Raw genomic sequence first — 144,179 nt, 5'->3', positions numbered from 1 at the left:
GTGGCAGATCCAGGACAGACCCACTATACTCACTAGGTCTTCTTATCTATGATTTTTGATGGGCAATTTGTTTCCTTGGATCAACCTAGTTTGTAACCTAAGTCACGCCTATTATCCATTTCTATCTAAAATTCCTATATACAAACTCTATGAAGTAATATATACAAGACGTATGTCTGATGTGTGCTCCCAGAGTGTGTACCTAATGCGCCAGGTCCTGGAAAAATGGCCCTTGGTACTTTGTGAAGATATTTGCAACTTATATGGAAGACTGACACAGGCTAGTAAACACTAGCTTCCTTGTTGTTGTTGTTCAGTCACTCAGTCATATTCAACTCTTCGAGATCCCATGAACTGTAGCAGGCCAAGCTTCCCTGTCCTTCACCATCTCCCGGAGTTTGCTCAAACTCATGTCCATTGAGTCGGTGATGCCATCCAATCATCTCATCCTCTGTCGTCCCCTTCTCCTGTCCTGAATCTTTCTCAGCGTCAGTGTCTTTTTCAATGGTCGGCTCTTTGCATCAAGTGGCCAAAGTATCGGAGCTTTAGCTTCAGCATCAGTCCTTCCAATGAATATTCAGGGTTGATTTCCTTTAGGATTGACTTGTTTGATCTCCCTGCTGTCCAAGGGACTCTCAAGAGTCTTCTCCAGCACCACCTAAATATGGATGCTTACCATATATGCATTGATTTTTGGAACAATAAGATATCTTTTTTGTCCATCAGAGTAGGAAAGGTTTAAATGTTTGATAACATCAAAGAAGATATGGATAAGCCAACACACTCTTGCTGAAAGTGAAAGTTGGAATAACATTTTCCAAGGGCAATTTGATAATCTCTAGTAAAAGATAAATTTTCAGATCCTATGATCCATTTCCAGTGCTAGAAATTTACCCTATAGAAACATTGCTACAAATGCACAAAGATTTATGTACAAAGGTGTTTATTGCAATACCGTTCACATTAGAAAAAATGGAGACAGTCCAAATGTCTATCATAAAGCAACTGAGAAAATATGCAATAGTGCATTATTTTAAAAAAAAACACTAGATAAATCTACATGTACTCATATGGCCCATGTTGTACAGATCAGTGAAGAAAGTTTAAAAATAGTATGAATAGGGGGTGGTCCTAAAATGGCAGAGGAATAGGACAGGGAGACCACTTTCTCCCCCACAAATTCATCGAAAGATCATTTGAATGCTGAGCAAGTACCACAAAACAACTTCTGAAAACTGGCAGAGGACACCAGCACCCAGAAAGGCAGTCCATTTTCTTCAAAAGGAGGTAGGACAGAATATAGAAGATAAAAAGAGAGACAAAAGAGTTAGGGATGGAGACCCGTCCCGGAGAGGGAGTCATAAAAGAGGAGAAGTTTCCAAACACCAGGACACCTTCTCACTGGCAGGTCTGTGGGGAGTTTTGGAATCTCAGAGGACAGCATAACCGGGAGGAAAATATAAATAAATAAAACCCACAGATTACGCGCCTAACTGCAACTCCTAGCGGAGAAGTAGCCCAGATGCTCGCGTCCACCACCAGCAAGCAGGGGCTGAACAGGGAGGCGCAGGCTGCATTGCTTAGGGTAAAGGCTGGGCCTGATTGCCCTGAGGGCAATCTTGGGAGCTAACGAGAGATAGCAACCCAAAATGTGGGATAGCCAGAGAGAGAGAGAGGGAAAAAAAAAAAAAAGAGGAAAGAGAGAGAGAGAACTTTTCTGCGAAAAGCTCTAACCTGAGGCACTACTGGGCCCACTCACAGAACAAAGGACTGAGCGAATACCAAAGGAGAGCTAGCCGGCAGCGGACTGGCCCGACCCTGGCCGGAGGCAAGGAAGCAGGTGGGTGACAGCCAGAGCCGGGAGGCAAGGGGCAAACTCGGCCCCAGAGACGGCATCCTCTACCAAACGGCCGAGCAGGCTCCCAGTTGCTACCCAAGTCTTCCTGGGATCCTGGATGGTTGACATCCACCAGGAGGGTTGCAGCCAGAGATCAGCTCCCCAGAGGAGACACACGGCACACCTGAGATGGTGCTCCTGCTGCACACCTGGGAAACCGAGCGGCCAGGACTGAGGAGTTGCTAAGACGCACTGCCCCACCTGGGGAGAGTGTATTCGCCATGCACCTGGTCGCCTGAGCTGCTTGGACCTGGGAAGGGCACAAAACGCAGGCCCAACCTAGTCTGTGCCTTTGTGGAGCACCCAAGAACCTGAACCCGAGCAGCTTAGACCTGGAAAGTGCATACAACCCAGGGCCTGCTTTAGATAGTTCCCCTGCAGAGCAACCTGGAGCCTGAGCAGTGTAGACCAGGAAAGCACACACGCTGTGAGTGGGGGCAAACCCAGTGTGGCCCAGACATTGCGAGCACTCCCCACACACACCAGTGATATTTGTTTCCAGTGTTCCTCCCTCACCACAGCACAATTGAACAAGTGAGCCTAAATATATGACCACCTTCACTCCCTTGTGTCAGGGCGGAAGTTAGATACTGAAGAGACTTGCAAACAGAGGAAGCCAAAACAAACAAATAATAGGGAACCACTTTGGAAGTGACGGGTGCAACAGATTAAAACCCTGTAGTTGGCATTGACTACAGTGGAAGGGACCTATAGACCTTGAGAAGAAGTATATGCTGGAAGAAGGAACTATCTAAAACTGAACTGACCCCACACTGTCCTCAACAGCTCCAGAGAAATTCCTAGATATATTTTACTATTAACATTTTTTTTTAAAATTTTAAAATCTTTAATTCTTACATGCATTCCCAAACATGAACCCCCTCCCACCTCCCTCCCCATAACATCTTTCTGGGCCAAAGAACTAAATAGACATTTCTCCAAAGAAGACATACGGATGGCTAACAAACACATGAAAAGATGCTCAACATCACTCATTATTAGAGAAATGCAAATCAAAACCACAATGAGGTACCACTTCACACCAGTCAGAATGGCTGCGATCCAAAAATCTGCAAGCAATAAATGCTGGAGAGGGTGTGGAGAAAAAGGGAACCCTCCTACACTGTTGGTGGGAATGCAAACTCTCCACTATGGAGAACAGTGTGGAGATTCCTTAAAAATTGCAAATAGAACTACCTTATGACCCAGCAATCCCACTTCTGGGCATACACACCGAGGAAACCAGAATTGAAAGAGACACATGTACCCCAATGTTCATCGCAGCACTGTTTATAATAGCCAGGACATGGAAACAACCTAGATGTCCATCAGCAGATGAATGGATAAGAAAGCTGTGGTACATATACACAATGGAGTATTACTCAGCCGTTAAAAGAATTCATTTGAATCAGTTCTGTTGAGATGGATGAAACTGGAGCCGATTATACAGAGTGAAATAAGCCAGAAAGAAAAACTATTAACATTTTTTAATTTTTTTATTTAAAAATTCTTTTTTGCTCCTTTAATTTTCATTTTTAAAACCTACCATTACATTGCAAAAAAGATTCTATTTTTAAAGCAAATTTCATATATTTTTTTATACCTTTTGCGATTTTTTTTTTAATATTGTATTTTTGAGAGTCTAACCTCTACTCTAGATTTTTGGTATTTGTTATCAATTTTGTACCTTTAATAATCCAATCTTATTTTTACTTAGGAGTGTGATTACTGGCTTGGTTGCTCTCTCCCCGTTTGACTCTCCTTTTTCTCCCCCAGGTCACCTCTATCTCCTCCCTCTGCCTTGTCTTCTCTACTTAACCCTGTGAATCTCTTTGGGTGTTCCAGGCTGTGGAGAATACTTAGGAAACTGATCACTAGCTAGATTGGTCTCTCTCCTTTTGACTCCCCCTCCTCTCCTCCTGGTCACCTCTATCTCCCTCCTTCCTCTTCTCTTCTTTATGGAACTCTGTGAATCTCTCTGAGTGTTCCAGACTGTGGAGAGCAAATAGGGAATTTGATTACTGGCTAGACTGCTCTCTCCCCTTTTGATTCCCCCTCTTCTATTCCCAGTCACCTCTATGTCCCTTCTCCCTCTTCTCTTCTCCATGTAACTCTGTGAACCTCTCTGGGTGTCCCTCACTGTGGAGAATCTTTTCACCATTAACCTAGATGTTTTATCATCAGTGCTGTATGGATGGAGAAGTCTTGAGGCTTCTATAAGAATACGACTGAAAGCCAGAGGCAGGAGGCTTAAATCCAAAACTTGAGAACACCAGAAAACTCCTGACTCCAGGGAACATTCATCAACAAGAGCTCATCCAAAAGCCTCCATATCTACACTGAAACCAAGCTCCACCAAAAAGCCAACAAGTTTCAGAGCAAGACATACCTAGCTAATTCTCCAACAATGCAGGAACATAACTCTGAGCACAAAAATACAGGCGGCCAAAAGTCACACCAAACCCATAGACACCTAAAAACTACTACTGGACACTTCATTGCACTCCAGAGAGAAGAGACAACCAGCTCCACCCACCAGAACACTGATGCAAGCTTCCCTAGCCAGGAAACCTTGACAAAACACCTGTCCAAACCCACCCACAGGGAGGAACCTCCACAATAAAGAGGAACCGCAAACTTCCAGCATACAGAAAGGCCAACCCAAACACAGCAACCTAAACAAGATGAAAAGACAGAGAAATATTCAGCAGGTAAAGGAACATGATAAAAGCCCACCAAACAAAACAAAAGAGGAGGAGATAGGGAGTCTACCTGAAAAAGAATTCAGGATAATGATAGTAAAAATGATTCAAAATCTTGAAAACAAAAGAGAGTTACAGATAAATAGTCTGGAGACAAGGATTGAGAAGATGCAAGAAAAGTTTAACAAGGACCTAAAGGAAATAAAAAAGAGTCAATTAATAATGAATAATGCAATAACTGAGGTCAAAAGCACCCTGGAGGGAACCAACAGTAGAATAACTGAAGCAGAAGATAGGATAAGTGATATGGAAGAGAGAATGGTGGAAATAAATGAAGCAGAGAGAAAAAAAGAAAAAAGAATTAAAAGAAATGAGGACAACCTCAGAGACCTCTGAGACAATGTTAAACACCCCAGCATTCAAATCATAGGAGTCCCAGAAGGAGACGACAAAAAGAAAGGCCATGAGAAAATACTTGAGGAGATAATAGTTGAAAACTTCCCTAAAATGGGGAAGGAAATAGCCACCCAAGTCCAAGAAACCCAGACAGTCTCAAACAGGATAAACCCAAGGCGAAACAGCCCAAGACACTTATTAATCAAATTAATGAAGATCAAACACAAAGAACAAATATTAAAAGCAGCAAGGGAAAAACAACAAATAACTCAAAAGGGGATTCCCATAAGGATAACAGCTGATCTTTCAATAGAAACTCTTCAAGCTAGAAGGGAATGGCAGGACATACTTAAAGTGATGAAAGAAAAAACCTACAACTCAGATTACTGCACCCAGCAAAGATCTCATTCAGATATGAAGGAGAAATCAAAAGCTTACAGACAAGCAAAAGCTAAGAGAATTCAGCACCACCAAACCAGCTCTTCAACAAATGCTAAAGGATCATCTCTAGACAGGAAACACAGAAAGTGTATAAACTTGAACCCAAAACAACAAAGTAAATGGCAATGGGATCACACTTATCAATCATTACCTTAAATGTAAATGGGTTACAGACAAGCAAAAGCTAAGAGAATTCAGCACCACCAAACCAGCTCTTCAACAAATGCTAAAGGATCATCTCTAGACAGGAAACACAGAAAGTGTATAAACTTGAACCCAAAACAACAAAGTAAATGGCAATGGGATCACACTTATCAATCATTACCTTAAATGTAAATGGGTTGAATGCCCCAACCAAAAGACAAAGACTGGCTGAATGGGTACAAAAACAAGACCCCCGTATATGTTGTCTACAAGAGACCTACCTCAAAACAAGGGACACATACAGACTGACAGTGAAGGGCTGGAAAAAGATATTCCACTCAAATAGAGACCAAGAGAAAGCAGGAGTAGCAATACTCATATCAGATAAAATAGACATTAAAATAAAGGCTGTGAAAAGAGACAAAGAAGGACACTGCATAATGATGAAAGGATCAATCCAAGAAGATAAAACAATTATAAATATATGTGCACCCAACATAGGAGCACCACAATATGTAAGGCAAATGCTAACAAGTATGAAAGGGGAAATTAACAGTAACACAATAATAATGGGAGACTTTAATACCCCACTCACACCTATGGCTAGATCAACTAAACAGAAAATAAGCAAGGAAACACAAACTTTAAATGATACAATGGACCAGTTAGACCTAATTGATATCTATAGGACATTTCACCCTAAAACAATAAATTTCACCTTTTTCTCAAGTGCACTTGGAACTTTCTGCAGGATAGATCACATCCTGGGCAGTAAATCTAGCCTTGAAAAATTCAAAAAAATTGAAATAATCTCAAGCATCTTTTCTGATCAAAATGCGGTAAGATTAGATGTCAACTATAGGGGAAAAAACTATTAAAAATGCTAACATATGGAGGCTAAACGACACACTTCTGAACAACCAACAAATCACAGAAGAAATCAAAAAAGAAATCAAAATATGCATAGAAATGAATGAAAATGAAAACACAACAACCCAAAATCCATGGGATTCAGTAAAAGCAGTGCTAAGGGGAAGGTTCATAGCAATACAAGCCTACCTCAAGAAACATGAGATAAACAAATAACCTAACTAACTCTACACCTAAACTGTAAGAAAGATGAGAAAGCTATGGTACATATACACAATGGAGTATTACTCAGCTATTAAAAAGAATGCATTTGAATCAGTTCTAATGAGGTAGATGAAACCAGAGCCTATTATACAGAGCAAAGTAAGTCAGAAAGAAAAACACCAATACAGTATATTAACGCATATATATGGAATTTAGAAAGATGGTAACAATGACCCTATATGCGAGACAGCAAAGGAGACACCGATGTAAAGAACAGACTTTTGGACTCTGTGGGAGAAGGCGAGGGTGGGATGATTTGAAAGAATAGCACTGAAACATGTATATTATCATATGTGAAATAGATTGTCAGTCCAAGTTCGATGCATGAGACGGTGCTCAGGGCTGGTGCACAGGGATGACCCCGAGGGATAGGATGGGAAGGGAGGTGGGAGGGGTTTCAGGATGAGGAACATATGTACAGCCATGTCTGATTCATGTCAATGTACTGCAAAAACCACCACCATATTGTAATTAGCCTCCAATTAAAATAAAAAAATAATAAACATAAAATTATATTAAATGAGAAAAATAGTATGAATAGCTTATCTAAATTTTTTTTACCTTAATAAGCACTGTTACACATACAAGAAAAATATTTAGAGAATAGAGGACACTTTCACTTTCTAGAATACTAGTATAGTTCTGTAACGCTAAAAAATTTTGGAATCAGGTAATGACATTAAATTTTTTTCTAATTTAAAAAACAGTGTAAAGCTTTTCTCTGAGAAAACATAGAACAACATTCTTTGAAGAAAAGCTAACTCTGAGAAATTCCTGGTTTACTCTATAGCTCAGGAAATAGATTTGACAGCTCTTAACTTGATCAGCCAAGTGTAACAGAGTGGAGTTTAGCAAAAGGCTCTGAGCAATTAAAGCTTCAGAATAACTACCAGCCATCAGAGTTTCTGATGGAACCCAGGCCTTTGCACTGTTGTCTTTGATCTGCTCTCAGGGCCTAATGGTCTAAACACTTAGCCCCCTGGGGGATGAGAGCACAGTTCACATGAGATCATCTTCTTTAAAACCATCCATGCTATCAGTTGCCTACAGACTAAACCAAATCACTTAACATGGCATTCAAGGCCCTATGCTATTTCACAGCCTGAAATTTCTAGCCCAGGCAAAGGACTTAAACAGCATAATGTTTAAGAGTCCAGGCTTTAGATATTTAGTCAGATCTAGGATTGAATTTTCTGACTAATCTCCATCTCAACAAACCCTAAACCATTTGTCTCTAAAAACCAAGTTCATCTGTCCTTTTTCCATACCCTGCCCTTTCCGGATTCCCATCAGAAACCATTAAACTGTTTTTTTCCTAAACTGCAATAGCTGTATCTACACTGCTTTCATGGCATACACTTACACTATCTTACAGAGTAGCTTCTTGTAATGACCTCCCTAAAAAAGTCAGCCCCATGAAGGTAAGCCCCAGAGTGTGCAGCATATTGCTTATACATGCCAGCGTGATAACAAATATTCATGGAATTATATGAATAACTGAAGGAACGAATTTCCCTTTTAACAATGGCCCGATCATTCATATGTGCTACCAGCAGATGGCAGTATTCTTCTTTGGCTCTTGTACCGTTCCGCATACTGCTGGTCATCAGCGCCTAAAATCACTCTGCAAGTGGAGCAAATCTCAGTTTAAGATAGTTTGGCAGAGATGAAAATTCTGAACTCAGAGTCATATAACCTGATATTTTAGCTCCAGATCTGTCACTAACTATATGTAACCTTCAAATCTGTTCCTTCACTTCCTGGATCTGTTTCCGTGTATCTTCAGAATGAAGTAGTAGGATGGGATGATTTCCATAGTCTGACATTCTATGATTTTCATACTCTGCAAGCTAAAGATAACTAGAGTTATGAGATCCTTGGATGGGTGCCACCATTATTTCTAATCTATTCTAAAATGTTCTTGTGATAACAATATGGTCAGAGGCATTTCCTTAGAAGTCCTATCCAAATACTCTTGCCTTGTTTGGATATAATGGGCTACACAAGGGCCCGATCATCCTGAATCTTTGACTAGTGTTAACTCTTAGGGGGAAACTGGGTAGTGATCCTTAGAAGTGGGGGAAAGAGGTTCATGAGGGGAGGAAACTCAGTTTGAGAGCCATGGGGTGAGTCAAAGCCTCTAATAGTGGAAAGGGACTCTGTTGTATTTATTTCAAAACTGTTTTTCTTCTGTATACTGTGTTTCAAAAGTCAGATTTGGGAATAAAGGAGTAGTTACTTCTTGTCACTACTATTATAATTCATCTATTTACACCTTTTAAAAACCACAGTTCTATATCAATAAAACACTGTTTTTGCCTTCCCAGTTGGCACGTAGACAGGAGGTGGAGGAAGTGCAGGTAGCTATAAGGAGAAGAAAAATTATTATTCTTGAGGTCAGGTTTTAAAGACAAGAAAGGACAAAGGGCTATCAAGTTACAAAAAAAATGTATATAAATAAGGTTTTACATTTGGTTAACAGATTTAATGGGCACTACATTTAAAGTTTTGGTGTTTACAAAAATAAACTCAAAATGGATTAAAGATCTAAACATAAGACCAGAATCTATAAAACTCCTAGAGGAAAACATAGGCAAGACACTCTTTGACATAAATCATGGCAGGATCGTCTATGACCCACCTCCCAGAGTAATGGAAATAAAAGCAAAAATGAACAAATGGGACCTAATTAAACTTAAAACCTTTTGCACAATGAAGGAAACTATAAGCAAGGTGAAAAGACAGCCTTCAGGATGGGAGAAAATAATAGCAAATGAAGCAACTGACAAAGAATTAATCTCAAAAATATACAAGCAGCTCCTGAAGCTCGATTCCAGAAAAATAATCGACCCGATCAAAAAATGGGCCACAGAACTAAACAGACATTTCTCCAAAGAAGACATACAGATGGCTAACAAACACATGAAAAGATGCTCAACATCACTCATTATCAGAGAAATGCAAATCAAAACCACAAAACCATCTCATGCCAGTCAGAATCACTGTTATCAAAAATCTACAAACAGTAAATGCTGGAGAGGGTGCGGAGGAAAAGAAACCTTCTTACACTGTTGGTGGGAATGCAGACTGGTACAGCCACTATGGAGAACAGTGTGGAGATTCCTTGAAAAACTGGAAATAGAACTGCCATACGACCCAGCAATCCCACTGCTGGGCATACACACCAAGGAAACCAGAATTGAAAGAGACATGTGTACCCCAATGTTCATTGCAGCACTGTTTACAACAGCCAGGACATGGAAGCAACCTAGATATCCATCAGCAGACGAATGAATAAGAAAGCTGTGGTACATATGCACAATGGAATATTACTCAGCTATTAAAAAGAATGCATTTGAATCAGTTCTAATGAGGTGGATAAAACTGGCGCCTATTATACAGAGTAAAGTAAGTCAGAAAGAAAAACACCAATACAGTATGCTAACGCATATATATGGAATTTAGAAAGATGATAACAATGACCCTATATGCGAGACAGCAAAAGAGACACAGATGTAAAGAACAGTCTTTTGGACTCTGTGGGAGAAGGCGAGGGTGAGATGATTTGAGAGGGTAGCATTGAAACATGTATATTATCATATGTGAAGTGGATCACCAGTCCAGGTTCAACGTATGAGACAGGGCGCTCAGGGCTGGTGCACTGGGATGACCCTTGGGGGATGGGATAGGGAGGGAGGTGGGAGGGGGGTCTGGATGGGAAACACATGTGTGCCCGTGGCTGATTCATGTCAATGTTTGGCAAAAACCACTACAATATTGTAAAGTAATTAGCCTCCAATTAAAATAAATAAATTAGTTTTTAAAAACCGTTTTGGTGTTTATAAAGTTGTCATAAAGGGATATTTTTTTTTAATTTTTATTTTTTAAATTATGAAAGCATGATAACACATTTACAAGAGACTTGGAAAATACAGAACAAAGTTATATATGGTTCCAGTATATATTGCAATTATTTTTAAATAGATAAATTAAGATTTTTAGGGGAAGTTTTAATATCAAACTCTCAAAACTTAATAGAATGAGTAGACAGGGAAGTAGAGGGATATAGTAGATCTGAAAAGCACTATGAACCAATTCAACATAATTAAGATTTATATAGTTTTCACACAGCAACAGGATATAAATTCTATTCAAGTTCCCATAGACTATAAACCAGAGACACTGGAACATATCCAGGCACATAAAACAAGCTACAAAAATTTCATGGTCTAAAGGTATTGAAATTATATAGTCTGTTCTCTTCAGTTCAGTTCGGTTCAGTCGCTCAGTCATGTCCGACTCTTTGTGACCCCATGAATCGCAGCACGCCAGGCCTCCCTGTCCATCACCATCTTTTTGGTATCCTATCATTTTGCCTTTTCATACTGTTCATGGGGTTCTCAAGGCAAGAATACTGAAGTGGCTTGTCATTCCCTTCTCCAGTGGACCACATTCTGTCAGGCCTCTCCACCATGACCCGCCCGTCTTGGGTTGCCCCGCAGGCATGGCTTGGTTTCATTGAGTTAGACAAGGCTGTGGTCCTAGTATGATTAGATTGACTAGTTTTCTGTGAGTATGGTTTCAGTGTGTCTGCCCTCTGATGCCCTCTTGCAACACCTACCATCTTACTTGGGTTTCTCTTACCTTGGCATGGGGTATCTCTTCACGGCTGCTCCAGCAAAGCACAGCCACTGCTCCTTACCTTGGACGAGGGGTATCTCCTTACCGCTGCCGTTCCTGACCTTCAACCTGGGATAGCTCCTCTAGGCCTTCCTGTGCCTGCGCAGCCACCACTCCTCAGGTTGCTCCTCCTGGCTGCTGGCCCTGGCCTCGGGCATGAGGTGGCTTCTCCCGGCCGCCCCCAGGAGGAGCTACCACGCGTCCGAGGCCAGTGGCAGCCGGGAGGAGACACCCCGCATCTGTTCTCTTATCACTATGGAATTACATTAGAATTCAATATCAAAAAATATGTGAAAATAATATAAAAAGATATGTTCTTTTGACAAAAAGTTGAACTAGTGTGGAAGTCTGAATTTAGCTCCAGGGGAGAATCCTCACCTTTGATGAAATTTGGCGAAAGGATCTTCTCTGACAGGGAAACTAACAGGTGGGAAAAAATTCTTCCTAGTTACAAACCAATCTGCTTAAACTTTAACTGAACCAATGATCTTAATGCATCTGAAGAAAAGTATCTTTATAGGTGATAGCAGGAGAGAGAGGGAGATATTTTTGCTACATGTGCAGCAATAAGAGAGAGAGACTGAATCTCATAATATTAAGTGAAAAAACTCAATATGTTAGCAAATTTGGAAAACTCAGCAGTGGCCCACAGGACTGGAAAAGGTCAGTCTTCACTTCAATCCCAAAGAAAGGCAATGCCAAAGAATGTTCAAACTACCACACAATTGCCCTCATCTCACATGCTAGCAAAGTAATACTCAAAATTCCCCAAGCTAGGCTTCAACAGCACATGAACCGAGAACTTCCATATGTTCAAGCTGGATTTAGAAAAGGCAGGGGAACAAGGGATCAAAATGAAAACATCCACTGGATCATCGAAAAAGCAAGAGTTCCAGAAGAACATCTACTTCTGCTTCATTGACTACACTAAAGCCTTTGACTGTGTAGATCACAACAAACTGTGGAAAATTCTTAAAGAGATGGGAATACCAGACCACCTTGCCTGCCTCCTGAGAAATCTGCATGCAGGTCAGGAAGTAACAGTTAGAACCAGACATGGAAAAACAGACTGGTTCCAAATTGGGAAAGGGATATGTCAAGGGTGTTTATGGTCACCTAGCTTATTTAACCTATATGCAGAGTACATCATGCGAAATGCCAGGCTGGATGAAGCACAAACTGGATTCAAGATTACTGGGAGAAATATCAATAACCTCAAATATGCAGATGACACCACCCTTATGGCAGAAAGCAAAGAGGAACTAAAGAGTCTCTTGATGAAAGTGAAAGAGGAGAGTGAAAATGTTAGCTTAAAACTCAACATTCAAAAAACGAAGAACATGGCATTTGGTCCCATCACTTCATGGCAAATAGATGGGGAAATAATGGAAACAGTGACATATTTTATTTTCTTAGGCTCCAAAATCACTGCAAATGGTGACTGCAGCTATGAAATTAAGACACTTGTTCCTTGGAAGAAAATCTATGACGAACCTAGACAGCATATTAAAAAGCAGAGACATTACTTTGCTGACAAAGATCTGTAAAGTCAAAGCTATTGTTTTTCCAGTAGTCATGTATGGATGTGAGTGTTGGACCATAAAGAAAACTGAGTGCTGAAGAATTGATGCTTTCAAACTGTGATGTTGGAGAAGACTCTTCAGAGTCCCTTGGACTGCAAGGAGATCCAACCAGTTCACCGTAAAGGAAATCAGTCCTGAATATTTACTGCAAGGACTGATACTGAAACTCTAATACTTTGGCCACCTGATGCTAAGAACTGACTCATTGGAAAAGACTCTGCTGCTGGGAAAGATTGAAGGCAGGAGGAGAAGGGGATGACAGAGGATGAGATGGTTGGATGGCATCACTGACTCGACGGACATGAGTTTGAGCAAGCTCCAGAAGTTGGTGATAGACAGGGAAACCTAGCATGCTGAAGTCCATGGGTCACAAAGAGTTGGACGTGACTGAGTGACTGAATGGGATGAAGTGAAAAAAACAGATTTCAACTTCTATACACAAAATAATCCATTGTGCTTTATTGCAGTTTATACTCATAGAAAAATGAATGGCAGAAAATATAAAAATAGGTTCATAGCAGTTATGATGAAATGACAGGTGATAAGCAATTTTTATTTTTTTCTGTATAATTTCCTGTGTCTTCTCAATTCTCTATAGAGCTTGTAGAACTTTTATAATAAAAAGTAAAATTTATGCCAAGGCCAATTATGTTAAGAGTGGAAAAGGCAGGTATGGTTAAAGTTCTGTGTATCCCTGAATTTCAGCTTGCTGCCCAATCCCCACAGATTCCTAAAAGTAGGAAGGATATAATCAGCAAAGGGTCCAGGAAAGAGTCTACTTAGTACTGAATTACTGAATAGTTATGTGTTCTGCTAAACTGACCTGCATTATATGTGAGGTGAAAAGAGCAGTTTTGTCCATTGAAATTAAAGGAATTTAGGCTGAAAGTAGGCCTCAGCAGAACCCAGCTGCTAAGTCACATCTTACTCTTTTTGACCCTATGGACAACAGCACGCCAGGCTCCTCTGTCCCTCACTATCTCCCAGAGTTTGCTCAAATTCATGTCCATTGAGTCGGTGATACTATCTAACCATCTCATTCTCTGCTGCTCCCTTCTCTTTTTGCCTCTGATCTTTCCCAGCATCAGCGTCTTTTCCAATGAGTCGGCTCTTTGCATCAGAGGGCCAAAGCTTCAGCATCAGTCCTTCCAATGAATAATCAGGGTTGATTTCCTTTAGGATTGACTGGTTTGATCTCTTTGCAGTCCAAGAGACTCCCAAGAGTCTTCTCCAGCACCACAGTTTGAAAGCATGAATTCTTCAGCACTCAGTCTTCTTTATGGTCCAACTGTCACATCTGTATATGATTGATGGAAAAACCATAGCTTTGACTATAACAGACCTTGTTAGCAAAGTGATGTCTCTGCTTTTTAATATGTTATCTAGGTTTGTCATAGCTTTTCTGCCAAGGAGCAAGCGTCTTTTAATTTCATGGCTGCATCACCATCTGCAGTGATTTTGGAGCCCAGGCCTACCATTTTCAGCTTGGCCCATACTGCTTTCCTCTTTGGGCAAGGTTGAAGGTGTCTTCTCATAACAGGAGGTGATCCTGGCCTTTCAGGTCATAACTGCCCAGGAGATGCAGGGGTTAAGGGATAACATGGAGATAACTTACTCCACACTGAAGAGCTGGATTCACTTCTATTCTAAAATAACTTTATTCCTCCCAGAAAAAGCTCCAGCCCCTAGCAGAGGAGGGAGAGGGAAGAAGCAGGGTCTCTTAAAGTTTGATTACAATTCCAGGACACACATAGGATAGACTCATTCACACACCTGAAACAAAATGTCCAAAGATAATACCTTCTTTTTTCTACTTTAAAAAACTGAAGTGTAGTCCATTTAGAATGTCATGTTACCAACAGTTTCAAGTGTACAACGTATTAATTCAGTTATACACACACACACACACACACACACACACACACACACATATTCTTTTTCAATCTTCCTTCGTAGCTCAGTCAGTAAAGAATCTGCCTGCTATGCAGGAGACCCAGGTTTGATTCCTGGGTCGGGAAAATCCCCTGGAGAAGGAAATGGCAACCCATTCCAGTATTCTTCCTTGGAGAATCCCATGGACATAGGAGCCTGGCAGGCTACAGTCCATGGGATTGCAAGAGTCAGACAAAGATTAAGCGACTAAACCACCGCCATTCTTTATTAAATTCTTTTCCCTTATAGATTATTATGAAATACTGAGTGTAGTTCCATGTGCTATACACTAGGTCCTTGTTGATTATCTATTTTATATATAGCAGTATGTATATGTTGGGGGCTTCCTAGGTGGCACTATTGGTAAACAGCCCACCTGCCAATGCAGGGGATGTAAGAGATGAGGGTTTGATTCCTGGTTCAGGAAGATCCCCTGGAGAAGGGAATGGCTACCAACTCCAGTATTCTTGTCTGGATAATCCCACGGACAGAGGAGCCTGGCGGGCTACAGTCCATAGGGTTGCAAAGAGTCGGACATGACTGAAGCGACTTAGCAGGCACACATGCAGTGTGTATATGTTAATCTCACACTCCTAATCTATCCCCCGCCCCAATGCCCTTCCCCCTTTGGTCACCATAAATTTGTTTTTGCTTTCAAGGCACAGACAATACCTTATAATCAGGGCTGGCTACCTAGGCATGTGGCCTCTTAGGTAGCACAGGGCTCTGTACTTGGGCCCACACTTAGTTTCATATTCTGCTGTCACTGTGTGTGTTTGAATTTGTGCTTTGCAAGTGAAGTCAGATAGAACAGTGGAGCATGACCGTGAGCAGATGCCATCTGGGTAGTACATGTATCTGTTGCTATCTCTTGCTGCCCCATTGGCACATAGCGTTCGTGATGCCCCGTGAGTAAAGAATTGCCTGGGCCCACATTGTGTGGGAGTTCAGCAAGACTGAAAGGAAGGGCAAGGTCAGTGTTCTGAGGGTGGCTGGGCCGGGGTGGGGGAGCAGTGGTGGTAACAAACCAAAGAGGTCCTCCTTGCCTCTCCAACCAGAACTTGTTTCCAATGCAGAAAGAATGAATAGGGTTCTGAGAAACATGAAGGCCAGGGAATCGTATCACACCCTATTGTGTTACTTCCCTGTATTAGCTAACCTCTTGTGCTGGAAATGATGACAGAGAAGGAAAGGGGACAATAAACCAAGCTGTTTCCTCTCATCATCCTTTACTCATCAGTCAGCTAAAAGGAGAGTGTGGGTAGAAGTCTTGTGTGTGAAGCAGTGAAATAAAATACAACTGAATTAGTTTTGTGCAGCATGCCCACTGTTCTGGTAAGAACAACGTACATAATATCCATGCTTGTATGAGCTGAAGAATGACATGATTTTGGTGATTTTGCATGTAAGTTAGGTACTCTTACATTTGCATTTATTTTATTTTTTTAATATTTATTGGAGTATAGTTGATTTAAAATGTTGTGGGAGCTTCTGCTGTACAGCACAGTGAGTCAGTTATAAATGTATATCTATATAACTACACTTTAAAAAAGGGTCATTACAGAGTGTTGACATTTGCATTCTAAGACATTGAAAACATAAAGGTCTTGCAAAACATAAAGCCACATTTTTTCCCTACTTTTTGATCAAGAACTCCCACATTTCCATTTTGCTTTGCAAATTCTGTCACCAGTCTTCCTTATAATGTGTGAGGCCTTGTGATACTTGCTGTTTGGGTCTCCTCTGTTTGTTTTCGAATGTTGCTCAGGATCCACTATATTGATTTCCTGACCCCTGAAGAGTTGTGATGGGCACTTGGGAGAACACTGAGTTAGAGGTTAGAGTGCATAGTCTACATTCCCCCAAACATTTTTTCTCTCAACTAAAGCAAAAGACTTAACAGCCAGGCCTGGGGTCAATCAGAGGTGGTAGTGGTCCCCCTTGAGGGAGATAATCAAAGGTATCAGAAAAAGTCCTGCCAGCACCTTCACAAGACTACTTGATTCATTATTGCCATGGCTTCTAGAACCAATGAGATGAGATGATTTGATGCCTTGAGGCATTATACATGTCTCTTTGATCTTACGTTAGAAGTTTCTGTAAACCATCAAAGTAATGCTTCAATTATGTTTATCCAAAGCTATTTCAGGTACTAGGTCAAGAAGTCACCCCCTATTCTATTTCCCATATAAAATCATGCATGATTCTGTGATCCCAATAAGGTCATCAGACAGGATTATACAATGTGCACCAGATATTAATATCCTGCAGAAGACACTACATTTCTAACAAAACTCATACTATGGTGCAAAGAGCAGAGCTTAGGCATCAATTAGATGAAGATACTGATCCCAGTTCTGCTCTTCTATTAGGCATGCGACTTAACTTTTCTGTGTTTTCATATCCTCATCAGTAAAATGGGAATATTAATATCTACCTCCTAGTCTTGCTGTGAGGATGAAATTAGCTCATGTTTACAAAGTGCCTAATAAGGCTTAGTAAATGATAGATGTTGTTGTCATTTGAATTTTCAATTTAAGTAAAGCTACCTACACATCCATATTCCTCACACAACTTTCATCCTGAATTGTTCAGGCCAGCCAAAAGGGTCTTTCCGGAATGTCTGTTCAGTGGTTCTTAATCAGGGATGACTTTGCCCCACCAGATGATATTTGGCACTGTCTGGAGACATCTTTTGCTGTCACGGGTTGGGGAGGTGCTCGCTAGTGGGTAAAGGTCAGGGATGTGGCTAAACATTCTACAAGGCACAGTATGGCTCCTGCCCACACACAACAAAGAATGATCCAGTGCAAAATATCAAGAGAAGCAAGGTTGAAAACCCTGGACTAACATCTATAGGAAGGTATAGAGCTCCTTCAATGCCTCCACTGTTGGATTATGCCAGGCCCACCACTCCAATCTTTCAAAGTTCTCAGAGCTATCAGAACACTTGGCACATGATGTAGTATCAAAGAATATTCAGGATTATCTGAGAAAGTTATTAAAATCTTCCTCTTTTCCCCAACTTCGTGTTGATATAAATTCTGATTCTTTTCCCATAATGTAACCAAAACAACTGACTGAACACAGAAACAGATATGAGAATCTAGCTGTCTTTTATTATTATTGTTGTTGTTTAGTTGCTAAGTCATGTACGACTCTTTGTTACTCCATGGACCATAGTCCGCCAGGCTCCTCTGTCTGTGGGATTTCCCAGGCAAGAATACTGGAGTTGATTGTCATTTCCTTCTCCAAGGGATCTTCCTAACTCAGGGATCGAACCTGAGTCTCCTGCATTGGCCAGCAAATTCTTTACCACTAAGCCACCTTGGGGCCCTACCAGACATTAAAGAGATTTTCAAAAATTCAAAACAATGTCACTCTTCTCTCTATTTTTTAATTTTGGAAAATGTAACTTTTAAAAATTCATTTTACCAGTTTTGAAAAATACCTATATGAAATTAAAATTGCAAATGAGACACAGCCCTCGCTGCCTACCTGGATTACTATCACATCTAGGAATCATCTTTCCAGAAGGAAAGATATTCAAAATAAGACTCTAGTTGGCTTTTATCATCTGTTTTATAGGGATAGACACAACTGGAATGAGAATATGAGGCTTCCTGGAAAATGTAACTGCTTGGGATAAAAACAGAAGAGGATTCCCATAGAAAAAGTTAAAACATTTTATGGAAAGGAATTGATACATAAAAGGGTAATAAGATGTGGAATTTGAAGTAGGAAATGATAAGATAGTGAATTGAAGCTGGATCTTGGTCTACTAATGAAACTGGAGACAGGCTGAAAGTTAACTAATGAGAAATCACTCAAAGTTTCATTCACATGATGATGGGTGACAAATTGAAAGTGCATTCATATGATGGAATGCTATTCAGCAACAGAAAGAATGACTCTCCACAACATTGTGATGAGTGAAACAAGCTAGACACAAAAAAATATATACAGTGTGACTCCACTTACATAAAGCTTCCCAGGGGGCACTAGTGGTAAAGAACCCACCTGTCAATGCAGGAGACAAAAGAGAAGCGGCTTCGATCCCTGGGTCAGGAAGATCCCCTGGAGAAGGAAATAGCAATCCACACTCGGTTGCTCAGATGGTAAAGAATCTGCCTGCAATTCGGGATACCTGAGCTTGATCCCTGGGTTGGGCAGATCCCTTGGAAATGGAAATGGCAACCCACTCCAGTATTCTTGCCTGGAGAATCCCATGGATAGAGGAGCCTGGGGGACTACAGTCCACAGGGTCGCAAAGAGTTGGACACAGCATACAAAGAACATACAGAAATAATTGATGGTGATATGATTCAGGACAGTGAGTACCTATTTATGAGGTGGTATGCCCTGAAGGAGGCACAAGGGGATTTTCAGGGGTTACTTGGGTAATAGTGACATGGATATTTACATTTTTCAAAGGCCATAAGACTGCACACTTAAGGTCTATGTCTTTAAATGAATAAAATTATACATCAATAAAAAATGAAAATAAAGTAATAAACCCAGTAAACCTATGGCTGATTCATGTTGATGTTTGCTAGAAACCAACAGAATACTGTAAAACAATTATCCTTCAATTAAAAATTAATTGGAAAAAAAAAAGGATCTGTCACTGATTTCACCTAAGATGCTGGTTTCTTTCCAACTGAAATGGCTGAAGCAAAGCTGTCACCCCTGTGCTGTGTTCTTGTGTGCTGAAGACAATCCTCACCCCCATCCTAGAGTATTTCTAGCTTTATGTTTATGTATCCCTGTGTTCTAACATGGAGCTTTACACGAATTCTCCTTCTCAGAAAAGAGAGAGGGTCAGAGTGGGGGAAAAGACTAGTCTTTTTCTAGCAAAAACATCCCAAATCCTCTATTTCTCCCCATCTTCACTACCCCACCAGGGTGCACTAGGAACCTCCCATGGGAGCCCCTGCTTCCCATCCTGCCCTGCCACAATCTTGGTTTACATAGCAGCTGCACCAATCAGATTACGCCATTCCGCAGCCCCACTCCTCTCGCAGACGTACCACTGGCTTCCCACCACGTTCAGGAAGAAACCAAGCTCCTTCCTGTCTCCTGCAAAGCCCTGCCTGAACTGTCCCTGTCCTCCTCATTAGCCCCTCCACCATGTGTTACTGTGTTCCAGCTCTACTGCCCTTCTTTCATTTAAAAAGCACCATTGTTCTTCCTAACTCTGGACACTCACAGGAGCTATTTCTTCTTCCTAGAAAGCTCTTCTCTGCCCCTCTTCAGCTGACAAACTCTCAAACAATTTGAAAATCTGCTGGAATGTTGCTTCCTCAGAGATGCCTTCCCTGATTCTCCAATCTGTTAGTGTTTCCTGTTAGTCATCCTTACAGCATACTGCATTCTTTTTTTTTTTCACAGAACTTCTCAATATTTATAGGTATATATTTATTGTGTGTTCATTTGTTTATTGTACGTATTACCTATTAAAATGTTGTTTCTTCAGGGTCTGTTGATTATTCATCAGTAAAAACATGGTGAATGAATGAATGAATGCTTTTATCCTGCTAACTACCTTGAAAGTGTTTCATCATGGAGCACTTTGGAGGGTGGTTATGAAGACTAGATTAATGAAAAGGACAAGAGAACATTAGTAGAACTACTCTGGACAGAGTAGAAAGAGCAATAGTGCAATAGGGAAGGATATCCATTGTTTCAGTGACTGATTCTGCAGCAGATGATCCTAAACTGGGACTCATTATTATTTTTTTAATATTTATTTGGCTGAGTCAGGTCTTAGCTGCAGAACGTGGGATCTTCAATCTTGTTGCTGGAGTCTTAACCACTAGGACCACCAGGGAAGTCCCAGGTCTCATTCTTCAGCTAATGCGTAATTAACATGTAATTAGCACTGGGTGCTGGGGAGAAGGCAATGGCACCCCACTCCAGTACTCTTGCCTAGAAACTCCCATGGACAGAGGAGCCTGGTAGGCTGCAGTCCATGGGGTCGCTGAGGGTCAGACACGACTGAGCGACTTCTCTTTCACTTTTCACTTTCATGCATTGGAGAAGGAAATTACAACCCACTCCAGTGTTCTTGCCTGGAGAATCCCAGTGACGGGGGGAGCCTGGTGGGCTGCCATCTCTGGGGTCGCACAAAGTCGGACATGACTAAAGCGGCTTAGCAGCAGCAGCAGCAGCAGCAGCTGGGGAAAGAGCAAAGAACTAGATGATAGTCACTCCTTCAAGGAGTTCACATTCTAGTGAGCAACTGACTGTCCTATAATAATACAATGTGCTCAAGCTGTTACAGTGGTCCTTTCCCCTCCATCTCCACTCCTGCAATTAAAAGCCAAGCAAGGACTGAGAATACCACCCTGGCCTGATCATGTTGCTTCTCTCTGCCTTCTCACTATTTTAGACTAATTCCTGACCAGGTCATTTCCCTTTCTGTTTTCACTGTGTATCCCAACCATGACTGCACAACAAGATTGTTTAGGGAGCTCTTAAAAATACTGACATTCTGGGCTCTCCTCCCTCAGACCTTCTCTGGCGTGTGATCTGGGCATGTGGACATTTTAAATTTTCCAAGGTGATTCTGATGTGTAGTCAAGGTTGAGATACCTCATTAGAGAGACTACTGCAAGACACAGTAAGGCCTGGGTAGCTGTGATTTTTAATAAGCCCTCCCCCTTGCCCGAATTTCAACCCTATCCAGAAGTTCTCCATGTGCAGCACTCTGAGTGCCTGAATCTGCTGCTGCTGCTGCTGCTGCTGCTGCTGCTGCTGCTGCTGCTGCTGCTGCTGCTGCGTTGCTTCAGTCTTGTCTGACCCTGTGCGACCCCATAGACGGCAGCCCACCAGGCTCCCCCGTCCCTGGGATTCTCCAGGTAAGAACACTGGAGTGGGGTGCCATTGCCTTCCCTGGAATCTGCTAGAGAACTTGTTAAATACAGACTTCTAGATTCTACACGCAGAGTTTGAGATGAAGGCCATGAGGCTGCATTGAAACAAGCATTCTCCATGGTTCTTAGGCACTACAAACCAAGAACCTTGGAGCCTAGAGATAGACCACTCCTACCAATTGTGGGTCCAAAGTTTTAGGTGATGTGGTGAGTTACAGAAAGAAACAGTGCACTAAGGACCCCACAACCTAGTAGAAGAGAGGAAAACTGGGCATGGGCAGCTGAAAGGCTAGGGATGACATAGTAAAGATATTTAGGTAGAAAAACACGAAATTGATATTCAAACATTTTAAGATAGGCAAAACTTTAATAGGTCAAAATAGGACTGGAAAGGGCAGACCCAGACACCCTCACCACCCCTCTTTTCTGATTTGGTGCATTGGGTCTCAATAGTGCCCAGTTTGAAGTGCAGAGTTTTCATTTCTCTGGGATAAATACCCAAGAGTGGCACTTACCATGGGTAATATCATGTCTATGTTTTTAAGAAATTTCCCAACTATTTTCCAGAGTGGCTGTAGCACTTTACATTCTCATTCACAATGTATAAGTGATTCAGTTTCTCTGCATCCTGGTCACCATTTGGTGGTGTTAACTTTTTTGTTTCAATTTTAGCTATTCTTATAGGTGACATTTTATTGTTGTTATAATTTGTATTTCCCTAATGACTAATGATATTGAATATCATTTTATTTACTTATTTTTCCATCTGTGTATCCTCTTCAGCAAAAAGTCTCTTCATGTGTTTTACCCACTTTCTAATTAAATTATTGCTTTTTTACTGTTGAGTTTTGAAATTTCTTTATATATGCTAGACACTAGTCCTTTGTCAGATGTGTGCCTTGCAAATGTTTTCTTTCAGTCTGTAGCTAGTCTTTTCATTGTCTTCACAGGGTCTTTCACAGAGAAGAAATTTTTCTCTTTGATGAAGTGCAATTTATTGATTTTTTCTTTTATGAATCATGAATCATGTTTTGGGGGTCATGAGTTGACATTTGTATAAGGTATGAGGTTTAGATCAAGGTTAATGGTTTGCCTGTGGGTATCTGATTGAACTATTACCATTTGTTGAAAAGGCCGTTCTTCCTCCACTGCATTGCTTTTGCAAATTTGTTTTTAAAAAGTCAGCAGGCTGTACTTAACATAGGGCCATTTTGGGGTTCTCTACATTGTTTTGCTGATCCACCTCTCAATCAACACCACCCAGGCTCTATTAGTGTAGTTTAACAAAATACTCTTATTCCCACTTGGTGCTAGTGGTAAAGAATCTGCCTGCCAATGCAGGAGGCTTGCATTTGATCCCTGGATCAGGAAGATCCCCTGGACAAGGAAATGGCGCCCCACCCCAGTATTCCTGCCTGGAGAATTCCATGGCCAGAGGAGCCTGGTGGGCTACAGTCCATGGGGCCACAAAGAGTCCAACAAAATTGAGCACACAACATAACACACACAACAAAATATTAGCAAATAGAATTTAGCCATAAGTAAATATTTTATATCATGAAGTTGGATAGATGAATTCCTCTCATTTTATTTTTCTTTTTCAAAATTATTTTGGCTATTCTGATTCATTTTCCTTTCTATACAAATTTAAGAATAATCTTGTTTATATTTGCAAAAAAATCTTACTAAGATTTTGAATTGTGTTAAAGCTGTACATCAATTTGAGGAGACCTGAAGTATTTACTATGTTGAGTCTTCCAATCCATGAATACGATATTTCTCTCCACTTATTTAGATAGTCTTTGATTTCTTGATTAGTCTTATGTAATTTTCAACATACAAATTCCAGTCCTTTTGTTAGATTTACACTTAATTATTTCACTTTTGAGCAATCATAAATGGTACTGTATTTTTAATTTTTGTGCTTACATATTCATTGCTAGTATATAAAAATGCAGTTAATTTACATGCTTGTCTTGTATCCTGGGAACTTGATGAACTTACTTATCAGTTCTAAGGGTTTTGGGTAGATTCCTTGGGATTTTCTGCATAGACAATTTTATCGTCTACAAACAAAGACAGTTTTCTCTCTTCCTTTCTGATCTATATGCCTTGTTTCCTTTTCTAACCTCACTGAATTCTAGAGAACTTCCAGTACTATGTTGAATGGTCATGATAAGAGCAAACATCTTTGCCTTGTTCACCATCTTAGGGGAAAGTATTTATTCTTTCCCCATGAAGCATCATGCTAGCTGAAGGCTTTTGCAGATGTTCTTTATCAAGTTGAGGAAGTTACCCTCTATTTCTATTTTTTGATAGTTTTAATTAAAAAAATATATATATATATATATCTTGGGCATGCCGCAGGGCATGTGGGATCTTAATTCCCTGACCAGGGATCAGGTTTGCACTCCCTGCATTGACAGTTTGGAGTCTTTACCACTGAACTGCCAAGGATGTCTGGATAGTTTTTTAAAGATTATAAATAGGTATTGGATTTTGTCAAATTTTTTCTGCATCGATTGATATGATCATGTGGTCTTTCTTCTTTAGCCAGTTATTATAGTGGATTATGGTGAGTCATTTTTAAAAATTATTGACCCATCTTTGGGTCATTTGGTTAAGTTATAGAATTGTTACATATCAAGATTTTGTTTGCTAATATATTCTTGAGTATTTTTGCATCTAAGTTCATGAAGGTTATTGGTCTACAATTTTTGTTTTTGTGTCTGCAATCTCTTTGATTTTGATGCTTCACAGGTGGTTCTGTGGTAAAGGATCTGTCCTCCAATGCAGGAGACCCAGGTTCGATCCTTGGGTCAGGAAGATCCCCTGGAGAAGGCAATGGCAACTCACTCCAGTATTCTTGTCAGGGAAATCCCATGGACAGAGGAGCCTGGATGGCTAAAGTCCATGAGGTCACAGAGTCCGACAAGACTGAGCAACTAACACTTTCACTTATGGTCTATCTTGGTATTATGTTCCATGGGTGCTTGAAAAGTACATGCATTCTGTTGTTGTTGGATGGAGTAGTCAATAAATGTTGATTAGATCCTTTTGGTTGATAGTATTGAGCTTTTCTATATCTTTGCAGTTTTTCTGCCTGGTGGTTCTTTTGATTGTTGAGAGAGGAATGTTGAAATTTCAACTATAATTGTGAATTATTTTTTCTTTCAGTTCTATTCTTTTATTGCTTCACAAATTTCTCAGCTCTGCCATTTGGTGCATACACTTTTGGGATTCTTAGCAGGTTGGCTCCTTTATCATGTCACAAGTGTTAGTCACTCAGTCATGTCCAACTCTTTGCGACCCCATGGACTGCAGTCCACCAGGCTCCTGTGTCCATAGGATTTTCCAGGCAAGGATACTGGAGTGGGTTGCCATTTTATTCGCCAGGGGATCTTGCCTTTATCATATAATAATCTTTTCCTGCCACTTTTTTCTGTTTCATTGTTCCTGCCTTCTTGTAGGTTTTTAAGACATTTTTTAGAATTCTATTTTGAGTCATCTATAGTGTTTTCAGTGCATCTCTTTGCAGTTTTTCTAGTGGCTGCTTTAAGTATTTTGTTATACATGCATAGCTTATCACAGACTACGGTATCATCATTTTACCAGTTCAGGTGAGTGTAGAAACTTCATTTCCCTTTTTGTTAAACTTCCCCCATCTATAATATAATTGCTTTAAACAGTTGACAACCAGATCAAGATAGTGTTGTACTTTTTGCTCCAATCGTTAAACATAATTTAGGAAACTCCAAAGGAGACGAAAGTCCATTGTATTTACCCATATTTTTTGTTCATGCTATTATTCTTCCTTCCTAATAATCTGAAACTCCTTTTATTATTTCCTGTCTGTTTATAAAAGTTTCTTTAAACATTCTTTTCCACTGGCATAGCATTCTCTTAGTTTATCTTTATCTAACACTGTCTTGATTTTTTCTTCATTCCTGGAAGATATTTTTGCTGAATATAGAATTTTGAACTGCCAGTTCTTTTCTTTCAGCACTTGAAAATGTTGTCACTTCCTTCTGCCCTCCACAGTTTCTGATGAGAAACCTGAATTGCCTTGAATTGATTTTCCCCTATTTGTTAGATGTAATTTCTCTCATTTTGGTTTCAAAAATTTCCTATTGTATTTAGTTTTTATTGTGATTTATCTTCATCTGAATTTCTTTGGATTTATCTTGTGTGGGATTTGTGCAGCTTCTTAGAGTTGTAAGTTTGTTTCTTTTGCCAAATTTTTTTTGGCATTTTTTTCTTTTAAATAAGGAACTTTTTCAGCTCCCCCTCTTCTCTGTTGAGACTCTATTGACATAAATTTTAGATCTTTTTTTATAGTCCCACATGTCTCTGTTACAAGTTTTTAATAAAAGGAAATTTCTATTGCTCTGTTTTCAACTTCAGTGTTTCTTTCCTCTATCCTGCCCATTCTGGTGATTGGCCATCAATTGCAATTTTATTTTTGCTTTTGTATTTTTCAATTCTAAAATTTCAGTTTGCTTCTTTTTTTATCTATTTCATTTATTTTCTGGGATTTTCTTTTTTTTTTTTCAGAAATAGAAGTGGCATATATTTTATATTTTATCAATGTTATCCAGCAGACTTGAACTGAGTTCAAGTTGAGTATTAGTGGTAAATGGGGCAAACACAATTCAGATTTTAAAAATCTTTATCATTTACTTACACGAGGGACTTGGCCATATGCTAGTGAACAACATTGTAGCAGGCAGACTGTATACATTTGGGAGCAAGGACAGATCCTGATCTAGTAACTGTGAAAGCAAGTAACTGGAAGTGAGGAATTTTACAAAAGATGGGCACATCCAATCAGTGCTCTTTTGTTCTGATGATTCCATGATGCTAGAGAATTCTGGAATTCCTACTGCAGCAGCTATGTTTCCTTAGCATCATAATCTCACCCTGCGGCTCAAGGGGTCAAGAAAAGGAAAAAGAAAGGAATATACTTATTTGTATTTTCTATTTTTATCCCCACCTTCACCAGACCCACCAACTCTAAAATGCCCAAGCAAACCTTGCTAATTTTATACTAAATACCTGCCAGAAAGCCTCTAAAACAAGGCTTATTTCACCTCGTGTTTCACCTGCCATTCATCACTCTAGATTTCCCTGGCCCAATAAGTTCACTTTTTGTTTAAAATTTTTGGCTGCCTTTGGTCTTTGTTGCAGTGCACAGGCTTCTGCAGTTGTGGTATGCTGGCTCAGCAGTTGTAGCACACAAGTTTAGTTGCCCTGCAGGACACAGGATCTTAGTCCCCTGACCAGCATTAGAACCCGTGTCCCCTGCATTGGAAGGAAGATTCTTAACCACTGGATCACCAGGGAAGTGGGATTTTCTATTTGTTTCAAATGTGTCCATAATTGCTCCTTGAAGCATCTTTATGATGACTCCTTTAAATTCTTGGTTGACTAATTCTAGTATCTCTGTCATCTTGGTGTTGGCATCTTTTTCCTTTGTGGAATATCTCCCTGGTTCTTTGTATGACAAGTGATTTTTATTTTGTTATGGACATTGTGTATTATGTTGTGAGACTCTGTCTTTTATTTAAACCTTCTGTCTTAGCTGGTTTCTTCCAACACTGCTCTGGCAAGGGAAGGGCAGACAGTTCCTCCTTATGGACGGATAGAGGGAAATAGGTTCTCTGCTTTGCCTGAATGGCACCTGGGGTGGCTCCTCATTACTCTTATGCAGGGATGCTAGTTCTGCCTCCTCATGCTGATAACTGTTTGGCTGGGAGAGGTCAGAATGCCTTGTTACTGCTCCTCATGTGGCCTTTACTGACATCGGGGAGATGTAAGTGATGTGGAGTGACCTATTTTCTACTGGGCAGTGGTAAAGTCCTGACTCTTCACTAGGTTTCCTCTGACTTCACCCTAGCATGGGCGCCAGGGTAACTTCTTATGGCCTGTTGAGGGTGGAAGTCTAGGTTTACACTAGGACTTTCCTAGCATGGTGGGTTGGGGCCACAGTAATTTCTGTGGGGTTTGGCTGGAGTAGAGTGGTTATTGTCTAAAAGGTTTTTGTCTTGCTAGGCTACCCCTCTGCTTGCCTTTTCGCTGGAGACAGCAGGCTTTCCTTGGGGATTTTCTGTCTGTGCCTTTGGAATTCTGGGTCTCCAGCTTCTCCAACACCCACTCTGGGATCTAGGAGCCAAAAAGAAAACCAAGAGAATTCACCATTGTCTAGAAACTTGCATTCCCCAGGTTCCTGCTCCTGCCTTTTTCTCTCCACCTTTCAGTGTCTTCTTGGGTGTTTTTTTTTTTTTTTTCAATTGAAGCATAGCTGATTTACAATGCTGTGTTAGTTTCAAGTGTACAGCAGAGTGATTCAGTTATACATGTACCCCTATTCTGTTTCAAATTCTTTTCTCATTTAGGTTATTACAGAGTACTGAGCAGAGTTCCCTGTGCTTTACAGTAGGTCCTTGGAGGTTATCTATTTTATATATAGTAGAGTGTGCTGTTAACCCCAAACTCCTAATTTATCCCTCCCCTTTCTTAGTCCATAGAGTCAAAGTTATGGTTTTTCCAGTAGTCATGAACGTATGTGAGAGTTGGACCATAAAGAAGGCTGAGTGCCAAAGAACTGATGCTTACAGAATATGCTGGAGAAGACTCTTGAGAGTCCCTTGGACTGCAAGGAGATCAAACCAGTCAATCCAAAAGGAAATCAACCCTGAATATTCATTGGAAGGACAGATGCTGAAGCTCCAAAACTTTGGCCACCTGATGCAAAGTGCTGGTTCACTGGAAAAGGCCCTGATGCTGGGAAAGATTGAGGGCAGGAGGAGAAGTGGGTGACACAGGATGAGATGGTTGGATGTCATCATCAACTCAATGGACATAAGCTTGAGTAAACTCCGGGAGAGGGAAGCCTGATGTGCTGGAGTCCATGGGGTCACAAAGAGTTGGACACAACTGAGCAACTGAACAACTTCTTGGGTTTGTTTTTATAAAACATGTCCAGAGGTTTTATCTGTTTTGTGGGAGGAATAGAGGAAAGCACATCTGCTCTGTCTTTCTGGAAATCTATTTTGAAATTCAGATTTGGGGGGATTTTAAGATAGTGATTGGATGCACGGTAGTTCTCACACTTCGGTGTGCACCAGAATTGCCCAGAGAGCTTATTAAAGCATAGTTTTCTGAGTCCATCTTCTAGATATTCTGATAGGGGTGATGTGGGATAGGGTTTGGAAATTTACATTTCTAACAAGTCCTGGCCAATACTCCTGGTTCAGAGACTACATTTTAAGACCACTCCCTTAGGGGTATCTAGCCTGATTATTGTCAATTCTGGCTACCCATTAGAATTGCTTGGTAAGCTTAATTTTAAAAAAAAGTCCAGTCACCATCTATCCCCCCACCTCTCAGGTATTTTTATCCCATTGGTCTGAGGTAAGAACTGAGAATTTAGTAGTTTTAAAAGCTTCCCAGACATGAATGTTCACAGCAACATAATAGCCAAAAGGTGGAAATAACCCACATATGTTCAGTCCAGTCAGTCCAGTCACTCGGTCATGTTCGACTCTTTGTGACCCCATGGACTGCAGCACACCAGACTTCCTTGTCCATCACCAACTCCCAGAGCTTGCTCAAACTCATGTCCATCAAGTCAGTGCTGCCATCCAACCATCTCATCCTCTTGTTGTTCCCTTCTCCTCCTGCCTTCAGTCTTTCCCAGCATCAGTGTCTTTTCAAATGAGTCAGTACTTCGCATCAGGTGGCCAAAGTATTGGAGCTTCAGCTTCAGCATCAGTATTTCCAATGAATATTCAGAACTGATTTCCTTTAGGGTGGACTGGTTGGATCTCCTTGCAGTCCAAGGGACTCTCAAGGGTCTCCTCCAACACCACAGTTCGAAGGCATCAATTCTTCAGTGATCAGCTTTCTTTACGGTCCAACTGTCACATCCATACATGACTACTGGAAACACCATAGCTTTGACTTTACAGACATTTGTCAGCAAAGTAATGTCTCTGCTTTTTGATATGCTGTCTAGGTTGGTCATAGCTTTTCTTCCAAGGAACAGGGTCTTTTAATTTCATGGCTGGGTCACCATTTTCAGTGATTTTGGAGCCCAAGAAAATAAACTCTGTCACTATTTCCATTGTTTCCCCATCTCTTTGTCATAAAGTGATGGGACCAGATGCCATGATCTTCATTTTTTGAATGTTTGAGTATTAAGCCAGCTTTTTCACTCTTCTCTATCACTTTTATCAAGAGGCTCTTTAGTTCCTCTTCACCTCCTGCCATATGGGTGGTGTCATCTGCATATCTGAGGTTACTGATATTTCTCCAGGCAGTCTTGAATCCAGCTTGTGCTTCATCCAACCCAGCATTTTGCATGAGGTACTCTGCATAGAAGTTAAATAGGCAGGGTGACAACATACAGCCTTGATGTACTCCTTTCCCAATCTGGAACCAGTCCCTTGTTCCATGTCTGGTTCTAACTGTCGCTTCTTGACCTGCATACAGATTTCTCAGGAGACAGGTAAGGTGGTCTGGTATTCCCATCTCTTTAAGAATTTTCCATAATTTGTATGTATCAACTAGTAATTAAAATGTAAAAAAAAAGTGTTACATCCATACAATGGAATAATATTCAGCAATGAAAAGGAATAAAGTACTGATGCATACTACAACATGGATGAACCTTGAAAATACTATGTAAAGTGAAAGAAGTCAGATACAAAGGGCTATATATTATATGATTCCATTTATATGAAATATCCAGAATGGGCAAATCCATAGAGCCAGAACTTAGATTAGTGGTTGTCAGGGCCAGTGGAATTAGGAAGAAATGGGAAGTGACTGCTAATGGCCATGGAGTTTCCTTTTGGGGATGATGAAATATTCTGGAAGTAGAGAGTGCTGATGATTGTTCTATCTTGTGAATATGCTAACTGCCACTGAATAGTACTTTTTAAAAGGATCAATTTTATGGTATTTGCATTATATCTCAATTAAAAAGCATTCCTCCTGGGACTTCCCTGGTTGTCCGGTGGTTAAGACTCTGCATTTCCACTGCAGGGGCTCAGGTTCGATTCTCAGGGACTAAGATCCCACATGCCTTGCGATAGTGTGGTCTAAAAAAGTAAAAATAAAAATAAATAAATTAATAAATTCCTGCTGGTTAGTATCTAACATGTTCCAACAACTGGAAGCATTATACTTCACATGAAGTTGCAAATGCTGACAGGAGTCTCAGAGAGTTTTTAAGTGTCCAGGTAAAAGGTTTGTATTTATATCTATAGATCACAAATTTAGTTTTCTGAATTTGTCTAATTAGAAAAATCACCCGAGAGCTTGTTAAAATTACAGAATTCCAGACCCCTTCAGTGAGGATTTAGATTCTGGGTCAAAATCAGATTTGGGCCTTGGGTGGTGCCTGAAAATCTATTCTTTTAACAATACCTAGAGTGATTTTGACGTTCAAACAAGTTTGGGTAACCCAGTCTTAAGTGATGGTGAGTTACCGAAGGTTCTTTTTTCTCTTTTAATTGAAAATTATGTTATTTTCTTAAATGTCTCATTGTTTCAGCAGCTTCTTTGAATAGTGTTAATTTAATCAGAATTTGGATTTACTACAGATGTTTGCCAAAATGCAAGGAAGTGTTCTTATATTTGAGCTATGTTAAACAATGGGGAATGGTCTGTGTATTTGTAAAGTCCATTTGATGTTAAGTCTAATTATGTCTCTGTAGTTAGTTCCCACAGTTTACAGATGTGAATTGATGTCAACTGTACATTTCTAATTGCTTTCTCATTGTTTCCTCCATCATGTTCCTTTTTTCTTTTATCCATGTGTAACACATTGTTAACACATCATTCATGTAGTGTTTTTCTGAATGAAAAATACCTCTCTTTTCTGAAAATATTAGAACAAATTTTTTAACTATAAAGTTCTACATAGATCTGTTTACTTCCTAGAAGGAACTTCTATTAAAGCTGTAGTATATATACTTTCAAACACTTTATGCATATATAAGAAGATAGAATCATACTATGCCTTCTGTCCTTTTCACTTAGTTTGACAAACAATTTTTTAAAAAGCTGTCTACCTTATCTATCTTGATGGCTGTCTAGTATGAATGTTCATGTTATAGTTTACTTAATCAGTACCCTTTTGAGAGACTTAAGTTGTAATTTGTTTTGTTGCTAATGTGATTTCTTTTTTGGCCTTTGGAATAAAGATTTAAACACTTGAAAAATAAAACCGTGAATGTATTAGGAGAAAATATAGAACTTTCTTCATAGTCATGGATTAGAGAGAGTTTCTTAAATCACAACAATAAACCCAGAAGTCATAAAGAATATGTCAATCAAATTTGACACTAGAAAAGTTATAACACTTAGCAGACACCACGAACAATGGTAAAACTCATATTGGCCGGTTAGATCAAATAGTGACACAACAGAATGAAGAGTCATACTGAATAAAAAGCACATAGAAAGAATTAAGAAATATTGAAAATTCAGTAGAAAAATGGATAAAGGATGAGTCAATTCATGGGAAGGGAAATATAAGTGGCCTATAAACTTGAAAAACTATTCAACTCCATGAATTAAATAAATACAAATAAAAACAATGCAGAAGTGTGTTTTCCTATTAGCTTGAAACAAATAAAAATAATTAATAGTAGTCTGTTTTGGCTAGACTGTGAGAAAATGGGCACTGACATACTGTTACGGGGGTGACAATAGGTACAACAACCCCATTAGAAGGACAAGTTAGTGCTCCTCATCAATTCATAAATTGTCCACACCCTGTGATTCAGTGGTTGCATTTTCTAGACTCTAATCTACAGAATTGGCACAAGTCCATAAAGATATTTGCACAGCAATACTCATTGCAGCACTATTTGAAGCAAAATGTAGAAACAACCAAATGTTTTTCAATAGGGAAATGGTTAAATAAATTATGGTGCAATACGTGCAACTTTTAAAATGAAGATCTGCATTGTGCTGTCATGAGAAGATAACCAGGAAGCCATAACAGGTAAAAAACAAAATTGGAGAACAAGATGTGTGTTGTGATCCTATTTTTGATAAGCAACGTTTCTTAAATGTATCTATCATGCTGCTGCTGCTGCTAAGTCACTTCAGTCCTGTCCGACTCTGTGCAACCCCACAGACGGCAGCCCACCAGGCCCCATTGTCCCTGGGATTCTGCAGGCAAGAACACTGGAGTGGGTTGCCATTGCCTTCTCCAGTATCTATCATGTATGTTTACATAACATGGAGTTCTATCTCTGTCTCTCTCTCTCTCTGTGTCTTTCTCTCACACACACACTCACATACATCCCTAGAATACACACAAACACATTTACCTAGAAAAATGTCTGGAATGTAACATAGCAAATGTTAACAGTAATTACATTCACTGTTTCTGCACATGGCTGTGTGGTAACAAATCAGAATTTGTTACAATGAACAAGCAAAGTATTATTTCTATAAACATATGCAGACAGAATATATATGTATTTAGATTGTATATATTCTAGATGGACTTACAAAATTCACCTAAAAAGTGTATTTCTGTGAAAGTTGACAGTTTTAGAGCGTATGAAAATGATTAGAGCTGGGCTTTGGTTTAATGTGGAGAGAGACAAGTACTGAGGAAAAGGATGGATGGCAGAGACAGTGTAGAAAGGAAAATCTATAGGATCTGACAACTAATTATATGTAAGTAGACAGATAACTGTGAGTTAAAAATAGCTCTGTCACTGAAAAATCTTGGAGATATCATTAACCTGAGGAGGGAAGCTGGAGGAGCTGATTTGGAAGGGAAAATCATAACTTCAGAGTCTAGACAGATATATTAGTTATCTACTGCTCCAAAACTTAGTGGCTTAAAATAACAATAATCATGTATTATCTCTACGATTTCTGCGGGTTGGGATTTCAGACTAGACACAGTAGGGAAAACTTGTTTTTTGCCCCATGACATCTGCTAGGAGCTGGAATCATCTGATGGCTCTTTTGCTCACACGTCTGACAGTTGATGCTGGTGGTGGCTGGGGGCCAAGCTGGCAGTGTTTGCCAGGACACCAACATGTGGCCTCTTCATGTGGCCCTCCTCACAACATGGCAGTTGAGTTCCAAGGATAATCACCCTAACAGAGAGAAAGAGGATCCATCCAGGTGAAAGCCATTGTTTTTTATGACCTTGCCTTGTCTATCTCCCAGCACTGCTTCCATTGCATGGCATTGACCAGTGCAGTTACAGACCCCTATCCCCAGATTCAACAGCAGGAAGCATAGACCTCCTCTCACAGTGGGAAGAATATTAGCAACATTGTAAGAGCATGCAGGTGAGATAAATAATAGGTGTGACTATCTTTGGAAAATACAATCTCTCATACCCCATTGTATTATAAAGTGAATGAGACTATTAAATTAATGGCTCTAAGTAATGAATTATCACTTTCAGAGTGATTTGTGTGTAACTAAGGACCCCAGTAGTCCCCCCATGCTTCAGCCTAAGTGCTGCTGCTGCTGCTAAGTTGCTTTAGTCGTGTCCAACTCTGTGTGACCCCATAGATGGCAGCCCACAAGGCTCCCCCATCCCTGGGATTCTCCAGGCAAGAACACTGGAGTGGGTTGCCATTTCCTTCTCCAATGCATGAAAGTGAAAAGTGAAAGTGAAGTCGCTCAGTTGTGTCCGACCCTCAGCGACCCCAGAGACTGCAGCCTTCCAGGCACCTCCGTCCATGGGATTTTCCAGGCAAGAGTACTGGAGTGGGGTGCCATTGCCATAAGTCATTATAGGTGAGGAGGCTACATCATTAAAGGTGGGAAGCATGATTCAAAGAAGAGTTATTTTTGTCTTTAACATAAAGGCTCAATATCAAAAGACTTAATATAAAAATTAAGAAGTCTCAAAGTCTTCAATATGGGACACAAGGTTCTCTATGATCTGGTTCTTGCCTAATTCTTAGATTTAATCTTCCAATTATTTCTTCACTCACATCCTAAATATGAAGTATGTCAAAATATCGAGTATGCCAAATTTCAAGAAGTTCATCAAACATACTCTCCTAGGTCAGGTTCCCTGAAAGAGTTATCTCAAGAGGAAGGGCAAGGGAGAAGCAGGGTAGGCCAGGGAATGGAGCTAAGCAAGAATGTGGTCTCATTTGGAGTCCAGCTTTGGCCAGATCACTAAGGCTGTGAAGCACGAATGACATCACAGGGTGATCCCATTCTGAGGCCAGGGGGCTGTGTCATTGGCTGCAGTTTGGGGGAGGGGAGTTGGGCAGGCTGCCCACATGGCATGGTGCCTTACCTCTGGGCCCAGGAGGCTCTCCCTCCTGAGGGGAATTTTCCAGAGTAGGGGAAGCAGCTGTGAGCCTGCAGCAGCCCATGTTCACAAGAGGGGACCTCGGCCGGGCACCAGCAGGGACCACAACACACATTCACTTGTTTCAAGGCCTCAGAACTCCTTTATCCTGAGATAAAACTGCCTCTCCTTTTCTTCGCTGATATCACCTCCTCCAGGAGGCTTTCCCTGATAACTAGCTGACTGCAGCCTACCCTTCTTGGCTCAAATAACATCCAGTTACAAATTCTTTCAATGTTTTCCCCCACACATGTCCTCAAACAAATACTTCCCAGTTAGAGAAAAGGGAATAATTCAAAACAGTTAATTAAAGCTAAACAAGAATTACAGGGGCAGGACTGCCTATCGATTATTGTACTTAGGATGTTAATTTGACTATTTCTTGTTGGACCTATGCTATAATATATAAGATTTTAAAAATCTAAACAATTTCGCTTTTTAAGTATTGTAGCAAATGTTTAAACAATCAACTCTGAAAAATACAAAAAAAAACAAAACAAAACAAAAAACAAAAAAAAAAACAGTTGCAACTGTCTCTCTAGCTTAGTATCTACCACATTGTATTGAAAGTATCTGCTTTATATAACCAGTCTCCCCCAGTGGAGGAGACGCTCAGATGAACAGGAACCATGTCCTGTTCATCTTTTTGCCCCAGGCACTTAGCAGAGTGCCAAGCAGACGAGGCTGAAGTAGATATTCTGATAACCAAACACCAGGTAAGTGACTTCCTGGGTGGTGGTGCAAGGCCCATCAGCTCTACTCAAAAGATCTCTTCCATCCCCATGTAGTGGGAGGGGGATGAAAAACCTGGCAATATATTTAGGACAAATTAAGTGATTTACAACAAAGAAAGTAGCTGTAGAGTTTCTTGCTACACCTCAGTACAAGTACAGTTCTACCATTATTACATTGTAAAAGATATGTTCTAACATGGTTTAAATGCCGCAATTCCGTCAATTTTAAAAAACAGCCTTAAGAAGGAGAGGAAGAATTATGAAATCTGTGCCTTAGCAGGAATAGAAATGTTTCTCCTTTTTATAAGTGGAAATAGCTTGGTGCAAGAGCTGTTGAAGAATTTTCTACAGCATTAAGCCTCCCCAGAAGTTAAAAAAGAAACTAGAGTTAAGATGCGAAGGGCATAAACCAAGGGAAAAGGAATGAGATGAATTTGACTAATACCTGCTAGGCGAAACTCCCCAGTACCTGACACCCTGGTACATGTGGGGAAGGAGGGGGCAGAGGGCTCCAGGTGGCTGGAGGCCAGAGAGGCTGAGGCTGGCAGTGGTGGGCACTGCCTTCTCCACCGCTGTTCTAGCACTCACTCTCCCCAACCCCATGTGTGATGTGCCTCCCTGGAGCTCCACAGACTTGCCTTGTGAGTTCCTGACAAGTTCCGTACCACAGCTAACATGGGGTGGTGGTCTTGGGGTGGTGGTCTCAGGGTGGTGAGAGAGGAGGAGGGGAACATCACAAAAGATCTGAAAGAAAAAGAGGGAGGTTCCAAGATCTCCACCCAGAGACATCCCTGGTGGTCCAGTGGCTAAAACTCTGAGCTCCCAATGCAGAGGGCCAGCGTTCCATTCCTGGTCAGGGAACTAGATCCCACACGCCACAACTAAAGATCCATCCACAATGAAGATGGAAGATCCTGAGTGCCACAACTAAGACCTGTTGCCATTGAATAAATTAAAAAATACAAAAAAAAAAACCAAAAAACAAAAAACCAACCCTCCACCCAGAGGCTCCTATGCCCTGACTGGTGACGAGAGGTTACCCAAGTGGCAAAAGCCCTGGGAAGCTTGTCTGGGGGCTGCCCTGGGCCAAGTTTCATCACTAGCTATTTTTATTTTTAGCCTATGCCGCTTCTCAGTGTCACCAGGTCTATAAATGTCCATATGATTTGCTGTGCCTGGGCCAGGGCAGAAGGGAGCAGCTAAAAAGTCTTGGGCTAGGCCCTGTGCTGGAAAATTCACTGCCCTCGACTGGCATACGCCTGTATCTCTGGTGCCCCAGGTTACCTCCATAGGGCACTGCCCTCAATTCTCTGGGCGCTCCACCATGGCCATCACCCCTCACCAGCTCTCCTCCAATCAGGCTTCAGAAAGAGGGTTCCCTGAACACAGGTAAAATCAACAGGTGTCAGGAGGCAGATAATGGCAAATTCAGGTCTCTCACAATCCCACAGGGTGGCTTATCCAAGGCCAATCTTTTGGGGAATGAGAGAGCAGTCTCCAGGCCTGTGGTGCTGCCTGAAGCTAACAGACTCCCTCCAGCCCTCCTCTGTCTTCTAGCCACTCTGCACCCTGCTGGCAAGCTGCTTGCACCCTGGGCTGCTCTGAATGTGTGTCTGGGCTCTCAGGCATCCCGCACATCCCTCTCATTCTGGTGTTATTCCTGCAGAGTTGAGGGGAGCGGAGCTTGAGCTTCTACATTGGGTGGCTGACCAGCGGAGGAATCTGTTTCCCCACCTGCCAAAATGGGAAGAAGAATAGGCCTTACCTTACAGGACAGCTTACCCTTGCACACTGTGATTAAGAAATAAAGGACTCATGACTCTAGGGTATCCCCCCACCCAAATCTGCCAGAGGGGGCAGCTTGTCCCTACTGAGAGACTTATTTTTCTGCTTTCCTCAGTCAGCTTGTGCCCTTCCACGCAGACTGACCATTTACTTTCAATATTCTCTCCAGCCTCTTGTCACCATGACAGTTTGGCCGATTGAGATGAAAGAAACAGACTCTTCACTTGTCTTCTGTATTCTGTTTTTGCTCTCATCTCTCCCATTCACCAAGCTGAACACGATCGACAGAATCATCCTATGGTTCCCCATTGCTCCAAGGCTAAAATTCCAACTCCTCAACAGGGCCTGGTAGGCCTTGCATGACCTGACTCCTTCCAGCTCTGCAAGCTCATCCATCTCTAGCCACCTCCCTCCCCATCCTGTTCCCCCGCACCCAGCTACCCTACATTCCAGCAATATAGAACTTTCTTTTTTCCACTGGGTTTCTTTCAATGTCTCACCATCTGACCACCTCACCACTGCCTACCTAGAACATTCTCCCTCCTCCCCTGCCCCGTTCTCATCTCCACCAGCTCTCTATCACCAGGCTACTCACATTTCCTGCACGTCGTATCCTTCAGGAAACCTTCTCTGTATATCCCCCTCACGTCTCCAATTCTTCTAGAATATACATTTTTTCCAGTGCTCCCAGAGCACTATGCATTTCCTCTCTCATAGCACTTAATATAGCATTTTATCTACACTTTTATTTTCCCCACTAGAATGTTATCTACGTGGCCATGGACTATATCTATTCTTTTATTTAATACTTACATAGAACTGACTCTGTACTGAGCACTTCTGTAAACGTTTTGTAAATATTAATTCATTTAATCCTCATAACAATTCTATGAGGTACTATTGTTATTGTCATGCAGATGATGAAGCTGAGGCAGAGTTAACTAATTTGCCCAAGGTCACATAGCTAGTAAATGGCAGAGTTGGGGTTTGAACCCCGAAATCCAAGTTCTTCACTGCTATAATATGCTGTGTCCCTTGTTCACCAATGTATTCTTGTTGCTTCTCATATAGAAGATCCACCCAAGGAATATTTGGATAAAGAAAGAATTGATAAACGAATAAAGATTGTGGAAATAACAAAGTCCTTAGTGGGACCAGTGGGAGGAAAAGTGGTAGCCACAGACTGAGACAGAAATTAAATTGAGGATTCAGAGAAGTTGAAAGCAAATAGTCCAAGCAGTAAGGAAGATGCTGGGAGAAGTAGCAAGTGATGAAAGGCAAGGTGGCAGGTGCAGGGGGAACTCAGAAAGGCAAGGGACAAATGGCTCTACAGTCAACAAAGAAAATATAAAACAGATAATTAGATTTGGCCAGGAACTTGCCCCTGGATCCTCAGAGCAGTTTCCAAAGAGTGCTGGGGAGAGAAATCAGATGGCATGGCCTTGAGGAAGGAATAGATGGTGGAGAAACCAGACAGTGAGATTTTACTCTTCTCTGAGCCAGGAAAGGTAAGTAAGGTCAGGTTAAGTAAGTTAAGGTCAGGTTAAGTAAGGTCTTTTTGTCAAGATGTGATGATTAGGGCTTGCTTAAAGGCAAAAGGTAACACATTTTTAGCAAGTCAGAAATTAAACCAACTCTCACCAAAACAAAGAGTCTGCTGTATGGGAGTGGACCACACCACAGTCAGCCACATGAAATGGAAACATGGGCAAAGGATGCTAACTTTCATTGTGAAGGGAATGAAGGCTAAGAGAGCAGTGCTTTGTAGGAATGCCTTCCTGAGAGATGTCCAGTAACCTCAGACATGAAGTAGAAAGAGGTCTAGAATGAGGGACTATGGTGAAGTATTAAAGTCAATTGATTTAGAGAGTACAAGTGGAATAAAAGAGTAGAGACATGAAGAAAAAAGAAGAAAGTATGTTCAAAAGTTCAGGAGTTCAATCCCTTCCCGCTCAGTGCCTCATCTAGGAAAGCTCCTGAACTTCTGGACCACTAGATCACTGCTTGTACTTCACCTTTTATTTGTATTACTTTTGTCCCTGATTCACATATTGCTTATGTGGCCTCTTCTGAAATCTTATTTTTATGAAAATGTTATTGAATATGTATTTTTAATGTCTATTACAAGGGAACATAGCAAATGAAGTCATAAACACACTTTAGTTCAGGACTCCACGTTGGGCACAGCATAGTTCTGGGAATACACAGCTTCATATTTAACATCTGAGTTACACGAAGCAGTCAGCCAAGCGTGATTGGCCACTCATTGAGTCTCTCCCTAGAGCCACACCTGAGCACATCCCTCAGTGCTTCCTCATTTATCTGAGCTGCACTTTGCTTTACTGAAAATTGAACATAATTCCACCTACCACAATGATTTCAAAGACTAAACGAGACTAATGTGGATGGCTGACACTTCATAGGTGCTCAATAAATGTAAGTTGAATCAGAAACCAGGTTGGCAAACCTTCCGTGTGTAAAGGCTGCAGAGACACAACAGTAGGTAGAATCATCACAGGCAGGCCAATACTTCGAAGTGCTCAACAAAACTGAAGAAGCTTGTGCACACAAAACGCCATTTAGGTAACCGTGTTTTAGTTTCCTTTCTAAGCAGAGATACGTGGAATGCAAGGCCAGCAACCGACTTACAAATACTGACCAAGAGTGGGGAGGGATCTGAAGGAATGCAAGTAAGTCTTGCCAGGAAAGAAGTTTGCTGCTTCTGAAATGTTTCGGTCTTAGCCAGTGGCAGGATTGATCGATTGCAGTAAGCAGAGTTTTCTGTGCAGCCTGTCCAAGCATCTGTTTCTGTACTTCTGCACAACTGTTGCTCAAATTCACTCTTCTTTTCGAATTATCATCTTTAAAGAGCAAGCGAAAAATCCCTTCAAGCCACCCTAAGTATCCTAACAGCTTCCAAGTCCTCTAAAGGAGGGTCCTTAACATTTCCCCTTACCCCCTGCCTGGGTTCAAACTTCAACTCCCAAGGTCCGCCCAAGTCCCTCCCCTTGCCCTGTCATCTAATGAATATGCAAATACCACATAATTGGCAGCCAATGGCGTGGGTTCTGGTCACATGGTGCCCATGGTAGGTGAGCGGACAGAAGTTGTGTGTCGGTGAACAGAGACAGCTCTCAGTCTGGGGCGAGCGCTTCAGTGAGCGTGGACGGATGCTCGGGTAGTAGTCTCTGCGGCAGCAGCAGCGGCAGTAGTGGTGCCAGAAGAGAGGAAGGGGGAGGGCCCCGAGGGCTACACACGCTCACATTTTCAAGTTCCCTTGGAGGGAGAAGAGGTGGGGCTGCAAAAAGAGGAGGCCAGGAGCAGTTCCATCTGTCCCGTCCCGTCTTCCTCTGGCTCCCTGCACCCTGGCTCTGCGAGAGTTGAGGGTTCAGGTGGCAGTACGCGGCAGTGAGGGCAAGAGGGCCAAGAGAGTGGGGAGCGGAGCCAGGGGTGTGGGGGAAGATGCCCATCCTGCTGTTCCTCATAGACACGTCCGCCTCTATGAACCAGCGCACTGACCTGGGCACCTCCTATTTGGATATTGCCAAAGGCGCTGTGGAGTTATTCTTGAAGGTAAAGGGAGGGGAGGGGAGAGATGGGGAGAGTTCCCGAAGGATGGGGCTGGTGGTGGATTTAGGTGCTTCTGTAACGCTGGTATCGCCCCCTCCACCCCCTTCCCTTCGCGGCCCCCTCCGTCATCCCTCGTCCTGTAGCTGCGTGCCCGGGATCCGGCCAGCCGCGGAGACAGGTACATGCTGGTCACCTACGACGAACCCCCGTATTGCATCAAGGTAAAGGGCCATCCAGGGGGTGGGCCGGGCGGGAAGCAGGAGCCAGTCGGCCTGGGCAGTCGAGACCCCCTGCCCCCGCCCGAGGAGGTCCTGCGTCGCCAGGCGGGGCGGGCAGGGCGGGGTGGGGTGGGGGCGAGGGCGGGGGGAGTGGTGACTCCGCAGCTTCCGAGGAGCCGCGGCGCCTGGGGTCGGGAAGGGGGCCGGGGGAGGGGCGGCCCCGAGGAGAAACCGCAGGAGAGCCGGGCTGGTGGCGGCGACGGGCACAGCTGCCTCGGAAGATGGCGGACATTTTGCTTTTGTATGAACCGGAGAGGGAGACCGAGGGCGCTGCTGAGATGGAAAGGAGGGAGGGGAGGGAGGAGAGGAGAAGGAGGGCCCGAGACGCGAAGGGAGGCTGCGGACGGGCCCGCCCCTTCGGGTCGCACCGCGCGCGGTGGAGGCCGAGGGGCCGGACGGCGCCGGCTACTCCGCCCCGAGGTGCTGCGGACTCGCGCGCGGGTTTTCCTGGCGCCCGGGCTCCGCCCCCGGCCCCTCCTCCCCACTCCTCCCGCCCTGCGCTGCTTCTCCTCCCTCTCTTCCTCCCGCTCCCCTCCCCTTCCTGCTGAGAGCGTGGCAGAGCCGGCCGCCGGCCTTCAAAGATTAGACTGCTGCTTTTGTGCGTCTGTGGTCTCTAACCCACCCCCACCCAATGGAAAATCAGTCCGCGGAGCCAGCCTCCCAGCCTCCCAACCCCCCGGCCCGCAGAAACAGTCCTGTTCACTGCTTCTCCTGTGTCGGTCCGGTTAACCCCGGCTCTGTTACCTTAGCTACTGTTGGTGTTTCATTGTAGATTCCACCCAAGCCGCGATGGGGTGGGGCGGGGAGATGCCTAGTCGGAACCCGCGGGGACCGAGCTTTTGGGGGACCTGGCCTACCTATTGACATCATAAATTAGGTTTGTGTTAGTCACGTAGGGATTTGTCCAGGGAAGAGAAAGGAAGGAAGGGGAGGACTCGCTGTGCGCAGTTACAATAGCCAAATTCGATGACTTGATCCACTGGGTTCTGACCTGCAGGAGAGAAGTAGGGAGCATTTCACCTTCCAGCCCTCATCCTGATGGTGCGGAGATAAAGAACTGCTTTGCCTGCAGTGGCCCGATAAAATAGAATTCAGACTATTAATGCAACCTGCTTAAGAGTCCTGCTTGCATATTGAAATTTTAAACATATATTACCATAATCCTCGACGTCTTTTGCTAGATGCCCTCTTTTACTCAAATTCTCTTAACAGAGCCGAGGAGGCACTGAATGTGTTATAATCCGTTTTAGCCGAGTGAGGTGTTTAAAAGAATGGAACCTACCAAACTGAATAGTTGGCTAAAGAGAGCGTTCCTTCAGAAGTAAAACCAAAGAGAGACTTTACTTTTGTGACTCGTATCTTCGGTTAACAGTTTGATTAGTAGGTTCCCCTGAAAACCATTCTGGTTTTAATGCTTTGTTTTCCGTTTTTGATTTATCTATTTAGAAAAATGGAGCAAGTAGACATCTTTAAGAATGCCATAAGTTTTTTAACATGTCAGTTTCCTACAAGGGTGTGACCATTTTTTTCCACATAGAAAAGCAGATGTTTGTCCATCTTCAGTATGAAGGTCTACACCCTTGGAGTACTAATACAGATAAGAACCCACTGTTGTACTGGCCATTTAAAATCCTCCTTATTTTGAAATAGTAAACAGGATAAATTACAAAGCAGTAGACTTTTTTTTTCCTCTAAAGGAATAATTTAGTTAACATTTTGCTGAATGCCAAGACTCATAGATGAAAAATTATTTTTGATGTATAAAGCTTTTATGGCAATATTTACAGAATCTTTGGAAAGGAAAAAGAAAGTCTGGGCCCCCTCATCATCACAGCTGTTTTTTTTTTTTTTTTTAACCTAGCATTGTAATCACAGTGTACTATATTACTTTTGAGTTCTACCTTTTCCATCTGTTTTGTTCTATGAATTATTCCCAGTAGCCACATAGTCTTCATACTTAAAATTTTTCGTGGCCATGTAACTTACCCATGGTATTTTAGAGGCTCCAGGTAGTTCTGTGGGCAAAGGGGAAAAGTTGAATTTTTTTTTGGTGGAAATTTCATCTGTCAGCTCTTTTTATCTTGCAATCTTGTACACTACATTTTATCCTGAAGTAAAAAACATTCTGAGCTGGCTTTGATCTTTTTTTTATGTGGACAAGTATGTGAAGACACTTTGATTAATACTTTCAATTGCTAATCATGAGCTATCCTCTTCCTTACGCTTTTCCAAAGTCATTCAGGTTTTTTTCTTTTTAATCTTACATGATAACTACATGTGCTAGGGAACAATTACTGATTTTAGTGATGTTCTTGTCATTTTGCTGTCTATAACTGAATTGCTAATGATATGCCATATTTTGGTAGCAGTTTCTTCTCTGAGTCCCTTTCAGTCACTCTTTTTCTGCCCACCCCATCCCTCCCCTCAGCATGTGGTAACTATTTGTTCTTCTGCTTCTAGGACCTAATCATTTTGGAAGGTCTGAAATTTTAGAACATCTGGTGAATTTTTCTTAAAATTTAATCTAATCTTTCACTTGCTGATAGCTGGGAGCCATAAATGTCTGTTTTCTGTCACACCAATCATCAAATAGGTCTTTATTTGACTGTCAGCAGGCGTCTTAATTCCTACTTAAAACTTCACTCTTCCCTAGGAGTCTGAGGTCCTTTTAGCAAAGTGATGTTAGATGAGATTTTATTTGTAACTTATTCTTCTGCAGAATAATGTGAAGTGTATTTTTGGGTTTCTCTACAGTTGGAGGGCTTTATCTCTTGTCAAAGAAACTGCTTACTTATTTCTCAGGTCTTGGTTATGTCCAACTGTAAACACTGCAAAGCTGAATTTTTTCCTAGTAGAAGATTCAATTTTATTGGTGGTGTAACAGGCATGAGTTGTGCATTTGGTTGGAAGGTTTATTCCCTAACAGGCGTGGAACTATTCCCAGTATATCCACTTACAAGCTCTGACAATAAATCTTGTTGTGAAAAGTTACTGTGACTGGAATTCTTCACTAAAGTGTACTGTTAAGCATATGAATATAGTATTTCACCCAGGACTTCCTAGCTTCTTACTGCATAGCTCTTTTAAAATTAGTCATACCTGTTACTTGCAGTCAGCTTGGCATGGGTGGAAGTAAGTTTGATTTGGGGGACCATATAAAAGGCATATGAAATGCAAGTATTTTGTGCTACATCTGTTTCAAGTGTTGCTTTGTAGACACATTTTATACATAGTGTCACAAATGTTAACACTACATTTATACAATGCTGTCTCTAGTGTACACAGCTAGGTTGAAGCTGTTTAATATTTTAAAATTTCCAGCGTGTCCTTATAAGACTAATACATGGTTTTAAGAAGTGGGATGGGTTTCTTTTCTCTTTTTTTGGTAGAATAGTTCTTAATAGTTTTGGCTGAGGTTCTGCTGTCTTGTATGTTTTGTTTTGCTATGAGTCATAATTTCCTTTTATTCAGTGAATAGCAGAGGTAAGCTTGTCACTACTACTAAGTCTGAGCAAATTGAGGGCATCAAGAAGAAAGCGAGCCGTGAGACTGGAGTAGTTAAGTATTCGACATAGTTTGATGTTTGAAGCTACTTTCTTAAAGTGATTTCTTTTTATTAAAGGCAATACTATTTTTTTAAACATAAAACGGAGTCATTTTTCTAGAAATAACTGAAACACATGTGTACATCGCAGACAGAAGTGTTTTTTTTTAATATAAATAGGGAGAGATGTTTCAAAGAAATATCCCAAGTCTGTAATTTGAAACAGAGAGCATTTGTAAAAGTGAAAATTTCCCTTGAGTGTTGCTTTTTCACATCCTGTAGCCAGCCTTGCTTACTGATATCTGTGTGGCTCTGTCAACATGTATCAGCAAAAGGCAGCATTTTGGCTTACAGATTTAGGAAGTGAACCTGTGCTTTTTAAAGTGATCTTTATTGCAAACATTTACTGGTATTTTTAACTACGCTTAACTTTTTCATATGCCCATGAGTATGTTTTGTGGGCCTAATTTGGAAAAGGAGTGACTTTTAGGGGAGCCTTTCACTGTGGTTGGAAGCTAAGGAAGTGCTTTTGGGTGAAGCAGCAGTAACATAGCCTGTGAGAACAACCAGAGGCAATTGCATCGAAAACTCAAAATGCTACAAAGGTGGTGCATCTACTTTTATGATTAGTTGTTTCTTCCCTGACCATGTTTCCTTTTCACCTTCCTCACTAGCCATTTGAAGCATTATTTTGAAATTGAAAAAGAGGAAAAAATCAACAAAATGAAAAGACAACCTGCTGAATGGGAGAAAATCTTTGCAAATTATGTATCTGATAAGATGTTACTATCTAAAATATTATAAGAACTCACATAACTCAATAGCAGAAAAAAAAAACTAAACAATCTGATTTTTAAAATGGGCAGAAGATCTGAATAGACAGTTTTTCAAAGAAGATATACAGATGGACAGAGGGCTCATGAAAAGATGCTCACCATCACTAATCATCAGGGAAATGCAAATAAAACCACAATAGGATATCACCTCAGGCCTGTTAGAGTAGCTGTTATCAAAAAGACAACAAATAACAAGTGTTGGAAAGGATTTGGAGAAAAGGGAGGAGGGAATGTAAATTTGTGCAGCCACTGTGGAAAGCTGTATGGAGGTTCCTCAAAAGATTAAAGCTAGAAGTAGCATATGAGCCAGCAACTCTACTTCTGGGTATTTATCTGAAGAAAATGAAAACATTAACTTGAAAAGATATATGCACCCCCATGTTCATTGCAGTTTATTTACAATAACCAAGAAGTGGAAATAACCTAAGTGTTCATTGATGTGTGAATAAAGAAAATATAGTATATACATACAATGGAATATTATTCAGCCACAAAAAAGAAGGCAATCTTGCTATTTGTGACAACATGAGTGAACCTTGAGGACATTATGTCAAGTGAAATAAGTCAGACAGAGAGAGACAAATACTATATGATCTCACTTAAATGTGGAATCGAAAACAAAACAAAAAAAGAACAAGCTCATAGATACAGAGAACAAATTGGTGGTTGTGAGAGGTGGAAGGTTGGAAGATGGGCAAAGTTGGTGAAGGATGTCAAAATGTACAAACCTCCAGGTATGAAAAAGTCATGAGATGTAATGTACAGTATGCTGATGATAGTTAATAATATTGTATATTTGAAAATTGCTAAGAAAGTAAATCTTAAAAGTTCATAAGAAAAAAGGAAAAATGTTGTAACTTTATGTGGCAATGAGTATTAACTAGACTTATTGTGGTGATCATTTTGCACTGTATACAAATATCAAATTATGTTGAAAACCTTAAATGAATACAGTTTTATATATCAATTACACATACATACCTAAAAAGGGAATGCTTCCAGATTTTTATCCAGCCTATAAATATAATATATATTAAATATATTTTACTAGAAGGAATTTTAGGAATGGAGTACTCTGACTGATAGCATTTTTTCTTTATATAAGAGTAAAAGATGGAGGAATTAGAACTTTCAGTCAGTCAGTTCAGTCGCTCAGTCATGTCCGACTCTTTGTGACCCCATGGACTGCAGTACACCAGGCCTCCCTGTCCATCACCAATTCCCAGAGTTTACTCAAACTCATGTCCATTGAGTTGGTGATGCCATCCATGATGGGATCAGGATGGATGAGGATGCCATCTCATCCTCTGTTGTCCCTTTCTCCTCCTGCCTTCAATCTTTCCCAGCATCAGGGTCTTTTCCAATGAGTCAGTTCTTTGCATCAGGTGGCCAAAGTATTAGAGCTTCAGCATCAGTCCTTCCAATGAATATTCAGGACTGATTTCCTTTAGGGTGGACTGGTTGGATCTCCTTGTAGTCCAAGGGACTCTCAAGAGTCTTCTCCAACACCACAGTTCAAAAGCATCAATTCTTTGGTGCTCAGCTTTCTTTATTGTCCAACTCACATCCATACACGACTACTGGAAAACCATAGCCTTGACTGGATGGACCTTTGTCGTCAAAGTAATGTCTCTGCTTTTTAACATGCTGTCTAGGTTGGTCATAACTTTTCTTCCAAGGAGCAAGCATCTTTTAATTTCATGGCTGCAGTCACCATCTGCAGTGATTTTGAAACCCCCAAAAATAGTCTGACACTGTTTCCACTGTTTCCCCATCTATTTGCCATGAAGTGATGGGGCCAGATGCCTTTCTGAATGTTGAGCTTTAAACCAACTTTTTCACTCTCCTCTTTCACTTTCACCAAGAGGTACTTTAGTTCTTCTTTTCTTTCTGCCATTAGAACTTTAGTGAAAGCTTATACAGAGAACCCTCTACCAGTCATGTGTATACCACTATATTTATGTGCACTTTTGTTTGTAGTTTAGTTTTGCAGTGAAAAAATATCCTTGTTTTAAAGAAGAGAGAGAAAAGTGGGGAAGTTTTGGTGGAAGACTAACTCTGTGGTCAAGGGAATTAACACTGCTATTTTCAGGTTAGGTGCAAGCTGGAAGATGACTGTGGAATGCTGAGAAAATTATGGAGTCCTGTCTGTTCTGTATTCTAAACCTCTCTCGTGCCCATTCATTCTTTTTTTCAAGTTTCTATTTTATTAATTTTAATTTTATTTATTTATTTTTGACTGTGCTGGGTCTTAGTTGCTGTGTGCAGCTTCCTCTGGTTGTGGTGAGCAGGGGCTACTCTATAGTCATGGTGCATTGGTTTCTCATTGCAGTGGCTTCTCTTGTTGCAGCTCACGGGCTCTAGGCGAACAGGCTCAGTAGTTATGGCGTGGACTTAGTTGCTCTGTGGCATGTGGGATCTTTCTGGACCAGGGATCAAACTTGTGTCCCTGCATTAGTAGGTGGATTCTTAACCACTGGACCACCAGGGAAGTCCCTATCCATTCATTCTTATTTGCTCCTCTCTTGTTTCAACTTTCAACAGTCTTCACCTGGACCATTGTGGCAGCAGCCACTCACTTGGTCTCCCTACTTCTGGTCTTGTTCACCTCTGATTCTTCACCCTCATTGCCACTAGATTGCTCATTCATAAAATAAAGTAAAATACAAACTCATTCCCACACTAAAAATTCTTCACTGACTCCCCATTATATTTCAGAATAAAATCCCTGCTCCTTAGTTTGGCTTTGCCCACAGTGTCTCCTCACGCTTTTTTCCTGGACTTCAGGCTCCAACCACAATAAGAACTTGACCATCTTCTTCAGACTCAATATGCCTCTTGCTTCTGTATCATTGCTTATATGGTTCCCTCTGCTTGATTAGCCTGACATGCCTCAATTCTTCATTCTACACTGTCAAAAGTCATCCTGCCCCTCTGCCCACCCCTACTGCAAACAGTGTAACAACTTCCGCTATGATCCCTTAACCGTCTGTCCAGAAGGTGCTGCTTGCTTCTTGCAATCACTTCCTCTCCTGAAGGTAGCCATTGGTCTAACTTTTACCACTATTGTGGTGATATGACCAAAATAGTGTTTCTGGAAGAGAAGTCTGACATTGGACTGCTACTACAGCAATCTAGGCTTTTATAAACCATATGTTCAATGAGCACCCTCTGTGGACTATACTATACTATACTTGGAGCCTAAGGTAATTCCAAGAAATACTTGGCCCAAGGGGAGATTGGAATAGTAAAAGATATAGTCTTAATCCTCAGCGTCTTGAGAATAGTCACTGGAAGAAGCTGGCTGGAAAATGTGGAGTAAGGTATGGGGGATGTCAACAACAGTGGATTCTTAACCAACAGATTGGAGGTGAGGGAGGGAAGATTGACAAGACACAGTGTTAATTCAGTTTATCCAGTCCAGATTGCAGCTAGCTGAGACTGGATGCAAAAGGGCTTTGAAACCTCCAAGTTAGAGTTTGTACATTTCTCCTGAAAGGAAGAGCCATGAGGTGGATTTGAAGACAAATAGGGTAAGGATTCGGAGAAGGAAATGGCAACCCACTCCAGTGTTCTTGCCTGGAGAATCCCAGGGACAGGGGAGCCTGGTGGGCTGCTGTCTATGGGGTCACACAGAGTCGGACATGACTGAAGCAACTTAGCAGCAGCAGCAGCAGCAGCAAGGTAAGGATTGTGTGCTTGTTTGATGATGAGGCAGAAGCCTGTGTTGAGATGGGCTGTGGAGAGGGGAGGATGAAAGGTGGGAGAGATTTAAAATATGTAGTTGAAGTTGCCCCATTTTGCATGAATGCTAGTCACTTGAAAGCTTTTGACTTTGAGGTTGGGATGGGGGGTAGGAGGGACTGCGGAAGGACAGGGCAACCATATGGAAAGGGCACATATGTCCTTTACATTTTGCCTTTGCTTCAAGAAGACAACTGCTCTGAATACAGGGTTCTCACTTTCACAGAGTGTTCCAAAATGACAATTCGTCCACATTTCAGGAACAAATGTGCTTTCTAGAGAAGGGCAGGATTGAAGGACGCTCTGTATGTGGGGAAGAGAGGACGGGGATGAAGAAGGGAACCAATTGGTTTAATTTAAGTACTTAAATGAGAAAGTCTTTGTAAACATGTCTTTCAGCACCCTTTTACCAAGAGTGTAGATGAGAGATCCAGGCAGTCCCTTTGTGTGCCTATTGGAAGCTTGGAACGCACTATCTCCTGGATACAGTGTTCTAAATGGTGATTAGGTTCCCAGACCTTCCTCCCCAGGAAAGCCTATTTAACCCTTAATGCCACTTATCCATTGAACTATTGTGTTTGCTATTGTTTCTACTGGGAAATGGAGTTGGGATTCCAGGGTGCTTTGTTTAAAACACATCCTTTCCCCCCTTCTTCCTCATAGTTCCAGGTGGACTAGTGGTCCCAGAGAGGGGTGGGGACACTGTTAGAGCTCCAGCAATGAGGGTGAAGAGCTGAGACGGCAGTGAGGGCAGGTATGACTCTTCAGATATAACAGTCATTCACGTTAGATTGGTTGTATTTGCACCATTCAGGACAGCATCCCCTAGCCACATGTGGTTATTCAGCACTTGAATAGGCGGCTAGTTGGAATCAAGATGTTTTGTAAGTATAAACTAAACGTGAGATTTTGAAGATTTAGTACCTAAACTGTATAAAATATATTATTAAGAATTTTTATATTGACTACAAATTTAAACAATATTTTTGATATACTTTGTTAAATATTTATCTCGCTTGTATTTTTTAAATGTGGCTACATATGTGGCTCACCCTATATTTTTATTAGACAGCACTGTTGGTCTTTATTTTTTTCTTCATATATTTATGACAGTCATGTCCTAGAAATTGTTTCCGAACGAGGATCCTCTCTCTCAAAGTTCTGTTTTAAATGAGCACTTCCATAATGGAGTCATTTGTGCATGAAAGGTTATCATACAGTTCAGAGTTGATGGGTTGATAACCCTTGGCCCTGGGGCAAAAGTATGAAAGCATCCCATTCTTGTTTGTATTGAAAGCCAGTTTGGTTACTTCGACTTTTGGATGTAGTTGGTGATCCAACTGGTTGGGTTAGAAGTTTTTTTCCTGGGCTAAGTACAAAAGAATATATATGTGAACTCCTAATAAGACTATAGTCATTTAGAATTCTGTTTGTAATATGTGGCTCATCAGTGGCATGAAATGTTCCGTGCTTCTAGTGTTATTAGAAATATGTAACATATCCCTTACTAGATTTACATAGCTACTTGGCCCTAGAATTCCCAAGAACAGTATTCATCAAGAAAAAGAGGATAAAGGATAAATTCTTTAGCTTGGCATAGTGTAAAACCTAAGAAACAAAGAAGGGTTTGTATCAATGCTCTTGTTGAAGGCTTTCTTGAGGTTCCCTAGCAAAGCTCTTGTCTTGTATCATGGGAAGTCATTAGTAGCATTAAAAGGAAGGGGGTTGTCAAGTGAAGCCAATGGAGGGTTCCCATAATTATTACTTTCTCTAAGCTCAGTATTCCTAAGGTGGTTACAGGAGTGACAATGTTATTTTTTGTTACTGTAATGGGTCCCATTTAAGGAATAAATACCAATATCTAATTCTGAGCCTGAGTGAGAATACAGATATGCTGGTGAATAACATGTATATTGGAGAAAGCCATGGCAACCCACTTCAGTATTCTTGCCTGGAGAACTCCATGAACAGAGGAGCCTGGTGGGCTACAGTCCGTAGAGTGGCAAAGCATCAAACACGACTGAGCGACTAACACACAACGTGTATATGATGTGGAGCCATTTTATAGCCCTAGTTATAAATCCTTCTGAAACTTACCTTATAGTCAAAGATGTTATCTGACTTTCACAGATATAACTTGACTTATATCTGCTTCCGTAATAGTAAACAATAATATAATAGCTTTCTAATAATAGCTGTTGACATTTATTGAGTAATGCTGATGTACAGGGCAATGTGCCAATGAATGTACAGTGCTTATTTCATTTATCTTCCCAACTAACCTAAATCACAGGTACTACTATTATCCCCACTTAGCAGATAAGGAAACTGGGGCCCAGAAAGGTTAACTAATGTGGTTGAATAGTAACTTAGGTCTCTGTGTATTCCAGAGTCTTAAATAGCGAGCCACTTCACTTTTTATCAATTATGGTAGGATATTCCTTTTAATAACTTCTCAGTGATATTTTCTAATTGTGGGATATGTCCTAGATATGTATTTTAGACAGAATTATCATGCTATTGTTTATAGTGGTTTTTGATAACAATGTGTGATATTGGGTTGGCCAAAAAAATAGTTCAGGTTTTTCTGTAACATTGTATGGAAACCCAAACAAACTTTTTGGCCAGCTCGATATTAGAGCAAGTACTCGATGAATGAAAATTATTACTGCTAGTGTTACCATTTTGACTATTTCTCTGACTCTATGTAGGTGAATATCATGGTGCATTTTTCTGTGAAACGCTTTGGTCTTTGATTATGCCCCCACTGAGGGAAAGATATGGAGTTGTTGGGACTCTCAGTTGATGGAGCTTGAGATAGTTGGGAGTAGAGGTTGAGGACTGGGGCCTAGGCTGAGTAGGCCCTGTAGGAAGAATGACAGGCTTGAAAAAACAACAGGGTGGTGTTTGGCTATTTAGTGGTCTCCAGAAACTGATATGTCATCTTCACTCTGTCAGTCTCCTGAAAATGTTTTTCTTGTAGGAGAACAAAAGACAGCCTATGTAGTACACAGTAGCCATTTAGTTGCCTTTAATCCACAACCTGCAGGAGAGGCAGCAGTGGTTTTGTAAAAAGCCTGGATGCACCCTACTGCCTTCACAGAGTTTTATCTATCAGCCAGTGCCTCCTCTCCTGGTTCAGTCCTCATTTCAGCCAGATCTCCCATTCTCTTCAAGCCATTCCTCTGCCGTAGCCAGATAGCTTTATCCCCCTGCTGCTTAGTTAAGTTGGTAAGAGGTGAATTTCAGAAGACTGGAGGTGCTACCCAACTAAGCCACTGGGGTCTTAACAAGAGAAAAGTTATACCAGGACGTTTGTGCTGCTGTGCCAGATGTTCATAGAAAAAATAGAGTTCTGTATCTTAAACTATATGTCTGATAAATTGCACTTGCTCTTTTGTTAGTTACATCCTGCTCTGTAAGACACACAGTTCAGTAAACTTAGTACTAAGTACTCTGGGCTTGGATGTTATTGAACAGAAGACTCAAAACATTTATTTGTGTAATTAAGGAGTAGTACTATTGAGAGAAGTAAAATATAGTTTATTAAGGTCTTCAGATTTATTGTGTGTGTGCTCAGTTCCCCAGTTGTGTCTGACTCTTTGTGGCCCAGTGGACTGTAGGCCGCTAGGCTCCTCTGTCCATGAGATTTCCCAGGCAAGAATACTGGAATAGGTTTCCATTTCCTTCTTCAGGGGATCTTGCTGACCCAGGGATCAAACCCATGTCTCCTGTGTCCCCTGCATTGGTAGGGGGATTCTTTACCACTGAGTCACCTGGGAAGCCCACTATGTAGCTACTTGGGCTAATTTACTAATGTTTATTCTTTTTGTCCTTGCTTATATTTAAAACTGTTAATGCTCCTTCCTTCCAGAAACTTATCACCTTCCCCATTCTGTTTTTCCACCCCTCTTTTCTTTCTGACAAGTGTGTCCCTATCTGCAAAATTCTTTCCCTTGGTGAATGCATTCTACATCAATCATGGTTTCAAATATTCCTTTTACTCTCCATCTTTAGCTTCTCACCTGAGCATCTCTAGCTCATGACGGGACATCTCCACTTGACTATCTTTTAATTTTAATTTTTTTATTTTTTGGCCATGCTGCAGCCATGTGGGATCTTAGTTCCCCGACCAGGGGCTGAACGTGTACCTCCTGCATTGGCAGTGCAGAGTCTTCACCACTGGACCACTAGGGAAGTCTCTGCCTATCTTTCCATCAGCTCATAGCATGTCAAACAGATCTCCTTATGGCTCTAAAACTATCCTGTCTTCTATATTCCCCATCTTTTACTCACCCAGGATTGCAAGCTGGGCATTATTCACTTTTGATCCTGTCCTTCCATCTTCTAAGGCCCATGCCTTTGAAATATACTTTATATATGTTCCTTCAACTCAATTTCTGGTGCCATCACTTCGGTCCAGGTCCTGACTTCTATGCTTTGGCCTGTAACAACCTTCTTCTGGAATATCCCAGTGAGTTCAGTTCAGACGCTCAGCCATGTCCGACTCTTTGTGACCCCATGGACTATAGCACACGAAGCTTCCCTGTCCATCACCAACTCCAGGAGCTTGCTCAAACTCATGTCCATCGAGTCGGTGATGCCATCCAACCATCTCGTCCTTTGTTGTCCCCTTCTCCTCCTGCCTTCAGTCTTTCCCAGTAGTGGAGTCTCCCAAGTGCCTCCCAAATTCCTATTCTACCCACACCAAGTGCTAACTTTCTAAAAAAGCTGATTTCATCCTATCACTCCCATGCTCACAACCCTTCAGAGACTCCCCAGTGCCTATGGAATCAAGCCAAAATTGCTCAGTCTGCCATTCTGAGCTCTCTAGGGCCTGTTCCATGTATCTGTATAAACGTGTTTCCCCTCATTGCCTCACAGGAGACCTGCCCTTCAGCCAGACCTCTCTTTCTACCACCTGAGTTTGTGCCCCCATTCCTGATGCCAACCCTTAGACCATCAGTTAACCAAAGGGAGAAGAGATAGAGAGCCAGAGGAGCCAGAGGCCCAGGGAAGGAGAGAAAATGCACTGAAAGCATGCCAGTTAAGGGTGTGACTTGAGGAGAAGGAGGATGTGACAGAAGATGCTTTAAATGCTGTTGTAATGATGAGAATTTGCAGTAGGAAGGGGGAGAGAGCTGGATTACTAAAAGGTTAGATGTTAAAACATCTAAACCAAGATGTTTAGATTTAAATTGGCCTCCAGTTGCCAGGAAGCCCTGCTGTTTAATCAGAAGCCCCACACAACTAGACATTGAGTAATGGGATTCTTCCAGTGTTCTTGCCTGGAGAATTCCAGGGACTGGGGAGCCTGGTGGGCTGCCGTCTATGGGGTCGCATAGAGTTGGACACGACTGAAGTGACTTAGCAGCAGCAGGGAGAATATCTAGCCTTTTAATACAGCCACGACATTGGAAAGTTGGGGGTCCTTCCTGTTGTATGTCTTGTAGAAGAACATGCATGATGTTTGGAGCCCCAGTGGTCCATTTTTCTTAAAAGCTGAACTGTGTTTAGACATTGTAAATTCCATTTCATTAGTGAAGCTGTATGTTAGCAGTTTATTTCAAGTCTTTCTAGGTACTTTCATAAAAAATTAGATTTGAAAAAGTGGTCACAGGATAGCCTGTCTGTTAGATCACACCATCCACAGTCAAGTAAGTCTGGCAAGTCATGTCTCTTTGGACTGGGAGGTAGAGACCAGGATTCTGTAGCCACAGTCTGCTACTGATTAGATACATGACCCAAGACAAGTCACTTAACCTTTTAAGGTGTCAGTTTTCTTATCTGTAAAATGAAGGGATTAGACTAGATTATTTCCACTATTCCTTCTGAAAAAGTCCAGGGGAGAATTGTATAACTGAAAGGCAGGAAGTGGAATAATTCAGGCTGGGAAGTCAGGGTGATTTCAAACTTGCTTCAAAATTTTAGAAGACAGTTCCTGTAAGTGGTTAATGTGCTGTATCACATATCTACTGGTTAGATCAGTCACTCCAACTTATTGGTAAATGTCACTTCATTTTATTGGAGTCATTTCTGTTTGCTGCCAAACAATTTAAAGTTCAAGACAGATTCCTAGCCATTAGGAATCTGGTTACCTCTAAAGAGTGGAACTGACAGTTTGGTGAAGAGATAGACTAACTTTGTATTTCTGTTGGGATTTTTAACGATGAATGTGTGTTACTTTTATCATGTGAAAAACAGTTCATAAAATTTTTTGAGAGAATTTTAAATAAAGAATTAGTCTGGAGGAAAGAGATGCCATAAGATCTTTAGAAAGTAAGGAATGACCATTCTGCTCTCTCCTTTGTTAAACACTTTCTGTAATGTTCGGGTGGCTTAATCTCATTCCTGTCCCTGTGTATTTTTTTCCCAAGGCCACTTTTGTTGATTTTTATCTTGTGTGTGTGTGCATAAAAATGTCTTCTATCAGAACCCCAAATCTAAACAGTTGAACATGAGCCTTGTACTATAGCATTTTTTTTGTTTGGTTGGGTTTTTTCTTTTTTTAAATAATGGCTATTGGTCAATAGTTACAGTTGAAGTGGACAGGGAGTGAAAGAGGAAACAATATTTATATCTGACCACATTTGGTAAATTCTTTGCAACTCTATGGCATTTTTCTTTCAGTAGCAGTTCAATTGCTTCTTGGACAGAGGAAAAACTTTGCTTTCTACACGTTAGCATCCTCTGGTGGAGATCAAATTACTTTTGATCTTATGCTTTCTCTGAGAGGTGTGCTACTTTGTAATTTTATTTTAATTCTCTGGGGTAAGAATTGAAAAGTAATACATGAATTTTGCAAATATTTTAGGCTAATCCCTATGATTGTTAATCCACCAAAAAACCCTCAAACTAGGTATCTTAAAGAGACCAGTGACACAAAAATGGTAAACTTTGTAAGGATGAAATCATGTCTTTGCCCGGTTTACTTAAAAATTTGTGGTTATGAGAGTCTTTACCCATCTGCTGAAAAAAAACAATCCAGCAGGCCACAGTCTGTCAAATAAATTTCTGCAACATACTAGGAAATCAGTTTCTAAGAACGTCTTTAAAAAGTAGAAGACTCAAGTAAGCCAGATTTCTTTTACATGATCTTGGCTGGTAGTATTTCCTGAAGGTTGTGGATGGAAATTCATGGACTGAACCACAGAATGATAGTATTCAGAGTTCTCTGGGAGAGAACTGATGTAATCAAATAAAATGGACTTCGGGCATATTACCAAGTTCAAGACACTAAGAGTGCCCCTAGGGAAACGTTGACAAAAAGGAATCCAAGAAAACTGGATATTCTTAAAACAAGTAATTTTACAACAGAAAGCTGTATTGGTACACATAAAACACAGAATAATAGAATGCCTCCTTTGAACCTAGAAGTGTATCAGTACCTTGAATCAAGTGAGAAAACCACACTCACACAAAAAAGTAAAATCAGACCAAATTACTAGAGTATTAAGGGGAAAAATTGTATTAGATAGGGTCTGAAAATAGAATGCAAAATAGAGAGTTTTTCAAAGTTGATACAAGAAGGAAGAAAATCCTAAAATGATACAGTGTCTTCCTAATGTGTATTTCACTAATTTAACAACCTTCTTTATAGGTGTGCTAGCTGTAAACACAATTTTAAAAGACATTTGAGCATATTAAAGTGATTTCAGCTGTTACATGTTCTGTTTACCTAAGAGGGTAAGTAAACCTCCTCTTATATGTATCAGAATTGGAGTCCGTTTTAGTTGCGAGAAGATAATTCTCAAAGTTGAAGACTTTTAACTTGCACAAATATTCCATATAAGGCTAAGGGCAAAGACCAAGGGGAAAGTCATATGTCTTCTCAGGAGACAGAGTTGATTAGAAAAGCAGGGCTTCTTATTTTTCATGTCATCCTGTCCCACTGATCAGTTTACCAACAGGAGAACAGTTTGTGATGACAAAGATGATAGAATGGTAAATTGGAGAAGAAGGTTAAGTTGGTTGAAAAGATACTGTTGAAGTTGATTTATTCAAATTGTCTGGGATGTTGCAGAACAAGTTTTTCCCAAACTATGGAGAGCAGATGGAAAAAGGAAAATAGTTTATCTTTCAAGGAGAGAAATGATGGCCCTGCTAAATTTAGACTCTTTGGCCTTAACTTGCAACATCTGGGAAAATGCTCAAATCTGTTCATCATCTCGTTTGTAACCACCTAGAAGAAGAGCTCAAAGTTCAGGATAGTCTTCAGTATGGGTTTATGAAGGGCATATATAACTAGACTGATTTCATTTCCTTTCATTAAAGTTAAAAAGTCTTGTCAAAGAGAAGGAAACATGCATTTTCTCTCTGGAATCCAGTGAGGCTTTTTCTTCATTGTGATGAACTTGCTAACCAGCTAGGAAGCCTTGGACTGCATTGGACTGCTCTTCAGGGCAGGGTCCAAATAGGCTTTTCGGGACAGTCAGAGGGACTGAGCACGTGATGCTCCTTCAGTGAGAGAGAACCTGGCTTGTGACAATCTGTAATATAGAAGGATTATTTTTGCTATTTGAAAAGATTCACTGCCATTCATTCCCTTTCAGAAGCTGTCACCCTAGAAAATTTTAGCTATTTAACTTTTTAAATTTATAAATATTCCATTTGTAAGGTCTTTTAGGGGGCGTTTCTCCTGTGGAAAGTTAGATGCAGCTGCCCTAAAAAAATGTTTTTCAGTTACCTTGGATGGAGAAACCAAAAACACATTCATTAAATCTTCACTATATACTAAATCTAACACGATCATTTATAATTTGGAAAAGGATTACAGGTGACCTTTAGAGATAGAACAAGGGTTTATAGAACAAGCTCTAACACCACTCCCACATCCCCTTCAAGGACAGTTCATCTGTTCTTTGTCTCTTTTTCTTGTTTATACTTCCTGGCAAGATTTCCTTGGAGGAAAGGGGGTCTTCATTTTAAAAAATAAAAATAAAACAAGCATCAGTGAATCAGAGAAATGGTCCTGCTGAAATGGGATGGAGTTCAGAAAGGACAAGTGTTAGGATACTGAGGTTTGGAGGAGCCGTTAAATAACATCCCTACCTTTCCCTCCTCCATTGAAACCAGTGGAGAAATAAGGCAGACACAGGAACCAGCCAGTGTTCTAAATAACAGCCTTATTCCTGATAAAAGCTATACTGGAGGGTGTAGCCTAGATGTGTGTTCATGAAAAGCTTCCACATAGTTCACATGTGTTGACAGACCTCCACTAAGGTCTGTTGTAGGGGCAGAACCTACCCTTTAAACACCATAACGTCAGAGGACAGACCAGATAAGAAGATGGAAATAGGGGTGCAGAGGGTAATAGAAAATATTGTTTTTAGGCTTTACCTTTCTGAGGAAATAAATACAAACTCTTTCCTTTCTGTGCTGATATTAGTGGGATAGTCTGTAGAGCTTTGGGGAGAACCCAAGTCACTGATAGAGTAAAAGGCCCATGCTATTTCTGCTGACATTCAAAGATGTCTTTAGTTGGCTATACACATTTAAACCAGGCCTGAATTAGCATTTTTATTAAGATATGAGGCATTTTTCTTTCTGTAATTCAGGTTTTTTTTTTTTAACAAGGTCACTAGTAGAGAGTGACTGGGGGCTATTTTATTTATTTATTTATTTTTGGCTGTGCTCTGCAGCGTATGGGATCTTAACTTCCTGACCAGGGATCGAACCCATGCCCCCTGCATTGGGAGCACAGAGTCTTAACCACTGGACCATCAGGGAAGTCCCTGTAAGTCAAACTTATATAAAGGATGAATACAAGGTGTGGCATAATAGAATATAAAGGCTGAAAAGGATCTTAGAATTGGTTTTCAATGTTTCATTGCTTAAATGAGGAAACAGCTCCAGTAAGGGGTAAACGGTTTGCTCTGGACCACTTGTTTTGCTAGTTAATTATGGTCAGGATTGGACCAGGGTGTTCACTGGAGCAGGGTCTTCACTGCTCCCCACACCCAACTGTTCTGCATTCTGACATCAGGGAAAGTAGGCTTAAATGAAATTTGGAAATTCTATTAAACTTATGAACGTTTAAGCTAGTATAACAAGACATGTCTATGGGTTGAATATATGGAACATGTAGAAGAATCTCTAGTAGAATGGTTTACAGTTAGGCTATGCTGTGTGTTGTGCTGTGCTTAGTCACTCAGTCATGTCCAATGCTTTGGGACCCCGTGGACTGTAGCCCACCAGGCTCCTCTGTCCATGGAATTCTCCAGGCAAGAATACTGGAACGGGTTGCCATTCCCTTCTCCAGGGGATCTCCCCAACCCAGGGATCGAACCCAGGTCTCCCACATTACAGGTGGATTCTTTACCGTCTGAGCCACTAGGGAAGCCCACAGTTAGGCTACCTGGGTTCAAATCCTGGCTGTGTCATTTACTGGTTGTTTTGACCTAGACAAGATGCTTATCCTCTCTGAGCCTCAGTGTGCTCATCTGTTAAATGGGAAATAATAATAGTACCCACTTCGCAGGGTGGTTATGAGGCTCAGATGAGAAGGATACATATGAAATATTCTGTTTAGCATAAGCGAGTTCCTGACACATAGGCACTGATAAATATTGCCTGTGATTATTATTTATTGTCATATCATTATCCTCATTTTACTTCTGGGGGACTTTAAAAACTTGATCTGTGAAGACAGCAAAGTCTTAGTTTAGAATTCTCCCCACTCCAGCTTACTCCTTTTTCCTAAACATCTATTCTTCAGTTCTCTCAGGGTAGAAGTTTTGTAATCATCTTTTACTCTGCCTCCTTTAGGCCTATTGTCTGTCTGTCACCAAGTCCTGTCTTGGTGGTTCAAATGTTTCTCAATTAACCCCTTTCTCTTAATTTCTGTCCTAATTCAGACCCTGATTCCCTCAGACCTGGATGCCTATTCAAACCTCCTAGCTTCTTTTTCCTAGCCACAGCTTCTTCTTCTTCAGTCTATCCTATAATTCACTGCCAGACTGACCTTCCTGAGATGCTGTTTGATCCTGTCTCCCCCTGCCTTGGAATCTGTAATGAGTCTATTTTCTGCCAATGCAAGGCCAAGTTCTCCTGCCTGACCTTCAGCTCCCTCTAGATCCTCTCTACCCAATAGGTATTTAATGCCAGCCATCCACAGCAGTTCAGATTTTCTAGTAGCCACGTTAAAAAGTAATCTCTAGTCAGACTGGCCATGTTTCAAGTTCTCAGTGGCCCCATGTGGCTGAATAGTGCAACTCCAGACTGTGCCTCTCTGACTGTCCCCACTCCCCAAACAAGACATACCCACATCTTACTTCCTCCTGGTTTATGAAAACAAAATAGGGATGCTAATACCATCCTTATTTTATAGGATTGTCTTAGGCAAATGTGAAGTGTGAAAGTGCTTTGTAAGCTGTAAAGCTCCATAAAAAATATGAAAATTATTGTCAAAAGTAAAGGCTTTACTGTGGGAGGTTGAATACATGTATGTGTACATGTATATGTATGGCTGAGTCTCTTTGCTGTCCACCTGAAACTATCACAACATTGGTAATCAGCTATACTCCAATATAAAACAAGAAGTTATAAAAAAGAAAGGTTTTACTGACATAAAAGTAGGATATCCTTGGAGTAATTTGAAATAAAAGACTTTATTAAGAACAACGAGCTGTCCTAAATTCATTTATGAAAAAAATCAACTACAAGCAGTGACTGAAGAATATAAACATCTACTTTCTCCCACTGGCTCTAAATAATTATCTTTTGGGAAGAATTTTTCACATTAATAAGACTCTCCAGATATTTAAATTCCTCTTTAGGCCTTTTTTCCCCTTCAGCATTCTGAGGACTAGATTTAGGGGCATTAATTCTTCTCTAGAAGAAACTAAACTGCTACCAGGAAGTTTGTTTGGGGTAGTAAATATAGTCCATACACTTTTAGTACTGAGATAGGCCTAGCATTCAAATCTCATGTATTATCTAATTCATTGCAAAAGATTGGAATTGGCCTAAAAATTGAATGCCAGTGATTCAGGTGTAGAAACAATTTGTAAAACGTTTTCAACTCATATGATAAAGGAAATTTTAAGGAGCAATTATTCTGACAGGTGGATTAGTGACAATTTGTACACAATATTTGAAACACTGATGAGTTATAGGGTGCTTGCCTAGATGGTACTCAAACCTTCTCCCAACCCTTTACCAGATTAAATAGTTCACTATTTTTTCTTTAGTTGTGCCTTGAATTATCTGGTGCCTCTCAGAAATTCAACACTCACTGCAGATAGAACTAAGATTGCAGTGTAGAAGTTAGATTGCTAAATGAAGTCATTCTGGAAAAAAAGTCTATAAAGTGGCTTCTGGGTGAAAGACCCCACCATTCACAGGTTTGCCCAAGCCAGAAAACTCAGCCTAGTGTATGACCCTTTTTATCCCTCATGCATCCCCCTAATTAGCTACTAAATCCTTCTGACTCCACCCACCTCTGAAATACTTCTTTAATCTGCAGCCTCCTCTCCATCTCCACTGCCCTCCCTCAGGCTTTCATCACATTTCTCGTAGGTTATTGCAACATTACCCAAACCAGTTTCCCTACCTCAAGCGTCAGCTTCCCCTCCACCCCACAATTTATTCTCCAACTCCCAAGAGAATGATCTTGCTAAAATACAGATATGATCATACCACTCCCCTAATAAAAACTTCAAGTCATTCCTAGGGCCGACAGATAAAATCCAAAGTACTGAGCACAATGTACAAAGCACATTACAGTCAGAGCCCAGCTTATCAGCTTTGCCTCCCACCGTGTACTCAGAGCGATGATAATCAAATTACTTGTGGCTCCCCAGGAAGCCCTAGCCTTTTATAAACTCTCTGTTCTCTTCCTTTGGGCTGCCCCCTCCACTCCTCACATCAGCGTAGGGATCCCGTGATCTTCTTTTCCTGCCATTGTGTGTGTGTGTTAGTCGCTCAATCGTGTCCAACGCTTTGGGACCCCATGGACTGTAGCCCACCAGGCTCCTTTGTCCATAGGATTCTCCAGGCAAGACTACTGGAGTGGGTTGCCATTTCCTTCTCCAAGTCTCCTGCCATTAGACTTCTTCAAATGCCCAATCTTCTGTGACAGGCTTTCCTAACTCCCTGGTTATTTCTTTCCGTCCCCATAACTGCATTTCTTATTCCTTTGCTGCTTGAACTCATCAAGGGCTAATTCCTTTCAATATCTCCAGCATAGCATAGTTGGTCCATAAAAATTGGTTGGATAAATAAAGGAAAGAATTGATACTATCCCTCTCCCCCACCCCCAGCTGTAGACCTTCTCTTCTACTTCAAAGAATAAGTTTTTAATTCAGTGCGATTTATAATCATCTGATATTTCTAAGTATTTGATGAGGACAGTTGAAATAATAATCCTTGCTTTTAAGTAAACTGATAAGATATTCCTTGGGCCAAAGGAATACATGGAAAGATTTTACCTTTAGATGCTTTGACTTATAGTGTATGTTAGGAAACACATATACAATGCACATTTTTAACTTCACAGAATCCAGACTGTTGGACAGGAAAGGATCTTAAATAAGGATCACCTTCACCTTGAATGGTTATGAAGATTGGGTACTGTTCAAACCTAGGGGACACCATTCTCATTTGAATGGCTCTCCAGGGCTGTAACATACACAGCCTCACACAGTATCCCTGTTTATCTAAATCTCTTCATTTTCAGATAATGAAGTGTAGGTCCTAAGAGCCAACAAAGTTGCTCAAGGTTATGCAGATACTTCATAGCAGGGTACAGGCAATCTCTTCTGCCTCTCAGTCATTCTGACCCAGATTGCTTTAGAAGGCTATAAAACTAGAAAAGATAAGGTTTGCTCTACTTGTATGGATAATGGTCTTTAGCTAAATATGAAACTTCAATCATTTCATTTAGTTTTGCATTATTTGCTCTGGCTTTCCACCTCCAGCTGTACTGATCTGGTGGGCATGACTTCAGCTTTCAGCATATTACACGACTGCCCTTAGGGCAGTTACCCTTTGTCCCACCAGGTTGCCAAGCTGTGCTGCCTGCCCTCTACCTTGCTGGTCTACTCCTTTGTGACCTGTTAGCTGCCATCTTCTTTTTGCTTCTCTTCTTGGCATTTCGCGCTGCTTTGTTTTTATAGCCGCATTGCTGACCAGTCAATGTGGTCCTTTCCTTCTATTCTACAAACCATTCAACCACAGCGTATTGGCTGTTGACCTTGAGTTTTTGGTTCTTTGCTACTGTTCGTACCAGCTAGGGGTGCCTAGGCTCTGCTGCTTCGTTGCCAAACGTTTTTGTTTCTTTTCTTTCTCCCTTACTCTAGATTTGGGGCTTTCTGAATGCTTAAAGATGCCAGACAGGTTGTCTCCAGATACTTGTGACTCCATTCCTATAATTCTCCTTATACTTTTGTTTAAAGTGAAAGTATTGTTTGGGAAGAATTATCTTGGTTAGAAAAGCTCAGGTAGGTCAGATGCTCATAATAGTTGATTGTATCAAGGATGATGCATTAAAAAAAATAACTCCTTCTTCTCCCCCTTATTCCTTGTTCATCCTCAGTGTCAAACTAAAGTAAATACTGTGGTGTTTTGGTAGGTTTGATTGAGCCTGAATAGAAAACTAGCAGACTTCTTGAGCCAAAGCCCACCAGCCATAATGGACTGAATTCACTGTTTGCATCTTTGCTCTTGATCATTAAGGGTGGCAGATCTTTCTCAAACTGGTTGCTTGCTTTAGTTCCACTTGATCAGTCAATATATAGAATATAATATACTTAATGAACTATCGGGCTTCCCCAGTGGCTCAGTGGGTAAAGAATCTGCCTGCAATGCAGGAGATGTGGGTTTGGTCCCTGGGTTGGGAAGATCCCCTGGAGAAGGAAATGGCAACCCACTCCCATATTTTTGCCTGGAGAATTCTATGGACTGAGGAGCCTGGGGACCTACAGTCCATGGGGTCGCAAAGAGTCAGACAACTGAGCAACTAAGCACACACATGCGCACAAGAAATTATTGATTTGTTAGAGGTTTGATACTTGTTATTTAGTGGTTGTTTGCATTTTATATATTGTTCATTGTGTAATTGGGAATTTTTTGTAAATGTTTGGCTTTCAGGCTGGTTGGAAGGAAAATCACGCAACATTCATGAGTGAACTAAAAAATCTTCAGGCTTCTGGACTGACTACTCTTGGTCAGGCTCTAAGATCCTCATTTGATTTGTTAAATCTCAATAGATTAATATCTGGAATAGACAATTATGGACAGGTAAAAAATTCTTTGAGTGAGTATAGCTAATTTATTTTGGTGACTTGGGGTAAGAATTTAAAATTGGGCATGGCAACCAAGTTTTCTGCTCCTTTTCATAACATCCAAAAGGAGGTCCATGTGTAGTTTAAATATATACTTTAACAAAAATCCTTTAAGTAGAGTCTTTTATGTGCTTTGACCATAAAATAGTTAAAATTGCCTACCCATCAGATCATCAGTTATAATGGGATGAATAAATTGTTGAAAAATATTGGAACAAGACAGTTGAAGAGAAACTTTCAAAGTCCTAAGTCCCTCATCCCTCCCAAGTCAATGAAAAAGCTCTGTCATAAGAGGAAGGCAGAATAGCATTTGCTGCAGCGATCATTGCACTTTTCTACTGTAAAAACTGCTCACAATAACCAGAGTCACCGTCCAGGTTGCAAATATAAGTCATTATATCCCCCTTTCTGTGCCAAGATTCTGCATGGAATCATGGGTGTGGATGATGCTGCCATTGTAATGTCTTTAATATCTTTCATGGTTACCTAGAAAGCAGAGCGGGGGTGGGGGGGATTTGGATGTTATAGTTTGAGAGGTTCCTGAATTATAAGAATTCCTCAGTTTATTCTGAATGTTCCCTCTGCAGAGATTGTTATTTTGATCCCCACCCACTTCAGTCCCTAATCTTTTCCTTCTTATTTATCCAGGCAAATTTTATCACACACTTGAGAGATCATAGGCAAGATAAATGTAAAAATTGAAATGCAGTTGTATTACTTTACATAGCTCTAATACTTTTTAAATGTATTTTAGGGACGAAATCCATTTTTTTTAGAACCATCTATTTTAATTACCATCACAGATGGAAACAAGTTAACGAGTACTTCTGGTGTTCAAGAAGAGGTGAGATTTCATTTTTTTTTTTAATTTCGTTTAAATGGCAGAGAACATGCAGCTATTTCTGCACGTGGGAGGCATACATTCCCAGTTAAAAATAAATTTAATCAAACGTTCCATCTTGGGGAATCCTTGAAAGATTGCCTCAGTTTATTGACAACATCAAAGAAAAGTGAACCCTTTAACTCTTGAATTGTCTTCATTTTTGTATGAGTTGTTATGATGAAACTTTTTTAATTTTGCCTTATCAGCTTCATCTGCCTTTGAATTCTCCTCTGCCTGGAAGTGAACTAACTAAAGAACCTTTTCGTTGGGATCAAAGGTTGTTTGCCCTGGTGTTGCGTTTGCCTGGATTGGCTTCTACTGAACCAGAGCAGATAGGGAGTGTACCAACTGATGAATCTGCCATCACACAGATGTGTGAAGTCACAGGAGGTACTGGCGGATATCTACTATTTCTAAAGGGAAGAATTCAGGGCAGCAGAGTACCACTTTCCGTAAATGCCATATCCTAGCTTTACTTTTTTCCCTTCTGTATCTTTTAACTCTGCTGCTTAAGCTCATCATTAGTGTGAGGTTTGCTGCCAGTGTGAGCTTCCCTGGTGGCTCATAGTTTTGATTATTTTGAGTTGTATTTTAGGATTTCAAATGCTTATATTGTTAAGTAGTATTTTATTTGATCAACCTTGTACTATTTGTTTTTCCTTCTGGTTTAGGTCGCTCCTACTGTGTTAGAACACAAAGAATGTTGAATCAATGTTTAGAATCTTTAGTTCAAAAAGTTCAGAGTGGTGTAGTTATTAACTTTGAAAAAACAGGACCAGATCCACTTCCTATTGGAGAAGGTACAGTAGATCACCTTTTTTTCTTTTAACCTTAAAATGTTACATAGGAGAGCAATCTGAGACTGAGAAAACATCGAACTAATCGCAAAAGATACTGTCTTCACTAGCCACCCACATTCAAGTGGTTACAGACATCCATCCAAACAACTGCCATTCATCCATTGCCTGTGGCTACCTTTCTAGCTTTAATTCAATGTCAATTCTTCCTCAGAACATTCTTCCCTTTCCCTGCTCATTCCATATTTCTGGTCCTAGTGTTAGGATGACACTGAATTCTTCACTTCTCTAGTCATGAAATAGCTGGAGATTCACGACAGAGTGCCACTTAACCAGCCATATGGTTTTGGTCTTGTGAGCACCAATGTGTCAGACTATCTTGATGAAATCCATATTTGTTACCACACATCAGCAAGAGGTTGTGAATGTTTAGCCAGGACCTGCTAGTATTCCTACACCAGTTTCCTGGCCACTGTTCTTTCTTGGGGGAGGGGGTAAGTCGGGGAGGGCTCCACGTGGCTTGTGGGATCTTAGTTCCTTGATCAGGGATGGAACCTGGGCCCCTGCAGTGGAAGGGCAGAGTCTTAACCACTGAACTGCAAGGGAAGTCCCTCTTGGCCATTTATTAACTGCAGAACCTTTTGTCTTCAAATGAGATTTTATAGAAACTTCAACATCTCAAAATATGAAAGCAGAGATACTTTTGTATTGGGAAAGGGAATCATACCCCATTGCATGGCTCCCTCAGAGCTCTGGGCTTCCCTGGTGGCTCAGACAGTAAAGCAGCTGCCTGCAATGTGGGAGACCTGGGTTCGATCCCTGGATTGGGAAGATCCCCTGGAGAAGGAAATGGCAACCCATTCCAGTACTCTTGCCTGGAAAATTCCATGGACTGGGGAGCCTGGTAGGCTACAGTCCATGGGGTCACAAAGAGTCGAACACGACTGAACAACTTCACTCAGAGCTATGCTCTAGGCCATCGCTTGTCTTCATTCCTGTTGGTTCATGCACAGCATACATACCCGTGTGCACCTAGACTCCATCATCACCACAGTGCTTGTCTGATCTGATTCATACATTTTAATTGTTGTGGCCACAATTAGTGGTAGCTGCCCGGAGAAGCAAAGGGGTAAGTGCAAAGGGGCAGAAAGACACATTTCTTGCTGAGGCAGTGGATCCTATGCTTCCTGAATTTTTTGCGTTTTAGTCTCTAAAACCCTTTAAGAAGCTAGTGGAAAAATAGAGACCCCTCTCTCCAGAAAAATGTAGATGGACAACACATGCACACATTATTTTGTATTTCATTTCAGGGGTTCTTGGACTCCAATTTAAAAATACCTACTGTAGACATAGATAATGGAGTTGTAGACACAGTGTGGGAAGGGGAGGGTGGGATGAAGTGAGAGCGAGGCACTGCCATATATACACTACCATGCATGGAATACATAGCTGAGGGGAAGCTGCTGCAGAGCAGAGGGAGCTCAGCTCAGTGCTCCGTGATGACCCAGAGGGGCGGGCTGGGGTGGGGGGTGGGAGAGAGGTTCAAGAGGGAGGGAACAGGTGTATACTTACGGCTGATTCACGTGGTTGTGCAGTAGAAACAAATACAGCGTTGTAAAGCAATTATCCTCCAATTAAAATACAAGTTTTAAAAAACATATGTAGAGATGGCCTAGGACTTCTATGACTAAATTTATAGAACTCTACCAAGAGAAACAAAAGCGTCTGTATTAAACGGAGATGTACCATGTGCTTGACTGGGAAGAATGGATAGTGTGAAGGTATCACTTCTCAAATAAATATAAGTATATATATATATATATATATATATATATATATATATTTCATGTGCTTTGATCTAAAAAATTTTAACGGGATTTTTGGGAAACATAAAAGATGACTTTAAAGTCCATTCAGAAATAAAATAAGAAATGTTAAATACCTTAAGAAACACCTGCTGTAGAAGACTGAGGCCTCATAGCTTATTTCAAAGTGATTAATTGTAAAGGAAGGACACATTGTGTTGGTAATGATAGACCACTCAAGTCCATAATTTTGTGTTCAGTACCTTCCCATGAACTGGGAACTTTCCTACTGAAAACCAGTTAAATCGTGCCATATAAATAGCTCAAACATTCTTTCTAGCTCCATTTCCCCTTTGTCCAGAGTTCTTAACGTTTGAGATTCTGATGAAGGCTAAGAATTTTCTCAGAAAAATCCACATCCCCAGAACTGTAAACTGGGGGGATCTTTTGGTTCCCTGAAGCCATTATATGTATTCTCTATAGTTCCATGGACCTCAGTAAATCCCCTGCTCTAAAGTAATTACTTGTTTAAAGTAATGCTTAAATAAGTAAATCAAATGATATGTAATTTAAGAAAAACATGAGACTCAAATCATTATCATGTATTTTTTACAATTATAATTTAGACTAATGAATCATAACATTAAAGGTTATGTAACTCTGCCTTGCCCTGTTTTCAGGGGGCAAATGAAATATGCTAGCTCAAGTAATTAAAATACACTCAGGGTCTATTATTCAGCAGTATACGATGCCCAGTTTCCATGGGATTTTAATATGGGTGAAGGAGGAAACTAGAATGAAGTAGCCCATATAAACGTGATGCGTTCACTTTGTGTTCCCTCCCCAACTATGTACATAGATTGATTGTATTGTCGTCATTCCTTCTACCTTCTAGTGAATTTGCCTTTGTGGTCATTGGGTCTAATTGTTTAGTAAAGAATACTTTTTTTTAATCTGGTTGAAAATAGAAAAAAAAAATCTAAATGGAGTTTATGACTTATTCTGTCAGATTCCAAAAATGTGAAACTACACCAGGGAATGAACAATTTTCATATGCCTAATTTGAAAAAAATCTCTGTTGTGGTTTAGTGTATTTAATTTGTGGCAAATCTCAGAAAATTTAAAACTAACTTTATGACAGTTTTCCATATAACTACCTATTTTGGTTATAGTTAAGGAAGAAGGGTATGGGATGTCAGATTAGAGGGGTTGGATTAGATGATGAAAAGAGTTGCAATTGTAAAGCAACTGTACTCCAATAAAAATAATAATAGTAAAAACAAAAACAGAAAAGAGTAGCTCGAGAGCACATTTAGAAAGTTGAGTGGAGTCACTTTTTTCCTTCCGTCTTTCATGAATCACTGTTTTGGTCTTGTTTTGCACTTTGCTTTCAACTGAAAAATCTGTACAAGGAGATCAGTGGCTGTACAAAGAAATTCATGGCTTATTCTGTCTTTTGTTTAATTTTCAGATGGACTTATGGATTCATCCAGGCCAAGCAATTCATTTGCTGCTCAGCCATGGCATAGTTGTCATAAGCTCATTTATGTGCGGCCTAACTCTAAGACTGGTGTTCCTGTTGGACATTGGCCAATTCCAGAATCTTTTTGGCCAGATCAGAATTTACCTTCACTAGTAAGTGTCATAAAACAAAAAGGTAAACATCATTCTGGATTTTCAATTTTCATCCCGCATGCTGTGCCTGACAGACTTAGGTTACAGAAAACCGTTTAAAATAGCTTGTAAACTTTTAAGCTGTGCCTTCTATCACTTACTGGAAAGTCTAGCTTATACCTAAAAGAAAGAGAGGACTTCCTTTCTGTTAGGGCATTCTTTCTTTCAGTTCCATTTACCACTTAATCTACCATCTTTAGATTTTAAAATATTGTTATTTTTGATGCTGTTGCAATCTGTGGCTTGGTTTTTATTTCAGAGCCGCTGACTGGATTTCTGTGGTAAACACAATGTATAAAAAGGGCAGGCATTGATTTTCTTGCACATCCTAGGGAAATTAGAGCTTAGTTTACACTGTGTATAGGTTCTCGAAACGTATTCAAAGCAGAGATTCATTCATTCTCTGAGGGAGCCATTGGACATGTAGTGGGACTTTGTGGGCCTACTTTTCAGTATTTTTATAGTCAGTGGACTTGAGTTCCTTGGCAGTGTACTTTTCAGTTCAGTTCAGTTCAGTTGCTCAGTCGTGTCTGACTCTTCGCAATCCCATGGACTGCAGCACGCCAGGCCTCCCTGTCTATCACCAACTCCCAGAGTTTACTCAAACTCATGTCCATTGAGTCAGTGATGCCATCCAACCATCTCATCCTCTGTCGTCCCCTTCTCTCCCGCCTTCAATCTTTCCCAGCATCAGGCTCTTTTCCAATGAGTCAGTTCTTCGCATGAGGTGGCCAAAGTATTGGAGTTTCAGCTTCAGCATCAGTCCTTCCAGTGAATATTCAGGACTGATTTCCTTTAGGATGGACTGGTTGGATCTCCTTGCAGTCCAAGGGACTCTCAAGAGTCTTTGAATGATGAGTAATTAAGCAATATTTTAAAAATTATCTCTAAGCAAAGATTTATCTTTTTGTTCACTATATTTGGTGGAACAGGGTTTGATATTGTAGTTGCTCCATATGAAACCTATTCTCTTTTTCATCCTCCTCTCTCCTCCCAGCCAATATAAAAAGGCCAGAGCAATCCTTGGGGCACCCAGGTGTCTCAGTGGCAAAAAATTCGCCTGCCAATGCAGGAAACATGGGTTCAGTCTCTGAGTTCAGAAGATCCCCTGGAGAAGAAAATGGCAATCCACTGCAGAATTCTGGTCTGGAAAATACCATGGACAGGGAAGCCTGGCAGACTACAGTTCATGGAGTGACAAAGAGTTGTACATGACTTAGTGACTAAAGGCAACAACAATCCTTGCTGGGGTGGGGCGGGGAAAGAGGCACAAAAAGGTCACTGCTTTTCCGCTACCTTCCAGATTCAGCCAATCTATAATTTTAGACATTTCTGACATGAACTGGATTTTTCTCCTGATTGCTATTTTGAGGTTCCTGCATTTTTTTCAGAGGTGCCCATGGAAGGCCAGAATATACGACTGAAGAGCCATCCTCAGTCCCTGCAGTGGGTGAGGCTCCATCTCCTCGTCTGTCCCTCAGGACACTGAGGTGGCATGGTTGTCAAACCTCAGAGCCCAGTTACTCTCAGCTCCTTCAAACCCCAGAGTGACTGTTTTAGTTACAAATCTGCATCATTATTGCTGGTGACAGGGTTTCACTCATGTCTTTTTTAGATTTCAATCTAATAAGTCAGAAATATTTCACAAGTTTAATTAAAATTAAAATCAGGGGAAAAAACAGAATTGAAGAAATTCCAGATAACTCACATAGCTCGTGTTACCATTCCTCCAGGTTTTTTTCTTTTTCTTTCTTTCTTTTTAAATTTTGGCCACGTGATAGGGCATGTGGGATCCTAGTTCCCCAACCAGGGACCAAACGCATGGCCTCCACATTGGAAGTGCAGAGACCCAACCACTCGACCACCAGGGGTAGTCTCATCCTCCAGCTTTAAAAGCACATTGGAAGGCTATTTTTCTCAGTCCCCAAAACCTCTTGTAGGTTTGTAAATCATAAAGGCAAGTTAGCATGTTTTTCCCTTTTATAAAGAAAAGAAGATGTTTTATCATATTCACATCAGCCTTACAGATCTCTGAGCAAGAGTACGCAGAGCCGTGTCTCACTCTTGACCCTGTGACTTGTCCTATCTCTTTCTCTCTCCATTTGCCTTTGCTGCCAACATTTCTCTCACTGGTGCTCTCCATCCCCACAAGCTAAACCTGTTAATAAAATGACTACTCCATCAATCTGCTCTGGTACCCCAGGTACACGGGCCTTTCAGCCCACCCAAGAGCATCCCCATCTCTAGCTGTTCAGGAAGTGTTTGGGTGTGAGAAATGCTATAAAAATTCAGCTGCAAAGAAAATTTCAGCCAGGCCCTGGAGTTGTGACGGGCTCATTTTCAGTCTCTATCTTGCCTTTTCCATTCCTTTGTAATTGTTCGTCTTGCTTGTTAGTGGCTCCAGCTCTGTCATTACCTCATTAGAAAGCTTCATGGATTCCTCTTCCCTAGAAGTTTCTGACTTATCTGAAACCTTACAGTACAAAGTAGTGAAGGGAAGAGTCCTTGAATGTCACAAAGTGGATCTGAATTTCCAGGTTCTTAATATTCAAGGCAGTTTTCTTTTTTACTTCCCTAAAACTGTAGTTATGAGTGTTATAATTTACCTTTCTTCTTCCCAATGCCAAGTAGATGGTAGAGCAAAAGAATCTGAGTCCCCTCTGCCATTGATGACACTTAGAGCTCAAGAGCCATCTTTCTCAAAACGGCCCATCTATATCTCAGCGATGGTTTAACAAAACATAAAAGACTTGCATGTAACTATGGCTGATTCTTGTTGATGTATGACAGAAAACCACAAAATTCTGTAAAGCAATTATCCTTCAATTAAATTTTTTTTAAAAAATGAATGACCAACAAGGACTTAAAAAGAATTTCAGAGTTGTCAGATATATCAACTGTCTTGATAACAGATTGTATTTTCCCCTCTTGTTTTTTAGCCTCCACGAACATCTCATCCTATTGTGAGGTTCTCCTGTATAGATTGTGAGCCAATGGTAATAGACAAACTTCCCTTTGACAAATATGAACTTGAACCTTCACCCTTAACTCAGTATATCCTGGAACGAAAGTCTCCCCATACTTGCTGGCAGGTACTTCCCCTTTGTTGTTAGCCAAATGTCTGGAACCACTCGGAGATCTGGGACTTGTTTAAAGAACTTTCAAAAGTTAATCTGGGAATAGTTGGGCTGAGTCTATTAATAATGTTTCTCGCAAATGCTATCAAGTAAGCAACATGGCTAAGCAAATAACTTCAGGCTGATATGAATCACTAGCCTACCATACATTGCCATTTAAGGAACCTGATGAAATCTACATATTCGAGGATTTGGGGACTCCCCTGAAGCCTATCCAGGGACCCCAGGTTAAGAATTCCTAACCTAAAGGATGTAATTCTATTCAGCTATGGCTTCTGCAGATGAAGCAATGTTCTCAGTCCTTATTGTGAACTTGACAGATTGGACTAAGGTTTTTTGGTTTTGTTTTGTTTTGTTTTATTTTGGTCAAACCACATGACTTGCAGGATCTTAGTTCCCCAACCAGGGATCCAACTTGCATCCTCTGCAGTAAAAATGTAGAGCCCTAACCACTGGGCTTCCAGGGAATTCCCAGTACAAGACATTTTTGACAAACAAAACAAAACAAAAACATAAACCTGAAATTACTTTATGTATTTGTATTATGTAATCAAACTTTTCTTGTAGTACAAACCACATTGGTGTGTGTGGTATGGATTTTCCTTGGATGAAGGAGATGCATAGGCAGATGTACAACACTGACTCCTCCAAGAGGTATACTTCAGCCAGGAGGGCTTGCTTACTTGTTAATAAACTCACCTTTGGATTTTAATTTGTGAAAATCCATCTGTGGTAATCACAGCTATTTTGTTTGAATATAATAAGGAAGTCCTACACTGTAAGAATGTTTGTTCTATTTGTAAACTACAGCAATCAGTAATTGTTACGTTTTACTTACACAAGGGACACTTTCAGACCACCATCTGTTTCAACCTAAAATGTGAAATCCTTGCTACTAGTTGTCTTTAAACTACTTAAATTCTACAAAAATGCTAAAACTGGGTAGAAAGAAAAGGAACAGGTGTAAAGTAAGGATGTAAAAGTGCAAGAAACAGAGTGATCTCATAAATATAATACTGAGCGAAATAAGCCAGACATAAAAGGTCACCCTTTTATTTTGTTAAAAGTCAGGAGAGTGGTTTCTCTTGGGGGTACAGAATGGTGACCAGAAAAAGACACAAAGGGTTTTCTGGTCAGGTTCTATTTCTTGATCCAGGTGCTGACGACACATATACGTGCATTTTTTGAACATTCATTGAACTATATACTTATAATTCATGCATTTTTGAATGTATGTTTATATTTCAATAAAATACACCAAAATGTGCTAGAAATGTAGATATAGGGATGAGAGCATGCTAAGTTAAAAATCAAGGTAAAAGCTTGAATTTATGAATTGAAAAACATTTTGGAATATAAGCATATAAAATTACAAATTACAGTTTTCCCCCCAAATAAACCCTTTATTCTATATAGCATCTTCCTTGTAAATCTTCTCCAAAGGAACTTAAGAAATCCTATCCTTGATCCTTACAGCACCCCTTAAATATGCTATACATCTTTCTCTGGCATCTTATGTTACTTTGGTTTAGAGTAGTTTAATGCAATGAGTTAGTGGGAATGAAAAAGAATAAGATGAACCAGGAGCCGGGAAATTTTGTAAAGTCATAATGGAAACTGGATTCTAACCCTAGCTTTCCCACCAACTATGTGGTTTTTGGACCAGACACTTTCTCTAGACTAGATGATCCCTAATGATCCCTTTGAACCCCCAAATTCTGTGAATCTGCAGGTGATAAAGAATTTGGAAAAACTCAATGGGCTTATGGGAAGGAAGGAAGGTATGAGGGTGGGAAGGGAGGGAATAAAGACAGAAAGAGAGTGAGCAAGGAACAAAAAAACAGTGCTTCTCCTTGCAGAAGAGTTATAGGTATGATCCTTGCTGGCTGTAACTTTTTTATCCTTTTTGACGATTTCCCACCTTTCTATTATACACACTTAGGAAACAGGAGGAAATCCAATGTGTGTGAAAGTCGCTCAGTCGTGTCCAACTCTTTGTGACCCCATGGACTGTACAGTCCATGGAATTCTCCAGGCCAGAATACTGGAGTGGGTAGCCTTTCCCTTCTCCAGCGGATCTCCCCAACCCAGGGATGGAACCCAGTTCTCCTGTATTGCAGGCAGATTCTTTACTGGCTGAGCTACCAGGGAAGCCCAGGTCCAACATGTTTTATTACAATTGTCTGTTTCTATTAAGGTTCAAATTAAGAGAGGAAATCTAGTAGATGAGTCATGTTTTAACACAATTTTTGTGGAGGCATCCATTACATAGGAAAGATTTATTTTGAGCTACCGCTAAGTATAGAAAGAATTCAGTGAACTGGTAGGTGATGTTGCTGGTTGAACAAGAATTAGCAAAGTAAGTGGGTTCTGTTCACCATCAGGGTTTGACTTCTGTCTTCAATATCCTGCTGAAGGATGTTAGAAAAGGTAAAGGTCTAGGTCCATAAAATTACATACTAATGTCCTGATTTGGCCAAACAGTGAACGTGGAACACAGAGAAATCATGATAGCTAGAGGACTCCAGAGTAGCATCTCAGGTGAATGGGACCTGACAATATCATATATATCAAATTAGGAATAAGGAATAAGATGCCTAGTCATGTGGAATAAAGATTAATGTTCTCATTTTTATTGAATGTTTGTTCCACCAGGATTATTTACAAGAGAAAATGCCTTCCAGATTGAACCAAAGCATCTCCTTGCTCAATATAATTGTCTCAAAATAATTAGCACCAGTGCCTGCCTTGTAATAGACTCCTCAATAAATATTTATTGGATGAAAAATGAATAAATGGGTAGGGAAATGGGGCATCAAAGGGAAGTAGAGCAAAACTTAATAGTAGTTCACATAAGGAGTGTTAGCATACTCCTTTAAATGGGCTTTGTTTCTGTAATTGCATGCTTTAGGCATGGGGCCATGCTCCATTTTCCCAACAGTCTCCACTCTGGTCACCACTTGTTCTTTTGAGAAGTCAATTTGTTTTAATGGCTGGTGTCACTTAGTGGTATTTCAGCCTAATTTTCCATTGTGCTAAGTAAGTAAATATTGGGGTATTGTTGCTGCAGCCTGTGGTCTCCGAATGGTTATTTCATTTCCTAACACAATTTATAAAAGAATTGCAATCTGAACGTTCTATTTTTTGACATAAATATAAAGAAAGCAGTATTCCCGTTTTTAAATTACAATTGTGCCAGAGATGCTGGTATAGCATATTGCTGTGAGTTTGGTTTGACATAAAATCCTTATTGTCATAACTGTACATTACTTCATGATCTTCTCAGGTATTTGTTACTAGCAGTGGAAAATACAATGAACTTGGATATCCATTTGGTTATTTAAAAGCCAGTACGACTTTAACTTGTGTAAACCTCTTTGTGATGCCGTACAACTACCCAGTTTTACTCCCTCTTTTAGGTAAGTCAAGTATGTGCCATTCAGTCATCTTTTCAGTGTGGCGGTAGTTTAGTTACTAAGTTGGCTCTGACTCTTTGTGACCCTATGGCCTATAACCTGCCTCCTCTGTCCATGGAATTTCCCAGGCAAGAATACTGGAGTGGGTTGCCATTGCCTTCTCCAGGGGATCTTCCCTGCCCAGGGATGAAAGTTTCCTGCATTGCAGGCAGATTCTTTACCACTGAGCCACCAGGGAAGCCCTTAGTCATCTTTAAAATACAGCAAAAATGAAAAGTTGATGATGAACTAAGCATTTTAAATGGATCCAAAGAGTAATGGGTGTCAGGATATATAAAAGTCTAAAAACTGATTCAGAAAGATAGAATTGGCATCCTGCTTTCTGTTGTGTTCATTTTCCTTTTGTCGTTTTTGCATCAGACAGAAAAGACTCTTCACCTGGGAAAGTGGAAGTATTAGTCACTCAGTCGTGTCCGACTCTTTGTGACCCCATGGACTGTAGCCTGCCAGGTTCCTCTGTCCATGGGATTCTCCAGGCAAGAATACTGGAGCGGGTTGCCATGCCTTCCTCCGGGGGGTTGGGGTGTGAATCTTATGCTGCTCTTTGGTTTGCAAGCTCCAGTGTCGTCACCCCTCTTCTTCTTCTTTTTTTTAATATGTGTGTGTACACACTTCCTTGTTTTCTTATTGTTTCACTTATTTACATTTATTTTATTTTTGGCTATGTCACAAGGCATGCAAGATCAAACCTGTGGCCCCTGCATTGGAAGTACAGAGTCCTAACCACTGGACGGCCAGGGAATTCCCACTTTTCTCTGGTTTTAAGTGCACTTGGCTTTTGGTAAACTAGTTTGGGCACCCCCAAAATTGATTGTGGTTGACACTTCAATAATCTGATGGGTTTTTTTCAGAAAATAGGGCTTCCACGGCATTACTGGATTGCAGTTAGTTCCTCTACAAAAGAATATGAAATGCTCTTGAGGCATCTGTTTTAAGCAAGGTAGCAAGTTAAAGTAATAGATACAAGAGTGACTTCTGCAGTGACTGCAGTTGTAGAAGCTGTGGTTTCCATGGCAAAATTCTAAAAGGAACAACTTCAGAAGCTGTTACTCAGACATCACTGAAAATGTGTATGGAGATTTTTTTTTTTCTCATTTAAGGAGCCACGGCTGTTTAGAGTAATATAGTACCACCTGGTATCCTTCTCCTTGTAAAGTTACGAACATTTTTAGTTGCTGAGGTTTCTTAATTTTTGTAAAAAGGATCAAACCTTTACCGGTTTTAATATAGTCACTAAAAGCATAAGATTTTTAGTGCTATAAATAGTCTATGTATCAAATGTCCTGATAAAGCAGTTCTTTTAAATGTTGCAAATGAAGAAGATTAAGAGTGGGTCATCATAAATGATAGTTTTGGCTAGCCTATTTACTTTATTCCTTTGTCTACTCTAAAAATATCCTCTAAGAGGTGATTGTCACTTATATAAAATATAGATTATGTCTTTGAGATTAATAATGTTACCAATAAAAAGTGTTTTGTGGGGTTATTTACCCTGTCTTATTAAATATACCTTTATGACCTCCGGTTTTCACAGCTATAAAATGAAGGATCAAACTAGCTACTCCTCACTTAAACTGTTAAGAATATTATTTTTCTGTTTTTTAAGTACACTTTTTATTTTGAGATAATTGTGGATTCACATGCAATTATAAGAATGATAAAAAAGAGACAACAACAAAAGCGCAGACAACAGAAGCAAAAGTAAATACATGGGACTACATCAAACTTAAAGACTTTTGTGGATCAAAGGATACAGAAGAGAGCAAAAGGAAACCTATGAAATGGGAAAAAAATTTGCAAATCGTCTATCTGATCATTTGGGCGAGGGCTCTATCCAACCCTGCCTAGACCATCATTATTCCTTTGCAAACATTCCAAACCAGAAACCCCAGAGGCATCTTTGATTTCTTCCCCTTCCCTGATCCCACACATCCATTTGAGGTTCACCTCATCCTTGACTCAGTTCATATTTTTCTCTTTGGCTTCAAATATCCATTTCTAGGCTTTTCTATAACCCGTGTCTTCCAAGGAGCATAGGGTTTTTTACACCCTTTGAGGCTGAGGTCCTTGTGCCCTTGAATCCCTAACTTGGGCTTCATGTTGAGGTTCTGCAATAGTTTCCACCCATACTTATGCCATCACTTCACTTTCTGGGTTGTGTGGTTTCCATAGAGATTTGGAGTCTGAACTGTAGGATATAGCTGCTCTGAAAATGAATCCTGGCTCTGTTGTTTGTTAGCTTCATGACCCTGGATAAGATACTTAACCTCTCTGAGCCTCAACTATTTCATCTGTAAAGTGGGGATAATAATAGTACCTACCTGAAAGGGATTTCATTGGGGTTAAATGAATTGTGTTAGTCGCTCAGTCATGTCTGACTCTCTGTGATCCCATGGACTATAGCCCGCCAAGGCTGCTCCATCCATGGAATTCTCTAGGCAAGAACACCAGAGTGGGTAGCCATTCCCTTCTCCAGGGGACCTTCCTGACCCAGGGATCGAACTCATGTGTCCCACATTGCAGGCAGATTCTTTACTGTCTGAGCCACCAGGGAAGCCCTTAATACAGTTAAATTGCATCGAACTCACCTGTCAAAAAGTAAGTGTTCAATAATGCTTTCAGTCATTATTGTCTGATTAATAATACTGTTCTCATTATTAATATCTATGTTATCTTAGTAGCTCTTGAAGGCCCTGATATTCCATATAATATAATTATATATTCTAATTATATGTAAGGATATAATATAAAGATATAATATAAAGATATAGGACAGTTTTGTAGCTTTAGTAGGCAGTTCAGTTCAGTTCAGTTCAGTCGCACAGTCATGTGCGACTCTTTGCAGCCCCATGAACTGCAGCACGCCAGGCCTCCCTGTCCATCACCAACTCCCAGAGTTTACTCAAACTCATGTCCATCGAGTCGGTGATGCCATCCAACCATCTCATCCTCTGTCGTCCCTTTCTCCTTCTGCCCTCAATCTTTCCCAGCATCAGGGTCTTTTCCAATGAGTCAGCTCTTTGCATGAGGTGGCCAAAGTATTGGAGTTTCAGCTCTAGCATCAGTCCTTCCAAAGAACACCCAGGACTGATCTTCTTTAGAATGGACTGGTTGGATATCCTTGCAGTCCAAGGGACTCTCAAGAGTCTTCTCCAACACCACAGTTCAAAAGCATCAATTCTTCGGCGCTCAGCTTTCTTTATAGTCCACCTCTCACATCCATACATGACTATTGGAAAAACCATAGCCTTGATGAGACGGACTTTTGTTGGCAAACTAATGTCTCTACTTTTTAATATGCTGTCTAGGTTGGTCATAACTTTCCTTCCAAGGAGTAAGCGTCTTTTAATTTCATGGCTGCAGTCACCATCTGCAGTGATTTTGGAGCCCCCCAAAATAAAGTCAGCCACTGTTTCCACTGTTTCCCCATCTATTTGCCATGAAGTGATGGGACCAGATGCCATGATCTTCATTTTCTGAATGTTGAGCTTTAAGCCAACTTTTTCACTCTCCTCTTTCACTTTCATCAAGAGGCTCTTTAGTTCTTCTTCACTTTCTGCCATAAGGGTGGTGTCATCTGCATATCTGGGGTTATTGAGATTTCTCCTGGCAATCTTGATTCCAACTTGTGCTTCCTCCAGCCCAGTGTTTCTCATGATGTACTCTGCATATAAGTTAAATAAGCAGGGTGACAGTATACAGCCTTGACGTACTCCTTTTCCTCTTTGGAGCCAGTCTGTTGTTCCATGTCCAGTTCTAACTGTTGCTTCCTGACCTGCATACAGATTTCTCAGGAGGCAGGTCAGGTGCTCTGGTATTCCCATCTCTTTCAGAATTTTCCACAGTTTATTGTGATCCACACTGTCAAAGGCTTTGGCATAGTCAATAAAGCAGAAATAGATGTTTTTCTGGAACTCTCTTGCTTTTTCCATGATCCAACAGATGTTGGCAATTTGATCTCTGGTTCCTCTGCCTTTTCTAAAACCAGCTTGAACATCTGGAAGGTCACAGTTCACGTATTGCTGACGCCTAGCTTGGAGAATTTTGAGCATTACTTTGCTAGTGTGTGAGATGAATGCAATTGTGCAGTAGTTTGAGCATTCTTTGGCATTGCCTTTCTTTGGGATTGGAATGAAAACTGACCTTTTCCAGTCCTGTGGCCACTGCTGAGTTTTCCAAATTTGCTGACATATTGAGCACAGCACTTTCTTTTAGGATTTGAAATAGCTCAACTGGGATTCCATCACCAGGGCATTTAGTAAAAAGTCGTGAATTTAAGTCATGTACACTTTGATGTCTGGAACATCCCTATGGTACTGCAGAGTACAATAACTGTCCATCAAAGTGACCCCTGTTTATTAATTAAAGATTTTCATCAAAAGTAGTTAAGAAAAATTTAATTATTTAAGGACCAAAATGTACCTGGGTGAGGCTTAATTGAATCAATGAGCTACCATAAGAATCATGTCAGTAGGGTGGTAACCAGATTATCACAGATGGAGAGATTCTCTCTTAATTGGGAAATTAGGAATTTTTTTTTCTATTGAAGGTCATTGACTAAAGCATTTGTAGCAACTTGTCTTTTGTCCTCTTCTTTAATATGCTACATTCAGTCACTTATTTTGAAAAAATTAAGAATTGGGGACTTGTGTAAAGAATAAAGCTCATCTCCATCTTAAGACCAGTTATTATCAGGAAGAGGAAAAGAGAATTATTGAAAAAGGATAATTTGATATTTATTCATCACTATATATCCAGTGCTTTTCAGTTTATGCTATTTATAAATTTTGTATATTATTTTCACATCCATAATCTAGTTACTCAGAACAATCCTATGGGGTAAGGCAATGATCATTAAACTCATTTTATGGATGAAATAGAGGCACAAAATGATGAAGTGATTTCCTGAAGCTCACTGAGCTAAGTACATAGCATGTGTCTGAGCTTGGAGTCAAACCCCACCTTTTTGAAGCAGGAAATGGGGAGAAAGGAACTGGAAGAGAAAATATCTGTAGTTTTTGAGGTGTTGACAGTGTCGTTTTACTCTCATTCCACACTCTCACCTCCTCATCTTTCAAAGGTGGATGGGCTAATAGTTCATGGTATCTTTACCACTCTCCAGGCTCCATGTGAATGGAAATCTAATACCATGGAAATCATTTTCTGAGCAACAAAGATAGTGACTAAACCAGTGTAAGCTTCCCTGGTGGCTCAGATGGTAAAGCGTCTGCCTGCAATGCGGGAGAACTGGGTTTGATCCCTGGGTTGGGAAGAAGATCCTCTGGAGAAGGAAATGGCAACCCACTCCAGTACTGTTGCCTGGAAAATTCCACGGACGGAGGAGCCTGGTAGGCTGCAGTCTATGGGGTCACAAAAGTGGTGTCACCCTAACTGCTCTCTACCCTTAATCTAGTCAGTGGAAGATTTTCTTCCTCTCTCCCCCATTAAAAAGTAAATCCAACAAGAAATAACTAGACTAAATTAGCTCCTGGGTAGAATCATTGCAATTGGCATTGTTAGAAATATTAGGACTATTATTGACTCTCATTATCTAATCTATTTATATCTAAATGTCTCTTCAGTCTGGTGGTATTTAAATTTGTCAGTTTCCAAAATCTGCCTAAGTCCCCACAGACTTCACACAAAGACATGGTATAACAGGATATTTCCACGGTCTATCATTTCTTTCTTTAAGATATGAATGGTCTTTAAGGACCTGCATGCTGCAATGAGCCAGAAATCTCTTCAGATCTTTTTCCCTTTGTTCTTTCTACCCTGTACCAAAAGAAGAAAAGACCTACGTTTTGTAAATTCATTTAAATTAGCTTCAGCAGGAGTGAATAATTTATTATAGCAGCAAAAGGAAGAAAATATGTAGTTGCCTTTCTTAAGCAGAGTAATTCATAATTTCAAAGAATACCCCTATTTGTAGAGAAATTATGCATACAGCACAGAGATGGTTTTGTTCCTAGAAGTAAAGCATTTGTTTTTTGGATAAGAGCCAATTAAACCTGAAGAAACAATATAGAGAATGAATTTATAATATCTTTGCTATTTATAAGTGTAGCAGGTTCATGTTTGTTGATGTCTTGGATATCAACTTTGAATTATTATATTAAAAATTTCTTACCCTTGGAAGGAAATAATGAGACGTTTTGGGAATTTTTCATGTAGTGTACATAATGCATTTAAATTATTTAAATAATTAAATTTGAGTGTGAAAATATAGGGAATATCTGCTTATTTAAAGAATATCTTTAGTTCTATTAATAATGCACATGATATTCAAGAACCATATTTATTGAGGTATAATTGACATTCTGTTAGCTTCAGGTATGCAACATAATGATGCAATATTTGTATATATTGCAAAATAATCATCACAATAAATCTAGTTAATATCTGTCACTGTACATAGTCCCAATTTTTCTCTTGTGATGAAAAAGTTAAGATTTACTCTCAAAAAACAAACAAACAAACAAACAAAAAAGATTTACTCTCTTGCTGCTGCTGCTAAGTCGCTTCAGTCGTGTCCGACTCTGTGCGACCCCATAGGCGGCAGCCCATCAGGCTCCACCATCCCTGGGATTCTCCAGGCAAGAACACTGGAGTGGGTTGCCATTTCCTTCTCCAATGCATGAAAGTGAAAAGTGAAAGTCAAGTTGCTCAGTAGTGTCCAACTCTTAGCGACCCCATGGACTGCAGCCTACCAGGCTCCTCCGTCCATGGGATTTTCCAGGCAAGAGTACTGGAGTGGGGTGCCATTACCTTCTCTGATTTACTCTCTTAGTAACTTTCAAATATGCAGTACAGTGTAGTTAACTGTAATCATGCTGTACATTACATCCCCATGACCTATTTCTCTTATAACTGGAAGTCTGTATTTAAACCCCTTCAAGCATTTCAACCCCTCCACCCCTCACTTCAGGCAACCACCAGTCTGTTCTCTGTGTCTATGAGTTTGTTTTGTTGTTGTTGTTTTAACATTCTCTATCTTTAAAAAATAAATATTCTAGCAACCAGTGACCATGGATTCATCCTTAGGTGAAAATTACTACACTAGAATTACCAATACATAAGAGGCCAGAAGGGTTTCCCTGGTGGCTCAGTGATAAAGAATCTGCCTGCCAGTGCATGAGACGCAGGTTTGATCCCTGGGTTGGAAAGATCCCCTGGAGGAGGGCATGGCAACCCACTCCAGTATTTTTGCCTGGGAAACCCCTGAACAGAGCAGCATGGAGGGCTACAGTCCATGGGGCTGCCAAAGAATCAGACACGACTTGGCAACTAAACAACAAGAGGTCAGAGAAATATTTCACATAGATCAGAGTCAGTGTTTTAATATTATGCTATGTGGCTTCACAGATGAAAGATAAATATGTAACCTGAGAATTTATCTCATTTTCTAGAAAACTACTATATATAATTTTGGTACACAGTACCCCCCCAAATCAAATAAACTCGAATGAAATATTCATCTAATGTAATTGAAACTAGAAATTTCTAGGGAATGGTATAATAGATGTGTGTTGCTTGATTTAGATCTTTGAATTTAGGACTGGAATAATGTAATATTTTCTTGGGTTTTCTCTTGCAGATGACTTGTTTAAAGTTCACAAGCTTAAGCCAAATCTGAAGTGGCGACAGGCTTTTGACAGCTACTTAAAAACTCTGCCTCCATACTACTTATTAGTATGTATTTCTGTGTATATATATATATATGTATTAACTCTATCCATGATGATTCCTGTCACAAAAAATGTCAATGAATCAAAAACTTCACCCCTGAAATAAGATTTTCTTTAATTTATAAATTTGAGTCGCCATTGTCTTTTCAAATTATGCCTAAGAGCTTGGAGATGTCATGGCGGCACAAAAGAGAACTGCTTATTTTATTTCCTTTAACTGCCATGGTTATTGTTATAAAACACATCTATATTTCTCTTATAAAATTAACCTTATGATATTATAATTTTGGAATTTAAGAAAAAATATACCTGGATTCACGTATTATATTAGCCTCCCTTTTTAACTCTAGAAATTCGAAGTATGGGGTTTTCCTCTGAAAAAAAAAAAAAGGCAAAACCTGACGACATTATATTTACTTATTGCTTGTTAAATGTGTCCTAGACACAGCATGAAATAGAGGCACTGATTGAGGGGAATCCCAAAAAAGTAAAAAATGACTTGGTGTCGTTTGGATTTTTACAATTTGAGAAAAATATTCAAAATTATTTTGAACTGGTCATATAATCTAAATCAAGATTATCAAAATCATTTCAGAGGTGGATGTGGTCAACTGTAAGCCAAGTTTCTAGAGGTGAAAAGGCAGAATCTCAAGTGGTACCATTTGTGTCACTGGGAGGAGAAGTTGGGGTGTGTTAGTATTTACCATGGCAGGAATGGGGTGCACAATTAAATGTAATGTGAAATGATTTTATGACTTGGAAATTAAGACTGAAAGCAATTTACCTGTTTGAATTTGCTGTTACTTGCTCTTCTTATCCCACTCTCTTCTGATTTTTTTGCTTTCTGCTCCTTACTTCTCTGCTGTTTTCATTGCCACTTTTTAATGTTCCATGTTTGGTTTTATGTGCAGCACCTTGACTTCTAAGAAATGAATCATGTCCCTTTGCCCCTTATAACTGAACTTTGAGTATTTTAAGATTTATTCTATTCTTACTGTTGTGTATTTTGTTTCCTTATAGCCATTAAAGAAAGCACTAAGGATGATGGGAGCTCCAAATCTGATATCAGATAATTTAGATTGTGGACTTAGTTACAGTGTTATCTCTTACCTTAAAAAACTCAGCCAACAGGTAGTATTGGTAAAAACAAACAAACAAAAATCCTTTGCCCTCAGAAGTGCATTTCCTTATTCTTTAGTGTAATTGTAATTTTCAAATTAAATGTGTATATATTTCTACACTTTATGAATTAGTAGTAATGTGATTCTCTATGGCTTCTGGCTTCACCATTAAACTGCAGTTAAGGGTCTGTCAGTATCATTGGATGCTGTGCCATTTCTCCTTTTGCTTGCCAGTTTGTTTTACCCCAAGCTGGTTGATACTTTGTGGCCTAAGAGGGGCAGAGGCTTAATAGATTTATCTCATGGGTCACATTTTGTCTATCCTCAACGTAGTTTCTCCTCAAATCACATTGGGCTAGAGCATCCCCCGTTTTAGGTCAGCACACTGAGGCATGGTGTGATTAAACGACTTGCCTGAAATTCATTTTTAGGCAACAAATACCAGCATGCTTTTTCTTGGAGAGGGGCAGATGAGACCAGTGTACCTCACACTGGAGGGTGGCAGGCCCTCCCTCTGTTCCTTTACACCCCCACCTCATTTACCATTATTCACCTTGTCCCTTGCCTGCCCCTCTCTATTAGTACCTCATCCTCCACTCACCCCTACTTATCATACTTCTCACCTCTACTTAGCCCATTCTTGCAAGGTGAAAATGCTTGAGAACTACTGAGTTAGAGCTTTACTGCCATACAAATGTGTTATGTTATATGACAAATTACTGCAGCAGCTTAACTTTGTTCTTATGCACAAATGTATTCCCAGGTAGGGACTAGTAATAGCATTTGCAGTGACAATAATACTTCAAGTTGGATATGTTTCAAAGCTGGGCCTTTAGAAAACAGAGAGTAGTAAGTAAATAAGTGTCAGATTTCTGACACCAAAGAACATAGATGACTCTGCAGTTTGGGATGCTGACACACCTTGCTAGGAACTGGCAAAAACTTAAGTATAGTCTGGAGTTTACCAGCTCCTACCAGGCCAGTGTGCTTATACATGCAAAAGAGAGTAAAGCAAACCCAGATTTCTGATCTACCAAGCATCCCCTTAACTCCGTTCCTCTCTGCTAATAGATTTTTGTTGGTGGTGTTAATGTTTTGTTTTGGTTATTTATTGATTGATCTCTTGATTTATCTTTTTTTTATTTGATGTTTGCCTTAGGCCTTTAAGGCTGTGTCAGTAAGGTATGGCCAGAAGGAAGAATAGTGAACAGACTTGAAACTCATGCAAGTTCTGGGACCTTCTGGGATACATTGCTTGTATAGTTTTATAAATGGGCTTTTAGGACCCTTTGTGGAAACAGACTCTTCATTTGCTCTTACCCCCTATTTCATGACTAAATTTTTTAAAAGATAATAAATATACCTCATTCTAATAATTAAAATTAATGAATATCTCTGACCAAACCACAAGAAATTCAAAATTAATTTGGGCTTATAGGACATTGGTGGAATTCTACCTTTTAGAAAAAAAAAGATCATTACTAATTTATACTAGCTCTAATTACTAATTTACTTACTAATTTAATAATTCTATGTCACCAGTGTTCTTTGAACCATCTCAGATGTATGTAAATCAGAAAATATGCCCAATATACTGCTATAATACACTCTCAAGCAATATTTATCAGTATGATATAATAGGATCTATTAAGAGAATTTTTTGTTGTGAATTATAAACTTGAGTACTATTACAAATTATTTACTTGGTAATATTTGTTAAATTAAGTATCACATTTTTGTGAGTGGTCTGATACTAGAAATAAACACTATAAGTTTTTTCAGATACAATGCCAATCTATGTAATTTGAATTTCAGCACTAGTGCAATTTTATAAATGCAGAGTTTTACCTTTTATAACTGGGTTTGAAATGAGTATGTTGACTTAGACTAGATTTTACAGAAACAAAATGTGATTTTAAATATCTATGAATGTAATTCTTACCCATGGTTTTCATTCTTTCCATGATTCAATCATAATTTTGACACTAGAGAAGAGGAAAAAATGTATTATTGGTCTTTCTAGCCCCCTCTGTTCTTTGTGGTAGTACAGAGAAGCACAGGAACATGTTTAATTATCTGCTTTTCTGTGATTTGTAATTTAAATTTGTTCAGTGGGGTTCTTAAAGTATCATCTTTCTTAAGTAGTAAAAACAACATTGATAATATAGCTCTTTTTATAACATACTATGTACTTTCATTTTAGACCAAACTAGAGTCAGAACGAATACTAGCATCAGTGGGGAAGAAACCTCCCCAGGAAATTGGAATCAAAGTGAAAAACCATTCTGGAGGTGGTGTTTCCTTGACTCACAATAAAAACTTTAGAAAACTATTGAAAGAAATCATTGGGGATACTGCACCGAGACTGACAGAATTGAACACCAAAGAATTTGCCGGCTTCCAAGTAGGGCTCTTAAACAAGGTAAATTGTGACATAAATAACTTGTTGGGGGTGGTGGGGGGGAAAATATGGTCTGTGAAATACAAAGGGGAGAAGGAATGGGAACAAACAAGGAGAGCTTTCAGATCCCTTGCAGAACATTCGGTCCTATCCAAAATATCCATAAGACATGTAGTCCACATGAAAAGGCCCTTGAAATCTGGTCCGATCATATTTGGTTCATGCCAAATGGACAGAACCAAGTATCAAGGACCTCTTGGTATGTACTACATGTCTTATGAACATTCTGGACAGCACCAAGTATGACCAAATATCAAGGATCCTTGAGGTGGACCAAATGTCTGCTAAACTTCAGATCACACTGCTGAACTAACATTTGTGAGAGAATGGGGAAAGGAAGGAGGAATGAGTATGAAGAGCTTCAGGCATCAGTATAGCTTGTAGAAAGTCTTGGCCAGCCCAACAGGGAACCCTGGCACCACAAGATCCCATAGAGGAGGTCCACATTGGCAGAACTGGCCAGGCCTGAACATCCCCCGTCATTCTCAGTCACTGGCTGGGGGCAGCCTGGAAAGAGCATGGCCTCTGTTCCAGCGCTGCCCCAGATTCTGAAGGCACTGTGGCTGAAGGTGCTCAGATCACTGTACCCCTTGTGGATCAGCCATTGCTTCCTGGATGGACATCTCATCAGCTCCTCTCCATGGCTGCCAGGGGAGGGCATCTAGATTATAAATAGTGGGCCTGCAAGGCTGCCACAGGCACAGATCTCAGGATCTGATGTCTTAAATGGTATACTTGAAAAAGGATATACGCATGGCTTTAAAGCTACTTGGATGTAGTAGAATTCAGAACAGGGCCAGCAAAGGCGAATTTTCCACTGCAAAATTGTACTGAAGTGAGTTGTAATGAACATCCCTCTCTTTGCTAAGATTTTAAGAGGATTAGGAATTACATTTCTATATTAAAAGCCTCAGGAGTAACTGAAATTGTTTCATTTCAAATAGGATTTGAAACCTCAGACATATAGAAATGCTTATGATATTCCACGTAGAGATCTTTTGGACCAGTTAACCAGAATGCGATCCAATCTGCTGAAAACACACAAGTTTATTGTCGGACAAGATGAAGGTAAGTGAACAAAGAAGTACTTTTTGTTAATAAAATGTCAAGTCTGACTAACATGAAGGTGTTTGTTGCATAAAGTGTATGTTATTTTGTAATACTTTAATATTTATAATACCTATTTTCTCTAAATCCCTTCATCTACTAGCACAAGTTTATTGTTCTTGGGTTTAAGGGAAAGTGGGCATTAATTGGCATGTATATTACACTACACATGCTTTAGTTCTTGTAAGTCTCAAAACAACCCCGTGAGATAGATACTGTTTTTATGCCCATTTTTATGGACATTGGAACTCAGAATGAGCGTTTTAATAGCTTCCCCAGTTCTATTGAGCTGGAAAGCAGCAGAAACTAGGTCTATCAGAATTCAGAAATTGTACACCCTGATACTGTACCACCTAGCCTGCTCTGATAAGTACAATCCAGATTCCTCATTTACAGGAAAAGAATGAACCTGATACTGTCGAGGATAATTGATGATGATGTACAATTCCCCTTGATTCCATTTTGTTCATTTTAAACAGTGTCATTTGTCCATTAAAATGAGCAAATCTTAGCCTGGCCAACCTCCTGAAATTATATGTCAGTATTTTTTTTGAGGAGGGGTAGGATCTTTTTTGGGGGAGGGCTTAGAAAACCTGTAGAACTAACCAAGATTCTCTAGATGATAAGAGAAAGCCAGAGAGCCTAGGCTCTTCGAAACACAAAATATTGGGTTTTGAGTTGGGATGTGGTATAGGGAATGTCAGCCCATTCTCAAACCTGTGATGAAGAGTGAGGGAGTTGTTCTTGGTCTAGGGATTTGAGCTTGTAGGCCATGGTGATGTTAGACTGAGTGATGAATGGGATGAAGAGAGATGATTTTATTATTTTTTAAAATAAATTTATTTATTTTAATTGGAGGTTAATTACTTTACAATATTGTGTTGGTTCTGAGAGATGATTTTAGATCCTAGAATGCTAGATTCAAGATTTTAGCCTATCGGTTGCTGAGATACACAATGCTAAACCAGACTATGATCATGTCCTCTCAGAAGGACCACACACACTTCAACTATAGAACATGTGTAGAACATCTGTTTGTCTTCTGGTGATTTTGCAGATACTCTTCATAGTGTTCCAGTCGCACAAATGGGTAACTATCAAGAATATCTAAAGACATTGGCTTCTCCACTTCGAGAGATTGATCCAGATCAACCAAAAAGACTACATACTTTTGGCAATCCATTTAAACAAGATAAGAAGGTGGGATACCAAGTTCTATGTCTGTGTAAATCATGATATTCTTGGAATAACTCCTTCCTTTTTGGCAAGGTGTATATAAGTTAGAGGCCTTACTTCTATTTGTTTAAAAGATAAAATATGTCTCCAGGGCTCTTTGTGAATGGAAAGTGGGAGCCTCCTGATGGAAGAGTATGTTGGTTAAAAAATGGTAGCTGGCATTTACTGCATACATAGTAGGAGCTGATGTTTTAAATGATAACACTGAATGCACACAACCATTCTGCAGATGAGTATAACTGTCTGCCCTATAATATGAAGAAATCAGAGCTCATTGTGGTCAAATGATTCACCCTGAGTGACACAGCCAGTTAGAGCTAAGATTTGAACCTCTGTCTTCCCAGCTCCAGAGTCTACATTGACTCCCAGCTCCACACACTAATTCCTTCAATATTGAGATCACCATTTATTTCCTTTGTTTACCTTATTCAGATCTTTAGTGCTCTGTCTAGACAGTTATTAAGTGTTCTTCTTGAAATATGAAGTACTAAGTGATGTTGCTTTATTGGCTTGTCCTACAAGAGATACAAACATGAGATGTGTGTGCACATGCATGTGTGTGTGTGTGTGTATCTCTGTGTGTATATGTGAGAGATATGCTGACTTGATGATATAAGCGTGAAGACAAATAAGAATTATATCTGCAATCATGGAAGAAACCATTGTGACAAAGGTGCAGAGCACGCAATAATGTCTTCTGAAACAAAACTGGACCAAAAGTATTCTACTTTACCTGAATCCTCAGTTAACTGGAGTTCTTAATCTTCTGTGTCTTGGTTTTTGTCACTGGTAGCACTGGCGATGACTATGACATCTAACTAATAGAGCTCTGTGGAGAATTGAGTTAGTACCTGTACATCATTTAGAACATTACCTGACATGTGGTACATGCTCAGTGAACATGTTTTCCTCTTTCTGTACTGTTTTGCTTTGGGGAATGCTTTGGAAAAGTCATTTATCATGGTTTTATTCAAATAATGGCAGTGCATCTTCCTGGGTTATCCTTGGATGAAAACAGCTTTTAGTTAACCTTCTATACTGCTGTCTCTCATCTTTTATTCCCAGGGGTGAAAAGCCCACTCCTTCATTTGTGTCCAGCACCAAGGTGAATATATATGAATCTCTGTGAGGTTGCTACTGAGGGAATGACATTTTCCATCTACCTATCTGTCACCATTTACATGCAGCATTCTGTATAGTGATTATCAATATTTCTTAAGAGTGTGTCTAAATCACACAAAAGAGAATGATTTCCTTACCAAGGGTTGATGCAAACTGGTTTGTAGCTTCTTCAGAAGGGTAACTGTGGGTTAATTTCCATTTTGGTTGATGAGAGCTTCTTATTCCCCAGGCTTTCAGGTTAATCATGATTGTGTTATGTTTGACCGTAAAACAAGTTTCCTCCTTGTTCCACTTAGACTGGATTAAAATTGAGTAGTGTTTTCTGAAAAGTCTGTGTGAGGTATGGCAAATCTTTGGCCCATGATTAAGATCTATATTGTTGACATAATGTATGATCATATATGCATGTTAAGAGTGTGTCCAATGTTCTCTTTAATGGAATATGTTCATTGATGTTTTCTAGGGAATGATGATCGATGAAGCAGATGAGTTTGTAGCAGGGCCGCAAAACAAAGTGAAACGTCCTGGAGAAGTCAACAGTGCTTTGTCATCTAAGAGAAGGCGGAGTATGTCCCTGCTGTTGAGGAAAGCACAAACACCACCTACTGTAACTAACCATGTGGGCGGAAAGGGACCACCCTCAGCCTCGTGGTTCCCATCTTATTCAAACCTCATAAAACCCACCCTTGTATATACAGGTATAGAGTAGTGGTTGTGACTTCCTTATGGCCCCTAGAGGACTAAGACACTAAACAATTTTCTTTTATATTCATTTCTTTTGTATTCGGTTTTTGTTCATTAAGTAAGCCATTATTAATCATCCATGTGGTAGGTACAAAGCACCCTGTGAGAGAAGAGACCTTGTTTCAAGGATCTCCATCTATATGAGGGGAGGGAGATCCCTACTTACATAGTAGTTAACACAAGATGGAAAAATGTTGGAAGGTGTGCCTGTTGACTTTGTCAAGTCAAGGCTGAAGGCGGTGCAACAATTTGGAGTTGCTGTAGAAGTCAGTAGGAGCAAATGGGCTCAGTAAAGGCTGGGTCTGCACTGGGTCAGTAAAGGCTGGTGCTGTCTGTGTGCCCATCTCCTCTCCTCACTCCAGCCCAGTGCAGTCTGGCCCAGCCTCCTCCATTCCACTGGATGGTGCCAAGTATAAAACCCACACCCCACCATTACTCTCCATTCCTCTGATCTATGCTGCCATCATGTCACCAAGATACTCCAATAGCTTTTTATTTTTCTACTTTCCAACCTCATCTAACTAATTTTCTGACCTGCAGCCAGAGTGATCATATCAACACAGAAATCAGATCACACCACATCCATGCTGAAAATGCCTCATTACCTTTCCTCGGCACTCAGAGCACAATATGAGCTCCTGACTCTGGTCCACCAGCTCTGCATGACCTGGGCCCACCATCCTCTCCTAACACGTGTCCTCTGCATGGGCACAGGCCGGCTCTCCCTCCTCCTCCAGCCTCTGCCCAAAGGACACCTGCTCAGAAGGGATCTGCCTGACCTCGTGATCCACTGAGGCTCCCCCTCCTGCTCTCTGTCCCCTCCATGCTTGCTTCTCCCTGAACACGAATTTGAACTGTAATTATTTTGTTGGATCATAGTACACTTCCTGCCTGGCCTTCCCGTGAGCATGGACATTCCATAAAGGCGGGGACTGTTTCTCTATGCGCTGTTGGAGGCTGCCCCCAGCTCCTGGCACGGTGCCCAGCACAGAGGATGATGAGTCAATGGAGGAAAGGTGTTAGACCTGGAGTAAAAAGTAATTCACTTTTCTGAGACAGAAAAGATTAATGAGGAAGATCATGTACTGGCAGAGAATTGGGGTGATGGAGGACATATAGAGCCTTCAGATCTCGTGATCACCAACTCTGTTTCCTCAGAACTTTTAAGGAAGAGAAGACGGAGTTTGAGGGGGGCACATGTAGTCTGGTGTCAAGCTCAATAGAGCATGGCATTTCATAGGTAAATGACAGAAACCATGATATCAAGTGAGACTTGCTGCTTTTCAGCTTGTAAAGCACAAGCTGCAGCTAAGCCCTCAGTGCCAGGGATCTGAGACTGTTTGTTAGTTGTTCTGTCTTGTTTCCATATATATTCTTGGTGCCATGGAGATTACCTTCCTGAGCTCAATTTGAGGGGTCTTGAGCTCCATCTGGTACATCCTCTTGCTTTATGAAACCATTTCTTCAAAACTGAGGAGCACCATGATATCCCTTTGGAGTTACTATAACACATCTACCCCACAGCTCAACTCCTCATTTTGGTTTCCAGGTGTTACTGTCACTCACGATGCTCATGAGGAGAAGATGGAAAATGGTCAGATCTCACCTGATGGCTTCTTGTCAAAATCTGCTTCACCAGAGCTTATGAATATGGCAGGAGATGGTATCCCACCCGACCAAGTGGATTCTCTATCTGATGATTTCACTAGTCTCAGGGAAGATGGCCCGATTCACAAACCTGGGAGTAATGCACTTATAGGAGAAACCAAGAACTGCAGCGTCTCTGTGGATGATCAAAAAGTCTCAGTAACATCTGCTTTGGAAATTGTGCCAAGTACATTGCAGATAACTCCTGCTATGGCACAAGGAATCAATGCTGATATAAAACACCAGTTAATGAAGGAAGTTCGAAAATTTGGACGAAGTAAGTAGTAGAAGAACATCTATCAGTAATATAATGGGGAGATCCCGTTCATTTTAAGATTAAAAATAGATTCAGGGTAACTCTTAAGGTGCTTTTTTGGGAAATATTGGACTTTCACATAATTGAAAATGATTCCTCTTGTTTTACCTAAACAACTCAATACACCTTTCTGGTTGTCCCCCCTTACTTATTGTAATAATTTCCTTTTGCTGCTGTAACAGGTTGTCACAAACTTTGTAGCTCAAAACTGAATTATCTTAGAATTGTGGAAGTGAGATTTGAAATTCTTTTCACTGGGCTAACATGAAGGTGCTGGCAGGCTAGCGTTCCTTCTGGATGCTCAGAGGAGTCTGTTTCCTTACCTCTTCCAGCCTCCACAGGCTGCCTGTGCTCCTTGACTCATGGCCCCTTCCTCCATCTTAAACCAGCAATGTAGCCCCTTCTTAAGCCAGCAATGTAGCCAAGCGATGTAGCTCCTCTCTAACCTCTGCCCCCACCCTTACATCTTTTCTCCCTGACCAACTCTACTGCCTCCCTTTCCTGAGGATATTTGTGATTATATTGGGCCTCCATGTATAAACCTGGATAATCTCCCCAGCTCCAGATCCATAACTTAATCCCATCTACAAAGTAAAGTCTCTTTTGCGAGATAAGGTAATATGTTGACAGTTTCTGAGAATTAGGACATGGACAACTTGGGGGGTGGGGCATCATTCAGCTGACCACATTTGATTAGTGTTTACAGGTTTCCCTAACAGATACGTGCAGATGTCTTGATGATTGTTGAAGATGTGTAAATATTGAATTTTATTTTTTGTCCATATTTTTAATAATAATACTATTTTTAATATCTTCAGAGTATGAAAGAATTTTCACTTTGCTTGAAGGAGTGCAAGGACCTCTTGCAGTCAAGAAACAATTTGTTGAATTTACCATCAAGGAAGCTGCACGGTGGGTGTGAAGAGGAACTCTTCATTGTGTTTTTTTATTTATTTAATTATTTTTGGTGACGCTGGGTCTTCTTTCTGTGCTCAGGCTTTCTCTAGTTGCAGCGCACAGGCTTGTTATTTCAGAGGCTTCTCTTATTGCAGAGCACGGGCTCTAGGGTGTGCAGGCTTCAATAGTTGCAGCATCTGGGTTCAGTAGTTGCAGCTCCTGCGCTCTAGAGCACAGGCTCAGTAGTTTGGGTGTGTGGGCTTAGTTGCCCCGAGGCATGTGGAATCTTAATTCTTGGACCAGGAATCAAACCTGTGTCCCCTGCATTGCAGAGCAGATTCCATTAGACAACCGGGGAAGTCACTTGTGTGTTTTTGTGAGCAAAAGGACCCAATGTAAGACAGGCAGAGGGATTGATCCTGCCTTTCTTTTGTAAGCCCTGGCCTTCATGCATAGTTACAGCTATCTCCAGAGGCATTTAGATTGCTATTATCCAAGTCCAACTCATTCACCAAAGTCTATGGGAGCTTTCTGGACTCTTCACAGTCTGAGGTGGGCTTGGGCTCTCAGTTGGTACTCTTGGTATTAGCTAAGCCCCATCTTTACATGAAGATACATTCTCTATTTCCCATGTAAATCGTCGGTTCCACCTGGTACCCCACACAGTGCTTTAAGGACTTTTTGGTTAATAAAATTCCTCTTTCTTTTTTAGGTTCAAAAGACGAGTCTTAATTCAGTACCTTGAGAAGGTACTAGAAAAAATAGAATCCTATCACCTTCTCAACAATGTTAATCACATCAACAGCAGATCATGATGTTACGGCAGAGACCAAGAAGGAAAAAAGAACAAGTTCTCTGTGTTGTAGGACAGAGCGGGATATTGTTGAACATCTTAGGATGTTTTAATCAAGGGAACTGGCTTCCAGAGGTTAAGAAAAAACAATGACACCTTTCATTTTCTGATTCTCTGGCAGTAAAAGCTGGCTTTGCCCTACGTTTTCTTTGAAAGTACTAACTGGTTGTTTTATTGTTACTTTTCCCAATTGAGGAAGGTGACATGATTAATCCAGCAGATTAAGTTCAGTGAACACACACAAGTGATAAGGGTTCACTCTTGAGTTTGGTCATCCTGGGCATGTCCAGAGTGACTAGGGGCCACCTGCAGGTAGAGCACTACTTGATGCTCTTACTATGGCATTTAGAAAGAAGAGGGGTTCAGAGTCCAACTGCTAATTGTGTGTGTTCTGAACGAAGTTTTCAACAATTCCTAGTTGTGCCTTTAAAACCATGCAATATTCAGGACAGTTTGGATCAAAGAGTGAGAAAGCTGCTATTTGGGTAACTTATTTCTCCATGGGAGGGGGCAGGGAGAGTCACCAAATGATCTACCTCCAGCTGTCTTCTATTTTGTCTAGAGACATTACAAAGTACACCTGAGGCCACCTCCACCCCTGACATTTGTTCTTGCATGTGATGCCAGAAAGGCTTCAGGTGGACTTGTGCATTCTGTGCTTCAGAAGCACTAAAAGAAAAAGTAATGTAGATATTTCCTTTAATGTTTATACAAAAGTTTTTATGGAGCAGTATTGTTATGTTTGTATTTGCAGAAATTTAAGTGTACAAAGAGATTTTGACTTTTCATATATAAAATAAATCATTTTATTGATTTTTCACAAGGTCATTGACGCTTGAGAAATTTCTAGTTTTATCTTTCTTGTGATTTGTAACTCCTTTCAGAAAAAATGCCCACTGTAATTAAGATGTTAGCAGAATGATGTAAACTTCAAAATGTCACTCACTGAACTGGTGAAACTGGTGGAGTGGGGTACTCCAGAAACACTGAAAATGCTGGGGAAAATGATTGGAATCAAGTTTACTGGGACTCTGGAAAATAGAGGTTTACAGCAACCAAGTGAATGTTGAGTCAGAAGAAGACCCAGTGAAATGTGATAGGAAAATCTGGTAGCATTTTAACTTATTCTTGCCTCATTCTCCTCCCCAGTATAACAGTGGTCTTGAAGATGTCAGCCTGCATTCCAACTGAGGGTTCCTGGCTCAAGAGGGAGGAGAATAGACCTTATTCCCAAGGAATTGTGTTTGTTTAAACCTGTCCAGAGGCCTCCCTGAAGGACTGATCAATGGGATCGATTGCTTTTCTTTTGTCTAACTATTAAAAGACGCTTACTCCTTGGAAGAAAAGTTATGACCAACCCAGATAGCATATTGAAAAGCAGAGACATTACTTTGCCAACAAAGGTCCATCTAGTCAAGGCTATGGTTTTTCCAGTGGTCATGTATGGATGTGAGAGTTGGACTGTGAAGAAAGCTAAGTGCTGAAGAATTGATGCTTTTGAAGTGTGGTGTTGGAGAAGACTCTTGAGAGTCCCTTGGACTGCAAGGAGATCCAACCAGTCTATCCTAAAGGAGATCAGCCCTGAGATTTCTTTGGAAGGACTGATGTTAAAGCTGAAACTCCAGTACTTTGGCTACCTCATGTGAAGAGTTGACTCACTGGAAAAGACCCTGATGCTGGGAGAGATTGGGGGCAGGAGGAGAAGGGGACGACAGAGGATGAGATGGCTGGATGGCATCACCGACTCAATGGACATGAGTTTGAGTGAACTCCAGAAGTTGGTGATGGACAGGGAGGCCTGGCGTGCTGCGGTTCATGGGGTCACAAAGAGTCGGACACGACTGAGCGACTGAACTGAGCTGAACTCTTATAAGGACTTCCTTGGTGGTCCAGTGGTTAAGACTGTACTTCCATTGCAAAGAGCACAGGTTTGATTCCTGATGCAGGAACTAAGATCCCTCATGCCACGTGGTGCAACCAAAAAAATTTTTTTTAATTGTAAAAATAAACTGTTACAGTAGAGAAGCAGCTATGTGAAGGATGTTCCTCAAAAACATTGAAAGGCAAGTGAGGGGCTTCCCTGATGGTCCAATGGTTAGGAATCCACCAGCCAGTGCAGGGGACAGGGATTCAATCCCTGGTACAGGAGAAGTCCACATGCCACAGAGCAGCTAAACCCGTGTGCCACAACTACTGAGCCTAGAGCTCATGCTCCTGAAAAAAAGAAAAAATGAAAAAGGCAAGTGAATAAGCTCCTGATGCTTATGGCAAGTAAAGTGTTAGTTGCTCAGTCATGATGGTGGTTGTTGTTCAGCTGCTAAGTCTTGTCCAACTCTTTGTGACCCCATGGACTCCAGCATACCAGGCTGCTTTGTTCTTCACTATCTCCCAGAGTTTGCTCAAACTCATGTCCACTGAGTTGATGATGCCATCCAACCATCTCATCCTCTGTTGTCTCCTTCTCTTCCTGCACTCAATCTTTTCCAGCATCAGGGGCTTTTCCAAGGAGTCAGCTCTTCACATCAGGTGCCCAACATATTGGAGCTTCAACTTCAGCATCAGTCCTTCCAAGAATATTCAGGGTTGATTTCCTTTAGGATTGACTGGTTGGATCTCCTTGCAGTCTTAGGGACTCTCTAGAGGTCATCTCCAGCACCACAATTAGAAAGCACCAATTCTTCAGCGCTTAGCCTTCTTTATGGTCCAACTCTCACATCTGTACATGACTACTGGAAAAACCGTAGCTTTGACTATATGGACCTATGTCAACAAAGTGATGTCTCTACTTTTTAATATGCTGTCTGAGTTTGTCGTAGCTTTTCTTCCCCGCTGGCACTACTGGTAAAGAATCTGCCTGCCAGTGCAGGAGATGCAGGAGACACAGGTTCGAGCCCTGAGTTGGGAAGATCCACTGGCATAGGAAATGGTAACCCACTCCAGCATTCTTGCCTGGAAAATTCCATGGACAGAGGAGCCTGTCAGGCTACAGTTCATGGGGTCACAAAGAATTGGACATGACTGAGCACATACACATCTTAGATTCCATATATATGAGTTAATATGCGATATTTGTTTATCTCTTTCTGACTTACTTGACTGTATATAATAAGCTCAAGGTTCACTCACCTCATTAGAACTGACTCAAATGTGTTCCTTTCTATGGCTGAGTAATATTCCATTGTATATATGTACCACAGCATCTTTATCCATTCATCTGTCGGTGGGCATCTGGTTTGATAACATGTCCTAGCTATTGCAAATAGTGCTGAAGTGAACATTGGTGTACTTGTGTCTTTTTCAATTATGATTTTCTCAGGGTATATGCCCAGTAGTGGAGTCATTGGGTCTTATAGTAGTTTTATTCCTAGTTTTTTAAGGAATCTCCACACTGTCCTCCATAGTGGCTGTATCAATTTACATTCCCACCAACAGTGCAAGAGGGTTCCCTTTTCTCCACATCCTCTCCAGCACTTATTGTTTGTAGACTTTTTGATGATAGCCATTCTGACTAGTGTGAGGTGATATCTCATTGTAGTTTTGATTTGCATTTCTTTAATAATGAGTGATATTGAGCATCTTTTCATGTGTTTATTAGTCATCTGTATGTCTTCTTTGGAGATATGTCTTTTTAGGTCTTCTGCCCACTTTTTGATTGGGTTGTTTGTTTTTCTGGTATTGAGTTACATGAGCTGCTTGTATATTTTGAAGACTAATCCTTTGTCAGCTGTTTCATTTGTTTTCACCTTATTTATAGTTTTCTTTGCCGTGAAAAAGCTCTTAAGTTTAATTAGGTCCCACTTTATTTTTATTTATGTTTATTTTTGTTTATTTTTGTTTTTATTTCCATTACTCTGGGAGGTGGATCATAGAGGATCTTGCTGTGATTTATGTCAGAGAGTGTTCTGCCTGTTTTCCTCTAAGAGTTGTATAGTTTATGGTTCTACATTTAGGCCCTTCATCCATTTTGAGTTTATCTTTGTGTATGGTGTTAGGAGGGGTTCTAATTTAATTCTTTCACACTTAGCTGTCCAGTTTTCCCAGCACCACTTATTGAAGACACTATCTTTTTTCATTGTATAGTCTTGCCTCCTTTGTCAAAGATAAGGTGCCCATAGGTGCATGGGTTTATCTCTGGGCTTTCTATCTTGCTCCATTGGTCTATATTTCTGTTTTTGTGCCAGTACCATACTGTCTTTATGACTGTAGCTTTGTAGTATAGTCTGAAGTCAGGAAGGTTGATTCCTCCAACTCCATTCTTCTTTCCCAAAATTTCTTTAGCTATTCAGGGTCTTTTGTGTTTCCATATGAATTGTGAAATTTTTTATTCTAGTTCTGTGAAAAATACCATTAGTAATTTGATAGGGATTGCCTTGAATCTGGATTGCTTTTGGTAGTATAGTCATTTTCCCAATATTGATTCTTTTTCAGCCCAGGAACATGGAATATCTCTCCATTTGTTTATGTCATCTTTGATTTCTTTCATCTGTGTCTTAAAGTAGTAAAACAGTTTTAGGATAAGATAGTCCTGTAATGGTACTTTATGCCATTGAGTTGTACTTTATGCCATTGAGTTGTATATGTAAAAATGTACAACAATTTTAAAATGGTAAACTTTAAGGAATTTCCTGGTGGCCTAATGGTTAGGATTCCATGCTTCCACTGCCAGGGTCCTAGGTTCAATCCTTGGTCAAGTAACTAAAATCCTGCAAACCGCAGCATAACCAAAAAATAAAACTAAAAGGTGCTGTCACCTCAACAGAGGTAGGGAGGAAAACTAACAGACTAAAACCACAAACATGACCTAGAACCCCATGAGGACAGACAAATACATCTCCATTACTGTTGCCTTTGATCCTGGTGACAAAATATCTGCAGAAAGATATTTTCTGCAGGGCTCTACTTCACGGAGTTAAACATAAACACCTGGTCCAAAAGATAGAGATACCGAGAGTGAATCCAGGGGAAGACAAAGAAATTGCAGACCCAGCTGCTGCTTCATGCCAAAAGGTGAATCTGCAGATCAGCAACAAGATGTGGGAGCTGCAAAATGGTGGCTGCTTCTCTTCCACCACAGTCTCCGACCTCCCAGAGTCCCTCTGTGGCAGCCTCTGACCAAAAATATGCAGGAAGTAGAAGTGTCTGTGATGTGAGTCACCTAGCCAAAGTGACACTTTACAACGGGCACCTCTTGTCATCTTGCTACTTATGAACATCTCTTTAAACCATACTTCATCTGTAAATAGAAACAACAGAGATGTGATTCTGCCTAACCGGATACATTTCTCCCACCTACAACCAAGAGAACACTAACATCTCTGAAAGAGGGCACGAAGTCATATCTTTTAAGTCTTATTCATTCTTTACCTGATTCACACCCCAGTTTAATATCGTGTACCTTAAATACCAAAAAATAAAATTAACTAATAATACATCTTGTGTCAGAAGATAAGATGAGAGGGTGTTAGAAATTATTTGGTTAATGTATATGTGAGTTGATTCATACAAAAATAAATGATACTCATAATCATTACAGTCCTTGTTTCTGCATATGGTTACGTGGTTACTTCTACTTCCCATTCCATGGTTTCTTACCCTCACAAGCCCTTTCCCTGGTGATTGTCCTTTCCATGATGAAGTGACCCAACCTCTCACTCTTTAGGTTCATGGCCATTAGCAGTCCTAAATGAATTAGGGTGGTGTAGTTTCCATTGACTTTAATCAGTGGGCATGAGAGTACTGAGAAATGCCTTATAGCAGCTCCTGCAGTGAATAGGAGGCGTGATGGTGGGCATCCTTGTTTTTAATCTTAAAAAGAATATTTCCAGTTATTCACATAGAAATACAGTATGCTACGGATTTCTGATGTGTAACCTTCTTAACAAATGCTTTCAAAATTTTCTTTATGAATAGTTGTTGCATCTCATCCCATATGCTGTATGCATTTATTAGGCTAATCTTATTACTTTCCTCTTTTAATCTGTCAATAAAGTTGATGGTTCAATTGTCTGTAAGCTCCAAATTCCCCTTTTCGTCCTGCTCTGTGAAAATGTTTTGGGCTCTTGCCATTTTTTTCCTGTGGCAGTTGTTACTAAAGTTTACCACTGGAGGGCGCCAGAGACAGTGAAAAGCAAGAGATTCGCTTCTGGTTCTGGCTTGAGGGCACAGCCATCTTCTGCAGGGCACCAGGCTTCTCCGGCGCCAGGCTCTCCCCCTCACATGGCTTCTACAGGGCCCGACTGGTGCAGAGCAATGTGGCCAGCACCACTCCATAGCCAGAAGCCTCCTTTAGACCTCCCTCAGGCAGTATTATTTGGGTTGGCCAAAAAGTTCCTTCTGTTTTGTCTGTAAGCTATGATGGAAAAACCTGGATGAACTTTTTGGCAAACCCAATATATCAGAGTGTTTCTAGTAAGACACTTGCCCGTGTACAACATTGCCAGTCACCTCAGAGAAAGATTTCCAGCAACTTTCAGAGGGCAGATTTCCAGATAGTTCCACTAGTGTGTCTCCACTACACAGCAACCAGTAACGCTGAAGAAACTGAAGTTGAACAGTTCTATGAAGACCTACAAGACCTTCTACAACTAGTACCCAAAAGAGATGTCCTTTTCATTATAGGGGACTGGAATGCAAAAGTAGGAAGTCAAGAAACACCTGGAGTAACAGGCAAATTTGGCCTTGGAGTACAGAACGAAGCAGGGCAAAGGCTAATAGAGTTCTGCCATGAGAACACACTGGTCATAGTGCATTCCAACAACACAAGAGAAGACTCTTCACATGGACATCACCAGATAGTCGACACTGAAATCAGATTGATTATATTCTTTGCAGCCAAAGATGGAGAAGCTCTATACAGTCAGCAAAAACAAGACCGGGAGCTGACTGTGGCTCAGATCATGAGCTCCTTATTGCCAAATTCAGACTGAAATTGAAGAAAGTGGAGAAAACCACTAGACCATTCAGGTATGACCTAAATCAAATCCCTTATGATTAAACACTGGAAGTGAGAAACAGATTTAAGGGACTAGATCTGATAGAGTGCCTGATGAACTATGGACGGAGGTTCGTGACATTGTACAGGAGACAGGGATCAAGGCCATCCCCATGGAAAAGAAATGCAAAAAAGCAAAATGGCTGTCTGGGGAGGCCTTACAAATAGCTGTGAAAAGAAGGAAAGTGAAAAGCAAAGGGGAAAAGGAAAAATATACCCATTTGAATGCAGAGTTCCAAAGAATAGCAAGAAGAGATAAGAAAGCCTTCCTCAGCAATCAATGCAAAGAAATAGAGGAAAACAACAGAATGGGAAAGACTAGGGATCTCTTCAAGAAAGTTAGAGATACCAAGGGGACATTTTATACAAAGATGGGCTCGATAAAGGACAGAAATGCCAGGGACCTAACAGAAACAGAAGATATTAAGAAGAGGTGGAAGAATACACAGAAAAACTGCACAAGAAAGATCTTCACAACTCAGATAATCACGATGGTGTGATCACTCACTTAGAGCCAGACATCCTGGAATGTGAAGTCAAGTGGGCCTTAGAAAGCATCACTTCGAACAAAGCTAGTAGAGGTGATGGAATTCCAGTTGAGCTGTTTCAAATCCTGAAAGATGATGCTGTGAAAGTGCTGCACTCAGTATGCCAGCAAATTTGGAAAACTCAGCAGTGGCCACAGGACTGGAAAAGGTCAGTCTTCATTCCAATCCCAAAGAAAGGCAATGCCAAAGAATGCTCAAACTACTGCACAATTGCACTCATCTCACACTCTAGTAAAGTAATGCTCAAAATTCTCCAAGCCAGGCTTCAGCAATATGTGAACGGTGAACTTTCTGATGTTCAAGCTGGTTTTATAAACGGCAGAGGAACCAGAGATCAAATTGCCAACATCCACTGGATCATCGAAAAAGCAAGAGAGTTCCAGAAAAACATCTATTTCTGCTTTATTGACTATGCCAAAGCCTTTGACTGTGTGGATCACAATACAGTCTGGAAAATTCTTCAAGAGATGGGAATACCAGACCACCTGACCTGCCTCCTGAGAAATCTGTATGCAGGTCAGGAAGCAACAGTTAGAACTGGACATGAAACAACAGACTTGTTCCAAAGAGGAAAAGGAGTACGTCAAGGCTGTATACTGTCACCCTGCTTATTTAACTTATATGCAGAGTACATCATGAGAAACGCTGGACTGGAGGAAGCACAAGCTGGAATCAAGATTGCCAGGAGAAATATCAATAACCTCAGATATGCAGATGACACCACCCTTATGGCAGAAAGTGAAGAGGAACTAAAGAGCCTCTTGATGAAAGTGAAAGAGGAGAGTGAAAAAGTTGGCTTAAAGCTCAACATTCAGAAAACTAAGATCATGGCATCTGGTCCCATCACTTCATGGCAAATAGATGGGGATCCAGTGGCTGACTTTATTTTTGGGGGCTCCGAAATCACTGCAGATGGTGATTGCAGCCATGAAATTAAAAGACGCTTACTCCTTAGAAGGAAAATTATGACCAACCTAGACAGCATATTACAAAGCAGAGACATTACTTTGCCAACAAAGGTCCATCTCGTTAAGGCTATGGTTTTTCCAGTAGTCACGTATGGATGGGAGAGTTGGACTATAAAGAAAGCTGAGTGCCGAAGAATTGATGCTTTTGAACTGTGGTGTTGGAGAAGACTCTTGAGAGTCCCTTGGACTGTGAGGAGATCCAAGTAGTCCATCCTAAAGTAGATCAGTCCTGGGTGTTCACTGGTAGGACTGATGTTGAAGCTGAAACTCCAGTACTTTGGCCACCTGATGCGAAGAGCTGACTCATTGGAAAGGACCCTGATGCTGGGAAAGATTGAGGGCAGGAGGAGAAGGGAATGACAGAGGATGAGATGGTTGGATGGCATCACCGACTCAATGGACATGGGTTTGGGTGGACTCCGGGAGTTGGTGATGGACAGGGAGGCCTGGTGTGCTGTGGCTCATGGGGTTGCAAAGAGTAGGACACGACTGAGCGACTGAACTGACTGAACTGAACTACATGTTTTATTGACATTCTGTGCATTTCTGCCAGGTTCCTCCAGCCAGGTGAGAATTTCAACAGGAGGAACGGGAATTCTTTTCCTTGGGTGGCAAAGTATCTCCTGTGTGGGTTAATTTCAGCCCTGTAGTGAGGCACTGTCTCCAGTGACCTGTATCTCAGTCATATTTCAGGAGGGACTTTTCCCTGGGTGACCTATCTCAGCCCTGGGCCAAGGGATGTTGCTTTGGGTGCTTTGTCTCTAATTTCAAAAGGTTGCACCACAAAAATTCTCTGCCACTCATTGAATCACAGCTGGGCCTCTCCAAAAAGATCTAGACTTTAGCCCTTGAGGCATAGTGAGAGCTTGCACTGGTCCTGCATCTCAGCCTAAGGGTGGTGACTCTTCCTGGAAGAGGGCTCATACATGAGTGCACTACCCCAGTCAGGGCTAGATGGTTCCTCATGGACTCTGTCTCATAATCTCTGTGAAGTGGGGCTTTTTCTGAGGTGCTCTATCTCAGCTCAAGAAAAGAACTTTCTGTAAGTTCTCTCCCTCAGTCCTGAGGGATGACATGTTCTTGAGGGCTCGATCTTGCCCTTGAGAAAGAATACTTTTCCTTGGATGTTTTATATCAGCACTGTGGAGGACTTGGTTATGTTGGGGGTGCTTTCCTTGGTTGCTCCATGGCAGCCATTGAAGTGGGCAGCTTCTGTGGATGCGCTATATCAGTCCTGGGGTGGGGGTGACTATTCTTTCTTTGAGTGCTATATCTCAATCCTGTGGGGAACCTTCCTTGAGTGCTCATCACAGTGAAGTTGGAGGGTGGTTGCTGGATATTGAACCTCAACCTGGGTCAGGAAGTCTTCCTTGGGAACTCTGCTACATATTTAGGAGAGCAGATTTCTAGAAGATTCTGCTGCTATTGTACCACAATGCCTTCTCTGCCATTCAGTGATCCACACCGTGACTTTTCCAACCAGGCATGAATTTCAGCTTCTGGAAGGTGCAGTGGGATTCTCGTGGGTGTTGTATCTCAGCCCAGGAGGAGTACTATTTCTTAGTGGCTTTATATCATGTTCCAGAGCATGGAATTCAAGCAAATTCCATGGTGTGACACTACCCACACCACCATTCTGCGAGCCACAGCTGGGCTTCTCCAACATGGTCTGGATTTCTGCCCATGGAATGGAGGGGAGTGACTCTTTCTCTGGTTGGGAGTGCTCTTCCCGGGGCACTCTGTCCTCCATTTGGGGTAGGAGGACATTTCCTTGGCTGCTGTTTATCAGCACTGCAGGTTGTGGCTTCTTCCTTGAGTGCACTCTCTCGGCTCCAAGGTGGCGGGGGAGTTTTCTCTAGATGTTCTCCCTCAGTCTGAGGGGGGTGGCTTTTCTTTGTGAACTCTCTCAGCTGTGGGAAGGCTCAAGGCAGTGGCTGCTTTCTTTTAGTCTTGGAGCAAGCTTCTTCTTCCTTTGTTGCCGTGTCAGCTCTTCAGTTGGAGTGGGAGGGGGCGATATATCCTTGGGAGCTCTGCCCCCACGTGGGGGCAGACTTTCTTTGAGTGTACCATTTCAGCCATGGACGGATATATACCACAGATGTTCTATGTCAGCCGGGATGATGGCTCATCATTACCGTGCTTTGTAATAATTTTGAAGTGGAAGCTCTCATTGTAGTTTTCTTTCTCAGTTCTGGCAGACAGCTTTTCCTTGGGGACTGTCTCAGCCTTGTTAGATACAGGCTTTTCCTTGTGGCTTGTCATTTGTATTCTATTTCAGCATTGTTGTGATTTTTCTCAACTCTGAGGAATAGGACATTTCCTTGAGTGTTATATCCCCTTGGGAGATTCTTCTATGTGTCCAACTCTTCCCTGGGAGGACCTTACTTGGTGCTCTGTCTCAACTTGGAGGGGGAAGGAGGGTGGAGAATTGTTCTTCCGTTTCTCTCTTTCCCATGAGGGGTTTGAAGTCTTCTTCATGGGACTCATCCATAGCGAGGGCTCTTCTTTGGGTCTCTATCTTAGCTCTGTGGGAAAGACTCTTTAGGAGCTCTATCACAGCTCTCCCTGGTGCAGGGATGGTGGGGAGAGACTATGCCTTGGATAGCCTGTGGAATTTTTCTTTGGGTGCTCCAGCTCAGTTCTGAGGAGGACAGACTTACTTGTGGGATCCAACTCAATCCTCGAGGCCTTCAGCCTAGAGTGCTTTAACTCAGCCAAGAAGTGGGGATGGCTTTTCCTTGAGTGTTCTATCTCAGCAATGGCTGGACATAAGGGTAAGGGGATGAACTTCCTTGGGTTCTATAAGGAATTACTGTAGACTAGGTGGCTTATCAACAACAGAAATTCATTTTGTGCAGTTCTGAAGGCTGGAAGTTCGAGATCAGGGTGCCAATATGGACAGGTTCTGGTGAGAGCTCTCTCCCAAATATGACTCCACTTTTTTCCATTTGACTATCCTGAACATGGTAAAGAGCTAGCTAGCTCTTTGGCCTCTTCTTATGATGGCACTAATTCCATTCCCATGAGAGCTCCACTCTCATGACTGAATTACTTTCCCCAAACCCCACCTCCAAATGCCATCACATTGATATTAGGGTTTCAGTATATGACTTTTGGGGAGTGGGTACAATCAATCCATCGCAGGTGCTCTATTTCAGCTTTGGAGATAGTGACAGCTCCTTATATCTTCTCTTTCTATATTTAGAGTGCTCTTGACTTCTTACTAACCAATCTCTTTTTACTTTATTCCCCCATTACAGGCAATAATTCTTTATATTAAATGTTCACTGTTCAAATTACTGTGTGGTTTCTCTCTCTTGATTCAGCACAGTCTCAAATAGAATTGGTGCTGTGAGTAATCCCTAAGGTAGGCCCTTGGGGACTTCTTTGATTGTGCCTTTAGGCTTGAGTACAGTGCTCTGCTTCTTGCTAATGGGAAATAGGATGAAAGTAATCCATGGCATGAAGCAACATCACAATTTGTAAAACTGTCATGATGGATGATTGCCATAAAGTGCTAACCAAAGTACTGGGGAGCTGAAGTATCAAAATGGTTCCAGCAATGCGTGAGAGTTCCTCTTGTATCATATCCTCACAAATGTGTAGTGTAGTCTGTCCTTAATTTAGACATTTTGGTGGACTTTTAATGGTATCTCATTATGGCTTTAATTTGCATTCCTTTGATGATTAGATTTGGAGCACCCATTTATAAGTTTAGTAGCCATTTGGATATGTTCTTATGAAGTAACTTTTAAGATATTTTGCTCATATTTGAGTTGTCTTTTTCTTATCAACTTGTAAGAGTTCTGAATTCAGCTCCTTTGCTGGATATATATATACTATGAGTATCTTCTATGAGTCTCTGGGTTACCTTTTCACTCTGTTATTAGTGTTTGTTGATGAAAAGAAGTTCTTAATTTAATCAAATCCAATTGATTAATCTTGAGTTTTTTGATATCCTGTTTAAAAATCTATTCCTACCCCAAAGTTATGGAGATGATGTCCCAAGTTGTCTTACAGATCTGTGGCCCATCTCAAATAACATTGTGTATGCAATGAAGTAAAGGTCAGTATTCATGTTTCCTGTTTGGTTATCTAGTGGATTTATTTTTAAAATGATTATTTCTACATAGATATGCAGTTAAGTTTTTCTGTAAATTTGTCTATTTCACCTGGGTTTTCAATTTTAATATGAAGTTGTTCACTATGTTCCAACCCCCTTTCAAAATCCTTGCTGGATCCATAGTTAGGTCTCCTTTTTCATCCCCAATGTTATTTATTTGTGGATTATCTTTCTCTTGACAGTTTCACTAACGGTTTGTCTATGGTTTTGTTGCTTTCAAAGGACAAACTTTTGGTTTTGTTGTTTTTCTCTATTGCAGTCTCTTATTGATTTCTTCTTTATTTTTACTATCTCCTTCTTTCTATTTTCTCTGGGTTTATTATACTCTTCTAACACTGGACACATGTCATTAATTTTCAGGTTTTTTTTTTTTTCTCTTCTAACATACAAATGCAAAGGCTATGCACTTCCAGTGAAGGTCCACTTTCAATGCATCCAAAAATGTTTTGATATGTAATATTCTTCTTCATTTCCAAGTATTTATTTGAAAGAGTGTTTTAAAATCCTTGAATACATTTTGTTGTTGTTGCTATTGACTTCTTTTTTTTTTGAGTTGATTGGAGAGTATTATTCATGAAATTATTAATAAGTATTTTAACATTGTTGAGACTAAAGATCATTTTTATGTGCATGCTTGAGAAGAACTTATATTCTAACTGTTGGATACAGATTTCCGTAAATGATTGATTAAGCTTGTTAATTTTGTTGAAAATATTTATGCATTTACTAATTATTTTTTCTGTTTGAACTAACAATAATTTCGAGAATTATGTTAAAATGTCCCACAATAAAGGTGGATTTTTCAGTTTCCTTCAATAGTTTTACTTATTTTCTTCTATTATAAATGTTAAGGCTGTTTTATTATTAGGTGCATTCAGATGTACAGTTGTTAAATGTTTCTGGTGAAATAAAATTTGGTTATTTTATAGTGAGCTTTTATACTCCACTTATGCATTTTTTAAAAGTCTCTTTTGTCTGATATTAGTATAACTACCTCAGCTTTCTTTTGGTTAATTTTTGCCTTTTATACAATATTAATTTCTTTACATTTAATCATTCTATGTCCTTAAATTTTAAATCTTTATCTTAGCATAAAACTAGAATTTTTAAAAAATTGATTCTGACCACTTTAACTGGCAAATGTGGTATATTTACATTTATTATCATTACACATAATATTTAGACCTGCCTTTAGCAGGTTGCTTTGTGCCTTTTCTTTGTACTTCATGCTTAATTTAAATTTTGACAATGAATGAAAGCATGAAAGTGAAAGGTGCTCAGTCGTCCAGGCCAGAATACTGCAGTGGGTAGCCTTTCCCATCTCCAGGGGATCTTCCCAACCTAGGGATCGAACCCAGGTCTCCTGCATTGCAGATTCTTTACCACACAAGTCAAGAAGCAACAGTTAGAACTGGACATGCAATAACAGACTGGTTCCAAATCGGGAAAGGAGTACTTCAAAACTATATTTTGTTACCCTGCTTATTCAACTTATATGCAGAGTACATCATGAGAAACGCTGGGCTGGAGGAAGCACAAGCTGGGATCAAGATTGCCGGAAGAAATATCAATAACCTCAGATATGCAGATGCTGCTGCTGCTGCTGCTGCTATGTCACTTCAGTCGTGTCCGACTCTGTGTGACCCCATAGACGGCAGCCCACTAGGCTCCTCCGTCCCTGAGATTCTCCAGGCAAGAATACTAGAGTGGGTTGCCATTTCCTTCTCCAATGCATGGAAGTGAAAAGTGAAAGTGAAGTCGCTCAGTCATGCCCGACTCTTCCCTACCCCATGGACTGCAGCCCACCAGGCTCCTCCGTCCATGGGATTTTCCAGGCAAGAGTACTGGAGTAGGTTGCCATATGCAGATGACACCACCCTTATGGCAGAATGTAAAGAAGAACTAAAGAGCCTTTTGATGGAAGTGAAAGAGGAGAGTGAAAAAAATGGCTTAAAGCTCCACATTCAGAAAACTAAGATCATGGCATCTGGTCCCATTTCTTCATGGCAAGATGGGGAAACAAGGGAAACAATGACAGACTTTTGGGGGGGGCCTCCAAAATCACTGCAGATGGTGACTGCAGCCATGAAATTAAAAGACGCTTGCTTCTTGGAAGAAAAGTTATGACCAACCGAGACAGCATATTAAAAAGCAGAGACATTACTTTGCCAACAAAGGTCCATCTAGTCAAAGCTATGGTTTTTCCAGTAGTCATGTATGGATGTGAGAGTTGGACTATAAAGGAAGCTGAGCGCTGAAGAACTGATACTTTTGAACTGTTGTATTGGAGAAGACTCTTGAGAGTCCCTTGGATAGCAAGGAGTTCCAACCAGTCCATGCTAAAGGAAAGCAGTCATGAATATTCATTGGAAGGACTGATGCTGAAGCTAAGCTCAATATTTTGGCCACCTGATGTAAAGAACCGACTCATCTGAAAAGACCCTGATGCTAGGAAAGATTGAGGGTAGGAGGAGAAGGGAACGACAGAGGATGAGATGGTTGGATGGCATCACCGACTCAATGGACATAAGTTTGAGTAAACTCCGGGAGTTGGTGGTTGACAGGGAGCCCAGGCGTGCTGCAGTCCATGGGGTTGCAAAGAGTTGGAAACGGCTGAGCCAGTGAACTGAACTGAAGGCATGAATGAATGCTGTGTGAATTTTTTTTTTCTTTTCTGATCACGAAGCCTATTTGTAGTTGGCATTTGTTATTTGCTTACACTGGTTCCACTTTGGCTTGATGTTTGTATTTGGTGTGAGAAAGGGGTTCAACTTTATTATTTTTTGCATGTAGACATCCAATTCTCCAAGCAACATTTGTTGGAAAGACTATTCTTTTCCCATTGAATAGGCTTAGCACCCTTGTCAAAATGTAATTGACCATAAATTAAGGTTCTAGTTCTAGACTCTTAGGTTTGTTCCTTTGACCTATATGTCAGTCCTTATACCAGCACCGCACAGTCTTGATTATTGTAGCTTTGTAGTAAGCTTTGAAATCTGGAAATGTTTGTTTCCTAACCTTGTTCTTTTTCAGTGTTTTGTTTGTATTTTGGCTATTTACTTCCCTGTGAATTTCAGAGTTACTTTGCCAAATTCTGCCAAAAAAAAAAAAAAAACTAGCTAGAATTTTGATAGGGATTATATTACATCTGTAGATCAATTAGGAGAGTATTGCCAACTTAACACATTTTCCAATCCGGAAACATGGGAAGTCTTTCTATTTATTTATGCCTTCTTTAAATTCTTCCAGTAATGTGTAGTTTTCGGAGTACATGTTTTCTACTTTTTAAATAAATTTATTCACAACTATTTTATGTTTTTAAATGCATTGTAAATGAGATTGGCTCAGCTAAATTTTCTTATTGGTTATTGCTAGTGTAGAAAAAATTGATTATTTATTGCTCTTATATCCTGCAACTGTACTGAACTTATTTATTAGTTTGGATACATTTTTAGTGGACTCCTTAGAATTTTCTATGTACAAAATCATGTTATATGCAAATTGTGATGGTAATTCCTCCTATCCAGACTTGATGCATTTTATTATGATTTCTTGTCTAATAGTCCCTGCTAGAACTTCTAGTACAGTATTGAAAAGAACTGTTCAGAACAGACATCCTTGCCTTGTTTCCAATAGGAGTTTACATATCCAGTACTATAGTTTACATATTTCATACTGATGTTAGGTCTGGGGTTTTTGTAGATGCTTGTTATCAGATTGAGAAAGTACCCATCTATTCCAAATTTATTGGGTACTTTTGTCCTGAAGAGATTTTTATTTTGTCAAATGCTTTTTCTGTACCTATGGACACAATCATATAGTTTTTTTGTCCTGTCTTTTGTTAATATGATGTATTACATTAATTAATTTTCATGTATTAACCCAACTTTCATTCCTGGCATAAATGCTGCTTGATCTCAGTGTACAATCTTTTTTATATGCAGATAGATTTGGTTTGTCAATATTGTGTTGAAGATTTTTCATCCATAGTTATGATATTATTTTTCTTGTTATGTCTCTTTCTGGCTTTGGTATGAGGATTAATACTGGCCTCATAAAATGAAGTAGGATTCCTTCCTCCTTTCCTTTTTTGAAGACATTGCTAAAGATTCACATTATTTCTTTCTTAAATGTTTGATAGAATTTACAAGTAAGATCACCTCATCTGGGCTTGTATTTGTGGGAAGATTTTTAACTTCTAATTTAATCCTTTATCTTAGTATAGTTCTACTTACATATTTTTTCTTGAATCATTTCAATAATCTGTGTCTTCCAGGAATTTTCAAGTTTCATCTAAATTTTCTAATTTTTTGACATAAAGTTGTTCATAATATAATCCTTTAATTTCTGTAAGATCAACATTGATGTTCCCACTTTCCTGATTTTGATAATTTGAGCATTTTTCCCTTGACCAGTCAAACTGAAGGTCTGTTATTTTTTTATCTTCTCAATGAACCGACTTTTGATTTCATTGATTTTCCTCATGGTTTTTCTCTTTTATAGTTCATTGATTTTCCACCCTAATCTCCATCATTTCCTCTCTTTTGTTTGCTTTTATTAAGTACATAAATTTAAAACTTTAGGGTAACTAAAATTATTTGCTTCATTTAAAGTGGGGTTTGAGACATCAGACATATAGAAATGTTTATGATATTGCACATAGCAGTCATTTAGACCAGTTAACAAGGAGGAGAGCCAATCTGCTAAAAACAGAGAAGATTTTGTTTAGAACATTTGTTGATGAATGATATTTCAAGTCTGACTTGCATGAAGGTGTTTATTGCATGAGTAGGTGGTTTAAACAATCTGATCACATGTACCACAGCCTTGTCTAACTTGGTGAAACTATGAGCCATGCTGTGTAGGGCCACCCAAGATGGATGGATCACGGTGGAGAGTTCTGACAGAACGTCCACTGGAGAAGAGAATGGCAAACCACTTTAGTATTCTTGCTTTGAGAACCCCATGAACAGTATGAAAAAGCAAAAAATAGGACACTGAAAGATGAACTCTTCAGGGTCCACGGGGTCGCAGAGTCAGACACGACTGAGCAACTGAACTGAACTGAACTGAGGTTATTTTGTAGTACTTTAATATTTATAATATTCATTTTCACTGAATCTTTACATCTAACTAGGTCCAAGTTTATTTTTTTTAGCTTAAGGAGAGGTGTGTTTTAATCAGCACACATACTACCCACTTTATGTTTGTCTCTTGTAATAACCTTTAAAACAGTCCATAAGGTAGATAGTTTCTACATATTTTATGGAAATAGAAACTTCTAGTAAGCCTTTAAGTAGTTTCCCCAGGTTTAACCAGTTGAAAAGTGGAAGAATCTAGATGCATAAGATTCCAGATAATGTATACTTATATATCACAGTGCCTATAGCTATGAGTTCAGCAGAGAATTCCTTGTTTACATGGAAATATTGAAACCGATAGTATTCAGGATAGTTGGTGTCAGTTTATAAAGCCTCTTTTTTCAATTTGTTGATTTTAAGCAGGATCATCTGTTCATTAAATTGAGCAGCTTTCACAGCTGGACACAGCCATGAAATTATATTCCAAGATTCATATATAAAGTGACTTTTCTGGGAAGAAAGTCTGTACATTTAATCAAATTATCCAAAGAGAGCAATTATCAGTGCCCACTATCCAGGGTTCTCTGGGGAAAGAATGCCATGGAGCCTAGGCTCTTGCAAATAGGGAAAAAGAATGATCTTTTAGTTGGGATGGTGCTATAATGGAAGTCAGTCCATTCTCAAACTTGGTTTGCAACATAGGGGAGTTGTTCTAGACCTAGTTGTTAGAGCCAATAGGCAGTGGTAACAGTGGACTGATAAATTACTTAGACGAAGGGAGATGATTCTAGATCTTAGAACATGATGTAGACCCTAGATACAAGATTCTAAACTCTGTTTGGTGCCATGGTATAGGTTGCTAACACAGTCTATGACCATGTCCTCCCTAGAGGATCGTTCATTTGAGCTGTGTAACATTAATTACTTTTCTAGTGCTTTTCCACTCTCTCACCAAGGTGTTCTACTCATGCAAATAGTTAACTATGAGGAAGATCTGAAGACACTGGCCTCCCCACCTCAAGAGATTGATCCAGGTCAACCTAAAACAGTTTATACTTTCAACCATATGTTTAAAAATGAGAAGGTCTGTCCAAATTTTGATACTTGTATAAGTATTAGTATAAGTATTATACTTGTATTAGTATAAGCATTTTCTTCTTCCAAGGATGAATGTAAATCTCAGGCTTTACTTCTGTTTATTTAAAAGATAAAATATGACATAGTGATTCTTGTGTAAACAAACTGAGAGCCTCCTGGTACAAGAATGTGTTGGTTGAACAGAAATAATAGTTGTTTTTTATTGGACTAAGTCTTGGGGTTTTTTATTCTTTTTATAATTGAGGTATATTTAATTTACAATGTTGTATTAATTTCAAGTGTACAGCAAAGTGATTCAGTTATACATATGTTCTTTTTCAGATTCTTTTCCATTATAGGTTATTACATGATATTGAGTATAGTTCCCTGTGTTACACAGTAGGTTCTTGTTTCTTACCTATTTTCTATATAGTAGTGTGTTAGGATCTGGTGTTTAAATTATAACATTTAATGCCCACAATTGTTCTGTATATGAGTATTACTATCTGCCCTTTAATAAGAAGAAATCAAGGTTGACAGTGGTCAAATGCCTTGCCCCGAGTTACACAGCTAAGAGATAGAGTCAGGATTTGAATCTATATCTTCCTGGCTCCAAAGTCTATATTCTTTCTCACCCGCATAGTAACTCTCTTAATTCCAGATTATATTCTACTTCCTGTTTCCATTATTCAAGCCACTAGTGCTCTATCTAGACAATCACTGAATGTTCCTCTTGAAAAATGAAGTACTAGGGACTTCCTTGGCGGTTCAGTGGTTAGGACTCTGCACTTCCACTGAGCTTTTGTGTAATAAAGTTTTATTAAAGTATAAAGGAGATAGAGAAAGCTTCTGACATAGGCATCAGAAGGGGTAGAAAGAGTACCCCTCTGCTAGTCTTCAGCTGGATGTTATATAGTCACTGCTGCTGCTGCTGCTGCTGCTGCTAAGTCGCTTCAGTTGTGTCCAACTCTGTGCGACCCCATAGACGGCAGCCCACCAGGCTCCCCCGTCCCTGGGATTCTCCAGGCAAGAACACTGGAGTGGGTTGCCATTTCCTTCTCCAATGCATGAAAGTGAAAAGTGAAAGTGAAGTCGCTCAGTGGTGTCCGACTTTTCGCCACCCCATGGACTGCAGCCTACCAGGCTCCTCCGCCCATGGGATTTTCCAGGCAAGAGTACTGGAGTGGGTTGCCACTGCCTTCTCCACTAGCAGTCTGTTAATGAAAGAAAGGAATGTCTTAAAACTCAGAATGGCACCAGGCCCCTCATCCATAAGATGTATTTTGAAATAATCTTGGCACCAGACGATTCATCCCGGGCCATAAAATGATTGACTTGAATCTTGTAGAAGGGCAGATTACCATACAAATAGTTTCATTTACATAGATTAGGGGAGCAATACCTGAGTATAACATAATGGTTTGTCAAGTAGTTTCTGAGCCATTAAGTGGAACCGACTTGAAGACAAGAGTCTGGGGTAAGTGCATAGTACATTAACATCGCTTAAGACAAACATTTCCATAAGAAAAATGCATTGGTTAACTGAAGGTTTGAGAATAGTTAACTTTGGGTGAGACCAGGTGTCATTATGGCAACACAGTATTTTAAGAGAAACCTTCTTTTAAATTTGTATGAAAAGTGAAAGTGAAGTTGCTCAGTTGTGTCCTACTCTTTGCAATCCCATGGACTGTAGCCTACCAGGCTTCTCCGTCCATGGGCTTCTCCAGGCAAGAATACTGGAGTGGGTTACCATTTCCTTTTCCAGCGGATCTTCCCGACCCTGGGATCGAACCCGGGTCTCCCACATTGGAGGCAGATGCTTTACCCTCTAGAGAAGGAAAAAACATTGTTAGTTTGTTTCCTCCTGCCGCTTAAGAGAGATAAAAATGTCTGACACTTGCAGCCTATTTCCTCTGTTTGGAGACCCCTGGCCTTCCTGCCTGTTACCCTCTCAGGGTCAGGTTCGATCCCTGGTTAGGGAACTAAGATCCCACAAGCATGTGGCGTGGCCAAAAAGAGAGAAAGAAAAGAGAAATAAAGTACTAGGTGATGTTGCCATGATTGGATTACCCTCATGAATGTCTTATGTGAGAGTGTTTTGTGTGTGAGAGAAAGACATACTGACTTGATCATTAAACCATGAAAACAAAGAGAATTATATCTGCACTCATGGAAGAGATCACTGATATAGAGGCACAGAACATGCAGCAATCTCTTCTATAACAAAACTAGAGTAAAAGCTATTCTACTTCACCCCCAAAATTCTTCCTTAATTTGAGTTTTTCTTAATCTTCTGTGCCTTAGTTTCCTCAACTTAAACAATGGAGATAACAATCACACCTAACTTACAGGGTTTGGTGAAGGATTGAGTTAATACATGGAAAGCATTTAAAACAGTACCTGGTAGAGACAAATGTTCAATGAAAATGTTTTCACCCATTATGGGGTATTTTTTTAATGGGAAATGCAAATATGGGAAAGTATTTTTGTCACAGTTGTATCTGGATAATGCAAAGGCATATTCTTGGGTTATCCTTTGATGAAAATAACTCTTAGCTAACCTATTATACCCTTCAATTTCATGTTTTTTCTGCCACAAACACTGAAAAATACTCTGAACACCTGCCCAGCCCCAAAAGTGACATATTTGAATCTCCATAGGTTAGAGATGTGAAGATTTACATTACCAATACTCTAACTTTCACCATCAACATGTGCCATTTAATAGAGTGTTAATCAGTGTGCTAATAGATTTAAAGCACAAAATGACAAAAAAATTTTCCTTTTTTCCTCCCCTAAGAAGAGCTAAAACAAAATGGTGTGTATTTCTCTAAATTTAGAGATAACCATGTATTTATCACTTTGGTTAATGCGAACCACTCATTCCCCAGCATTCTTAGTAATCAGAGTTGTACCATGTTTGGCTTTGGCCAACACCTCCTATTTTACCTTCTCCTTATTTCACTTAGACTGGATTGAAATTGGATTGTGTTTTCTGAGAGCAGAGTGTGTGTTAAGTGATAGTAAATCTTTGACCCATGATTAAAACTTCTTTTAATGATATAAATGCATGGCTGTATATGCATATGAAGCCTGTGACTGCATATTGTCTTTAATGGAATATGTCCACTGATGTTTTTCAGCAAATGAAGGCTGATAAAGCAGTTCAATTCACAGCAGGGCATCAAAAACGAATGAAACATCCTGGAGAGCCCAAGGGCCACTCATCATCTAAGAGAAGGCGAAGTATGTCACCACGGCTAAGCAATCAAGGAGGGGGAACTCTATCTCTGGGGTTTAGTCATGTCAAAAGAAGCTTATAGCTATGTCCTTGAAGGACGGACAGATATGAGCGTATTTGCAAGTAGAGGAGCAAGGCACTAGTTAGGTCTAATTATTTGGAGTTGCTGCAAGAGTTAATAAAGCAGGTTCCTGAGACAGAAGAAGATGAAGGGCTAAATAAGAGGACAGATCTGCTCACATTCTTCCTGTGTTCACATTTTGTTCATGCTCTAAGTGCAGTCTGGCTCCTTCTTATGGTACTCCAATGAAACAGTGTCAAAGTCACCAGTGTCTGCTACACTTTGGCATTGATTTCTCAGCAGCATGTGATACAGTTGTTCACTCCCTCTTCCATGGAAAATTTTTAGTGTCCCCAGACATCACCTTCTCCCAGATTCCTTGCCCTTTTATTAGTGACTTATTTTTTTCTTCCTTTTCTGTCTTCTTTCCCACCTCTAAGTACTGCAGAGACCCAAAGCTGAATATTGGGCTCCTTTCTCTTCAATTCACCATCTCTATAGATGATCCCATGCAGTCTTACAGCTTTAAATATAATTCACACTACAAAAATTCTTACCTTTATTCCTCTAGATCACAACTTGCTCCTGAACTTCAGACTCATATACAACTGCCTACATGGTATTTCCACTGAGTATCTATTATTACTAGAAATCTAAAATTCAACTGGTTCTACATGTTTGATCTTCTGACCTTTTCCCTTTTCAAAGATGCTCTACTTTTAGCCTTCTGTATCTCAGCTAATAATACCATTCATCAGATGTAATGTACATAAATGTGTAACAACCTGTTATCCACAGGTATAGGGGACATGGAAGGGTTTAGAAGTCCTAGTATTTAAAGTTTGCAGATATCCATAGTATAAGTCAAAAGACCTAGGTCAGGCTACCAATGTGAGGTCACTGAACTAGAATCAGGAAAGGTTGGCCACACTCCATTATTGCGAGCAGTTGCTTAATACCTGCACACACTTGGTCTATCCAGTAGTTCAAACTAAAATATTCAGATTCACTCGAGATTCTTATTCTTTTATTATTCTTTCACTTATATCACTTAGCAAGTTCAGCAATTTGATACTAAGTATGAATTTCACATCCTACCATTACTCTCCATTCCTCTGATCTATGCTGCCATCGTGTCACCAAGATACTCCAATAGTTAATTTTTCTCCTTTCCAACCGTCTCATCTAACTCATTTTCTGACCTGCAGCCAGAGTGATCATATCAACACAGAAATCAGATCACACCACATCCATGCTGAAAATGCCTCATTACCTTTCCTTGGCACTCAGAGCACAATATGAGCTCCTGACTCTGGTCCACCAGCTCTGCACGACCTGGGCCCACCATCCTCTCCTAACACATGTCCTCTGCATGGGCACAGGCTGGCTCTCTCTCCTCCTCCAGCCTCTGCCCAAAGGACACCTGCTCAGAAGGGATCTGCCTGACCTCGTGATCCACTGAGGCTCCCCCTCCTGCTCTCTGTCCCCTCCCTGCTTGCTTCTCCCAAAACACAAATTTGAACTGTAATTATTTTGTTGGGTCATAGTACACTTCCTGCCTAGCCTTCCCATGAGCATAGACATTCCATAAGGGTGGGGACTGTTTTTTGTGTGCTGTTGGAGGCTGCCCCCAGCTCCTGGCACGGTGCCCAGTACAGAGGATGATGAGTCAATGGAGGAGATATGTCAGACCTGGAGTAAAAAGAAATTCACTTTTCTGAGACAGAAAAGATGGATAAGGAGGATCATGTACTGGCAGGGATTTGAGGTGATAGAGTGTGGATATCAGACATCTTGAAATAGAGTGAGACTTTCAGCTTTTCAACTCACAAAGAGCCTTGACAAGACATTAAATCATGAGTGCCAGGGCTCTATGAATGTTTGCATAGTAGTTCAACTGTTCAGATACATTACTGTATGTATTGAGAGTGTCAAGAAAGAAAAAGTGGTCTATTGCATGTTCCTTGCTCAGTACTATTTTGGGGATTTATTTCCACTTGGAACATCCTCTTGCTTTATGAAATAATTTCTTCAAAACTGCAGTGCACAGGGATGTCCCTGTGGGGGTGGTAAGATGCATCTAATTCACAGCTCAATCTCTTAATTTGGTTTCCAGTTGCTGCTGTCACTCACGATGTTCATGAGGAGAAGATGGAAAATAATCAAACTCCACCTAGGGGCTTCTTTTCAAAATCTGCTTCACCAGAGCTTATGAATATGGCAGGAGATGGTATCCCACTCAACCAAGCGGATTCCCTGTCTGATGATTTCACTAGTCTCAAGAAAGATGGGCCAATTCACAAACCCAGGAATAATGCACTCATAGGAGGAACCAAGAACTGCAGTGTCTCTGCAGGTGACTCCAAAGCCACAGCAATGTCTTCAAAGGGAACTGTGCCAAATAAATTGCAGATGAGTCCTGCTATGGCACAGAAAATTAATGATGATATAAAATATCAATTAATGAAAGAAGTTCGGAAGTTTGGACGAAGTAAGTAGCTAAAGAATATCTATTAATAAAAGCATGGGAAGTTGCTCAATTTAGAGTAAACTGAACCTACCTTTTGAACTCATCTTTTGATTGAATTGGGTTTTTACATAATTTACAATAGTTTGTCTAAAAATTCCTAATACCCCTGTTAGTTTTTTTTTTTTGTTTTGCATGGTTAATATTTACTGAAGTTTCCTTAGTAGAGATGTACAGGTGTTATAATTCATCATTGGAAAGGCATGTGCAACACTGTGAAATAGAGTGTAACACTGTGAAATAGAGTGTAACACTGTAGCCCATGAAGAATGGTTGCTGAAGTGGTAGATGCACTATTCTCATCTCTTTAGAAATACTTTTTTTTTTTAAATATCTTCAGATTTTGAAAGAATTTTCACTTTATTTGAAGAAGTACAAGGACCTCTTACAGTCAAGAAAAAATTTGTTGAATTTACCATCAAGGAAGCTACAAGGTGAGTATAAAAAAGAACTCCTCAGCTTTTTTAATGCAGTTCTGCCCAATGCTGAACAGGGGCAGGAACAGGCCTTGTTTATGCCAAACCCTGGCCCTCAATTACAGCTTATGCTATTTCCAAAGGCATTAGATGACTATTATTTTAGTCTAACTCATCCACAGAGCCTTCTAAGCTCGCTATAGTCTGGGGTGGGCCTGGGCCCTTGATTGCCTCTCTTGGTATTTTCCTAGACTGTATCTTTCCATTAGGATACGTTTTCTGTTCCCATGTAGATTGTAAGCTTTATTTTCTATTTATTACTGTGCCTTAAACATCATAGATGCTTAAATCTCTTCTGGTTAATTCAATGCCTCTTTATTTTCAGGTTTAAAAGAGTAGTCTTAATTCAGCAACTTGAAAAGGTCCTAGAAAAAGTTGAATCCGACCGCCTGAGCAAAAATAATTAATCACAAGAAAAATAGATAACCGTGTTCTTGCAAAGAACAGTGAGAAGCAAGTACACATTTTCTATGCTGCATGGTGGGATGAGATGCTGCTGAAGATTCTTAAAATATTGTTGTCAAGAAAATTGCCCTTCTAGAGGCTAAGAGAAAAAGCAGTGGAGCCTTTCAATTTTATGGTTCTCTGTCAGTATAAGCTGGGCTATTGCCCTAAGAATTTCTGGTGAAAGTATAGCTTGTTGTCTGTCTTTGTTCTCCTACCTGAGGAGGGGGATGTTATTAACACATTAAGCTAAATGGGTCCTGGGAGTAGGTCCAATAGTTGTAGCTGGTAGTCATAACTGCTCTCTTTCACTACTCATTTCTTATTCCTTTTGCCCAGAGGCAGCCCTATAGTTGGTCGTGGTTCTTTGCCTTGTAGGATGATTAAATCTTAATTATTGAAGGGTCTGGGCTAGATGTCCTGCCTTCAGTGGGTTATTGTTTTCCATAAACTTTAATCAGAAGATGTGAGAGTAGTCAGCTCTTCAGCAATGTTGGGTATACTCTTCTTTAGCCTCTTGTATAGTAGGAACCCCAAAACCCTTTGATTGTCAGGTTCCATTACCCGAGCCTGTAGGTGATCCCCTTCTTCACCTCTTGATTGAAAAGGATGAGGGGACCAAAATGGCTAGCTGACAGTCTGAATTCCATATCACTGTCATCCATCATGTTCCTTAGCGGGCTAAGATCTCTGGTTCACTAAAACAAAGTAACAAGGATGGGAAGCATTTTAGGGATAAGTAGTGAGAGGAGGCACTTCCATCTCCACCCCTTGATTTCAAGACCCATGAATCGACTATGGCAGAAAAAACAAACTGCTTTCTAGAATTACTTCAAGCATAATCTCCATCCCTGCCCACTTGGTTCTTGAGCCTGCTGGGTTATGATCTGAATGCTGGAGAAGGAAGCTGATTGAGGTCTAGATAATGAATACCTATCCATTGGATTATTAAAATTCTGCTCTGGTAAGCTTATTTACAGAGAATTCTCATAAGACACAAGTATCTTCATATCATGTATCCATTTGGACAGGTGCATCCACATATTTTTCCCCTGGACCTCCTTGTCCCAACTGTTCAACTATGTATCCTCAAAGCCCTCGACCCCTCGGCCAATGAAGTGGACATGACCTAGGCATGGATATGCACTCATACTTGTGGCCATCTCTCCTGGCAGAAGGAACGACAGGTGCACCGCTCAAAGTTCTTCCCTGGGAGGATTACCCTTCACCATGTCCTTCCAGGCTGTCCCAAATTGGACTGGACTGCTGCAGCTGTCCACTTCTGGCTTGAGTGGTAGGCAGGATTCTCAGTGTGCCCTTCAAGATTCCAGTCTTCTGGTTATTTAATCAATCTCTAACATGAGTACTGCTGTGGTGGGATTTTTTTTAATGCAAAATAAGTTTTATTTTGTTGGCACTGAAAGAAAAAAACAAGCAAAATAACAGTATTTCTACACTGAGGTGAAAGCAATGTTTAAACTATCTTAGCAATGAAATGTATCCCAAAAGAAAGTATGTTTCATGAAGATTCCAAAGTACAGGTGAATCTTAACACAACAGTATAGGAATCTGTAATACTGAAGATGACTCTCTTCTGACAGGATGTTTAACAAACATATTTTTAAAATTATAAAGGCAGTGAAGCAATCCCTTTTAAATAACTGTGTCAACTGTGATATGGTTTTTTCCATTAATACTCTAACAATCTCATTTTAAAATTTTTTACTGATATGACAATTTTATTTAACACATAAATTCTGCTGTACTTAAGATAAACATTGTAATTAAACTTAAAAGCTTTTGTACAGCAAAGGAAATCATAGACAAAATGAAAAGACAACCTATAGAACGGAAGAGAATATTTGCAAATGATGCAACTGATAGGGATTAATTTACAAAATATATGACAGTTAATACAGCTCAATACCACACCCAAAACACCCAATCCAATCAAAAACTGGACTGATGATCTTAATAGACATTTCTCCAAAGAAGACATACAGGTAGCCAACACACACGTGAAAAGATGTTCAGTGTCTCCAATTATTGGAGAAATGCAAATCAAAACTATGATGAGGTTATCACCCCACACCAGTCAGAATGGCCATCATCAAAAAGTCTACAAATAACAATTCTGAAGAGGGTGTAGAGAAAAGGGAACCCTCTTACACTGTTAGTGGGAATGTGGATTGGTGCAGCCACTATGGAAAACAGTATGGAGATTCCTTACAAAACTAACAGTCAAGCTACCATATGATTTAGTAATCTCACTCTTGGGCATATATCTGAAGAAAACCATACTTCAAAAAGACACATGCACCCCAATGTTTACTGCAGCGTTATTTATAATAGCTAAGACATGGAAGCCCTAGAGGAGGGCATGGTAACCCACTCCAGTATTCTTGCCTGGAGAATTCCATGGACAGAGGAGTCTGGTAGGTTACAGTCCATAGAATCACAAAGAGTCAGACATGACTGAAGTGACTTAGCTCACACACAAGACATGGAAGCAACCTAATCTGTCCATCGACAGATGAATGGATAAAGAAGATGTGGTATGTATATATGTATATATATACAATATTCCATCATCTATATATTTACAATAATGGAATATTATTCAGCCATAAAAATGAAATAATGCCATTTGCAACATCATGAATGGGCCTAGAGATTATCATATATCATACTATGTGAAGTAAGCCAGACGAAGACAAATATCATGTTTTATCACTTATATGTAGAATCTGAAAATATGATATAAATGGACTTATTTACAAAACAAATAGACATCAAAAACAAACTAATGGTTACCAAAGTGATAGTGGTGGCAGGGGAGCAGGAGGGGATAAATTAGGAGTTTGGGATAATATATACAAACTACTATATATAAAATAATAAGCAATAAGGACCTACCATATAGCACAGGGAATTCTTTCAGTATCTTATAATAACCTATAATGGAAAAGAATCTGAAAAAGAATATGTGTGTGTGTGTGTGTGTGTGTGTATGGAAGGAAGACACTAGGGTATAAGTCTGGCTTCAGCTGACAACCAGTTCTCCTGACCTTGGGCAATGACATGAACCCTGGAGGACTTAAGTGTAAATCATGGCCCTGACTCAAGAGATACTGCCGGGTTGAGGTGAGCATGAAGGTAAGAAGCCACAGCCAATCCTGGCACGTATTATTAATATGTTCTCAGTCAGCGTTCTCCCAGGCCTTGGTGCTGCATATAGGAAATGGTCACGACCCAGTACCTAGGAAAGGCAACAAGGCCTGGGACAGAGAGTTCAAGGTGGGTCATTCACTGATGATTAGTGATCTAATTTGGGGGACAGAGAAAACAGATTCTATAAATAGTGATCTAATCTGGGGGACAGAGAAAACAGATTCTAGGAGCCAGAGATTAACTGAATGAGAGAAGTTTCACCAAGCCTGACAGGACAGCAGTTACTGAGAGTCATCAGAACTGAAGGGCTAAGGCAGATGACACCTAGGTCCTCCCTCCCCTGGGTACTCCTGTCAGGGAAGGAAGGTGAACAGAGCGTGTGATGTATCCAGGGTCACATGACAGACAGGGACCAATGGGATGCTGTGGACCAGGGAAGCCTAAGCCTGCAGTCTGAGGGCAGCACCACCAGAGGAGGAGAAGAAGAAGCTTGAGCTCAGGACAGAGCTGCGCAATGAGTCATAGATCCAGGGAAACCCTGATGTGCTCGTGCCCTGGGCTACTTAGCTAACCTCTTAATGATTCCACATCCTCTTCTGTCATCTGAGGGTCATGACAGCATTGACCTGTTGGGCTTATTGTGAGGATTTACAAAATAGCTCATTTAATGTTTATTAGATATTTTCAAAATACCAGACCCTTATCTAGGTGTGAAATCACAGTGAACCAACACTCGCTCATGGATCTTACTTTCTAGTTGGGAGATAAAGACACCAGACAACCAGAGCTTCTGTCAAATGCTCTGAAAAAAAGTTGAAGTCAGGTGAAGAGGAGGAAAACAAGTGAATAGTACTGTGAATTTCGTAGTCAGGGGAGGCCTTTCTGAGGAGACACCTAAGCTGAGAAAGAAGGAAAGTGCTTGAGTTCTGCCAGGCTCAGGTTTCTTCAAAGTATCCTTCCCAAGGTCAGAGCAAAGGAAAAGATATGTGTCTTAATTAAATCTTTGTGGGGAGTTCCAGCTCATATATGTGGGGTCCAGCCTGGCTGTGACCTTTCTTCCTGAATGTCTGAGCTGCTTCAGCATCAGATGAAGAGACAACAGTTTTATGGAGATGGCTGAACAAGCTCCTACCATTGCATAAGTCAGTTCTCTGTGATGAATCTATACAACACACGTGTGTACACACACACACACACACACACCTCCTACTGGTTCTCCTTTTCTAGCTGAAGCCTGAATTATAGATTTTGGTATTGAAAGAGGTTCTAGAGAACACATATTAAGGGTGAATTCTCTGAGATTGTTCTGTGTTTCTGGAATTCCTTCTTTAATCAGATTAAAGTCGTTAGTAACTTTTATCCTGAGTTTTAAAGGGGACTGGTAGTCCATTGCAGTAAGTAGCAAAGGGGTTTCTCAAATTACCATATTTGGATACCTATAATCAAGTGCCTATGAAAGGCAAAGGTACAAGTGAGCAAGTAGATGCTATTTGTGACCATTTCAGTCAAAATAAGGAGTGTAATGGAGAGGACTGGCTGCTTCTAAATCTGCTGGATAATTTAGGAAAGAAAATAATACGCTCAGGTCCGTAAAGTCTCCTTTGAAGATCTACATAAAGGACCTGAAAGTTTCTACTAACTGCTATAATCTCTTGTAGCCCCAGGGCCAACAGGTGGGAAAACCAAACCCGAAGTCTAATGCTATGGTTGGCTGAACTACAACACAAACTGAATTCTCAAGTTCTCAAGATCTCCTCTGTTAATCTTAGGGCACTAGTTAGAAATGAATGGGACCCCGAAAAGTGGAATGGGACACAGGCACAAACTCTGATGAAACTGGGTACTTGGAACCCCTAAATTCTGTGAGGTAATTTTCCAGCAGAGGCAAAACTTCTGTCAGAGGTGACTTTTCCTTTGCTTGAAGAATCAGTGATCCTCTGGCCTGAAGGAGCAGCCTTGCAGGGCATGGGTGATCTTACTCAAAAGTTGCATCTACCACCTCTCTTTCCTTCAAAATCCTGTGAGAAGCCTCAAACTCCCACAGGCCACCAAGTATGTAAAGTGTGACCCTTGCAGAGGTACAGAATTTGCCAAAAGAACTACATAAATTTCAAAATGTGTACAGACAGAATTCTGTGGAATTTGTGTGTAAATAGTTCTTTACAGTGAAGTGGAGGTAGAAGGAAAATACAGTTTAATCAGACCAAATTTTTCATATGTGAGCTTGTTAACCTGAGACTCTGGATTAAATGTTTTGGTGTCAGGGGTTAAGAAAGCCTCTCAGAGTTTGTGAAGCTGGTGCCTTAGTCTATTCAGGATGCTCTAGTAAAATACAAGAGGCTGGATGGTTTACACAACAAACATCACAGGTCTGGAGCTCCCAAAACCCAAGATCAAGGCAGCAGCAGTTTTGGTGTCTGGTGAAAGTCCACTTCCAGGTTCATACAAGGCCCACTTCTCACTATGTTCTCATGTGTTGGAAGGGGGAAGGGAGCTCTCCATGGTCTCTTTTATAAGGTCAGTAATTCCATTCATAAGGGCTCCATCCTTGTGACCCAATCACCTCCTAAAGGTCCCACCTCCAGATACCATCACATTAGAGGTTAGGGTTTTGACATTTTCTTGGGAGGTATATGAACATTTACTCCATTGTAGTTAGTTGATTGAAAAAGCCCCAGAGGACTCAAAGAAATGCAGGAACTTCCTTGACATACTGCGGAGTGAGACATCCAAAGGCTTAGGGAGACTGGAACATTAGCGTGAACTTATTACATAATATGTGCTCATTCACCTCAGGATATCCAAAGAACACAACTTTCACCAAGGCAGTGGTATACTGATTTCCAAGGGGAGCCTAGGCATCTGTGAAGAGCTCTGTGATGGGTCTTCTCTGTTGATCATAATGACTGCAGCTTGCCCTTGAGGAAGGCCATGCTACACTGCCAAATATCACTGTCCCAACTTTAAATGGACCTGTGGCCAGTGACAAGAAGGCTGTGCAAAGGTGGAACTTCAAGTCATCAGAATTCTAAGAGATCATTCAGCACCAGCTCTGAACTAACACTGATGTCTGGGCTTACAGAAGTTGTGGAATCAATGTGGTTTTACCTCATGTCCATCTCAGTGGTTAGTCCCTGAATCTACGCTCTGCTTATTTCCTAAGATTCAGAATGTATAACTGTATAAATATACTCAGAAAATGATAAAATTCCCACACTGGTTCTCTGACTTGTTAAATGAGGGCTATCATGAAATAGGCCTTTGGGGAGAATGGATACATATACGGAGCTTCCCCAGTGGCTCAGTGGTAAAGAATGCACCTGCAATGCAGGAGCCACAGTAGATGTGGGTTTGATCCCTGGGTCAGGAAGATCCCCTGGAAGAGGGCATGGCAATCCACTTCAGTATTCTTGCCTAGAGAATTCCATGGACAGAGGAGCCTGGCATGCTAAGTCCATAGAGTCACAAAGAGTCGGACATGACTGAAGCGACTTAGCATACGTGCACACAAGGATATATGTATATGTTTTTATGGCTGAGTCCCTTTGCTGTCTACTTGAAACTATCACAACATTGTTAATTGGCTATATGCCAATATAAAATAAAGAGGTTTAAAATAAAAAAGTAAATAAAGAACAAAAAACCAAACCGAAAAAAAATGGAGTTCCTCTATAGTATGGAGTGATGGAATCTGATTATCAAAGGAAATTGTGTTGTAACTACACAGGGTCTAAGATATGTGCAGAATGTCTAGAGCTCTTCTTAGTACTTTCATGTTTTGTGATTAGAGTTAATGAGAAATTACAACTCAACTCTGGGAAGATATCTAATGGTCCAGACTCTTTTGTAATTGAGGTTTGAGTCCTCCCTCAAGCCAAGCACCAAAACCAGCTGAGTTTTGCCTCAGTGGTGCCTCGGGGGAAAAAAAATAAGAAATGGATAGGGAAAGGGTGCAGTAATAAATACCAGCTACACATGGTGACATGCTGAAGAAACCAGAACTGTAACAGTATTTACTGGATGATTTAATAACACCCCCACCTCAGGTGAGAAGACAAACAACAAATTATTCATTCAAATAAAATGCTTAGGGCAAATGCCCAGTTTTACTAACAGAAATTTATAACATTAAATTTCCAATGCTTTTTCTTAGCCTCTGGAGACAATTTTGTTAAGCAAATACATGCTGAGAGGCTTTAACAACATTCTATTCCATTCCAGAAGATGGCAATCTGGTCATTATTTCTTATTGATCATGACGATAACAGGATTATATGCTTAGAATGCAAATGTCTTTGTTGAGAAAATGGTCAGAATCTATTTTTTCTAGTATTATCTTAAGGTGCTTGATTAAGTGCCCTCTTTTAAATCTGAAAATAAAGAGACAAGTCATTAACCAAGAGACATGCAAAGAAATTATCATGTAGGAGCACTGTAGGAAACAGAAAGAGGAGCTTGATTTTACAAAAGAATATGAATGGACCCTGATGGTAAGAGACAATCCAGCAAATACAGAGTGTCAACTGAAGTTCAAGGCCCAATCACACTCTGGTGAGAAGGGGAGCTTGGAAGAATGAGATGGACTCAGATAATATGAACCTAAATAAGTATGGAGACAACTTTAACTCTCACAAAGGACTTGGGTCCGAGAAATACCTGGCAGAGCTGTACCCAACCCTCACCCCAGCACTGCATTGGGCCCAACTCCTTAAAAACAATGGAGAGTTCTTCTTTACACTCACCTTGCTGCTTCCTTGATGGCAAATTCAACAAATTGTTTCCTTACATCTGGAGGTCCTTGCACTTCTTCAAGCAATTTGAAGATTTTTTCATATTCTGAAAATATTTTAAAAATAAACTTTCAGTAGTTCTCAAATATAAAGTTGAGTTAGAATTCAGTCTTGGTGTATCCAATAAACTCATTAACCATTCTTCAAAAACTAGAATGTTATACAATATATGTGTTTTTAATGTTTAAATCAAGATACCTGAATATATCTAATAATAAAACTTTTGTAAACAATAACTAAGTAAGAGTAAAAAAGGAAAAGAAAAAGAAAAAAGGGGAAAAAAGAGAAAAATATGTTATAACATTTTAGTCAAACTATAAAGGAATCATTCTAAATTATGTGAAAGCCCATTTCTGGGAACTAATGAGCCTTAAGAGATATGTTCAATCTATTTTAAATCACAAAATGAGAGTCTTCCAATGGTATGATAGAAACTGTTATACAACATACTTCGTCCAAACTGTCGAATTTCCTTCCTTAACTGATGTTTTATATCAGCACTGGTTTCCTCTAGACATAATGGTGGTTTTGGGGGCATCATTCCAAGTGGAGACATTGCGATGGCTTTTTGGTCATCTGTAGAGACATAGCTGGTAATGAGTCCTCCTAGAGGGCATTACTAGAAGGTTTGTGAATCAGCCCACCTCGGCTGAAGCTAGTTAAGTCACTGGATAGAGCATCTAATTGGTTGGGTGGGATACCATCTCCTACCATATTCATAAGCTCTCGTGGAGCGGATTTTGAGAAGAAGCCATGAAGTGGGGGTATGACCACTTTCCCTCCCCTCCTCATGGATATTGTGAATGACAAGGCTTCTGGAAACCTAATATAGAGATTGAACTAAAATTAGGTGTCTTACATCAACCCTACATGGACATTCATGTGCTCCTCAGTTTCTAAAATTATTTATTTCGTAGTAGGAGAATAGACCACAGAGAAATCTCAGAACTGAAAAATTCTCAGGAGTCAGTAAGTTCAAAATGAGCAAGTGAAATAATTATAGTTTGAATTTGTGTTAGGGAAGAAGTAAGCTGGGATGGGACAGAGAGCAGGAGCTGGAGGAGGAGAGGGCCAGCCTGTGCACAAACACAGAAAGACTTCCAGGCTGAGGTAAGGGCGTACACAGGGCCCTGGGGAGGGGACTGGCCAGGGACGACAGAGCAGAGGACAAAGGCAGAGAGACCAAGGAGGAGACATTAGGACATGCATTAGGAGAGGATGGCAGGGCCAGGGCATGCAGAGCTGGTGGACCAGAGTCAGCAGTTCAGACTGTGCTCTAAGTGCCTAGTAAAGGCGATAATGAGTTTTCAGTATGGATGCGGCACACATCCTGGTTTCCGTGTTGACATGATCACTTCAGATGCAGATCAGAAAGTGGGCTGGCAGAGGGAAGCTGGAAAATAGGGACATGGGTGAAGAACTTATACTGTAGTAGCTTGGTGAGCAATTCAGCATGTGAACTAAGGGATAGAGAAAAATGGTGGGATTTGAGAATAATTACAATGTTTGGAGGGAAAAAGGCAGAAAAAAGAATGAAAAAGTACATCCAATAAAGAGGAAAAAACCAGCAGGCTGTGGAGTATAAGAATCAAAGAATTTTTCTGTAAAGGAGTGGTTGAACATACGTATCAAATGTGGCTGAGAAGGTTTCCCTGGTGGTCCAGTGGTTAACAATCTGCCTGCCAATGCAGGAGACACAGGTTCGATCCCTGGTCCAGGAGGATCTCACATGGCACAGAGCAACTGAGCCCATGCACCACAACTATTGTGCCTGTGCTCTAGAGCCCACGTGCCACAAGTACCGAAGCCTGTGCTCCACAAGAGAAGCCACTGCAATGAGAAGCCCACACACAACTAGAGAGTAGACTCCCCTCACCACAACTAGAGAAAGCCTGTGCACAGCAATGAAGACCCAGCACAACCAAAAATAAACAAAATTATTTTTAAAACGTGGCTGAGAAATCAACAGCAGTGTCAACCAAAACTGGTGACCCTAATGAGATTAGCTCCAATGGAGTAGGGAAGGCAGAAGCAGACTCTCCTGGGTAAGATCACAAAGAGGAGTTGAGGATAAGTATCCTCACCATCTTCCATGGACACAGATGAGGCCCCAAGATGGGATTCTCCATCTCCTGTTTGTTTCATTGACGGCAATGCCATACTTGACCTCTTAGATGAGGAAGGACTTCTGGGCTCTCCATGGTGTTTCTCTAGTGTTTTAGGCTCTACAGCAAACTCCTCTGGTTCATCAGTCATCATTTCCTGAAAACCTCAATAAACATACTCCGTTAATGATAAAAAGTACCACTAAAAATTGCATTCTACATATATATAAATGTGAGTATACACAACATGCATTTACATCATTAATATGAATTTTATTATGGGTCAAGGTTACCATGCCCCAACAGGCTACTCTCAGGAAAAGCAACCTATTTTTAGTCCAGTGAAAATGAAAAAAGGAGGAAGGTAACATGAGTATAGTTCAGAGGCAAACACTGTACATGATTAACCATGATGCTTGTGGAATGAGTGAATCTCATTAGCTAGAATTGAATAAACTCATGATTACCTCTTTGAGAAAATATAAACCATTCTGTCAACCATTATTAGGAGAAATAATTTCATTTCTTTTCCCTATTTGATTTAAACTCATCACTAACAAATATTGAGTGAAACTTTACAGACTGCAACTTGTAGATGGTGAAGGTAAGAGTAGTAGGAATATTCAATCCACCCACTTCCAATAGCACAGAGGTTCAAATGTCAATCTCAGAGCTACATGACAGGCACTACTCAACACTGGTGGTAGATAAAGATGAGATGTCCTGGTATGAAATATTAACTTAAAGTTCTTATCACCCAAGGATAAACCCGAGAATGTGCAACACTGTTATTTTAATAAAGTCATGATAAACATCTTTCTGAACCATTTACATTTCTCATTAAAGAGGATTGCAAAGGGGGAAGTTATTTTCATGGTTTATTTTATACCAGTTGGGTTCTCTTCTGGGCTTCCAGGGTGGCTCAGATGGTAAAGAATCTGCCTGCAGTGCAGGAGACCAGGTTTCGATCCCTGGGTTGGGAAGATCCCCTGGAAAAGGGAATGGCAGCCCACTCCAGTATTCTTGCCTGGGGAATTCCATGGACAAAAGAGCCAAGCAGGCTACAGTCCATGGGGTCACAAAGAGTTGGACACAACTGAGTAACTAACACTTCCACTTCACTTTCAGGTTCTATTCTAATTGCTTTACATTTACTAATTTATTTTTATCTTCCAAGATGCTAAAATTTTGGCAAAAACTCGGGGACAAATTAACAAAGCAAAGATTTTGGGTTAAGGCGGAACCAACATTTGCAAAGATTCCTGTAATTGGTGGGATGTCTTGGCAGTAGAGGAGCTTTCCCCCAGGTCAAAAGCAGTCAGCCTTAAATAAAATCTGTTAATCAAAATCTCTGTACTTGGAAGAGTACTGCCTTATGAAAGAGTTGAGATGAGTAAAGGAGGTGGCTAGCATTTAGAGTAGCCAAAAAGAACATGAATGTAACTGAAATCTGTACAATAAGGCCCCATGTGGTGTGTTCAACGATGTTTTAAAAGGGAACTAGAAAAACAGGATGAATAGTGAAAATAAATTTCAGTCTGCTTAATACTACTACTCACTCCAATACTGATATGCTTATATATCAATCCATCCCGCATGAGGTTTCAGAGTGTGAATCCATCCTTCCGAGAATTATCATTCCCTAGGAAACTACAGAAATTGCATTTTGAACCCAAACTGCTGAAGGTCAGAGCCTGGGCTAAACTGTTGAATGTTGACCAGCACAGGAGGCTTAACAACCCTCAAACACGACTCCAAGCCCAAAAGAGGAGTTCATCACTCCCTTGGTTTCTTTATGCTCCTGCCAGGGACCTCACATTGGATCTGCTTATGTAGAAGCAGAAAGTAACACCTCTCTAAGAGCTTTTCTCCAGTCTCTGCACTGTGCAGTTTCAGCACCAGAGGGGAGCTTTGGTAGGCAGAATTTCTTAAAGCTGAGATAAGAGTATAAAAAGAACACTGACTTTTTATGATGACACTCTAGCCTTTCATAATATTCAACGTTAAAAGTGGTTTTGTTGAGGCTTCCCTGGTGGTTCAGTGGTAAAGAATCTGTCTGCCAATGCAAGAGACCCAGCTTGATCCCTGGTCCAGAAAGATTCCACATGCAGCAGAGCAACAACTTGTGTGCCACAACTATTGAGTCTGTGCTCTACAGCCCAGAAGCGACAACTACTGAGCCCACTTTTCCCAACTACTGAAGCCCACTTGCCCTAGGGCCTGTGCTCTTCAATAAAAGAAGCCACCACAATAAGAAGTTCATGCATTGAAACTAGAAAGTAGCCCCGGCTTGCTGCACCTAGAGAAAAGCCCTCATAGCAACAAAAATTCAGCACAGCCAAAAAAGTAAAGTAGTTGTTAGAATGACTGGTGATTTTCCATTTTTTTTTTCCTTTTTCCTTTCCACAGTGAACATTGGTCCATCTATGTGGTTTGCATAGATGCTTTCAATTGCAGGAGCAGAACACTTCACCCATTTTGGCTAAAATGATACAACAGTTCAACACACACCTGAAGATTAGCTTTATGTGAGGCTTAACCCTCAAGAGCCTAGTCTCTTTCCATCATTCCCATCTGTTTTCTTTGATGCCACTTTCATCCCATTCAGAGGCTCCTGAATTACATGCTACTTCAATCATATCTAGCAGGAAAAAAACAGGTATGTACTTGTCCTAGCATTCCCAGTAGAAGTCCGAAGATTTACTGTGACTGGACTTTTTAGTTCACATTCTTATACTTGAATCAATTACTATGGTAAAAGAGGGAATTAGAATGTGCTGATTTCCAAAGCCCAGTTCAAAAATGGTAAAAAAAAAAAAAAATCCGAAGTATGACATTTGAAAAACACTAATAATAACATGGAGAAACCTCAGGTAAAATTGATTTAGGTTACATTTACCCATAAATAAACAATACTAAGAATGAAAAGGAGACATGCCATAGATCCATTAGAAGTTTTCTTAATGGAGGGCATACTATGAATGACTTCATTTCAGATTTTAAAACTGAGATGAACTAGACATACCTATGGAAAAATAAAACTTGCCAAAATTTACCAAACAAGAAATAGAAAATCTGAGTGCTCCTGTATCTGGTAAAACTATGAATAAAAAAAAAAAAGAAAAACCTTATTATCCAGAAAGCATCCCTGAGGAGTCGAGGAGGACAAACATTTAGGAGGACCTAACACCAGTTCTAATAAACTCTTTTGGAAAACAGAAAATAGGGGACTAGTTTTCAACTCATTTTATGAGGTCAATATAAAGCTGATACAAACATCTAACAAAGACATTAGAAGAAAGGAAAACTACAAGTCAAAATCTCTTCCTTGAAAATAGACATAAAAACTATAAACCAAAGATTAGCACACATACCCCCTTCAAAAAAAAAAACTGATGAAAAAGATATACACCAACATGGTGTAATATACACCTTAGGAAAGGCAAGGTTCAAGTCAAATTCAAAAATCACTCAGTGTTGGACTTCCCTGGTGATTCAGTGGTTAAGAATCCTCCTACCGAACCCTGTTACACTGTTCATGGGAATGCAAACTAGTACAGCCACTATAGAGAACAGTGTGGAGATTCCTTAAAAAAACTGGAAATAGAACTGCCATATGACCCAGCAATCCCACTCCTGGGCATGCACACCAAGGAAATCAGAATTGAAAGAGACATGTGTACCCCAAAGTTCATTGCAGCACTGTTTACAATAGCCAGGACATGAAAGCAACCTAGATGTCCATTGACAGATGAATGGATAAGAAAGCCGTGGTACATATACACAATGGAATATTACTCAGCTATTAAAAAGAATGCATTTGAATCAGTTCTAATAAGGTGGATGAAACTGGAGCCTATTATACAGGGTGAAGTACGTCAGAAAGAAAAACACCAATACAGTATACTAACGCATATATATGGAATTTAGAAAGATGGTAACAATGACCCTATATGCGAGACAGCAAAAGAGACACAGATGTAAAGAACAGACTTTTGGACTCTGTGGGAGAAGGCGAGGGTGGGATGATTTGAGAGGGTAGCATTGAAACATGTATATTACCATATGTGAAATAGATTGCCAGTCCAGGTTTGATGCATGAGACAGGGCACTCAGGGCCGGTGTACTGAGATTATCCTGAGGGACAGGATGGGGAGGGAGGTGGGAGGGGGGTTCAGGATGGGGGACACATGTACACCCATGGCTAATTCATGTCAATGTATGGTAAAAACCACTACAGTATTGTAAAATAATTAGCCTCCAATTAAAAATGAACAAGAATCCTCCCCTCAATGTAGGGGACACAGGTTTGATCCCTGCTGCAAGAAGGTCTCACATACTGAGGGAAAACTAAGCCCATGTGCCACAAGTACTGAGCCTGTGCTCTAGAACCCTGGAGCACCAACTACTGAAGCCCGCACACCCTAGAACCTGTGCTTCACAACAAGAGAAGTCGCCACAGTGAGAAGCCCACATACCACAACTACAGAGTAGCCCCTGCTCTCCACAACTAGAGAAAGCCCTCACACAGCAGTGAAGACTCAGCACAGCCAAAAAGAAATAAATAAATCATTTTAAAAAAGCAGTGTTAACCACATTAAAAAAAAAAAAGAAAAATCATATGATCATTTTTAGAGAAGTTTTTTTTTTAATTTTATTTTTATTTATTTATTGGCTGCACTATGCAGCATGTGGGATCTTAGTTCCCTGACCAGGGATTGAACTGGTGACCCTGCAATGGAAGTGTGGAGTTTTAACCACTAGATCACCAGGGAAGTCCCCACATGATCATTTTTAAAGATGAGTCCAGTGAGTCCAAGTTCAACATCTACTCATGATTAAAAATTATCAGTAACTCAGAAGAGAAGCTAGTTTCCATAACCTAATCAAAATCTTACAGCAAAAAGCCATATGTTTAAAGAAAAAAAATCCTATAGCAAATATTATACTTAATGGTGATATACCAAACACTTTCTACCTGAGTTTATAAACAAGACCAGGATGCCTATGTTCAAAAACATATGGAGGTGCTAAAAAGTGCAGTAGCACCAAAAAACACAATAGCTATGAGGTTTTCAAAGGAAGAAGTAAAAGTGTCATTATTCACAGATGACATTTTTCTACACATAGAATAGTCAAAAGGATGCAAAATTGAGTTAATCAATGAATGAAGCCAAGTGACTTGATATAAAGGAAATACTAAATAAAAAACCTAGTATTTCACTATAATACTAAAAATAATTAGAAAGAGAATTTGAAATACCACTGAAAATAGTATCAAGAACATAAAATGCCAAGAAATTAATGAAAGAGGTGCTAGAGCACTATATGTAAAAATACAAAACATCACTGAGAGAAAAGACTTCAGTAAATGAAGTGAAATAATTTTTGAATGGATTGGAAGACTTGTTATTAAGTCATTGTCATTTTTTCCCAAAATGATTATTACAATCATATTTAAAATTCCATTATGTTAGTTGTGGGGAAAATCTTCAAGCTGATAATAAAATGTATAAAGATATTAAAGGGCTGTGAACAGTCATGACAATCTTTAAGAAAATGAACAAAGTTGGAAGACACACAGAATCAGATATGAGATTTACTATAAAGATATAGTATTTTTAAAACATGTGGTATTGGAGCAAGGATAGGCCAATTTTTTTTTCACCAATGAAAGAGGACATAGAATATATATTTTTATATAGAAATAAATCTGGAAATATACAATTGCTAGATTTATGACACTGCAAGCCACAACTCAATGTGTAAATGATAGTTCATTTAATAAGTTTACTTGATAACTACAGGGAAAAAAATAAACCTTGACTCTTACCACATTCAATTCTATAAAACATTTAATTGAGATTAATACAAGATCTAGAAGAACACTTAGAATGTGATCTTCATAGTATAGGGTAGGCAAAGGTTTTTAAAGGTATAAAAGCACTAACCATCAAGAATAAATTAAGCGGACTTAAGTTTCCCATTTATCAAAAGACACATTTAAGAGTGAAAAAGAAAACTAGTTCTAGAAGATACTAAAAAATGTTATATATTTAAGTATATATACTCATGTCTATATCTCAAAAGATAGAATCCAGAATATATGCAGAACTACAAATCATTTTTAAAATAAAAAGATATCAATAAAATATGGGTACAAAACCTAAAAATCTACTTCACAAAGACATACGTGAATAGCCCCGCTAAAACCATTATTCGGCAGAAAATGCAAGGTTAGACATAATGAGAGTTCACTGCACACACACCAGAGTAGCTGAAATTATAGACTGACTTTATAACAAGTGTTTTTGAGCATACGGTTGAACTTGAATTTTCATACATTGCTGAACCCAGATTCCCACACAAATGCCCAAGGCCATACTTGAAACTTTAAAGAACTTCCTTAAGGCTGAGGCACAGAAATCATAGGAAAAGTATCCCACCCCACGGCTGAGCCAGAACAACCGAGTTCCACCCTAGTTTCAGAGCACCCTCGGAATAGCACCCCCCTCGGTTGTGACGGCACCTAAGTCCTCCCAAGATGGAGACAAGCGCTCCCACTAACAGTCCCCACGGACAACGAGCAGATCACAAGGAAAAGCTGCCTCATCAAAGCAAAGACACACAGTCCAAGCACAACTGCTCCCCATGCTGATCTGAGCACCTGAGAAAAGGCTCTCGCCACTGAAGGAAAGCCCCCCCAAAAGAGAGGGACCCACAGCCCTGAGGTAACACACCCAGGAAACGTCTTCACTCAGGGCTGGGACAGCCGCCAAGAAGCACTCACCCCCTCTGCCCCAGCTTCCGCGGAAGCATCCCTTCACTCGGGTGAGGAGAATCACACAGGGAACTGTCCCAGAACTGAGCAGGAGCTCCAGGGCCAGCCCTGTCCCCGACAAGGCTGAACTAAAGCATCTGAGAAATGGCATCTCTCTGGGCTGAAGCCAGCCCCCAAGGCAGTGTCTCCCCAGAGCTGAGGAGGTCCCCTAGGAAGGGCTCCACCCTGGATGTAGAACACCCAGGTACAGGCACCCTCCGAGGCAGAAAGAAAGCCCCCGAGAAAGAATCCACATTCCTGCTTATCAATCCTGACCTTAATGGAGGAGCCCGGAAGCAACTCACAAAAGGGCAGTAAATGTCAAGGCTTCACAGGTGTAACTTTCTAGAATGTACCCTGGGCAGCTGCCGGAAATAAGTTCTCCTCAGGTGTCTGGGAGGGAAGTACGTTCTCCTCAGGTGTCTGGGAGGGAAGTACACTAGGAAGTGTCTCACCAGAAGCAGATGTGTTACTGCCTGCGAGGACTCAAGGGAAGCCCCTGACCATATGTGCTACTGGCGACATCTCTACATCACTGGGCACTGGAGAGGCTGCCGCCTAACCCTGAGCAACTGAACAAGTGGCCTAGAACCCGGAGCCAGCTTCCGCTCCACCACCCCGCAACCCCGCCCCGCAGCCCTACCTCTGGCGCCCTCTGCAGGCAGACTTTTGTGTCCGCTTCCGCAAGAAAAAAAAATTAAAGGAACCAGACCCACTTTCACAGGTCAGGCCAAAAGGGTGACTTTGAAACTGAGGGAGTAAGTCAGTACTAGCACACTATAGTAACAGAAAAAGAGAAAGGTTATATGGTCATCCTAATTGATGCAGAAAATATATGTGATAAAATGCAGAAAATATCCGTGCTGCTGCTGCTGCTGCTGCTGCGTCACTCCAGTCATGTCCGACCCTGTGGGACCCCATAGACGGCAGCCCACTAGGCTCCTCTGTCCCTGGGATTCTCCAGGCAAGAATACTGGAGTGGGTTGCCATTTCCTTCTCCAACGCATAAAAGTGAAAAGTGAAAGTGAAGTCGCTCAGTCGTGCCCGACTCTTAGCGACCCCAGGGACTGAAGCCTAACAGGCTGCTCCATCCATGGGATTTTCCAGGCAACAGTACTGGAGTGGGGTGCCATTGCCTTCTCCATGAGGAACGATTAAAAGCATTTAAGAAGGGGGTCTATCAGAAATCTACAATGCAGTTATTCCTAGGGGAGAAACAGTTGAAGGACTCCGTGTAAAATCAAAACAAGACAGAATTGCCCATTGTCATCCTTTCTATTCAACAGTACAATACAGGATTCCTCCCTTGAACTTTTAGGCAGAAAGTTCAGGCTCTTCACACAGCAAAGTCTCAGACTATTGAATTATGGACAAGTCCTGAGAATTGTGGTTTTTCAAGGAGTTGTCAGGCACCTAAAATGTGACAATCCTCTGAGAATGGAGTTTTGGGGAAGCTCCAAACCTTTTCCTCCCCCTTCAGTGGCTGATATATCGCCACTTTTTAAAGAAATCATAATTGTGAGTCTTTTTGATTTCCAAGGGTCCCAAGGAGCAGAAGAGATGCTGGGAAGAGGACCATTTAAAACACCACAAAGTTAGCTGTTATGATTGCTTTATTATTGTTTTTCTGTTGCTAGTGTTGTCTTAGCCATTGTTCTTGAATAAATGCTATTCAGATTTTTACAAGTGCTTTGTTAATTACAAAGTTCTAAAACCCTTTATTCTGACAATATCTGCCAGTGTCTTCATTACTTTTTAGGGGTAGTAAATTTTCAGAAGTTCTCCCTTCACAGATCAAGAAGTGCCTGTTCCTATATGCTGCATTTCAGTCCAGGTATAAATCCAAGAAATCAAACTGTATATTATTTACAGAATCTTTTTCTTCTAGAAGCAAACTAACATGTGGTGCTTATGTAATTGTGCACAACTGTCTACAACCAGGACTTGTTTCTTTAGTCAATTAGTTGTAGAAAACTCCACATAAGGATATGGTGTGGCATCAGAGAGTATATGTTTTTATTGCTGCATAAGAAATTATCTCAAGGGGGCAGCCCTAAGATGGAGGAGGAATAGGACAGGGAGACCACTTTCTCCCCCATAAATTCCTAAAAAGAACATTTGAACGCTGAGAAAATTCCAGAAAACAACTTCTGAATGCTGGCAGAGGACATCAGGCACCCAGAAAGACAGCCCATTATCTTCAAAAGGAGGTAAGGACAAAACATAAAACATAAAAAGAGAGAAAAAAGAGTTAGGGATGGAGACCCATCCAGGGAAGGGAGTATAAAAGAGGAGAAGTTTCCAAACACCAAGAAACCCTCTCTCACCGGTGGGTCTGTGGGGAGTTTTGGAATCTCAGGGGGCAACATAACCGGGAGGAAAAATAAATAAATAAACCCCACAGATTATGTGCCTAATGACAACTCGCAGCAGAGAAGTAGCCCAGACACTTGCATCCACCACCAGAAAGCCGGGGGGGGGGGGGGGGGGGGGGGGGGGGGCGCTGAACAGGAAGGGGCGAACTGCATTGCTTAGGGTAAGGACCAGGCCTGAATTCCCTGAGGGCAATCTGAGGGAGCTAATGTGAGATACCAACCCAAACTGTGGGATAGCCAGAGAGAGAGAACAAAAGAACGAGAGAGAGAGAGAGAGAGAGAGAGAGAGAGAGAGAGAGAGAGAGAGAGAGAGAGAAACTATCCTGCAAAAAGCCCTAACCTAAGGCACTGCTGGGCCCGCTCACCGAACAAAGGACTGAGCGAATATCAGAGGAGAGCTAGCCGGCTGCGGGCCGGCCCAACCCCCGCTGGAGGCAGGGAGGCAGGTGGGCAGCAGCCAGAGCCAGAAAGGGGCACTCTCGGCCCCAGAGATGGCATCTTCTACCAAACTGTGAGCAGGCTCCCAGTTGCTAAGCAAGACTTCTTGGGATTCTGGACGGTTGACACTCGCCAGGAGGGTTGCAGCCAGAGATCAGTTTCCCAGAAGAGACACACAGCACACCTGAGATGGCGTGCCTATTGCATACCCAGGAAACTGAGCAGCTGGGATGGGGAAGGCAATAAGATGCACCCCACTCCCTGCCCAGGAGAGAGTGCGCTCACCAAGCACTTGGTCACCTGAGCTGCTCGGACCTGGGAAGGGCAGAAAATGCAGGCCCAACTGAGTCAGCGCCCTTGTGGAGTACCTGAGAACCTGAACCTGAGCAGCTTAGACCTGGTAAGTGCATGCAACCCAGGGCCCGCTTTAGACAGTTCGCCTGCAGAACAACCTGGAGCCTGAGCAGTGTAGACTGGGAAGGCACACACTGGGGCAAACCCAGTGTGGCCAAGACACTGCGAGCACTCCCCACACATGCCAATGATATTTGTTTGCAGTGCTCCTCCCTCCCCACAGCACAACTGAACAAGTGAGCCTAAATAAGTGACCACCTTCGCCCCCCTTGTGTCAGGGCAAAAATTAGACACTGAAGAGACCTGCAAACAGAAGCCAAAATCAACAGAGGGAACCACTTTGGAAGTGACAGGTACAACAGATTAAAACACTGTAGTTAGCACCGACTACATTGGAAGGGGCCTATAGGTCTTGAGACGTATAAGCTGGAACAAGGAACTGTCTGAAACTGAACTGACCCCACATTGCCCACAACAGCTCTAGAGAAATTCCTAGATAAATTTTTACTATTATCATTTTTAAATTTAAAAAATCTTTTTTTATTTTTAAGTCCTCTATTACTCCTTTAATTTTCATTTTTATAACCTACTATTACCTTGCAAAAAAAAAAACCCCTATTTTTAAAGCAAACTTCATATATATATTTTATAATTTTTGTGATTTTGTTTTGTTTTTTTTTTTCATATTGTATTTTTGAGAGTCTAACCTCTACTCTAGATTTTGAATCTTTGCTTTTTGGTATTTGTTATCAATTTTGTACCTTTAAGAATCAAATATTTGGTACCCATTTTTACTTAGGAGTGTGATTACTGGCTTGATTACTCTCTCCCCCTTTTGACTCTCCTTTTTCTACCCCAGGTCACCTCTATCTCCTCCCTCCCCCTTCTCTTCTCTAACCAACTCTGTGAATTTCTTTGTATGTTCCAGGCTGTGGAGAACACTTAGGGAACTGATTACTGGTTAGATCTGTCTCTCTCCTTTTGATTCCCCTTTTCTCCTCCTGGTCACCTCTATCTCCCTCCTCCCTCTTCTCTTCTCCATGTAACTCTGTGAACCTCTCTGGATGTCCTTCACTGTGGAGAATCTTTTCTCCATTAAACTGGATGTTTTATCATCAGTGCTGTATGGATGGAGAATTATTGAGGCTACTGTAAGAATAAGACTGAAAACCAGAGGCAGGAGGCTTAAATCCAAAACTTGAGAACACCAGAAAACTCCTGACTCTAGAGAACATTAATCGACAAGAGCTCATCCAAATCCCTCCATACCTGCACTGAAACCAAGTTCCACCCAAGAGCCAACAAGTTCCAGAGCAAGACATACCACACTAATTCTCCAGCAACACAGGAACATAGCCCTGAGCATTAATATACAGGCTGCCCAAAGTCACACCAAACCCATAGACACCTCAAAACTCACTACTGGACACTACATTGCACTCCAGAAATAAGAGCTCCAGCTCCACCCACTAGAACACCGACGCAAGCTTCCCTAACCAGCAAACCTTGACAAGCCACTCGTCCAACCCCACCCACAGGGAGGAACCTCCACAATAAAAAGGAACCACAAACTTCCAGCATACAGAAAGGTCACCCCAAACACAGCAATCTAAACAAGATGAAAAGGCAGAGAAATATTCAGCCGTAAAGGAACATGATAAATGTCCACCAAACCAAACAATAGAGGAGGAGATAGGGAATCTACCTGAAAAAGAATTCAGAATAATGGTAGCAAAAATAATCCAAAATCTTGAGAAAAAATGGAGTTACAGATAAATAGTCTAGAGACAAGGATTGAGAAGATGCAAGAAAGGTTTAACAAGAACCTAGAAGAAATAAAAAAGAGTCGATGAATAATGCAATAACTGAGATCAGAAGCACTCTGGAGGAAACCAACAGTAGAATAACTGAGGCAGAAGATAGGATAATTGAGGTGGAAGATAGAATGGTGGAAATAAATGAAGCAGAGGGGAAACAAGAAAAAAGAATTAAAAGAAATGAGGGCAACCTCAGAGACCTGTGGGACAGTGTCAAATGCTCCAACATTTGAATCATAGGAGTCCCAGAAGAAGAAGACAAAAAGAAAGGCCATGAGAAAATGCTTGAGATAATAGTTGAAAACTTCCCTAAAATGGTGAAGGAAATAGCCACCCAGTCCAAGAAACCCAGACAGTTCCAAACAGGATAAACCCATGGTGAAACACAACAAGACACATATTAATCAAATTAACAAAGATCAAGCACAAAGAACAAATATTAAAAGCAGAAAGGGAAAAACAACAAATAACTCACAAGGATAACAGCTGATCTTCCAATAGAAATTCTTTAGGCCAGAAGGGAATGGCAGGACATACTTAAAGTGATGAAAGAGAAAAACCTACAGCCCAGATTACTGTACCCAGCAAGGATCTCATTCAAATATGAAGGAGAAATAAAAAGCTTTACAGACAAGCAAAAGCTGAGAGAATTCAGCACCACCAAACCAGCTCTCCAACAAATGCTAAAGGATCTTCTCTAGACAGGAAACACAGAAAGCGTGTATGAACTCGAACCCAAAACAACAAAGTAAATGGCAACTTACTGGGATCATACTTAATCAGTAATTACCTTAAATGTAAATGGGTTGAATGCCTCAACCAAAAGACAGAGACTGACTGAATGGATACAAAAACAAGACCCCTATATATGCTGTCTACAGGAGACCCACCT

The 144,179-nt window shown here is 40.5% G+C and overlaps 3 protein-coding genes across 16 annotated transcripts; 2 read left to right on the top strand and 1 right to left on the bottom strand.

Annotated features, from left to right (window-relative positions):
- The first annotated feature begins 40,796 nt into the window (after nucleotides 1-40,796).
- On the top strand, nucleotides 40,797-96,708 carry INTS6L (integrator complex subunit 6 like). Of its 14 annotated transcripts, none has more exons than XM_015105013.3 (18): nucleotides 40,797-41,233; nucleotides 41,374-41,451; nucleotides 64,723-64,872; nucleotides 65,671-65,760; nucleotides 66,006-66,189; nucleotides 66,471-66,599; nucleotides 69,873-70,036; nucleotides 73,015-73,167; nucleotides 76,499-76,631; nucleotides 84,286-84,380; nucleotides 85,397-85,507; nucleotides 87,701-87,919; nucleotides 88,903-89,026; nucleotides 90,123-90,265; nucleotides 91,887-91,989; nucleotides 93,717-94,091; nucleotides 94,949-95,042; nucleotides 95,740-96,708. In XM_015105013.3, the coding sequence occupies exons 1-18, from the start codon at nucleotides 41,123-41,125 to the stop codon at nucleotides 95,840-95,842; spliced, it is 2,559 nt and encodes an 852-aa protein (XP_014960499.2). In that variant the 5' UTR covers nucleotides 40,797-41,122; the 3' UTR covers nucleotides 95,843-96,708. The 14 variants fall into 14 exon arrangements, 11 of the variants coding, with proteins under 11 accessions (XP_014960499.2, XP_004022368.2, XP_027819442.1 ...); XM_004022319.5 differs by having other exon boundaries at nucleotides 91,887-92,121; XM_042242582.2 differs by lacking the exon at nucleotides 40,797-41,233 and adding an exon at nucleotides 57,233-57,318 and having other exon boundaries at nucleotides 41,368-41,451; nucleotides 91,887-92,121.
- A 23,398-nt stretch (nucleotides 96,709-120,106) lies between these two features.
- LOC132658830 (integrator complex subunit 6-like) lies at nucleotides 120,107-121,591 on the top strand. The gene is made up of 3 exons (XM_060408214.1): nucleotides 120,107-120,461; nucleotides 120,838-120,931; nucleotides 121,299-121,591. Exons 1-3 carry the CDS (start codon nucleotides 120,122-120,124, stop codon nucleotides 121,378-121,380), a joined length of 516 nt encoding a protein of 171 aa, XP_060264197.1. The 5' UTR covers nucleotides 120,107-120,121; the 3' UTR covers nucleotides 121,381-121,591.
- Nucleotides 121,592-128,858: 7,267 nt separating this feature from the next.
- LOC132658808 (integrator complex subunit 6-like) lies at nucleotides 128,859-131,688 on the bottom strand. Its single transcript, XM_060407990.1, has 4 exons — nucleotides 131,463-131,688; nucleotides 129,829-129,954; nucleotides 129,331-129,424; nucleotides 128,859-128,958 (listed from the first exon to the last, which is right to left on the bottom strand). Exons 1-4 carry the CDS (start codon nucleotides 131,635-131,637, stop codon nucleotides 128,859-128,861), a joined length of 495 nt encoding a protein of 164 aa, XP_060263973.1. The 5' UTR covers nucleotides 131,638-131,688.
- Nucleotides 131,689-144,179: the final 12,491 nt, after the last annotated feature.

The sequence above is a fragment of the Ovis aries genome, chromosome X (genome assembly GCF_016772045.2).
Source record: "Ovis aries strain OAR_USU_Benz2616 breed Rambouillet chromosome X, ARS-UI_Ramb_v3.0, whole genome shotgun sequence".
NCBI lineage: Eukaryota > Metazoa > Chordata > Mammalia > Artiodactyla > Bovidae > Ovis > Ovis aries.
The sequence above is the reverse complement of the archived record's forward strand: the minus strand, read 5'-3'. Positions and strand labels throughout refer to the sequence as shown.

Bases quoted from the DNA above. Each gene is read 5' to 3' on its own strand.
- LOC132658830 (XM_060408214.1), top strand. From the start codon at position 120,122: ATGGAAAATAATCAAACTCCACCTAGGGGCTTCTTTTCAAAATCTGCT. The intron at 120,462-120,837 runs GTAAGTAGCTAA...AAATATCTTCAG, and splicing joins AGTTCGGAAGTTTGGACGAA to ATTTTGAAAGAATTTTCACT. The intron at 120,932-121,298 runs GTGAGTATAAAA...CTTTATTTTCAG, and splicing joins ACCATCAAGGAAGCTACAAG to GTTTAAAAGAGTAGTCTTAA.
- LOC132658808 (XM_060407990.1), bottom strand. From the start codon at position 131,637: ATGATGACTGATGAACCAGAGGAGTTTGCTGTAGAGCCTAAAACACTA. The intron at 129,955-131,462 runs GTGAGGATACTT...ATGTCTCTACAG, and splicing joins ATCTGTGTCCATGGAAGATG to ATGACCAAAAAGCCATCGCA. The intron at 128,959-129,330 runs GTGAGTGTAAAG...CTTTATTTTCAG, and splicing joins GCCATCAAGGAAGCAGCAAG to ATTTAAAAGAGGGCACTTAA.
- INTS6L (XM_004022319.5), top strand. From the start codon at position 41,123: ATGCCCATCCTGCTGTTCCTCATAGACACGTCCGCCTCTATGAACCAG. The intron at 64,873-65,670 runs GTAAAAAATTCT...AATGTATTTTAG, and splicing joins GAATAGACAATTATGGACAG to GGACGAAATCCATTTTTTTT. The intron at 76,632-84,285 runs GTAAGTCAAGTA...TTTCTCTTGCAG, and splicing joins AGTTTTACTCCCTCTTTTAG to ATGACTTGTTTAAAGTTCAC.